General features: G+C 43.8%; 3 protein-coding genes and 1 long non-coding RNA gene across 4 annotated transcripts; 3 read left to right on the top strand and 1 right to left on the bottom strand.

Moving 5' to 3' along the window:
* The first annotated feature begins 25,884 nt into the window (after positions 1-25,884).
* LOC109888714 (uncharacterized) lies at positions 25,885-35,944 on the top strand. Its single transcript, XR_002255186.2, has 3 exons — positions 25,885-26,270; positions 26,381-26,430; positions 35,828-35,944. It is a non-coding gene; the product is annotated as an uncharacterized LOC109888714 (long non-coding RNA).
* A 5,133-nt stretch (positions 35,945-41,077) lies between these two features.
* LOC109888910 (receptor-type tyrosine-protein phosphatase beta) lies at positions 41,078-84,236 on the top strand. The gene is made up of 36 exons (XM_031821596.1): positions 41,078-41,224; positions 41,844-42,248; positions 44,791-47,678; positions 48,692-48,968; positions 50,773-51,087; positions 51,283-51,543; positions 53,085-53,348; positions 53,517-53,792; positions 55,858-56,118; positions 58,730-58,996; positions 69,655-69,918; positions 70,027-70,290; positions 70,573-70,697; positions 70,927-71,065; positions 71,308-71,580; positions 71,935-72,076; positions 72,188-72,324; positions 72,582-72,845; positions 73,367-73,633; positions 73,890-74,189; positions 74,862-75,140; positions 75,487-75,636; positions 76,074-76,356; positions 76,675-76,781; positions 76,922-77,027; positions 77,151-77,228; positions 77,382-77,399; positions 77,524-77,605; positions 79,372-79,462; positions 79,601-79,677; positions 81,166-81,300; positions 81,439-81,561; positions 82,311-82,474; positions 83,009-83,144; positions 83,308-83,428; positions 83,864-84,236. Exons 1-36 carry the CDS (start codon positions 41,173-41,175, stop codon positions 83,884-83,886), a joined length of 9,414 nt encoding a protein of 3,137 aa, XP_031677456.1. The 5' UTR covers positions 41,078-41,172; the 3' UTR covers positions 83,887-84,236.
* On the top strand, positions 83,913-91,957 carry LOC109889618 (fibroblast growth factor receptor substrate 2). The gene is made up of 7 exons (XM_020481185.2): positions 83,913-85,307; positions 85,861-85,944; positions 86,074-86,165; positions 86,403-86,589; positions 87,970-88,104; positions 88,378-88,541; positions 88,828-91,957. Exons 3-7 carry the CDS (start codon positions 86,100-86,102, stop codon positions 89,974-89,976), a joined length of 1,701 nt encoding a protein of 566 aa, XP_020336774.1. The 5' UTR covers positions 83,913-85,307; positions 85,861-85,944; positions 86,074-86,099; the 3' UTR covers positions 89,977-91,957.
* Position 91,958: 1 nt separating this feature from the next.
* Positions 91,959-116,791, bottom strand: nup160 (nucleoporin 160). Its single transcript, XM_031823122.1, has 30 exons — positions 116,639-116,791; positions 115,813-115,921; positions 114,868-115,078; positions 109,831-110,129; positions 109,580-109,694; positions 109,170-109,406; positions 108,914-109,011; positions 107,331-107,415; positions 105,642-105,794; positions 105,344-105,514; positions 105,032-105,131; positions 102,829-102,994; positions 102,455-102,588; positions 102,019-102,176; positions 101,727-101,863; positions 101,540-101,610; positions 101,246-101,396; positions 100,920-100,989; positions 99,558-99,656; positions 99,217-99,336; positions 97,922-98,209; positions 97,701-97,806; positions 97,354-97,575; positions 97,125-97,235; positions 96,796-96,919; positions 93,592-93,693; positions 93,292-93,433; positions 93,017-93,142; positions 92,554-92,649; positions 91,959-92,461 (listed from the first exon to the last, which is right to left on the bottom strand). Exons 1-30 carry the CDS (start codon positions 116,727-116,729, stop codon positions 92,378-92,380), a joined length of 4,176 nt encoding a protein of 1,391 aa, XP_031678982.1. The 5' UTR covers positions 116,730-116,791; the 3' UTR covers positions 91,959-92,377.
* Between the last annotated feature and the right edge of the window lie 4,643 nt (positions 116,792-121,434).

Here is a 121,434-nt window from a genome sequence, read left to right on the forward strand (position 1 = left end):
CAAGTAATTTTTCCAACAATTGTTTAGGTAGATTATTTCACTTATAATTCACTGAATCACAGTTCCAGTGGGTCAGAAGTTTACATACACTGAGTTGACGGTGCCTTTTAAACAGCTTGGAAATTTCCAGAATATGATGTCATGGCTTTAGAAGCTTTTGATATGCTAATTGACATAATTTGAGTGACTTGGAGGTGTATTTCAAGGCCTAGAGGCGAAAGAAAAGCACAGCTATTTAGGCGATGTGCTGGCTAGCGGAGCGGAACACTTAAAATATAAAGGAGAGCAGCATACTCTAGGAACTCAGATGCAAAAATATTTATGTCCAATGTTTCGACAGAAGCTGTCTTCCTCAGGGTACAATGACAAACACTGTGGGATGACTCATTTATATAGTGAAAAGACAGGTGTCTGTAATCATGGCCAGGTGTGGCCTGATATCGTTGGTTAAATCTCATTAAAATATCATACAAAAAACAAATGGAGAATGTCGAGCAGGGGATCATTCTGCACCACGGAGAGTACATCCATGCTCTACGACAACTGCCGTCAACAGGAAGACACTGGACTCCGAGAAGAAGACAGACAGGAAGTCAAAGACCCTGCAACCTGGTCCACCCTCACACCATAATCAGAAAGGTGGTCAAAAGTAATGGCGTCCAGTACAGCCTGGGCGGTGCTAGAGAGGCCAGTGAGGTCGACCCCATGCCAGGACAGCCAGTAAGTGCTGGGTAGAGGAGTAGTGGGTCGCTGAGGATGGGAGACTAGGACCAATGAGTTACAGGCAAAGGAGAGGATGACGATGATACACACACCTAGTCGTACCGGGCAGCTCCCAAAAAAGGCTTTGACATGGCGGGAAGGGACCTGGGGACAAACATAAATGTTGGTCAACAACCAGAGTATTAGATTTAAACCGTGTCAAATGAGTTCTGTATGGGCAAGGCATCTACCTTGATCCTATAGAGGTACAGAGTTTGCAGGCTTTTGTTCCTGGCTTATTCAACCAATCAGTCTTCCCATTTAATTGTATTTATTTGTTTTCTGTAGCTGGGGAACACGGGACAGAGTGCTAGGGTCTGGCATCTGCCTCTCTCTCCACAAGGAAGTTCTCCTGGTCTCTATCGTCCTCTATAAGCAAATGGTAAGTAATCATTATTTTCACTTAATACACAAACCCAAACAGAATCATATTTTAGGGATGTTTTTTTCAAGTAATGTTTCCACCTTGGTTGACTACGATGTGTATTTCCTTTCCAGTGACAAGGTCTTTACTGATGTTCTCGGTCTCCCAGATGTTGATGAGTCCCGTACCCCTTAAAACATTCAACCTCCAGTTGCGTGTACCCCCTCTGTCACCAGGGTCAGCGCACAATAGAAAATAGGCCATAGAGGCTAAATAATTACAATTTAGAATTAACACATAGATGTGCAGATGATGATGTGCAAGTAGAGATACTGGGGTGCAGAAGAGCAAGAGGATAAGTAACAATGTGGGGATGCGGTAGTTGGGTGTTCTATTTACAGATGGGCTGTGTACAGTGATCGGTAAGCTGCTCTGACAGCTGATGCTTAAAGTTAGAGAGGGAGATATAAGACTCAAGCTTCTGTGATTTTTGCAATTCGTTCCAGTCATTGTCAGCAGAGAGGCTTTGGGAATGACCAGTGAAATATACCTTCTAGAGCGCGTGCTACGGTTGGGTGTTGCTATGGTGACCAGTGATCTGAGATAAGGCAGGGCTTTATCTAGCAAAGACTTATAGATGACCTGGAGCCAGTGGGTTTGGCGACGAATATGTAGTGAGGGCCAGCCAACGAGAGCAAACAGGTCGCAGTGGTGCGTAGTATATGGGGCTTTGGTGACAAAACAGATGGCACTGTGATAGATTACATCCAGTTTGCTGAGTAGAGTGTTGGAGGCTATTTTGTAAATGACATCGCCCAAAGTCAAGGATCGGTAGGATAGTCAGTTTTACTAGGGTACGTTTGGCAGCATGAGTGATGGATGCTTTTCTGCGAAATAGGAAGCCGGTTCTAGATTTAATTTTGGATTGGAGATGCTTAATGTGAGTCTGGAAGGAGAGTTTACAGTCTAGCCAGACACCTAGGTATTTGTAGTTGTCCACATATTCTAAGTCAGAACCGTTCAGAGTAGTGATACTAGTCGGGCGGGAGGGTGCGGGCAGCAATCAGTTGAAGAGCATGCACTTAATTTTACTTACATTTAAGAGCAGTTGGAGGCCACGGAAGGAGTGTTGTATGGCATTGAAGCTTGTTTGGAGGTTTGTTAGCACAGTGTCCAAAGAAGGTCCAGATGTATACAGAATGGTGTCGTCTGCATAGAGGCGGATCACAGAATCACCAGCAGCAAGAGCGACATCATTGATACATACAGAGAAAAGAGTCGCCCTGAGTTTTGAACCCTGTGGCACCCCCATAGAGATTGCCAGAGGTCCAGACAACAGGCCCTCCGATTCGACACACTGAACTCTATCTGAGAAGTAGTTGGTGAACCAGGCGAGGCAATCATTTGAGAAGCCAAGGCTATTGAATCTGACGATAAGAATGCGGTGATTGACAGAGTCAAAAGCCTTGGCCAGTTTGATGAAGACGGCTGCACAGTACTGTCTTTTATCGATGGTGGTTATGATATCGTTTAGGACCTTGAGCGTGGCTGAGGTGCACCCATGCCCAGCTCGGAAACCAGATTGCATAGTGGAGAAGGTACGGTGGGATTCGAAATGGTCGGTGATCTGTTTGTTAACTTGGCTTTTGAAGATTTTAGAAAGGCAGGGCAGGATGGATATACTGTAGCTCTATAACAGTTTGGGTCTAGAGTGTCTCCCCCTTTGAAGAGGGGGATGACCACGGAAGCTTTCCAATCGTTGGGGGGATCTGGGACGATACGAAAGAGAGGTTGAATAGGCTAGTAATGGGTTTGCAACAATTTCAGCGGATCATTTTAGAAAGAGAGGGTCCAGATTGCTGATTTGTAGGGGTCCAGATTTTGCAGCTCTTTCAGAACATCAGCTTTGAGTGAAGGAGATTTGGGTGAAGGAGAAGCAGGGGGGGGGGGGGGGGGGGGCTTGGGCAAGTTGCTGCAGGGGGTGCTGAGATGTTGGCCAGGGTATGGGTAGCCAGGTGGAATGCATGGCCAGCCTTAGAAAAATGCTTATAGAAGTGATTGTAGATTTATCAGTGGTGACAGTGTTTCCTTTCCTCAGTGCAGTGGGCAGCTGGGAGGAGGTGCTCTTATTCTCCATGGACTTTACAGTGTCCCAAACCTTTTTGTAATTTGTGCTACAGGATGCAAATTTCTGTTTGAAAAAGCTAGCCTTAGCTTTCTTAACTGAATGAGTAAATTGGTTCCTGACTTCCCTGAAAAGTTGCATATCGCGGGGGCTATTCGACGCTAATGCAGAATGCCACAGGATGTTTTTGTGCTGGTCAAGGGCAGTCAAGTCTGGGGTGAACCAAGGGCTATATCTGTGCTTAGTTCAACATTTTTTGAATGACGCATGCTTATTTAAGATGGTGAGGAAATCACTTTTAAAGAGCAACCAGCATCCTCTACTGATGGGATGAGGTCAATACCCTTCCAGGATACCCGGGCCAGGTCGATTAGAAAGGCCTGCTCGCTGAAGTGTTTTAGTGAGCGTTTGACAGTGATGAGGTCGTTTTACCGCAGACCCATAAGTATCTTTCATACAAATCTTAACCTTGTGAACCATTCTATACATATGTTGTTTGTCATGCAGAATGAAGGGGTTGTATCTTGGCAATAAAATACCTTTGTACCTTTTGTCTCGGGGCTCTCAACAAATCATCTGAGGGTGAATTGTCGACCAGCCATCATTATCGTAGAGCACTCAAATCGATTCACTTTATGTGTGTGTGTTGTATTGAACTGCTCCCTTAAGTGATTAAAGATTACATTTAAGTATAACTCTGACTTGTGTGATAAGTTTGCCTCTCCTCATTTGATAGTAAAGAAATGAACCACCACACAGGTTAATGAGAATGGTGTGCTTGAAAGGATGCACATAACTCTGCAATGTTGGGTTGTATTGGAGAGAGTCTCAGTCTTAAATCATTTTCCACACACAGTCTGTGCTTGTATTTAGTTGTCATGTTAGTGAGGTGCGAGAATCCCCTCTCACATACAGTGGCAAGAAAAAGTATGTTAACCCTTTGGAATTATCTGGATTTCTGCATAAATTGCTCATAAAATTAGATTGGATCTTCATTTAAGTCACAACAACAGACAAACAGTCTGCTTAAACTAATAACACACAAACAGTGTGGTTTGATGAAGGCATTGTCTGCATCGTTTTTTTGTCCTTTTCCCCCAGCATTGTCCCAGCCATATCCGCGGCAGCAGGAATAATTAAGTCCTCCACAATAGTATGGGGCTTGCCTCTCCTAGCCACTCGGTAGCTCACCATATACGACACTTCTAGCCCCTTCTTATTAATGGTATCTGTTGCTTTTATACATGTCTCACTACTCGAAAGTTGTCTTAATTCTCGCTAAAACTCCTGTGGCTTATTTTTCAAATTGGGATGTTACGTTTTTTAAATCTCAGATCACTGGTCACCATAGCAACACCCAACCGTAGCACGCGCTCTAGAAGGTATATTTCACTGGTCATTCCCAAAGCCTCTCTGCTGACAATGACTGGAACGAATTGCAAAAATCACAGAAGCTGGAGTCTTATATCTCCCTCTCTAACTTTAAGCATCAGCTGTCAGAGCAGCTTACCGATCAATGTACACAGCCCATCTGTAAATAGAACACCCACGCAAGAGTGAAGGTTTCATTGAGTTGTGAGATAGTACTTTTGCACATATAACACACTGTGGCACTACCGTTCAAAAGTTTGGTGTCACCTAGAAATGTCCTCGTTTTTGAAAGAAAAGCACATTTTTGCCCATTTAAAATGACATCAAATTGATCAAAGTACAGTGTAGACATTGTTAATGTTGTAAATGACTATTGTAGCTGGAAACAGCTGATTTTTAAAAACCTCTTAGGGCTAGGCCCCTTTTTTCTCCACTTCCTGCCTGAATGACGTGCCCAAAGTAAACTGCCTGTTGCTCAGGCCCTGAAGCCAGGATATGCATATAATTGGTACCACAAGAAAACACTTTGAAGTTTGTAGAAATGTTAAAATAATGTAGGAGAATGTAACACAATAGATATGGTAGGAGAAAATCCAAGGATAAACCAACCAGATTTCTTTTTATAGAGACCATGCTCTTACAATGTCAAGTATAAGGGCATACTCAATGATAACTCCCAGAATGCAATTCTTCCACAAGTTATCAGAAGTCTGTTCAAGGGTTTCAGGCGTGTAACTTCGAATAATAAATATCAGTTTTAGTACAGGGACACCGTCTTGGAAATTTGTGTTTGTGCACACCAGGAAGACAAGACACACCTGCTAAAATCGGTTTCCTATTGAACATACTTCTTTCTGTAATAAATATTAGAGTTTGATTACATTTGAGGGTATCTGAGGAGTAAATAGAAATGTATTTTGACTTGTTGAAACAAAGTTTAGGGGAGATATTCGGTTTCCTTTTTCTGCACGTTGAACGAGTGGATTACTCAAATCGATGGCGCCAACTAAACAGACTTTCTAAACAGAAATTTTCAAAAAGTGAATATTTAATCGCCATTTATGAAACCTGTGCCGTGGAAAAATATTTTGATGTGGGGCACCGTCCTCAAACAATTTCATGGTATGCTTTCACTGTAATAGCTACTGTATATCGGACAGTGCAGTTGGATTAACAAGAATTTAACCTTTCAACCATTATAAGACACTTGTATGTACCTAGATGTTTAATATCCACAATTTTCATGATTATTTATTTGAATTGCGCACCCTCCAGTTTCACCGGAAGTAGTTCCGCTAGCAGGATGTCTAGCCACCTAATGGAATATCTACATGGGCGTACAGAGGCCCATTATCAACAACCCTCACTCCTGTGTTCCAATAGCATGTTGTGTTAGCTAATCCAAGTTTATCATTTTGAAAGGCTAGTTAGAAAGCCTTTTGCAATTATGTTAGCACAGCTGAAAACTGTTGTTCTGAATAAAGAAGCAATAAAACTGTCCTTCTTTAGACTAGTTGAGTATCTGAAGCATCGGCATTTTTGGGTTCAATTACAGGCTCAAAATGGCCAGGAACAAAGACCTTTCTTCTGAAACTCATCAGTCTATTGTTGTTCTGAGAAATGAAGGCTATTCCATGCGAGAAATTGCCAAGAAACTGAAGATCTCGTACAATGCTGTGTACTACTCCCTTCACAGAACAGCGCAAACTGGCCCTAACCAGAAGAGTACTGGTGTCTTTCATGCCGTCCCTAGGAGGGCTGCGTCACTTGAGTGGGTTGAGTCACTGATGTGATCTTCCTGTCTGGGTTGGCGTCCCCCCCTTGGGTTATGCCGTGGCGGAGATCTTTGTGGGCTATACTCGGCCTTGTCTCAGGATGGTAAGTTGGTGGTTGAAGATATCCCTCTAGTGGTGTGGGGGCTGTGCTTTGGCAAAGTGGGTGAGGTATCCTTCCTGTTTGGCCCTGTCCGGGGTATCCTCGGATGGGGCCACAGTGTCTCCTGACCCCTCCTCTCTCAAACTCCAGTATTTATGCTGCAGTAGTTTATGTGTCGGGGGGCTAGGGTAAGTTTGTTATATCTGGAGTACTTCTCCTGTCTTGTCCGGTGTCCTGTGTGAATTTAAGTATGCTCTCTCTAATTCTCTCTTTCTTTCTCTCTCTTGGAGGACCTGAGCCCTAGGACCATGCCTCAGGACTACCTGGCATGATGACTCCTTGCTGTCCCCAGTCCACCTGGCCGTGCTGCTGCTCCAGTTTCAACTGTTCTGCCTGCGGCTATGGAATCCTGACCTGTTCACCGGACGTGCTACCTGTCCCAGACCAATTATTTGACCATGCTGGTCTTTTATGAACATTTGATCATCTTGGCCATGTTCTGTTATAATCTCCACCCGGCACAGCCAGAAGAGGACTGGCCACCCCTCATAGCCTGGTTCCTCTCTAGGTTTCTTCCTAGGTTTTGGCCTTTCTAGGGAGTTTTTCCTAGCCAATGTGCTTCAACACATGCATTGCTTGCTGTTTTGGGGTTTTAGGCTGGGTTTCTGTACAGCACTTTGAGATATCAGCTGATGTACGAAGGGCTATATAAATACATTTGATTTGATTTGATTAAGAGTGGGAGGCCTCGGTGCATAACTGAGCAAGAGGACAAGTGACTTAGTGTCTAGTTTGAGAAAGAGACGCCTCACAAGTCCTCAACTGTCAGCTTCATTAAATATAAGAAACCTAACCACCAAAGAGTACCCGCAAAACACCAGTCTCAACCTCAACAGTGAAGAGGTGACTCCGGGATGCTGGCCTTCTAGGCAGAGTTCCTCTGTCCAGTGTTTGTGTTCTTTTGCCCGTCTTAATCTTTTATTTTTATTGGCCAGTCTGAGATATGGCTTTTTCTTTGCAACTCTGCCTCATAAACTGAAACCTGAGCCTGTTGTTACTGAATATCAATATCCTTACTCCCTTTTAACAGCTCACACAAAAGGCTACACTATCTGTTTGAGTGAGGGGAAAGTAAAGAGAAGGGTCTACTTTTAACATGCTTAGTGCTCCTGGCCCATTCTGTTACTTCATCTATTAAGCCACAATGATCTTTCTGTGTTGTGTTTGCCTCTCCTGGCTTGGGAGTTTTCCTTAATACGTATTTTAATGGCTGGCTAATAGTACATGTAGACTTGAGGGGTTTTTGAACAGTCAGCACTGATCAGACGCTATCCCTGGGTTTTTTACTTGGGGCTTCATTGCAGACTGTTTATGGACCTCAGTCAAACTGATTGGTAACCACCAGGGTTGGGGTCAATTCGGTATCAAAACGAATGTAAGAGCAACCGCAAGTATAATCAGTCCCATTGTTTGAAGAAGGGTGCCGTACTAAACCATTACTCACAGCTCTTGGAGGACGTATAGGTTGGAGAAGGCCCCGTTGGGCAGCAGGGTGAGGTTGTTAATGCTCAGATCTCTGTTGGGAGGAGAAAGCAGAACAGAGGCTGTGTGTTACAGTGGCAGTGTGTTCGTATGACATTTGGGATAGCCCCACACCACAACTGGGCAGGGCCGGATTACCAAACATTTGATTGGATTTGATATGAACATACGGTTGGGGCCCCCCCGGATGGCTTATGACAAGCTCATATGCAATGTCAAAATGTGTAGAATTGCATGAAATTAGCTATAAAACTGGAAATGCCATGGGAAAATATGTAGAATTGCAGGAAATTAGCTATGAAACTGAACAGTTATCTCCCTGCGCCATCACAAAATGTGTAGAATTGCAGGAAATTAGCTTTAAACTGAACAGTTATCTCCCTGCACCATCGCAAAATATGTAGAATTGCTGGAAATTAGCTTTAAACTGAACAGTTATCTCCCTGCACCATCGCAAAATGTGTAGAATTGCAGGAAGTTTTCCACACACAAAAAAAAGTTGCACACAAAATAATAATGATAATATTTCGATGTAGGGGGGCGCCCTGGAGGTAGATGCCAAAGGCCCTAGATGTGGTAGTACGGCCATGCAACTGGGCTCTTTAGCAGTCCATTCCACACATTGTAAAAGTCATCATACTTCCTGATTTGATACAGTAGGGCTGAAGGGAACATTAGGTGAACATTGGGGTACCACACCATGTGCTAACAACCTAAAAACCAGTCTTGATTGAGGATTTGTGATCTGAAATTCAACACCGTTCATGGTGTGGAATTGATTTTTCTTTTTTTATCCATAGGTTATTGGATAAGCCATGCAGCATTGTGACCTTCCAAGCCCAGATATGATCCCCGACCTGACCTCTGAAGACAATGTGCACAATGTCCTCTTTCATAACCTGGTCAATATGTGGTCAAATTCATCTTAATGTTCACTCAGTCATCAGCTAACAGAAGGTCAGGTCATTGTGGCCTACATTTGGCATATTTCAGGAACAAGCACTAGAAACTTCCCTTGGGCTCTATGGACTTCACTTAGGAACACTGTCGATACTGCAGAGGAGTGTTCAAGTCAGCAATCTAGCAAGAACCAAATGTTCTCCGTTCAATTCAATGTATTATAATGTGTTGTAGTAAAACACCAGTGGGCTTTGGAAGTTACTGTGCAGCAGGCCTATACTATCTACAGATTTCTACACGGGGACGAGGGCTGACAGTATCTGTGTAAAAATGTAAGGGGTGATTTGTCTCCCTGTTCTAGATAAAGGATGGATGATGGTGAAAGGGGGGATGAGTTGATCAAAGGCTTTTATTCTGAGTGTAGTCCTTAACGTTTCGCAGCTTTAAAAAAAATGTGGAAGAAGCCCCTCTGACATTAGCAAGGGTGTCATGATGCACGGCATGCTACAACAGTACAACCGTGTCAGCGTTAACTCCTTCCTCCCTGAACAGTTGTGACCTTTCACACTTCTCAAATCTTCAAAAGGGAACTTCAGAACTTCTAAAACTTCCGTTAATCTCCTTTCACGCTGTCTTTCAAATAGCCTCAGGTCTAAAACACATAAACTCAGAACATTCTTTAATTGTAATATCACGCACACAAAAAAAACAAAAGCCAACGCAATGAGCCAGTACAGTTCAGGGATACAATCTGACTTAGAGGGAAGGAGCCTGGAGTGCCTCTTGTTTGTACCTCGTTCATTTCCTTTAGATAAAGAATCACTGTATGTGACAGGCTGTCTGCTTAATGCAACACCATACATGTAAAGTTGGAATGTGCAACGTTAGGAGGCCAAACATTGTACGTCATAGGCTAATACCAAGAATACAGGTCTGAACTGAAAGAACGTCATTCTTCAATCTTAAACTTCATGGTGTAATGTTTGCGTCAGGTAAACTCCTGTACATCAGAAAAGGATTTAACGTGCGCTGGAGGAACATCGCATTGGTGCTGCTGAGGGTAACATGTGAGAAGCAGGCCTTAGGACTGACTGATAAAAATCATTCTGCTTGCAGGCTTGTAGCGTTGACAGAGAGGCATGGGGCAGATGATGTCTTTCTTCTCTCTTTCTCCTAGTCCCTCCGGTCCCTAGCAATGTCCTCCTGTGTGCTACTTTGCCTTCAACCTTAAGTTAACCATTCATTTTGCTACATTGTATGCATGTCAGGAATCCATAGCATTTCCTATGAAAATCCCTTAGTTCCTGCCTTTTCCCCCCCCTTTTTTCCCCCATCTGTCCTTTTTCATCTTCATCTTCACTTTATTATGGACAAGTACTTATGCAGCAGCACGTACAGATCAGTGTTTGTCTTTACAAGTAAATGCACACACACACCCGCAACCAAAAGTATGTGGTGAATGTTCTTATATTTGGAACAATGTCAAGTATAGGACCTGGCTCAGCAAGAGGTCAGTCTGTAGGTCTTTCAACTCAGAGAGCGAGAGAGATTGAAAACGCGTCTTCCACTTTCCCCAACTCACGAGTGGGTAGGGTTAGGGTCGGCTCACACTTACTGGTCTGAGGCCAAACCACACGACTAACAACATTGGACACTTTATGGAACACAGAACCTTCACCATCTCATCCTGGCATATCCAAGGCCTGAGGTAATCTGCATTTGGCCTAAAGAGCAGGACCCTGGACTTCACCAAAGAAATTAGAAATACAGACATTGTCATCCAACAGAAACATGGTATAGAGGAGATGGACTCAGTGGTTGCCCTCTAGGTTACAGAGAGTTGGTAGTCCCATCCAATAAACTACCGGGTGTGAAACATGGAAGGGACTCAGGGGGTATGCTAATACGGTATAGGGCAGACCTTAACTCTATTAAATGAATCCAAACAGTAACATTTTACATTTAAAGGAAATGATACCAGCAGAGAAAAATGTCCTCCTGTGTGCTACCAATATCCCCCCCACTAGATTCCACATACTTTAATGAAGACCGCTTCTCCATCCTCGAGGGGGAGATCAATCATTTCCAGGGACATGTACTATTATGTGGTGACCTAAATGCCAGAACTGGACAAGAACCTGACACCCTCAGCACACAGGGGGACAAACACCTACCTGGAGTTAGCATTCCCTACCTCATATGCCCCCCTAGACACAACTACAGCAACATAACCAACAAAAACTGTTCACAACTCCTGCAGCTCTTTCTCTCACCGGGTATGTAGATAGTCAATGGTAGGCATCGAGGGGACTCAATGTTAGGCTTCGGGAGGTACACCTATAGCTCATCTCTTTGCAGTAGGACTTGTAGACTACTTTATCACCAACCTCAACCCAGAGTCTCTCAGAGCATTCACAGTCAGCCCACTGACACCCCAATCAGATCACAGCTACAGTGCCTTGCGAAAGTATTCGGCCCCCTTGAACTTTGCGACCTTTTGCCACATTTCAGGCTTCAAACATAAAGATATAAAACTGTATTTTTTTGTGAAGAATCAACAACAAGTGGGACACAATCATGAAGTGGAACGACATTTATTGGATATTTCAAACTTTTTTAACAAATCAAAAACTGAAAAATTGGGCATGCTAAATTATTCAGCCCCTTTACTTTCAGTGCAGCAAACTCTCTCCAGAAGTTCAGTGAGGATCTCTGAAGGATCCAATGTTGACCTAAATGACTAATGATGATAAATACAATCCACCTGTGTGTAATCAAGTCTCCGTAGAGGCCCATGATCACTCTGGATGAACTGCAGAGATCTACAGCTGAGGTGGGAGACTCTGTCCATAGGACAACAATCAGTCGTATATTGCACAAATCTGGCCTTTATGGAAGAGTGGCAAGAAGAAAGCCATTTCTTAAAGATATCCATAAAAAGTGTCGTTTAAAGTTTGCCACAAGCCACCTGGGAGACACAGCAAACATGTGGAAGAAGGTGCTCTGGTCAGATGAAACCAAAATTGAACTTTTTGGCAACAATGCAAAACGTTATGTTTGGCGTAAAAGCAACACAGCTCATCACCCTGAACACACCATACCCACTGTCAAACATGGTGGTGGCAGCATCATGGTTTGGGCCTGCGTTTCTTCAGCAGGGACAGGGAAGATGGTTAAAATTGATGGGAAGATGGATGGAGCCAAATACAGGACCATTCTGGAAGAAAACCTGATGGAGTCTGCAAAAGACCTGAGACTGGGACGGAGATTTGTCTTCCAACAAGACAATGATCCAAAACATAAAGCAAAATCTACAATGGAATGGTTCAAAAATAAACATATCCAGGTGTTAGAATGGCCAAGTCAAAGTCCAGACCTGAATCCAATCGAGAATCTGTGGAAAGAACTGAAAACTGCTGTTCACAAATGCTCTCCGTCCAACCTCACTGAGCTCGAGCTGTTTTGCAAGGAGGAATGGGAAAAAATTTCAGTCTCTCGATGTGCAAAACTGATAGAGACATACCCCAAGCAATTTACAGCTGTAATCGCAGCAAAAGGTGGCGCTACAAAGTATTAACTTAAGGGGGCTGAATAATTTTGCACGCCCAATTTTTCAGTTTTTGATTTGTTAAAAAAGTTTGAAATATCCAATAAATGTCGTTCCACTTCATGATTGTGTCCCACTTGTTGTTGATTCTTCACAAAAAAATACAGTTTTATATCTTTATGTTTGAAGCCTGAAATGTGGCAAAAGGTCGCAAAGTTCAAGGGGGCCGAATACTTTCGCAAGGCACTGTAATTCACCATCTACTTGAGCGGATAAATAATCAACAGCATATAAGCTGAACAAACTGCACACTATTAAGAAATGCTATAGATGGAAGGAGGGTAGTGTAGAAACCTACCAAAAAAACAATTGGCCAACAACAAATCCAATTCCTCCTAGACAACTTCCTGGACAAAATGTTTTCCTGCAATAGTGACGGTGACCTATTTGACCTATTACCTAACATATCAACCTAGGATAACTAACAACAATGAGAAATGGTTTGATGAAGAATGCAAAAACCTAAGAAAGAAATTGAGAATCCTATCCAACCAAAAACACAGAGAACCAGAAAACCTGAGCCTACGCCTTCACTAACGTGAAACGCTAATACAATAAAGAAATACACTAAGAAAAAAGAAGGAACAGCGTGACAGAAAACAACTCATTGTGATTGAAGAATCACATCCCTTCTGGGATAATTGGAACACACTAAACAAACAACAACATGAAGAGCTATCTATTCAAAATGGAGATGTATGGATAAACCACTTCTCCAACATTTTCGGCCATATAACAAAGAACCAAGGGCAAAAACATATAGATGATAATTTACTAAACTTATAATCAGCTATTAAAGACTACCAGAACAGACTGGATTCTCAAATTACGTTGGATGAGCTACAGGACAAAGTACAAATCCTGCAACTCAAAAAGTCCTCTGGTGTTGATGGTGTACTAAACAAAATGTTAAAATATACAGACCACACATTCAAATAGGCTATTCTTAAACTCTTCAACATTATCATCAGCTCTGGCATCTTCCCTAATATTTGGAACTAAGGTCTAATCACCCCAATCCACAACAGTGGAGACAAATTTGACCCCAATAATTACAGTGGAATTTGCGTCAGCAGCAATCTCTGAAAAATACTCTGCATTGTCATCAACAGCAGACTCCATAATTTCCTCAGTGAAAACAATGTCCTGAGCAAATGTCAAACTAAAATTGGCAATAAACAGGGATGCAGCTTGAGCCACACCCTCTTCAACATACACTACCGGTCAAAAGTTTTAGAATACCTACTCATTCAAGGGTTTTTCTTTATTTTTATTTTCTACATTGTAAATAATAGTAATAGTGAAGACATCAACACTATGAAATAACACATATGGAATCATGTAGTAACCAAAGAAAGTGTTAAACAAATCAAAATATTATTTATATTTGAGATTGTTCAAATAGCCACCCGTTGCCTTGATCACAGCTTTGCACACTCTTGCATTCTCTCAACCTGCTTCATGAGGTAGTCACCTGGAATGCATTTCTATTAACACGTGTGCCTTCTTAAAAGTTAATTTGTGGAATTTCTTTCCCTTTTAATTTGTTTGAGCCAATCAGTTATGTTGTGACGAGGTAGGGTTGGTATACAGAAGATAGTCCTATTTGGGAAAATACCAAGTCCATATTATGACAAGAACAGCTCAAATAAGCAAAGAGAAATGACAGTCCATCATTACTTTAAAACATGAAGATCAGTCAATACGGAACATTTCAAGAACTCTGCATTTCCCACCGTAAAGCATGGGGGAGGAGGAGGTGTTATGGTGTGGGGGTGCTTTGCTGGTGACACTGTCTGTACACTTAACCAGCATGGCTACCACAGCATTATGCAGCGACACGCCATCCCATCTGGCTTGTGCTTAGTGGGACTATCATTTGTTTTTCAGCAGGACAATGACCCAAAACACACCTCCAGGCTTTGTAAGGGCTATTTTACCAAGAAGGAGAGTGATGGAGTGCTGCATCAGATGACCTGGCCTCCACCATCCCCCGACCTCAACCAAATTGAGATGGTTTGGGATTAGTTGGACCGCAGAGTGAAGGAAAGGCAACCAACAAGTGCTCAGCATATGTGGGAACTCCTTTAAGAGTGTTGGAAAAGCATTCCAGGTGAAGCTGGTTGAGAGAATGCCAAGCGTGTGCAAAGCTGTCATCAAGGCAAAGGCTGGCTATTTGAGGAATCTCAAATACAAAATATATTTAGATTTGTTTAACACTATGGTTACTACATGATTCCATATGTGTTATTTCATAGTTTTGATTCTACAATGTAGGAAATAGTAAAAATAAAGAAAAACCCTTGAATGAGTAGGTGTTCTAAAACTTTTGACTGGTAGTGTACACTATATATACAAAAGTATGTGGACATCCCTTCAAATTAGTGTATTCGGCTATTTCAGCCACACACGTTGCTGATAGTAGTATAAAATCGAGCACACAACCATGCAAACTCCATAGACAAACCAAGAGCTCAGTGACTTTCACCGTCATAGGATGCCACCTTTCCAACAAGTTCCAAACTCCCTCTGGAAGCAATGTCAGCACAAGAACTGTTTGTCAGGAGTTTCATGAAATGGGTTTCCATGGCTGAGCAGCCGCACACAAGCCTAAGATCACCATACGCAATACCAAGCGTTGGCTGGAGTGGTATAAAGCTCCCCGCCATTGGACTCTAGAGCAGTGGAAATGCATTCTCTGGAGTGATGAATCACGCTTCGCCATCTGGCAGTCCAACAGACAAATATGGGTTTGGCGGATGCTAGGAGAACGCTACCTGCCTGAATGTATGGTGCCAATTGTAAAGTTTGGTGGAAGAGGAATAATGGTCTGGGGCATCAGTGCCCAACCTCACTAATGCTCTTGTGGCTGAATAGAAGCAAGTCCCCGCAGCAATGTTCCAACATCTACTGGAAAGCCTTCCCAGAAGAATGGAGGCTGTTGTGGCAGCAAAGGGGGGACCAACTCCATTGTAATCCCCATGATGTTGGAATGAAATGTTCCACGAACATGTGTCCACATACTTTTGGTCATGTAGTGTATACGTCAATGAACTGGCGAGGGCACTAGAACAGTCTGCAGCACACTGCCTTACCCTGTTGGACTCAGAAATCAAATGTCTACTGTTGACAGATGATCTGGTGCTTCTGTCCCCAACCGGGGAGGGCCTACAGCAGCACCTAGATCTTCTGCACAGATTCTGTCAGACTTGGGCCCTAACAGTGAATCTCAGTAAGACAGAAATAATGCTGTTCCAAAAAAGGTCCAAGAAAACAAATACAAATTCTATCTAGACACTGTTTTCCTCGAGCAAACAAAGAATTATACCTACCTTGGCCTAAACATCAACACCACAGGTAACTTCGACAAGGCTGTGAACGATCAAAGAGACAAGGCAAGAAGGGCCTTCTAAAACTCAACATCCCAAATAGGATTTGGCAAAAAATACTTAAATCGGTTATCGAACCAATTGCCCTCTATGGTTGTGAGGTCTGGGATCTACTCACCAACCAAGAATTCACAACATGGGATTTAACACCCAATCGAGACTCTGCATTCAGAATTCTGCAAAAATATGCTTGGTGTACAATGCAAAACCCAAACAATGCATGCAGAGCAGAATTAGGACTATACCTGCTAGTTATCAATATCCCGAAAAGATCTGTTAAATTCTACAACCACCTAAAAGGATGCAATGCCCACACATTCCACCACAAAGCCCTCACCTACAGAAAGATGAACCTAGAGAAGTGACCCCTCAGCCAGCTGGTTCTGGGGATCTGTTCACAAGCACAAACAGACCCCACACAGCCACAGGACAGAAACGCATTTAGACCCAACCAAATGATGATAAAGCAAAAGGATAACCACTTGACACACTGGAAAGAATCAACCCAAAAGAACAGAGCACATTGGAATGCTATTTGGCCCTCAACAGAGAGTACACATTGGCAGAATAACTGACCACTGTGACAGGCCCCAAATCCTTGACTATGTAGAGACTCTGAGCATAGCCTTGCTATTGAGAGGTAGACCTGACTATTGAGAGGCAGGCCTGGCTCTCAAGAAAAGACAGGCTATGTGCCCACTGCCCAGAAAATTAGATGGAAACTGAGCTACACTTCCTAACTTGCTGCCAAATGTATGATCACATTAGAGAAACATATTTCCCACATATCACACAGACCCAAAAAGAAATTCAACAAAAAAACTCCCATATCTGCTAGGCAAAATACCGTAGTGAGCAATCACAGTCGCAAGATGTGTGGCCTTTTGCCACAGGAAACCGTTGGAGCACAAACAACATTGTAAATACAACTTATTGAGAGCATCCTGTCAGGCTGTACCACCGCCTGGTACGGCAATTGCACCAGGCAGTGCAGTTGCATCAAAGCTGGGAACAAGAGACTGAAAAACAGCTTCTATCTCAAGGCCATCAGACGGTTAAATAGCCATCACTAGCACATTAGAGGCTGCTGCCTATATACATAGATTTGAAATCACAGAACACTTTAATGAATGTAACACTGGTCACTTTAATAGTGTTTACATATCTTGCATTACACATCTCATATGTATATACTGTATTCTATTCTATTCTACTGTATCTTAGTTTATGCCGCTCTGACATTGCCTCGTCCATATATTTATATATTCTTAATTCCATTTATTTGATTTAGATATGTTGTGAAATTGTTAGATATTACTGCACTGTCGGAACTAGAAACACAAACATTTCGCTACACCCGCAATAACATCTGCTAAACATGTGTATGTGACCAATAAAATTTGATTCAATTTATATTTATCTGTTTATTTATTTTCCCTTTCATACTTCAACTATTTGCACATTATTACAACACGATACATAGCCAATAATAACATTTGAAATGTCTATATTCTTTTAAAACTTCTGTGAGTAATGTTTACTGATTATTTATTTTGTTTATTGTCTATTCCATTTGCTTTGGCCAGTGGTGATTTTGGCATGTAAATCTTGGTGGGGCAACACAAAAAAAAGTGTGATTGTCACGTGTGCTCCCTCTCCGGCCTCTAGGTCACCAGGTTGCTCGTTATGGCGCACACCTGTCACCAATGTTATGCGCGTCAGGGCATGATGACACTCACCTGGACTCCATCACCTCCTTGATTACCTGCCCTATATATGTCACTCCCTTCGGTTCCTTCCCCGGGCATCATTGTTTCTGTTCCAGTGTCATGTCTGTGTTTCTTGTTTTGTATTTAGTTGCGCTTATTTATTAAAACTCTCACTCCCTGAACTTGCTTCCCGACACTCAGCACACACGTTACAGAGATGCATGACAGCAAAGCCACTACACAACACAACACTAAACAATATATTAATTGTACTCAAACGGTGCCCACAAACTGTTAGGGCCTAGATAAAGATGTCCCAACATCTTACCACTGCTACACCTGACTATCAGCGGAGCCTTGTCTGGCAGTGAATTTACTGCCTTTAAAAAAAAACATAGTTGATAAGGCTGACTTCCTTAATCAAATGTGGTTTCTAATGACAATTGAGATGTACAAACTATGACATAAGGAGACAAGTGGATAAGAGGCAAACCGTAATTTCAATTAAGACATTAATGAGAGAGCTAGGACAGACGTAGTCAAATTTGTTTAGCACTTTTGAAATGTACAGCGACAGAATTCAGAACATGGGCCGTTCGTACAGTGTTCTCCCTGTACACCAAGTCAGAACTGTAGGATAAATAATGGGAGCATATAAGCAGACAACGAAAGCTCTTACAAAATTCGATGATTACATTTCTCTAAAACAGGCTATAGGCTACATGTGCACCACTAATAGACCAAAATATTAGTGTGAGGCACATGGGAGGCTAATAGCTTACTACACAACATACACTTAGTATCACTTTCTTAGCTAGAGTATACATATCTCCCTGGCATATTACATAATTTATGCAGCAGCATACAATTGTCACGCCTTGGTCTTAGTATTTTGTGTTTTCTTTAAGTATTTGGTCAGGCCAGGGTGTGACATGGGTTATTGTGGTGTGTTTTTGTCTTAGGGGTTTTGTGGGGTGTCTACGTAGTCTATGGCTGCCTGAGGCGGTTCTCAATCAGAGTCAGGTGATTATCGTTGTCTCTGATTGGGAACCATATTTAGGCAGCCATATTCTGTGAGTGTTTTCGTGGGTGATTGTTCCTGTCTCAGTGTGTTTGTATTCACCAGATAGGCTGTATAGGTTTTCACGTTCCATTTCTTGTTTTGTATTTGTCGTGTTTATTTCATTCATTAAACATGTATCGAACTAACCACGCTGCATTTTGGTCCGACTCTCCTTCAACGGAAGAAAGCCGTTACAGAATCACCCACCACACCCGGACCAAGGGGCGTGGTAACAGGCAACAGCGGCAGCAGGAGCAGCGCGACAAGAATTTCTGGACTTGGGAGGAAATTCTCGACGGGAGAGGACCCTGGGCTAAACCAGGGGACATGGGAGGACGAACTGGACGGTGAAGGACCTTGGGCTCAGCCTGGAGAATATCGCCGCCCCATGGAAGAACTGGAGGCGGCGAAAGCGGAGAGGCGCTGGTATGAGGAGGCGACGCGGATGGAACCCTGAGAGTCGGCCCCAAAAATTTCTTGGGGGGGGGCTCACAGGGAGTATGGCTATGCCAGGTAGGAGACCTGCTTACCGGGGGGCTAGAGAGACCGGGCAGGCACCGTGTTATGCTATGGAGCGCACAGTGTTTCCAGTGCGGGTGCATAGCCCGGTGCGGTTTATACCAGCTCTTCGTATTGGCCGGGCTAGAGTGGGCATCGAGCCAGGTAAGGTTGGGCAGGCTTGGTGCTCAAGAGCTCCAGTGCGCCTGCACAGTCCGGTCTATCCAGAGCCACCTCTACACACCAGTCCTCTGGTGGCAGCTCCCCGCACCAGGCTTCCTGTGCGTGTTCTCTATCCAGTTCCACCAGTGCCAGCACCACGCATCAGGCCTACAGTGCGCCTCGCCTCTCCAGCGCTGCCGGAGTCTCCCGCCTGTTTAGCGCAGCCAGAGCCTTCCTTCTCTCCAGCGCTGCCGGAGTCTCCTGCCTGTTCAGCGCAGCCTGAGCTGCCAGTCTGCATGGAGCAGCCAGAACTGCTAGTCTGCATGGAGCCGCCAGAGCTGTCAGTCTGCATGGAGCAGCCAGAGCTCTCAGTCTGCATGGAGCAGCCTGAGCTGTCAGTCTGCATGGAGCAGCCTGAGCTGCCAGTCTGCATGGAGCAGCCAGAGATGCCAGTCTGCATGGAGCAGCCAGAGCTGCCAGTCTGCATGGAGCAGCCAGAACTGCCAGTCTGCATGGAGCAGCCAGAGCTGTCAGGGTGCATGGAGCAGCCAGAGCTGTCAGGGTGCATGGAGCAGCCAGAGCTGCCAGTCTGCATAGAGCTGCCAGTCTGCATAGAGCAGCCAGAGATGCCAGTCTGCATGGAGCTGCCAGTCTGCATAGTGCAGCCAGAGCTGCCAGTCTGCATGGAGCTTCCAGTCTGCATAGAGCAGCCAGAACTGTCAGTCTGCATAGAGCAGCCAGAGATGCCAGTCTGCATGGAGCAGCCAGAGCTGCCAGTCTGCATGGAGCAGCCAGAGCTTCCAGTCTGCATGGAGCAGCCAGAGATGCCAGTCTGCATGGAGCAGCCAGAGCTGCCAGTCTGCATGGAGCAGCCAGAGCAGCTAGATCCGCCAGTCAGCCAGACTCTTCCAGATCTGCCAGTCAACCAGACTCTTCCAGATCTGCCAGTCAACCAGACTCTTCCAGATCTGCCAGTCAACCAGACTCTTCCAGATCTGCCAGTCAACCAGACTCTTCCAGATCCGCCAGCCAGCCAGGATCTGCCAAAGCCAACTACCTGCCTGAGCTTCCTCTCAGTGCTGGGCTTCCTCTCAGTGCTGGGCTTCCCCTCAGTGCTGGGCTTCCCCTCAGTGCTGGGCTTCCCCTCAGTGCTGAGCTGCCCCTCAGTCCCGAGCTTCCCCTCAGTCCCGAGCTTCCCTTCAGTCCCGAGCTTCCCTTCAGTCCCGAGCTTCCCTTCAGTCCCGAGTTACCCCTCAGTCCCGAGTTACCCCTCAGTCACGAGCTGCCCCTCAGTCCAGTGGGGTTCTGGGTGAGGACTATTAGGCCATGGTCGGCGGCGAGGGTGGATTATCCCAGGACGCGAGGGGGAGGAACTATGACATTTATGGAGTGGGGTCCACGTCCCGAGCCGGAGCCGCCACCATGGACAGACGCCCACCCGGACCCTCCCTATGGTTTTGAGGTGCGTTCGAGAGTCCGCACCTTAGGGGGGGGGTTTCTGTCACGCCTTGGTCTTAGTATTTTGTGTTTTCTTTAAGTATTTGGTCAGGCCAGGGTGTGACATGGGTTATTGTGGTGTGTTTTTGTCTTAGGGGTTTTGTGGGGTGTCTACGTAGTCTATGGCTGCCTGAGGCGGTTCTCAATCAGAGTCAGGTGATTATCGTTGTCTCTGATTGGGAACCATATTTAGGCAGCCATATTCTGTGAGTGTTTTTGTGGGTGATTGTTCCTGTCTTTGTGTTTGCACCAGATAGGGCTGTTTCGGTTTTCATTATTTCATTTCGTTAGTTTTGTAGTTTCTGTATGTATAGGTTTTCCTTCATTAAAATATATAATGAATCATCATCACGCTGCATTTTGGTCCGATCCTTGTTCTACCTCTTCGTCAGAGGAGGAGATAGAAGAGAGCCGTTACAACAATCAATTTTTGGACTCACCTTATTGTGCTGTGCTCACTTGAACAGAAAGGTGGCGCGGCAGTCTTTCGTGGACAAATGTTATCATCAAAGTCTTGCATTCTCTGAATTTATGGTGCTTTCAAGACAATTGGGAACTCTGAAAAAACAAAGTCGAATCATGATGACGTCATTGATCTTCATGTCATAGCTCTAGAAAGAGGTCCGAGTTCACGATTTACAATTCCGAGTTGGATGACCGTCCAAAACGTATTTCCCAGTCAGAGCAATTTTTTCAGGAATTCCCAGTTGTCTTGAACTATCTGAAGTCAGGTTTTCGCAGTTCCGAATTAACAGTTGTTTTGAGCGCAGCACAAATCATGCTTCATTGACAGCATGGCCAATGATGAATATTTACAATTTTAAACATGGAAAAGAGCCCCTTAATCCCAGATTTGGGACCACACAGCCACTGCCACTGATTCCTTCCAAACCACTCATTGTTGAATTTGCGATTTCCAACTTGTTGTGTAATGTTTATGTCCAATGGCCGATGAGCACCGATATGTTTTATCTATAATTTCTCTTCATATGACAAGGATTATAAAGGATTTGCCAGTAGATTGTCTACTTGATTCATGATGATGTCTGCTAGCCACAATTTTGAAAGTATGATGTTGATATGATTAATCCAATCAATGCTACTGTACATATAACATGATTTGACATCATTTTATTTGTGGCCAATGACCTAGAGCCTTCTTGGATGGGCACATCTAATGTAACTCTACGGCAGCACCCAAGGGGCTAGAATTTTCGATGTCTACCCTTATACTTGGCGGTGGGTGACATAGTGTCCCCATGATTGACAGAACACTGAGCCAATAACTGCGCAATGCTCCATATTTTCTGCTGCCTTGTCCCACCACCACAGAAAGCACTGAGCTAGGCTGAAACACCTGCATTTTGGAGCTGTCTTACTCAAGAGGACCATGTTGGTATGCGGCTTTATTAACTCAATGATATAATATATATATTTTACATGGTTTGCAAACTGATATGTGACACGTATTAATGCAAAAATAACATGCAAAACAGACAAGCTCTTCCCCACCTGCCCTGAATGACTGGTCGACACTGGCTTTGGCATTGTAAACATATGTTTCCCATGCCAATAAAGCCCATTGACTTGAGAGAGAGGCATATAGGCAAATGGGGTAAACTGAAGAAATAAGGTTGAGGATAAGGAATACAAAATGTAAATGTACTGTATAACGTTTGTTTTAGCTTTTTTTATTCAGTGTTTTAGCTCTTGCTGAAAAGACAAGTGCAAACTTGTATGGAGAGCTTCCATAACACAGTACATGTACACTCGCAACAGTTGCCAGCACCCAAACAAGTTCTATAATGAATATAAATAACATTTACAGGTAGGCAGTAAGTACACTCAGATTTGAGGGCAACTCCGCAAGACCGAGATCAACACAGTACACCCACAGAAGCCATGCCATCATCTTCACAAATACAAAGGGACGGGTATTCCAAGCAGAAATCTCAACATAACTACAAGAAAAAAAAACATAATATCCATAACCAGAAATCTTCTTCAAAGAGCACCTTGCAGTTGTAAAACTATTTTTTGACGTACCCTCGTTTGGTTACTTCGCGATGTCATGGCTGGCTAGAATAGAGCGACATTCGTACCACTACGCGTCATGACGAAGTCCATTCAATAGACAGATGTGGGCAAAAAGAAGAGTAGGAGGGATGAGCGCACGTTGTATTGTTATTACCAAAATATCACTATGTGTAATTGTGGGCTACTGTTTCATGTAGATTACTGCCATCTTGTGGTGTATTAAAACCCTCAACTCTTATTGCAGGCCTTGTTTCTCAAAGAAGTGGATGGCGAGAGACATCTCTAATACTGATAGAGGCAGCGCTACTTGGAGGTGAGATTGCATACTCTTCAGCACCTAGGGCAGTTCTTACCAAGGTCCAGTATATCAACGGGGCAAGTAGTACACTAGCAAAGCAACACCCTTAAAAGAGTGACTCCTCAATGCACCATACTCCCATGGCTATACATATCATTCATTCCAGTTGTTGATGCAGTTTCCTCCTTGACTTCACACTATAGAAGGCTGAGTGTCAGGTAAAATGTTTGACAAGAGGCTTTATGTGTGAAGCTCCCTCCAAGCAAGCTCGTGAAACAGTCCTAAGTCAAATCTAAACCTAAGAGCATGGGAAGTAGACATTAGACGGAAAGAGGAAAAAACGCTGTCTGTGGTCAGTTTTCTGGAACATTAATGAGGACAGAGCAACAGCCTGTTGGTGGCTTCAGAAGCTAGTCTTCGTCTGTTTCATGGTCAAGTGATGTTACAGCAGCTAATGCCACCCACCACACTTAAACCTCACAGTTTCTCTGGATGTCCTCTCAAATTGCAATGAACAAATAACGGACACATTTTACTGTACATTGTAAAAATGGGACACCTTGTGGTAATTTCTGTCACTGCAGTTGTATTCCACTAAAGCTGTCGATGGGGTGGTATTGTGTAATACCTGAACGTTGGGAGGAAAGGTTGTTGCCCAATTTACTGTAAAGGGAGTTTCATCCTTCATTACACTCATGAAATGCCAATTACATTCCTTCCCTACCTCAGAGGGTGATGAGTTTCCTGAATAGTTGGACGAGTGATGTCCATAAATGGTTGTATGTCCTTGTAACTCTGTGTCCAGTCAGGGATGACTTTTGAGCAACAAACACTAAAGCTGGGCAGGCCCATTTTCCTGTACGGCCCTTATCCTGGTGTAACGCCTTATAACAGGTTATAACATTAGAGATGTTATCAATCTGAGAGTAGAGTAGAGAGAATGTTTACCGAGTTACAGTATAACTATTGTCGTCCTGATTATTGTTGCATGCAATAACATTTCTTTCCAATAAATTGTCTGTGGTTCACCTCTCTGTCTTTGCATGCTAAGAGCCCCTTGAACTGAACCTCAAACTTTGATTTTTGACCCTTATCGCTGAAATGAGAGACCAGGTCCTACTGATATGATGGGCCCATCAATTATTTAAACTGAATTCCTTCCCCTCGTCCCCCTCTTTTCCTTCATCTGCACAAGGTGGCGATGTGGAAGCCACTTTGGCCTGTTGGGATGGACCCAGGGATGTCCTGCAGACTATAACAAAGATGTTATCAGGACCCCTAGACATGCTAGGGCAACTCTGCCTGATTATAAAAGGCTGGAGGAGAAAGGCTGTGAAAGGAGTTCGTGTCAGCTTGTTTCCTGACCAGGATACCAGGATATAAGGTGTGCTTAAGACTCAGTCAGCACTCTAGATGGTCAGAGGAGCTACGTCACCTCCTCTTTCCTAGTCCCCTCGCTCTTCCTTCTACCGCCAGAGAATGCCTGGAACGTTTTATCGACAAGTAATCAAGTTGTATTCCCAGATCTCTACTAATGCTGTACACCTCAACGGCTCCTCAGCAGTGACAACATGTTAAGTACTTCACAATGTACACAAAATATCATTAGAACTAAGGCACAATTTGTTTGGCTCATCCGTCTCTCTCCAACCCTTCTAAGGGGTCGCAGGTCAGGGTGTGGGCATGTGCTCAAGGTCACCAGGCTCTGATTGAACCAGGAAATGGCAAATTGCATAGGAACTGGAGACTTCCTGAGCTGCTAGCGTTAGCAGCCAAACCCTGCCTGGACCGGACTGAAAGACTGAAAGTAGGAAATGCTCTATGACTCTCCCATTAAAGCAAGTGTGTGTGTGTGTGTGTGTGTGTCTCGGTAGAAGTCAAGGTTAATGCAAGGTACATGATGAGTTGTCTTTTCCACAAGTTCAGGAGAACTCGTTGAAATAACATGGAGTGATAAGAGACGGTTTGTCCAACCACAGGGCCCTGTTTGGCCTGAAAAACGTATGTAATTAGGCGGCTGCAGACAGTTTTCTTATTGGACTGCCATAACATTGTATGTGGATGGTGGTTCCATTGTTTCCCATCCCAATCCTTAGGGACATCCACTTTGTGTATATCACCAGGTATCACTAGGTGAATAGAACAAAATGATACTAGCACACCTGGTGAAACCTTGTTTAACAAGTCCACTGAGTATTAAAGCTTCCCTCACTAGCCCAGTGCTGGTACCTAAAACGTGCAACACATGGGGCACGAGGACCTTGTTGGGAAACTGTAGACACAACTTGAACAGTGTAGTCTGTGTTCTCTGTCGGTCTGGGGTCTCTTTTTTTCTCTGTGCTTGGGGCTAGAGATCAGGGGGTTCATGTGTCCAGAGACCAGAGCTCTGGGGTCTATGTAGACAGACCAGGGTTACACAGCATATCTTCCTGTAGAGGGTGGAACTTCCTCTTCACCAATTAGCAGCAGGCTTGTTTTTAGTGGGGTTAAGTATACAAGCTCACTCTCTGCACGAAATGGTACTAAATCTTCCCATCCATCCATTTTGTGCAGAGAGTGTGTTGTGAAGGGCACGAGGTAAGACGAGTAGTAGTTTTACTCACGCTTCAACCCAGTATAAAAGCCTAAGAACACCATATTAATACAAATTATTTAAAAAATATTTTGCACCATTCTGGGCACTGGAACGGCATGCTATTGCCCAGCCTTATCTCTAGACCTTGGCACTAGAGGGGCAGGAACAGACTGGCAAGGCTGGGTACAAAAGATAGAGGGAAAGGGGGGTAGGAAAAAGAGAAAGCGAGAGAGAAGGAGAAGGGGGGCTGAGAGAGAGAGAGAGAGAGAGAGCGAGAGGAGGGGGGCATCCAGGGACCTCCCTGGCTAAGCATGGGAGTGCACCAACACCCTCCACCCTCTCCCTCCATTTATCTGGCCCTGTGGGACCGGGTCTGCCACAGTCTCTCTCTGACCTCTCAGCTCCCAGATGGAACACAATGGGTCAACAGGGAGAAGACCTGGAGAGACCAGCATATACCTCACCCTAGCCACTGTATCAAGACACACTTCAAAAAGTAGGTATGTTGCTTTATCTGACTTTTGGAAATCATTTGAAAATATATTTTACAAAGGAATTGAGTCTGTAAGTCTGATTTGTTTCTGGGGGGGGCTTCTCCCTTTGCAGTATGTTGCACTGATTAAGTGGATAGAGGATCTTACAGACGCATCACCATTGTGAGTCAAGGTTTGCTATCATACAGCATTCTCTCTGTTTCTGTACTGTCATCTGTCTATTGAAACTTGTACTACAGCCTAAATCACTGTCCATTAACAGTACGTCGTGGTCGACTAAACCTGTGCTTTCCAACCCTGGTCCTCGAGTACCCCCAATGGTACACATTTTTATTGGCACCCTGGACAAGCACACCTGATTCAACTTGTGTAGGTTGAATGAGGTGCGTTTGTCCAGGTCTACAATGAAAATGTGTTCTGTTGGGGGGTGCTGGAGGACCAGGGTTGGGAAACACTGGACTAAACTGAGCTGAATACCTGCCAGGGTAGTGTTGTGGTGTCGGTCTGGACAAAGAGATGAGACAGGGATGAGCAAGAAACCATAAGGGGACTTTAGGGACCCAACCAGGGCATACTGGAAAATATTCAGACCCCTTGACTTTTTCCACATTTTGTTACATTACAGCCTTATTCTAAAATTGATTCAATGGTTTTTTTCTACACACAATACCAGGTAATGACAAAGCAAAAACTTTTCTTTTTTTTAACTTGGCAAATTTCTAACAAATAAAAAAACTGAAATACCTTATTTACATAGATATTAAGTCTTGAAATTGAGCTCAGGTGCATCCTGTTTCCATTGATCATCCTTGAGATGTTTCTACACCTTGATTGGAGTCCACCTGTGGTAAATTCAATTGATTGGGCATGATTTGGAAAGGCACACACCTGTCTATATAAGGTCCCACAGTTGACAGTGCATGTCAGAGCAAAAACCAAAAACCAAGGTCGAAGTAATTGTCCGTAGAGACAGGATTGTGTCGAGGCACAGGTCTGGGGAAGGGTACTAAAAAATGTCTGCAGCATTGAAGGTCCCCAAGAATACAGTGGTCTCCATCATTCTTAAATGGAAGAAGTTTGGACAATCTAAGCAATCGGTTGAGAAGGGCCTTGGTCAGGGAAGTGACCCGATGGTCACACTGACAGAGCTCCAGAGTTCCTCCGTGGAGATGGGAGAACCTTCCAGAAGGACAACCATCTCTGCAGCACTACACCAATCAGGCCTTTTTGGTAGAGTGGTCAGACGGAAACCACTCCACAGTAAAAGGCACATGACAGCCTGCTTGGTGTTTGCCAAAACAAGACACCTAAAGACTCAGACCATGAGAAACAAGATTCTCTGGTCTGATGAAACCAAGATTGAACTCTTTGGTCTGAATGCCAGACGTCACATCTGGAGGAAACCTGGCACCATCCTTATGCTGTGGAGATGTTTTTCAGCGGCAGGAATTGGGAAACTATTCAGGATCGAGGGAAAGATGAACGAAGCGAAATACAAAGAGATCCTTGGTAAAAACCTGCTGCAGAGGGCTCAGGACCTCAAGACAACACATGAGTGGCTTCGGAACAAATCTCTGATTGTCCTTGAGTGGCCCAGCCAGAGCCCGGACTTGAACCCGATCGAACATCTCTGGAGAGACCTAAAAATAGCTGTGCAGTGACCACCCCATCCAAACTGATTCCAAGAACACAGGATGAGATGTTACTATCCTTTGTGCAAGCACTTCCAAGAGTTAATGAACAGTGAGCCTGGTGAAATTTGGGGAGCGCATCGTCAGTAGTGTACCTTTGGTTCCTAGTGTGTTTCAGCCTTTCACACTATACACCCTCCCCAAAGGCGGCCAGCGACAGGGTGATCAATCCTACGCTTGCGTCCCATTCCCAATTAGTCATAGGAGTTGCCTTGTTGATGATAGCCAACATCCCATGGGACTATGCATGGCAGGGGCGTCTTCCTCCCTGAGTCAAGCATTGTTGACCGCATACCTCCTGGCCCTCTCACTTCGGGGCCCAGCTGGGGTCTTTCCTCTTCATCCAGAGCCACTGACTGCTGCCTTCTGCCGCCTCCGATACAGATTTGATTGCCGAACGCTGGCTCTGGCCCTTAATTCCAAGGTCTCTAAGCAGTCTGGTTGTAGATGTTGCCACAAAACCTCTGCAGCCCACCTCCACTGGTCGGACTTCTGTGTTCCAGCCATGATGCCGTGCTTCGGCAGCTAGATCGGCATAGCGCAGATGCTTTCGCTCATAAGCCTCATCTACTGAGTCCTCCCAGGGTACTGTGAGCTCAATGATGAAGACCTTCTTGAGCGAACTGGACCAGAGCACCATGTCAGGTCTTAGGGTGGTGGTTGCGATCTCCGGAGGAAACACTGACAAAGCTTGAGAGGATCTGCAGAGAAGAATGGGAGAAACTCCCCAAATACATGGGTGCCAAGCTTGTAGCGTCATACCCAAGAAGACTCAAGGCTGTAATCACTGCCAAAGGTGCTTCAACAAAGTATGATTAAAGGGTCTGAATACTTATGTAAATGTGATATAAAAATAAATAAAAAAATAATCTAAAAACCAGTTTTTGCTTGTCATCATGAGTATTGTGTTATTATTTAATCCATTATAGAATGAGGCTGTAACGTAACAAAATGTGGAAACAAAATCACAGACAAACAAATAGACAGGCAATGCAATGCAGGTCCAGAGTGTGAGTGAGATGGTAACGGTAAAGATTTTCAGTTTGAAATTATGACCAACCATAGTTCTCTGAAACAATAGAAGCTGTCTTTGTGTACAACAGCCAGAGGGTCTCATTGTATGCTGTTTTTGTTGTGTGGCTGGTTTGTGGAGGTTGTTGTAGTGGAGTGACAGCCTTAGTTTCTTTAAAAGAAAAATGGTGTCAAAAGCAGATGATTTCCATTTGTAAGGCAGAGGACAGTTAGTCTGGCTAACACCTCATTCTTGAAGTCCCCCTGACTTCAGAGTCTGAAATGGCTCTTTTGATATTGTTGGCACAAAACGTTGATAACGAAGGGGGCTGTGCTTTTACTGGTTGGCTCTCCTCTGTGTCTTTCACACTCAACCCACACACAGTCCCTGAGCGCTGACCCCTTCCATTACAATGGTTGGATTTTCAAATCCAAACAATGAGAGGTCTCATTTGAGAGAACCAATCAAACCCGTCTCTCACATTTCTGAGTGAATATTGCATTAACAAACAGCCTCCTTCCCAGAATAGTGTGTCACAGCTCTCCCTGTGCTGTGAGTCATGTGGGTCGCGTCAGCCAGGCTAGAAGACAATATCAATGCAGAAGTCACCACCGCAGCACTGGGTGTCTGTGGGTTGTTGCTGCTGTTTAGTTCAGATATTTAAGAGCAGTATCAGTTTCCCCTATATTCATCTACTGTAGCAGTGGCAACAAACTCTCACAGACTAACTGTTCACTTATACGTTTTCTTGAAATGATATACAAAAAACACTCAACAACTGTGGGCTTTCTAACAACAGTTGTTACTGTGTCAACAATTGAAGGTCCAGGACAGGTCAGTCCTTCATCTGTCAATTACATGTGAAGGTTGAAGGTACGGTGGGTTGAGGCTGACGGGAGGATGTGGAAGAAGGAAGGAAGAGATGTCCTACTCAGAGAGAGAGAGAGAGCGAGAGAGAGCTCTCCCCCTCCTCCTCCTCCCCTCCGCTGTCTCCTAACTAGCAGTGGATCATGTACCAAAAAGTAAATTTTATGCCCTGATTCACACCCCTTGACTTGTTCCACATTTTGTTGAGTTACAGATTGAATATCAAATGGATTAAATTGAGTTTTTTGTTGTTGTCACTGGCCTACACACAATACCCCATAATGTCAAAGTGGAATTATGTTTTTCAACATGTTTGTCCAGGGCAAAAACTAAAATGTATAATGTTGGGGGTACTTGAGGACCAGGTTGGGAACACTGGACAAAACTGAGCTGCACACATGCCAGGGGGGTGATGTGGTGTCTGGCTGGACGCAGAGATGAGACACAGGGATGAGCATGAAACCATAAGGGAACTTTAAGGACCCAACCAGGACATACTAGAAACGGGAGGAGAGGACACACATTTAGATGACAAAATCAGAGACAGACAGACAGACAGAAAATGCAATGCAGGTCCAGAATGTGAGTGAGATGGTAATGGTAAAGATTTTCAGTTTGAAATGATGGCCGACCATAGTTCTAGAAGCTGTCTTTGTGTACAATACCCAGAGGGTCTCTTTGTATGCTGTTTTTGTTGTGTGGTTGGTTTGTGGAGATTTTTGTAGTGGAGTGACAGCCTTAGTTTTATTTGTATTTTTAAAGAGTGTAAAAGCAGATGAGACACAGCTCACCTTGCGCAGTGCTGGGTGTCTGTGGGTTGTTGTTGTTTAGTTCAGATAGAGCAGTGTCAGTGTTTCTCCTATATTCATTTAGCATTGGCAACAAACTAACTGTTCACTTATAAGTTCTCTTCAAATTAGATACAAAAAACTCAACAACTGTGGGCTTTCTAACAACATTTGTTGCTGTGTCAATGAGCGAAGGTCCAGGACAGGTTAGGGCTTCGTGTGTCAACGACATGTGAAGGTTGAAAGTACTATGGGTGGAGGCTGGCAGGAGGATGTGGAAGAAGGGTGGAGGAGATGTCCTGCTCAGAGAGCGAGAGCTCAACCCGCTCCTCATCCTCATCCTTCTCCTCCTCCCCTCCACTATCCCCAGACTAGCACAGGATGTTAGGGAGGGGGTAGAGTGTTCCACAGGGGGAAGGGATGAGACGGGAGGTCAGGAGAGACAGGGTTAGTTTAGGGCCCCTATCCCACGAAGGACCCACTCTTGCTGGAGATAGGGTCCTTCGTGGGATCTGTTGACCCTGGAGTGTTGTAGCCCTTATTCTGAGCTTCTCTTTCTCTCTCTTTCACTCTCTCTACCACTCGCCAATCCATTCCGTCCTCTATTACCTTTTCACCATCAATTATGTCATGACATGCATGTCAACAAAATATGGCAGCATTTGACTTACTAACTTGTGCCTTCCGATGGCCCTAAAATCATGGGTGCCATTATCTTTATGCAGATTGGTGTTCTCACTCATACAGATACCTTGCCAATGTTGCAACTGCCTTGTATTTTGAGGCTCAAGGCCAATGGTAATATGTGTTTGTGTGGAGGGCTGGCATGATTCAAGTCTGTGAAGCCATGACTCACTGGGCACAAACTGGTTGAATCAACATTGTTTCAATGTAATTTGTCAAATTGGATTGGAATATGTGATTGGAAAATACATTGGATTTGAAAAAGGTCATCAAGTGTTGTTTTGAGGGTGAACGTTCAACCACAGGATTATGTCATGGTAACCAATTTTCAACCTAGTCAAACCTTGTATAAAATATGTTGAATTTGCACCTTTGAAACAATGTGAGATTTTCAATGTTATATCCACTAGCAGAAAAAACTATAGGTTGGGCAGCACCTCCTACTGGAGAGTTGATCTAGCTACAGCTATCCCTTTCGTCTCCCTTCCAGGGTTTAAACCAAGCCCGGCCCTAGTTAGCTTTGACATTTGTCACTGACTACTACCAATGTGTTAACGTGAGAATGATTATTGAGAGATCTCCACTTAATAAGCAAATAGATTCACTGTTGCTATCGAAGTCATTCCAAAGGGTAGGTTTAACAGAGCAAATGAAATGTAAGTCATACAGTATATCATTAATGATACTATTTAGGCTTATATAGCATTTGTGAAGTCATTAACAGGTATTATTTCAATTCAACCCAGGGTTTAACTAAAAATATACAACGGGTGGGTCGAATCCTGAATGCTGATTGGTTAACACCGCATTCCAGCCGGTGTCTATTCCACAAGTTACCATCGGTTAAATCTATGACATAAAAAAACGTATTTAATCTGTTCCATCTGACTGAGCAATCCACTGTCTCATCAGCACAGCCAGGCAATTTATAAACTTGATCTCCACTATAAAAAGCATCTAGATTCTAGATATTATCTCACATTTCTTTTAGACTAACATTTCATTTTCAACAGCTGAGATTTGTATAAACCTTATCTGTCTCTCCGACGTTCGCAACATTGTTTCAATATTGAAATTCGATCTCCTGCTGTTCCATAGTAATGAACGTGTTCGAGAGTCGGGACTAGACAGGTAGACAGACAGGCAGGCAGGCAGCATTTCTCAGTGAGTCGAAATCATGAATCAGCTGGCATCATTTTTATGGATACATACAAAAAATATATATATTGAAAAAATGTACAATGAAACGCAGCTAATTTGCAGTCTTTCCATCTTCAGTTTGAAGTGATTGTGTTACTATAGCTGTGTTGTTAACTAGATCCTCTGAACAACAGGGTCCTGACGAGTGAGCACATTTTCTATGCCAGGCTAAATCGTGCCTAATTAGCTCATTGAAATGAATGTATCCAAATAATTGTCACTAGAAAACAGCTTAAACAAATGCAAACGCAGCTACTTTTCTGTAATTCTGGCTGCAATTTTTGACCTGACTGTAAATTAGCCGTAGTTGGCTGGCAAGGGATAAGAACGTAGTCAGCCATTATCGCGATTTAACATTTAGAACGAACAACTGGGTCGCGTCCATAGATACGTAACAAAAGGACTGAACGACTGGGTCAAATCCATAGATACAGAACAAAAGGACTGAACGACTGGGTCGCATCCATAGATACAGAACAAAAGGACTGAACGACTGGGTCGCATCCATAGATACAGAACAAAAAGACAATGACTGGGTCGCGTCTCTAGCAACCTTAGATTTGTGCAAGAATGAAATAGTATGAATATATTAATCTAAATAATGTTTTTAATGAAAATATGTCAATCATTATCTGAATATGTTGGTAACCCTTTGTATAAAAGTGATAATGCCCTCGAAGCCGGTGTTTGGAGAATAAACTCAGAAAAAAAAGAAACGTCCCTTTTTCAGGACCCTGTCTTTCAAAGATAATTCGTAAAAATCCAAATAACTTCACAGATCTTCATTGTAAAGGGTTTAAACACTGTTTCCCATGCTTGTTCAATGAACCTTTAACAATTAATGAACATGCACCTGTGGAGCAGTCGTTAAGACACTAACAGCTTACAGAAGGTAGGCAATTAAGGTCACAGTTATGAAAACTTAGAACACGAAAGAGGCCTTTCTACTGACTCTGAAAAACTCAAAAAGAAAGATGTCCAGGGTCCCTGCTCATCTGTGTGAACGTGCCTTAGGCATGCTGCAAAGAGGCATTAGGACTGCAGATGTGGCCAGGGCAATAAATTGCAATAAATGTCCGGACTGCGAGATGCCTAAGACAGTGCTACAGGGAGGCAGGACGGACAGCTGATTGTCCTCGCTGTGGCAGACCACATGTAACAACACCTGCACAGGATCGGTACATCTGAACATCACACCTGCGGGACAGGTACAGGATGGCAACAACAACTGCCCGAGTTACACCAGGAATGCACAATCCCTCCATCAGTGCTCAGACTGTCCGCAATAGGCTGAGAGAGGCTGGACTGAGGGCTTGTAGGCCTGTTGTAAGGCAGGTCCTCACCAGACATCATCGGCAACAACGTCGCCTATGGGCACAAACCCACCGTCGCTGGACCAGACAGGACTGGCAAAAAGTGCTCTTCTCTGACGAGTCGCGGTTTTGTCTCTCCAGGGGTGATGGTTGGATTCGTGTTTTTAATGTTGAAGGAATGAGCGTTACACCGAGGCCTGTACTCTGGAGCGGGATTGATTTGGAGGTGGAGGGTCCGTAATGGTTTGGGGCAGTGTGTCACAGCATCATTGGACTGAGCTTGTTGTCATTCAGGCAATCTCAACACTGTGCGTTACAGGGAAGACATCCTCCTCCCTCATGTGGTACTCTTCCTGCAGGCTCATCCTGACGTGACCCTCCAGCATGACAATGCCACCAGCTATATTGCTTGTTCTGTGCGTGATTTCCTGCAAGACAGGAATGTCAGTATTCTGCCATGGCCAGCGAAGAGCCCGGATCTCAATCCCATTGAGCACGTCTGGGACCTGTTGGATTGGAGGGTGAGGGCTTGGGCCATTCCCCCCAGAAATGTCTGGGAACTTGCAGGTGCCTTGGTGGAAGAGTGGGGTAACATCTCACAGCAAGAACTGGCAAATCTGGTGCATTCCATGAGGAGGAGATGCACTGCAGTACTTAATGCAGCTGATGGCCACACCAGATACTGACTGTTGCTTTTGATTTTGACCCTCCCTTTGTTCAGGGACACATTATTCAATTTATGTTAGTCACGTGTCTGTGGAACTTGTTCAGTTTATGTCTCAGTTGTTGAATCTTGTTATGTTCATACAAATATTTACACACGTTAAGTTTGCTGAAAATAAACGCAGTTGACAGTGAGAGGACGTTTCTTTTTTTGCTGAGTTTATACACTGAGTATACCAAACCTTAGGATCACATTCCTAATATTGAGTTGCACCTCCCTTTTTTGACCTCAGAACAGCCTCAGTTCGTCAGGGATGCTGGCCTACAATCCTTGGACCATACCCAGCAGCGTTACAGTTCTTGACACAAACCAGTGCGCCTGGCACTTTCTACCATACGCCGTTCAAAGGCATTTAAATGTGGAAAGAGCAGGTGAAATTCATCAGATGTCTGGGTGGCTGGTTTCAGACGATCCCACAAGTGAAGAAGCCAGCTGTGGAGTGTCAAGTCTGCTCCCACTCCCCCACTCCGGCGCTCGACGTCGTCGGTCTACTAACCCACATTACACTTGGCAGCCATCATATGGGCACACCTGCTCCCCATCGTTAAGCACACCTGGACTTCATCACCACCCTGATTACTCTCCCTTCATATATCCCTCAGTAAGCCTCAGTCATCAGGCAGTATTGGTTTTGGTTTCGTTAAGTACGCTTCTCCTGTCTTGTATTAGCTTCATGATGATGATGATGATGATGATTATTAAACTCACCTACTGCACCTGTTTCCTGACTCCCTGCGTATACGTTGCATGGAGGTCCTGGGCTGGTGTGGTTACACGTGGTCTGCGGTTGTGATGCCAGTTGGGTGTACTGCCAAATTCTCTAAAATATCAGTGGCGATTTATGATTCAATTCAATTCTCTGGCAGCAGCACTTGTGGACATTCCTACAGTTAGCATGTCAATTGCACACTCCCTCAAAACTTCAGACATCTGTGGCATTGTGTTGTGTGACAAAACTGCACATTTTAGAGTGTTATTTTATTGTCCCTAGCTCAAGGTGCCCCTATGTAATGATCATGCTGTTTAAAGAGCTTCTTAAAATGCCACACCTATCAGGTGGATGGGTTATCTTGGTAAAGGAGAACTGCTCACTAACAGTGATGCAAACAAATTTGGGCACAACATTTCAGAGAAATAAGCTTTTTGTGCATATGGAAGCTTTCTGGGATCTTTCATTTCAGCTCTTGAAACATGGGACCAACACTTTACATGTTGCGTTTATTTTTTTGTTCAGTATGTTTATATTCCGGACTCTAATGATTAAACCTTGTTTTTTTCAGAGTTCTCAGTTGTCTTGAAAGCTCCATAAATCCAGAGAATGACAGATTTGATGACAAAATTTTCCCACAAAGGACCGCCGCACCACCTTCCTGTTCAAGTCAGCACAGCACAACAAGGTGAGTCCAAACATGTCTTGTATGCTGCTGCATAAATGATGTAATATGCCAGGGAGATATATATTGTTATGTATACTCCCTCTCCGGCCTCTAGGTCATCAGGCTGCTGATTGTCCCACACACCTGTCACCATCGTCTTGCGCACCTGCGCCTCATGACACTCACCTGGACTCCATCATCTCCTTGAATATCTTCCCTATATCTGTCACTCTCTTGGTTCTTTCCTCAGGTGTTATTGACTCTGTTTTCACGTCTGTGCGTTGTTTGTGTTACGTGTTTATTGTTTAATTTATTTATTAAAACACTCACTCCCTGAACTTGCTTCCTGACTCTCAGTGCACTCGTTACATGTATACTGTACCTAAGAAAGTAATACTAAGTGGATGTTGTTTAGTAAGTTATTAGTAACCCATGTGCCGCACCCTAATTATTTGGTCCATTTACCCCTCCTAATTTTGCCTACTGTTCTGACTTGTTGGTGCACATGTAGCCTATAGTCTGTTTTAGAGAAATGTAATCGTTGAATATTATAAGAGCTTTCATTATCTGCTTATATGCCCACTTTATTTATCCTACAGTTCTGACTTGGTGTACAGGGAGAATACTGTAAGAACGGCCCACGTTTTGAATTCTGTCGCTGTACATTTCAAAAGTACTGAACAAATAGTTATTGACTACATCCATTCTAGCTCGCTCATTACGGTCTTAATCGAAATTATGGTTTGCCTCTTATCCACTCGTCGTCCCCTTATGCCATAGTTTTTACATCTCAAATTGTCATTAGAAAATACATTTTTTAAGCAAGTCAGCCATATCAGCTATGCTTTTTTTAAAGCCAGTACATGAGGCTGAATGAACTGCCAGACAAGGCTCCGCTGATAGCCAGGTGTAGCTTTAGTCAGGTGTTGGAACTGCTGTTGGGACTCTGCTGTTGGGACAGCTTCATGTAGGCCCTAGCAGTTTGTGGTCACCGTTTGTCACCATTATAGTGCAATTAATGGATTGTTTAGTGTAGTGTTGTGTAGTGGCTTTGCTGACATGCATCCCATTTTTTTATTATTTTTTTAGTTTGCCCCACCAAGATTTACATGCTAAAATTGCCACTGATATTTAGGTATTAATGCACCGTTGGAGCTAAAAACATAAGCAATTCGCTGCACCTGCACACTCCTTGACGTTTTCCACATTTTGTTGTGTTAGACTGAATTTAAAATTGTTTACAGCCACATTTTTTTGTAAATGGTCTATATACAATGTCAAAGTGGAATTATGTTTTTCAAAGTGTCTTAAGTCAATAAGTATTCAACCCCTTTTATGGCAAGCCTAAATAAGTTCAGGAGTAAAAATATGTTGTAGGAACTCACTCTGTGTGCATTAGTGTTTAACATGATTATTGAATTACCACCTCATCTCTGATCTCTTTTAAACACAGACTCAACCACAAAGACCAGGGAAGTTTTCCAATGCCTCACAAGGGCACCTATTGGTAGATGGGTAAAAATAAAGTAAAAAGCAGACACTGAATATCCCTTTGAGCATGATGAAGTTATTACACTTTGGATTTAGTCACTACAAAGTGTCACGAATATCACCGAAGGTGGCTCCCCTTCCTGTTTGGGTGGCGCTTGGCGGTCGTCATCGCCGGTCTACTAGCTACCACCGATCCCTTTTTCCTTTTCGTTTGTTTTGGTCTAATTGTTTTCACCTGTTCCTTGTTGGGGTTTTGGGGTTTAAGTTTGTTTAGCCCGCTTGTGTTTGTGCGGGTTTGTTGTCATTGTACGTTGGAGGTGTATTGTTCATTTTGGGTTTTCGCTGTCCGGTTTATGTAACAGTGGTCTTTTGGTTGTGTTGCGGATGTGTTTTGGCTTCACCCATTTTTGTACCCGTTTCTGTTTACTGTGGACATTAAAGCGTTTTTTCCCGTGAAACTTCTGCTCTCTGCACCTGACTCCACACCCATCACTCTCCTGACATTACATAAAGATACAGACGTATTTCTTAACTCAGTTGCCGGAGAGGAAGGAAATCGCTCAGGGACTTCACCATGAGGCCAATGGTGACTTTAAAACAGTTACATAGATTAATGGCGGTGATAGGAGAAAACTGAGGATGGATCAACAACATTGTAGTTACTCCACAAAACTAACTGACAGAGTGAAAAGAAGGAAGCCTGTACAAAATAAAAATATTTCAAATGCAAAGAAATGTACTTTTGGACCTGAATACAAAGTGTTATGTTGGCAAACCCAATAAAACACATTACTGTACCACTCTCCACATTTTCAAGCATAGTGGTGGCTGCATCATGTTATTATAAGGGCACAGGGCGAGACCCAGATGCAGATGGTTCGAGTATCCAAGGGGCAGGCAAGAGAACGGTCGTGGACAGACAAAAGACCATAACACGGTCAGAGTCCAGGAGGTACAGAGTGGCAGGCAGGCTTGAGGTAAGGGCAGGCTGTATGGTCAGGCATAAGGGTTCAGAGTCATGGGAGGCAAGGGTCAAAACCGGGTGGACTAGGAAAAGAGAGATAAGAAAAAGCAGGAGCACAGGAAAAAACACACTGGTTGACTTGACAAGACGAACTGGCACAGAGAGACAGGAAACACAGGGACAAATACACCAGGGAAAATAAACGACACCTGGAGGGGGTGGAGACAATCATAAAGACAGATGAAACAGATCAGGGCGTGACATTTATGGGTATGCTTGTAATAGTTAAAGACTGGGGAGTTTTTCAGGATAGAAATAAACAGGATGGAGCTAAGCTCAGGCAAAATCCTAGCTTTAAACCTGGTTCAGTGCTTTCCACCAAACACTGGGAGATGAATTAACCTTTCAGCAAGACAATAACCTAAAACACAAGGCCAAATCTACATTCAAGTTGCTTACCAAGATGACAGTGAATGTTCCTTAGCGGCCAAGTTACAGTTTTGACTTAAATCTGAAAATGGTTGTCTAGGAATGATCAACAACCAATTTGACAGAGGTTGAACAATTCTGAAAAGTGGGCAAATGTTTCACAATCCAGGTTCGGAAAGCTCTTAGAGATTTACTCAGGAAGACCTGCAGCTGTAATCGCTGCCAAAAGTGATTCTAACATACAGTGGGGAGAACAAGTATTTGATACACTGCCAATTTTTCAGGTTTTCCTACTTACAAAGCATGTAGAGGTCTGTAAATTTCATCATAGGTACACTTCAACTGTGAGAGATGGAATCTAAAACAAAAATTCAGAAAATCACATTGTATGATTTTTAAGTAATTAATTTGCATTTTATTGCATGACACAAGTATTTGATCACCTACCAACCAGTAAGAATTCCGGCTCTCACAGACCTGTTAGTTTTTCTTTAAGAAGCCGTCCTGTTCTCCACTCATTACCTATATTAACTGCACCTGTTTGAACTCGTTACCTGTATAAAAGACACCTGTCCACACAATCAATCAAACAGACTCCAACCTCTCCACAATGGCCAAGACCAGAGAGCTGTGTAAGGACATCAGGGATAAAATTGTAGACCTGCACAAGGCTGGGATGGGCTACAGGACAATAGGCAAGCAGCTTGGTGAGAAGGCAACAACTGTTGGCGCAATTATTAGAAAATGGAAGTTCAAGATGACGGTCAATCATCCTCGGTCTGGGGCTCCAAGAAAGATCTCACCTCGTGGGGCATCAATGATCATGAGGAAGGTGAGGGATCAGCCCAGTACTACACGGCAGGACCTGGTCAATGACCTGAAGAGAGCTGGGACCACAGTCTCAAAGAAAACCATTAGTAACACACTACACCGTCATGGATTAAAATTCTGCAGCGCACGCAAGGTCCCCCTGCTCAAGCCAGCGCATGTCCAGGCCCGTCTGAAGTTTGCCAATGACCATCTGGATGATCCAGTGGAGAAAAGGGAGAAGGTCAGATGAGATGAGATGGTCTGATGAGACAAAAAAATAGAGCTTTCTGGTCTAAACTCCACTTGCCGTGTTTGGAGGAAGAAGAAGGATGAGTACAACCCCAAGAACACCATCCCAACCATGAAGCATGGAGGTGGAACATCATTCTCTGGGGATGCTTTTCTACTATGGGGACAGGACGGCTGCACCGTATTGAGGGGAGGATGGATGGGGCCATGTATCGCGAAATCTTGGCCAACAACCTCATTCCCTCAGTAAGAGCATTGAATATGGGTCGTGGCTGGGTCTTCCAGCATGACAACGACCAGAAACACACAGCCAGGGCAACTAAGGAGTGGCTCCGTAAGAAGCATCTCAAGGTCCTGGAATGGCCTTGCCAGTCTCCAGACCTGAACCCAATAGAAAATCATTGGAGGGAGCTGAAAGTCCGTATTGCCAAGCGACAGCCCCGAAACCTGAAGGATCTGGAGAAGGTCTGTATGGAGGAGTGGGCCAAAATCCCTGCTGCAGTGTGTGCAAACCTGGTCAAGAACTACAGGAAACGTATGATCTCTGTAATTGCAAACAAAGGTTTCTGTACCAAATATTAAGTTCTGCTTTTCTGATGTATCAAATACTTATGTCATGCAATAAAATGCAAATGAATTACTTAAAAATCATACAATGGGATTTTCTGGATTTTTGTTTTAGATTCCGTCTCTCACCTATTATTAAAAAAATGACAGACCTCTACATGCTTTGTAAGTAGGAAAACCTGCAAAATCGGCAGTGTATCAAATACTTGTTCTCCCCACTGTATATTGACTCTGGTTTGAATACTTATCTCATCAAGATATATTAGTGTTAATTTTTTACTTAAATTTTTTTACAAACATTTGAATTTTTCTTCCCCTTTGACAATGTACAGTATTTTGTGTAGATTGTTGACAAAAAGTGCGAATTAAATCAATTTTAATCCTACTTTGTAACACAACAGAATATGGAAAACGTCAAAGCGTGTAAATACTTTCTGAAAGCCCTGTATCTCTATGCAACCAATAAAATGTGAATTGATTTGATAAACCGGTGTCCCCTCATTGCGTTTGTTTGCCTTCTATCTGAACACTTGAACATCTGTGATGTTCTTTGGAATTTCCGATAAAACAGCATTTCCCTGTCAATGTCCAGTGCTGACGGTTACTATACTATGAAACAATTGAATAGAAGGAAACGCAAGTCACTGACTTTTTCCTCCCCAGAAGGACACTTCCCTTTGACGCCTCAGCTCATCTGAATCTATCGGACGAGTCAAACCATTAAGAGTTGTAGACTAAAATGGATACTTTGTTTTTCCTTATATTTATACTTTTTCGATGTACTTCTTCAAGTAAGTAGACTAACTTTTAAAGTGTGAAGATGTCGGCTAATTTACTTGCTTATTATTAGAGTAATAACAACTTTATTGTGCGTAGGCCTGAAGATATTTAACAACGGAAACTTTAGTTATCCTTATCTATACAGGGAAGCCAGGCAGTGAAAGAATGTTTGAGGTTATTTAAAATATTATGATCAAAGTAGTCTATCTCACTAACAATAAATAGTTAATTTTTTGGCAAAGAAAATACGTATTTCATTTTATATTGACCATCGTATACTATTTTACAGGTAGCCTAATAAAATAAATACAATTTAAATTCACCCTGTAGGTTTGAGGTGTGGATAATTAATGAATAATAAATTATGTCAATCACAAATTACTTTCACCTGATTTATTTAGCAACACCTAAAGAAAATTCAGAGCGTAAATATGTAGCCTTTTTTAGGCAGTAGCTATTTGAGAAATGTTTGGATTTATGCATTTAAAAAAACGACATTACTAACCTGCTTTCAAAATAATAATAATAATGTGCCTCTTATTTCGTTTTTGGAACATTAGACCTTCAGTCTTTCAATGATTGTTTGTCTCCACACCATTAATTCACCTTCAATTTGCATCTTCCATTTAGACAGTTTCCTTATTGTGCACACCCCAAAGAAACTGTGCCTGTCTACCCACAAAACGACCGTTATCCTTGGAAAATGCAATGTCGCCAGTCCCTATCAACAATGGGAATGGACGAACGATATGAAGTTGCATCACACGCAGTCGTCGAAGTGTCTCTGGGCCAACACGAGCAGTGCGATACCTCTGCACGCTCGCCTGGCCTCAATCATCAACTGTGACAGCGCACATGCCTGGAAATGTTACGACAAACAGGGGACTTTCGGCTTAGCGGAGGAGCCCATGTACCTGAAGAAACAAGGTACACGCGTTGTGATTAGAGGAGATCCGAGGTATTCCAACTGGACCAAGCACGAAGAAGTCGACTCTGGAGGAGGACAGGTGATGACACATTTATGCTCGCGTAAAGGTTAGTGGTCTACTGATGAAATTAGGTTTACCAGTCATATAGGCCTACACTGTTTAAATATATTTGTGTATATGGCTTTGGGCTATCCCTTCGTTTGCATTCAGCGAATTATTATGTATTTATTTCGGCTATTTGAAATGTTTATAGCCTCATAGTCACATTGATTTATGTGTATTCAACTACCTTACATACATTATCAGTAATAGTAGCCTTGAACTTTATGGCTATTTAATGTTTGATAAGAAAACATAATCATGTAAAATGATAAGGCCCGACCACAGAATAGTATCCTATCTCTATGGGCCCAACAAACCCATTATGACTTAAATGACCTAGTTTTTCTTTACAGTAATGTAACCGATGGTCATTTTAAACCAGGGAAAAGAGAATAATCACACAGACCAAATCTGTAGCTAAATTACTCCACACCATGTCAATTTTGGACTCGTCTGACATTGGTCTGGTGTGAGTGCATGAGGAAAGGCAGAGGATGACACTCTTGATACTGACTTCCCCTGCACATGGTTGTCAAGTTCTATCAGCCCACTCAGTCAGGAAGAACGTCAATGTTCTTCCTGTGACAATATGGCCATTTGGGGGAAATATGAGTGTCTCTCAATGTCACATTTGATGAAAAATACATTCCACAATGTAACTGGTATTGTTTAATGTTTATTTACACAATGTTTATTCAGGCCACCTGTTATTACAACCATGCATGAAACCAATAGGGGAGAGTGGGGTGTAATATTCTCTCTCACAAAGATATCTACATATATTTCAGGATGTTGTGTATGCCTGGAAATGAATCAGAATTTATGTAAATATTACAGTTTTGAAAACATAGCTTGTCCAAAAAAAAAGTGGTCTCTTGGCACAACTTAGCCTGGGTAATTTTTTTGAACACTTATTTATTAGTTCCAAGTAGGGCTTGGCTGTTTGGCTGTTTTTCAACCATTCCAGGGTTTTTCTTTATTTAAAAATGTTGGGATCACTGGTATTGGGGTAGAGGTCATCTCAGAGCTATAGCGCAGTACTGAGCTCCAAAACCAGGCAATGATACAAGGTGCATGTTACATTTAACAAACAGGTCTGTGATATTTTAGGGTCGGTATCAGGTAAGTTGAGCCACGGGACAGGGTAAGTTAAGCCACCTACAAGTGTCTGTACTGAATGAAACATTTGTATTTTATTTAACCTTTATCTAAATAGGCAAGTCAGTTTAAGAACAAATTCTTATTTACAATGACGGCCTACTAAAAGGCAAAAGGCCTCCTGCGGTGACGGGGATTCAAAAATAAATAAATATAGGACATAACACACATCATGACAAGAGAGACAACACAACACTACATAAAGAGAGACTTAAAACAACAACATAGCATGGCAGCAAGACATGACAGCACAACAGGGTTGCAATACAACATGACAACAACATGGTAGCAACACAACATGGCAGCAGCACAACATGGTAGCAGCATAAGACAGGGTACTGCTTAGCCGGCCCACAAGAATGGAATGGTCTACCATATCAAATGCTTTGGCCAAGTCAATAAAAATAGCAGCACAACATTGCTTAGACTCAAGGGCAATTGTGACATCATTGAGGACCTTTAAGGTTGCAGTGACACATCTATAACCTGAGCAGAAACCAGATTGCATACCAGAGAGAATACTATAGACATCAAGAAAGACAGTCAATTGATTTACCACTACCTTTTTAAAATGATGTCTATCTTTATTTCCCAAACACAAGTCAACACAATCACAATCACTTTTTTGTATTTGAATAATTTAAGCATAATTTAACAGTCTTAAAACCTAACAAACACTTTGTACTTTTGTTTGACACTTTTAAAATAGACCAGGCCCTGTTGTTACCTCATATCCCAGCGATAAACGCCTGGGAAGAAAACACTTACATTTGCTCAACTTGCCGCAAGGTAAACATTTTGACTATATTAGCTAACACAGCTACAAGGATGCACTTTCATGCTCCACCTCATTTTGAAGCTTATAGAGACCCCAACTAATGTATAGAACAATCTTAAAATGATCTACTTTGGTTTAGATACAAGCATCATGAAACCTCTAACACAATATATTCATTTGACTTGGTGAAAATCATTTTTTGTTGTTGACTAAATTACCTTTTTCCATGTGGTTTCTACCTTCACAGACTCCATGAAATGATGACCTGATCCGAAATATTGGTCAAATGATTAATTTTGTGTATGGTTTCCTAGAAACAAGGGTGGCTCAACTTATCACACTCTCTCCTACCCATCTATTTATTTCAAGTACCTTTGTTACGTTAAAAGATGAATAACATGATAATAAACCATCTATTACCACGTTATTTAAAGAGCATTTAGCATTTCACTCAGGAAGCAACACCCACATCAAATCACAGAGGTGTCAGGAACTGAGGGGGAAATTCTTTAATTACCCTTTCAAGAACACCTGGGCTGGGTGAGAGTTATTACATATGCAATGCATACAGTATCTTGAATTTATTTATAATAACCCCTCTTTCTTCTAGGGTCCACCACCATCTCAACCACCAGAATGTATTCATCCACGCACAAACCGGTGGCATACACCAGCACTGTCCACGCCATCCGAACGGTCCCTGTAACAGCCATAAACACTCACTCTTCATCAAACGCTATGAACACCCATAGGAGGACCACCCGTCAGATCTCTACGTTAAGAGTTCCCATCACAACGCCCAACAATGCGGTGACCTATGAGTCTATGGTGGCAACGCACACTTATGACCTCGTCAAGACTCAGACGATGGGTTTCATTCCCAGGTCCGTCTCAACGGTCATCACGGCATCTGGGACAGCTCTCAACGACAGCCATGATTTTATCTGGTCCAGTCCTGCTTTGTCCACAACTGACTCTGCCATGGACGAAACGGTGAACGCTGCCACCGAAAATGCCCTCCTCGACTCGAGGAACGGAGCCAAGATTCCATCAGTAAACCAAGCAACTTCCAGTTCCACACCCCCTAATGTAGATGAGCTGGTGTCAACTGCCTCTACCACTACTGTGGTTTCCTCTACAATTTCCTCAGTGCCCAACTCAAGTGCTATGACTGATTCACCAACCACTTCTGCATCCGTAGTCATTACCTCTGATGCTAAAGTCCCAACTTCTGTTGCTTTAACTACCCCTACCCCTGATTCCATCTCTAATTCTTCTGCTACCACCACACCTACCGATACCACAACATTGTCCACAACTAGGAAAGTACCCCCCAGAAAGACTGTGGTTCCATCTACAACCAAAACCACAACAATGCAGACTACAACAACCGCTGCCCCTCCTACTCCTACTACTTCTGCTGTCGGCCAAACCACTATGACTACAGCAAATCCCATTATAAAAGTAGCCTCACCCACAACCGCCATAGCCTCACCCACAATAACTTCCACTCTGCCCACAACCTCCTCAGCTCCACCAACAACATTTTCAACTTCGCCCATAACATCTTCAACAATAAAGATTACAGCTAAAACCACAAAGAAAATAGCCCCACCCACAACCTCCACAGCCCCACCCACAATAATTTCAACTCTGCCCACAACCTCCTCAGCTCCACCAACAACATCTTCAACTTCGCCCATAACACCTTCAACAATAAAGATTACAGCTAAAACCACAAAGAAAATAGCCCCACCCACACGCTCCACAGCCCCACCCACAATAACTTCAACTCTGCCCACAACCTCCTCAGCTCCACCAACAACATCTTCAACTTCGCCCATAACATCTTCAACAATAAAGATTACAGCTAAAACCACAAAGAAAATAGCCCCACCCACAACCTCCACATCCCCACCCACAATAACTTCAACTCTGCCCACAACCTCCTCAGCTCCACCAACAACATCTTCAACTTCGCCCATAATCTCTTCAACTTCACCCACAACCCCTCCAATCACATTTACAAATGCCCCACCCATGACCACTACAATGCCTCCCACAACTACAACAAACCTGCCCACAACTACCAAGACTTTGGCCACAACTACTGCAACCACATCCACAACTACCGCAACCACACCCACAACTACCGCAACCACACGCACAACTCCAGCAACCACACCAACCACACCCACAACTACCACAACTACTACAACCACACCCACAACTACTACAACCACACCCACAACTACCGTAACCACAACTACTGCAACCACACCCACAACTACCACACCCACAACTACTACAACCACACTCCCAACTACCACACCCACAACTACTACAACCACACCCCTAACTACCACACCCACAACTACTACAACCACACCCACAACTACCAAAACAACTCCCACCACAACCATAGCTCCACTCACAACTACCAAAACCACACCCACAACTACCAAAACCACACCCACTTCTACTACAACCACACCTACTACTACCACCATAACCACACCCACCACAACCATAGCTCCACTCACAACTACTACAACCACACCCCCAACTACCAAAACCACACCCACAACTACCATTTCTACCACTACCACTCCCACTACAACCATAGCTCCATTCACAACTACCACAACCACACTCCCAACTACCAAAACCACACCCACAACTACCACACCCACTTCTACCACAACAACAACCACACCCACTACTACCACAACCACACCCCCAACTACCACAACCACACCCACAACTACTACAACCACACCCACACCCACAACTACCACAACCACACCCACAACAACCATAGCTCCACTCACAACTACTACAACCACACCCCCAACTACCAAAACCACACCCACAACTACCACTTCTACCACAACCACACCTACCACAACCACACACCCAACTACCACAGCCACACCCACAACTACCAAAACCAAAACCACACCCACACCTACTACTACCACCACAACCACATCCACCACAACCATAGCTCCACTCACAACTACTACAACCACACCCCCAACTACCAAAACCACACCCACAACTACCAAAACCACACCCACAACTACCACTTCTACCACAACCACACCTACTACCACAACCACTCCCACTACAACCATAGCTCCACTCACCACTACCACAACCACCACACCTACTTCTACCACAACAACAACCACACCCACTACTACCACAACCACAACCACACCCCCAACTACCACACCCACAACTACTACAACCACACCCACAACTACCAAAACCACACCCACTTCTACCACAACCACACCCAGTACAACCATAGCTCCACTCACAACTACCACAACCACACCCCCAACTACCACAGCCACACCCACAACTACTACAACCACAACTACCACACCCACTACTACCACAACTACCACAGCCCCACCCACAACAGCTCCAGCTCCAACAACAACTACTACAGTACTGACTACGACCACAGAGTTGACCACCACCCCACAGGTGAGTGATGATGACAGTCACTTGAAATGAACATTTAAATTGATTAAGCATTTGTGAAATTCCATAAAGAATGTTCAAGATCATATTTGCATACAGATTTGGACGGAGGACATTAAAATCCTGTGAAGCTTTGCACAAACCTGAAAGAAGGGCTATGGTAATGGATTACAGTAATATAGAATATAGACATATTCAAAAAGTATTTAAAGAGAGAACATTCAACAAACACAAAAGTAGGCTATGAAATACACCCATGCCATGCCAACTTTTAGCCTGCTGTATCCTATGGGTGTTAGTTTAGGTGGGCCATAAGGTCTTCAGAAAGAGAAAGTCCAAGGCCAGCAGGAAGGAAAGAAGGGTGTGGTGGGGCAAGAGGAGGGGAGACTGCTCAAGGTGCTGTTGTCCAGACTCAAGTGAAAGTTAGGGCTGTGAGAAATACAGTAGGCTATTTGATTAGAATTTAGGCTACGTATGAATTTATAGACAGTTTATAGACAGAGGGCTGAAGTGGATGCTTTGATATGGAATTCATTTCCTGAGCACTCTGTCTACCTGACGCCAGGAATGGTGTAGGAAAAGTATTTAGCCTAGAGATTTATTTAACCTTTATTTAACTAGGCAAGTCAACCTAGAGTCAGCCTAGAGATTGAAAGGGACGAGATGGTAGCATGGGAAGAGACTGCGTCGTCGAAAGAGATGCCACGCTTTGTTAGGCGCGTACCACTACTGTAACGCCTCCAACATGCCATTGTGAAATTCTGAATATAATTATACATTGTTATTTTATGGACCGATTATGACAACCAATGTTGAAATATATTTGATATTTCTTCTATTATTTATTGACCTAACATATCTAAATCAGCGTCCGCAATGTTTAGATGTTCGACTGTTATTTTGATACTTTGTTTACGGTGGAGTTGTGTCAAGGTGAGTCATGGTTAAAGTACATTTAAAATGGCTCATTCTTTTCCACCTGTAGCATACCCGTTGCCTCTTTTTGTTCCTTTCAGGTCGAGACCACTGAGGCAGTAAAGTGTTCATTTAACCTGACAAAAACCAGCGCCAATGCGGATTCTATTGCACTGGAATTGATAACAACAGGAGAAGCGTGTAACTTCACCGTGTTTTATGAGCCTAGTCGGTCCGACATAACGGATTGTTATCAACATGGGGAGTACACTAACGTGTATATCTGCGATATAAGGGATTTGGAACCAGGAACATTACACCAATTCGAAGTTATATCGAATAATGATGGAGAGAGGGGCAACGTATCAGTGCGTACAGGTAAGCGTTTCAAACCTAAATTCGTTTATATTCTAATCTATTTTAACCTAATCAATAATGTTATATTCCAAAAGTATTAGACTGTTATATTGACTTTAATTAATATCAAACGTGCTACCGATATCTGATGTAAAAATATTTTCCAGTATCAGACAATATATGTTTTTCTGTTTATTATATTTATATTTTGAACCATGACATTCGATTGATTATTTTTCGTAAAAAATATCATAACCCCTTCAGAAGATTAGGTGAATGACTCCTCTGATGGCAAAAACGTGTTATCATTGAATAGATCTAACACGTATGATGTCACATTGTGACAGAAAGAGTTCTATCATTTATTGAATATATCTTTGAATCTCTGAGGGCTCATGAAGGCTCTCTCTCTCTCTCTCTCTGTTGGCGTTTTATTCCACAAAGGATAAAAGCACAAAAGTTGATACTTAATCTTGTTAAAACATTTGGAATTTTGCATATGTATCATTTTACAATTTTGCAGTAATATTTGACTACTGCAACCAATGAGCTTGAAATAGTATATGTTTATTCAGGATATCATATCCTTTTTCATTATTCGATTTATGGTTACAGTATTGATTCTTTTTTTGTGCACAGCATGGCACTGATTGTGAATAGATTCTGGGCACCACTTTGAAGAACATAGAGAATAGATAACTTTTGTGCCGACACCTCCTGAAGTCTAGTAGGTACACTTTATCCCACTGTACCTTAGTACAATCCTTTGCACATTGTCAAGGCCACAACCTTAGACTGTCCTGTCAAGAACCACTCTGGTCAGTGGTCTCAAAGCTCTAGATTAGAACCCTGTCAATTCTGGAACACAGCTCCAATCATCTAAAGTTGTTGAGGCAGAGGTCAGTAGCAACGCAGAGCATCGTGTTTGTTTCCAGACATATCTCCCTCTCCCCAGAGCCACATCCCGTCAAGCATTGTTTCTTTGTACTAACGGATACAGGAGGCCTCCATGTTTTCTTTTCATGGCACAGATAGATTACACTGGGAGTACACTTCACATCTTTGCGTTGAAAGTGTGCCCAAGTTTTTTTCTTTGGTCCTTGTGAGTGGACCACGTTTCCATTTTTGACAGTAGCTTACGAAGGATGAAATCCTCAAGAATAACAGTTCAGGAATTGTCAAATCACTTGGACTTGACATTATCCAATATGTTTTGAATACAGTAGAAATCACAGATACAATGTAGTTATTGTGTAATACAGTAGTGGTCTTGCCAGTTTGGTTTTAGGATTGGACGGACAATGTCCTTAGGGTTCTGCTTATTGGCCAATGTGATTCCTGGGGTTGCTATGAAGAGAGGAAGCCATTATGAAGAAAGGGTCAAAGTTCAGTGTTGAGCTACGGGAGGCACTGGCCTCTCGCCTCGTCCTGCTCCTCTCTCTCTCTTTTTTTTTGTTGTTTCCTGTAACGTCTCGCTCTCACTCTAAGACGCATGCAGGTTTCCCAGTGAATCCAACACGACATTCTTTAAAGAACCAAAACAATGTTATCTCTCCCCTCCATCGCAGGCAGTCACCACTGGCCTTCAGCTGAAGTACAAAGGCAGGATGCAGAGACTCTTCATGCACTTTTCTCCTAGTTATGTAATATCATAATGTTTAATTGAAGTGTAGATAATATTGCCAAGGTGCTTCCCCTTGGTTACTGGTTTATGGGATATCTTTGTTTTCTATAGCAAAATTGCCAACACATTATCTCCATCTTTCTCACTCTCCTTCCTCTTTTCTCTCTTTTATTTCACTCTCTCTCTCTCTCTCTCTCTCAGACCCAGTGAGTCCATCCAGGTTGGACGTACTACCAGACCAGATCCAAGCAACCCAGTATAAGAGTCCTATTCAGGGTCAGGGTGGCTCCCATAGCCTGCACATATCCTGGCCTCGATCTCGTGGGCAGGTCGACTGGTATGAGGTCACACTACAGGACACCAAAACAGGGACGAGCCGCAGTACCCGCATCATGGGAACTGCCGCCACTCAGTCTCGCTTCACCGCCCTCACCCCTGGAACCCTCTATGCCCTCAGCCTGGTGGCAACGGCTGGAAATAAAACAGCCCTGCCAGTGCTGGCCACTGCAGCCACAGGTGAGGGGTCATCTTGAAGCTCTAGTATGGTTTGACTGGTCCTCTGATCACACATGATTTGCCTGGTCTTCCACAACTACTGTGCTGCACACCATCTATTTATGATACTGTAGATAGCATAGAAATCCCTGATCTACCTTGTCTTGTTAGACATCATTACTCACTGACACTGACTACTCTGTCTTGGTTACCCAGCTCCCTCAGCTGTCAGCGGCCTCCAGCTCTCACCCTCCTCCAGCAGCCTGGGTGTTTCCTGGCAGCCCGGTCCAGGCAGGAGAGAGGGTTTCAGGGTGCTACTGAGGGAGCAGCAGGGCGCCCTAGTCAGGAACGTCACCCTTAAGAGTAGTGTCACCTCCCACACCCTTGACGACCTGTTGCCTGGGACCCTGTACACTGTCACCGTGGTGACTGAGGCTGTAGGCCTCCAGAACGCCATCTCCAAACAAGCAGTCACAGGTATGGCAAGTAAAACACCTACGTACCATGGCATGGTAACTCTGTTTGGGTGGTGACAGTCCTCATTGGTGTAGCAGTGATGAATCTAAGTTTACATGTTAAAATAGTAAGACTGACATGCAAAACTCAAGTTCAAGTCTTTAACCTTAGCCCTATTCAATGTGTCTGATAAAAAAGTAGTTTGTTGAAGGTTATTTTTGCATCCTCTCTTATTTTTCAAGTCGTCTGCCATCAAATCACTTAGTCCCATTGTTTGCCAACAGAGCAATCTAGGGCTTCAATGTCTCGGTGGCTTCAATATAGGTGCAAGATATGGTGAAATGTCTCTCACATATTTATCTAACTTAGTTTGTAGAGCTTTGTTTTTACTATCCAACACTGCACCCTACCACCATCACGACCATGCTTTCTCTCTGTCGTTGTTTCCAGGATATTTTAGGCTTCTCGATCCCACCCTTCCCTTCCTCTTTCTGCAGCTGGCTGGCCCATCAAGGCCTCCCAGAGCACTCCCTTCCCCTCCCAACCCCCCTAGACATCAATAGAAAAATAGGAAATTACTATGAAATAATAAAATATTTCAGTTCTGTGTATTGCTTAGTTTTTATTTGATTAAATTAATCATCTCATCTCTGCTCAGACAGTAGCAGAAAGCCAGCCAGACAATGTTCTCTGTGCTCCCCATACTGTGCTCTCTTTAGTCACCCTATTTAGCTAGGCGGCTAGCTAGGCGGCTAGCCTTGCCTAAGTATGCTGCAGTGCTGTCTGACAAATTAATTTGATTAGTTCTTAAAAAGGTTATAGATAAGGCATACTTTCACTAACGGTCTCTATCCCGCTCTCTCATCATTGTGTGTACATTCCTCTCTCATGCATTCTATGCGGTCGGTGTGTGTCTAATCTATAGTAGCAAGCGTAAAAGTGTATCCATCTCTGTCCGGGCCGGAAAGAATAGGCACAATGGATGATGGTCATTGGAGGTAATTACCTAATTTCTGTGCTGAACTAGGTTGGATATTTTTTTTTTTAACTACAACTCCCTTCAGCCTGATGTTTTATTTTTTATGGTCCATTTCTGGTTTGTTCAGGAATGGAGTCTCCTCTTTTACCTCATTTGCTTCCTCTCTGTCTCAAGGACACTGATGTGTCACGATCGTTGGAATAAATGGACCAAGGCGCGGCGTACGTAGAGTTCCACGTGTTTAGTTGAAATGAAGCTCACAAAAACAATAAAGAGCTAAACGAAACGTGAAGTCATGGAGTGCTCACAGGCCACTACGCACAAACAAGATCCCACAAAAATCCAGTGGGAAAAGGCTGCCTAAATCAGAGACAACGATAGATGATTGGGAACCATACCAGGCCAACATAGAAATACAAAAACTAGAGTACCCACCCTAGTCACACCCCGACCAAACCAACATAGAGAATAAAAGGCTCTCTATGGTCAGGGCGTGACATGATGATCCTTTCTTATCTTTAGTTATTGTGTTGTTTTCTCCCCACATGTTTAAATCAATACTGATATTTTCTCCTTCTCACAGTTCCTGTGGCGGTAACAGAGCTCTTCTTGGAGAACCACGGCAGTCTGGACACCCTGAGGGCCTCCTGGGTCAATGCTAGGGGAGGTGTGGATGCATACCTGGTCTCCCTGGCAACCCAAGGCTCAGCCAACCAGGATAGGAAGCTACCCCCCAACGCCACTGAAGTGGTCTTCAGCGGCCTGACCCCTGGACGGCCCTATCAGGTGACTGTGAGGTCAAAGGTCGGAGAGCAGACAACTGAGGCAGTGGCCACAGGCAGAACAGGTAAGTCATTCTGGAGTGTCAATCAACTAGCCTTTTCACATGATTGAGCAGAGTTAAGCCAAGTTGAGCCGAGCTGTACAGCCTGGTCACGGATCCACCATAGTTGCTGGAACCGTGCTGGAAAGGACAATGTGAATCGCTCACTTTCTCTCTCTCACCATCCCGCAGTGCCAGCCAAAGTGTCTCAGCTGTCCATGGTGGGCGTCATTGATGGCAGCACTCTGAAGAGTACATGGTTGCCCCCAAGAGGGGACTGGGAGAACTATCGTGTCCTGCTACTGAACGGCACGGTGGCTCTAGTCAATGAGACAGTGAGCAGGCTGGTTAGACAGTACTCCTTCTCTGTAGCTTCCTTGGGGCTGGTGCCTGGCAGGCTCTACACAGCTCAGGTCATGGTGGAGAGCGGTCTGTTTGGCAACACCGCTCAATGTCAGGGGAGGCTAGGTACGTTACATTAAACATTTTTACTACACTGTATTTAAAATCAAATCAAATTTTATTGCTCACATGTGCCAAAAAACAACACATGTAGACTTCACAGTGAAATGCTTACTGACCAGCCCATTAAAAAAATAAATTTAAATATTAGCTACATAAAATGTTTATAGTAACACAATAAAAGTAATAACGAGGTGCCAGTAACAAGTCAATGTGCAGAGGGCCTGGGTGGTACTCACTACCCTTTGTAGCGCCTTGTGGTTGGATGTTGAGCAGTTGCCATACCAAGCAGTGATGCAGCCAGTCAAGATTATCTCAGTGTTGGAGCTGTAGAACTTTGTGAGGATCTGAGGGCCCATCTCAAATCTTTTCAGCCTCCTGGGGGGGAAGACGCATTATTGTGCCCTCTTCCCGACTGTGTTGGTGTGTTTGGATCATAATTGGTCCTTAGTGATGTGAACACTGAGGAACTTGAATCTGTCGACCCTCGTGGCGGATGTGTTGTTGCCTACCCTCACCACCTGGGGGCGGCCTATCAGGAAGTCCAGGATCCAGTTGCAGAGGGAGGTGTTCAGTCCCAGGGTCCTTGGCTTAGTGATGAGCTTGGAGGGCACTATGGTGTTGAACTCTGAGCTGTAGTCAATGAACAGTATTCTCACGTACGTGTTCCTTTTGTCCAGGTGGGAAAGGGCAGTGGTGCTCTCACGCATGGTTCAGTGTTGCTTCCCTCGAAGCGAGCATGTATGGCATTTAGCTTGTCTGGTTGGCTCGCGTCACTGGGAAGCTCTTGGACGGGTTTCCCTTTGAGAGGGAGAGTTTTGTATGCATTCCTGTGTGTGGAGTAAAGGATCTACAGTTTTTTCCCCCTCTAGTTGCACATTGACATGCTGGTAGTAATGAGGTAAAACAGATGTCAGTTTTCCTGCATTAAAATCACCAGCCACCATAAGCGCCGCCTCTGGATGAACATTTTCTTGTTTGTTTATGGCCTTATACAGCTCGTTGAATGCGGTCTTACTGCCAGCATCGGTTTGTGGTGATAAATAGACAGCTATGAAAAATACAGATGAAAACTCTCTTCGTAACTAGTATAGTCTACAGCTTATCATGAGGTATTCTAACTCAGGCGAGCAGAACCTCAAGACTTCTTTAACATTAGAGATTGACAAAGAGACCCCCCCCCCCCCGGATCTTACCGGACTCTGCCGTTCTGTCCTGCCGATGCATATAAAAACAGCTAGATGTATGTTATCCATGTCCTTGTTCAGCCATCACCACGAGAAGCATAGATAACAGTTCTTAATGTCACATTGATAGGATAGTCTTGAACGGAGCTCATCCAGTTTATTCTCCAGTGATTGCACATTCACCAATAGAACAGAGGGTAAAGGCAATTTATTCACTCGCTGCCGTAGTCTCATCAAGGCACCCGCGCGCCGGCCTCTATAGCGTCGTTTTCTCATGTTTCGGGGAGTGTCGGGGATTTGGGCCTGGTCCGGGATAATCAATGTCTTTCGCCTTCGACTCATTGAAGTAAAGTTGAAAGCCTTCCCAGGACATCTAGTGGATGGCCTTTCCAGAAGAGTGGAGGCTGTTATAGCAGCAAAGGGTGGACCAACTCCACATTAATGCTCATGATGTTGGAATGAGTTGTTCGACGAGCAGGTGTCCACATACTTTTGATCATGTAGTGACGCTGTTCTAATGTCCAGAAGCTCTTTTTGGACATAGGAAACGATGGCAGAAAGTTAAGATTAGCACCAAAAAATACACAAAAAAAGCACAATTGGTCAGGAGCCCTTAAACCATCTGCTTTCCAAAGCAGCGCCAATCTTGCTGTGTCCCCTGCTGGGTGTTTACCCAATGTTGTTATGGGTTGTATGTTGTCAAGAGCATTTAAGATGTCTATTTAAATTGCCATGGCTTCTGAAGTTTTCATTTTTGTTTTGATTACCCCTCCTCCTTTGCCCTCTCTCTCTTTACTCATTCACATAATATTCCTCTGCCCCCCCCCGTCCCCGTCCCCCTCCTCTCTCTTTACTCAATTACTCCTTCTCCCCCTTTCTCTCAGCCCCTCAGCCTGTCCAGCAGCTGATGGTCCGTCACGGTGATGAGACGTCTCTGAGCGTGCTGTGGTCTCGTCCCGCGGGGGTGTGGGACGGGTACACCGTGGTCTTGAGACAGGGAGACACGGTTGTGTCACAGAGGACACTGTCCCGTGACGCCAGGGAGTGCACATTCAACGTCCTCATGCCCGGACGCCAGTACGCCATTGCCGTCACGACCAACAGTGGGGGCCTAAACAGCTCGGCTTCAGTGATTGGACGAACCAGTGAGTCACGGTTCCAAAGGGAGATGGATTTCACCTTTCTTTTCCCAATGTGTTTGTTCTAGACATGACACCAGAACATTGTTCCTCACAGGTTTTGTAGTCATATAACAGAATTGTTGTTGTTGTCATATAATAATGAGCTTCTCTCCAAATCAAATCAAATGTATTTTTATAGCCCTTCGTACATCAGCTGATATCTCAAAGTGCTGTACAGAAACCCAGCCTAAAACCCCAAACAGCAAGCAATGCAGGTGTAGAAGCACGGTGGCTGGAAAAACTCCCGAGAAAGGCCAAAACCTAGGAAGAAACCTAGGGAGGAACCAGGCTATGTGGGGTGGCCAGTCCTCTTCTGGCTGTGCCGGGTGGAGATTATAACAGAACGTGGCCAAGATGTTCAAATGTTCATAAATGACCAGCATGGTCCAATAATAATAATCACAGGCAGAACAGTTGAAACTGGAGCAGCAGCACGGCCAGCTGGACTGGGGACAGCAAGGAGTCATCATGTCAGGTAGTCCTGAGGCATGGTCCTAGGGCTCAGGTCCTCCGAGAGAGAGAAAGAAAGAGAGAAAGAGAGAATTAGAGAGAGCATACTTAAATTCACACAGGACACCGGATAGGACAGGAGAAGTACTCCAGATATAACAAACTGACCCTAGCCCCCCGACACGTAAACTACTGCAGCATAAATACTGGAGGCTGAGACAGGAGGGGTCAGGAGACATTGGCAGAACTGCTTCTTTATGATCTCACTATGATTTCAAAGTCTCTATGACAGGGTTCAACACCTGGCGGCCTGGTGATATTATTTGGCCCCCCCCAAGTTTTCGGAGAAGAAAAAAAGTTTTTATTTTTTGGACATAAAATACTAAAAACACCAGCAAATCAGCTACAAGTGATTTTAATTTTGAAAATCTTTTCCAAAGTATTCCCACGCATAAGAGAGAGATACTGGTAATGTGATTGTATACAAATGTCAGCAAGGTTTGAAATTATTCTGTTTTGGTCAAATATTATATCTGTTTGGGCTTCTTGCGGTCAATTTGCAGTCTACAAATTCTTTGTAATTATGTTAAGTTATTATGTTATGTTATGTTTGGGGCGGCAGGGTAGCCTAGTGGGTAGAGCGTTGGACTAGTAACCGAAAGGTTGCAAGTTCAAATTGCCGAGCTGACAAGGTACAAATCTGTCGTTCTGCCCCTGAACAGGCAGTTAACCCACTGTTCCTAGGCCGTCATTGAAAATAAGAATTTGTTCTTAACTGACTTGCCTAGTTAAATAAAGGTAAATGTTCTGGCCCCCTGAGCACCGCTCAAGAAAAAAATTTGTCCCGCTGCTGAATCATCACTGATCAAAAATATAAAGCAATGTTCAATCTCCTTTAGTGAGCATTTCTCCTTTGCCAAGATAATCCATCCACCTGACAGGTGTGGCATTTCAAGAAGCTGATTAAACGGCATGATCATTACACAGTGCTGGGGACAATAAAACGCCACTCTAAAATCTGCAGTTTTGTCACACGATGCCACAGATGTCTCATGTTTTGAGGGAGCGTGCAAAGAGCTGTTGCCAGATAATTGCATGTTCGTTTTTTGACCATAAGCCTCCTCCAACATTGTTTTAGAGAATTAGGCAGTACGTCCAACAAGCCTTACAACAGCAGACCACATGTAGCCATGTCAGGCCAAGACATCCGGCTCCTTCACCTGTGGGATCGTCTGAGACCAGCCACCCGGACAGCTGATGAAACTCTGGGTTTGCACAACCGATGAATTTCTCCGCAAATTGCCAGATACCGTCTCAGGGAAGCTCACCTACATGCTTGTCGTCCTCACCAGTTTCTTGAACTGACTGCTGTTCGGTGTCGTAAACGACTTCAGTGGGCAAAGGCTCACCTTTGATGACCATTGGCACACTGGAGAAGTGTGCTCTTATGAATCCCAGTTTCAACTGTACCGGGCAGATGGCAGACAGCGTGTATGTCATTGTGTAGGCGAGCGGTTTGCTGATGTCAACGTTGAGAACAAAGTGCCCCATGGTGGGGTTATGGTATGGGCAGGCATAAACTACGGAAAACTAACACAATTGCATTTTATCGATGGCAATTTGAATGCACAGAGATAGCCGGACGAGATCCTCAGGGCCATTGTTGTGCCATTCATCCGCCGCCATCACCTCATGTTTGGGATGCTCTGGATCGACGTGTACAACAGCATGTTCCAGCTCCTTCAAATATCCACAAACTTTGCATAGCCATTGAAGAGGAATGGGACAACATTCCAAAGGCCACAATCAACAGCCTGATCAACTCTATGCAGAGGAGATGTTTCATGCTTCATGAGGTAAATGATCACACCAGATACTGACTGGTTTTCTGATCCACGCCCCTACCGATGTTTTGTTTTAAGGTATCCGTGACCAACTGATTAGGGCCTAGTGAATGTACTTCAATTGACTGATTTCCTTATATGACCTGTAACTGTTTATATTTTTGTTCAGTGTAGTTGATGATCTCTGCCCTATGGTCTCAACTATGGTCTACATTTCTCTCTATGGTCTCTGTTAATGTCTCACACCTTTGAAGTTCCTCTCTCTCTGTGTCTCCTCTCAGCCCCGGCGCAGGTGACCAGTCTGCGTGTGACCAACGGTGGCAGCACAGACAGCCTCCAAACCCAGTGGGAGCGGGCGGCCGGCGAGCTGGACTCGTACCGTGTGCTGCTTATCCACGACAGCAGTGTGATCAAGAACGAGAGCACCCCGGCCCACACCACGGCCTACAGCTTCCTGGCGCTGAAGCCTGGAGCCCTCTACAGGGTGGTGGTCACCACTGTCAGGGCCGGACAAGCCTCCAGACAGAGCGTGGCAGAGGGAAGCACAGGTAGACAACACTATGATCACTGAATGATGTAGCCTACTTTTAATATATAATGTTAAAATAGATAAATTAGAAGATAATGTTCAGCTAGCACACATGGATATGAATTACGATAAAAGCGCTCACAGTTTTAACTGTCTTTGTGTGACAAACACCCGTACTAGTTTATGCAAAATAATGTAAGATAATGTCTTCTATTCGGGGATTGCCAGGATATTATTCAGAACTTTCTGAGGTCTTATCTGATGCAACAGGAATTTTCCTGGAACTTCCAGGATATCCGACTATGCAACAAACATGTCAAGGTTTTCCTATCAAAGACTTCCCTTCATGGAGGGAAAAGGATTGGGGTCTACAGTATTTTGTATGGTTGAATCCCAGCTATCTTAAATCTGAGAACGTTTTCATTAAAAGATGGCGAGGGAAACAGCCCCACTGGCCGCCCCACCACCGTTGTTATTGCTGCTGAGTTGAAGAGTGTCACGCAGCATGGTAAAATATGCAGTACATATTGTGCTCTTCTATTGCGCGTCCGAGGGGAAAAAACAGAGTTTTTGCAGTGTCTTCTCAATCAATCAAATGTATTTATAAAGCCCTTTTTACATCGGCCGATGTCACAAAGTGCAATACAGAAACTCAGCCTAAAACCCCAAACAGCAAGCAGTGAGGGTGTAGAAGCACGGTGGCTAGGAAAAACTCCCTAGAAAGGCAGAAAACTAGGAAGAAACCTAGAGAGGAACCAGGCTCTGAGAGATGGCCAGTCCTCTTCTGGCCGTGCCGGGTGGAGATTATAACAGTACATGGCCAAGATGACCAGCAGGGTCAAATAATAATAATCACAGGGGTTGTAGAGGGTGCAACAGGTCAGCACCTCAGGAGTAAATGTTACTTGCTTTTCATAGCCGATCATTCATAGTTTGAGACAACGGGTGCGATAGAGAGAGAGTGCCGAAAACAGCAGGTCCGGGACAAGGCAGCACGTCCGGTGAACAGGTCAGGGTTCCTTAGCCGCAGGCAGAACAGTCTCTGTAGTTCCCTGGGATGTTGCTGTGGATACAGCTCTTTCTGAACTGCCAGCTACTTGAGATGAACATACGAGCCAGATACAAAGTTATAAAGCTTCTGCAGGAGAGCAAAAAAATTAACTGCCTCAGGCACTGATTTTACAGCATCGACAAGAACCAAATTCAAACAATGTGCATTACAGTGCACATAAAATGCAAATCTTACACTGTTTTTAATCTGTGCAGACACACCAGAATGCTTTCCGCTCATGACGGATGCACTGTCATAGCCTTGCCCCACACGATTATTTCTGTAGTCCAGACTATGTTTTTCAAGGCAATCAATTATAATTTTTGTGAGACCTGCTGCATCTAAGCTTTCAGCTGACTGAAAGTGTAAAAAGCTTTCGTGGATGGCCCCATTGTAATAGTACCTCACAACTAAAGACATTTGTTCTTTTTTCTTTAAATCTTTGGTTTCATCTGCAATTACACTAAAAACTTAACTTTCTTTTACTTCTCTCATTATTTCACTTTGTACCATCTCAGCTAAGCTCTCAAGAACTTCATTTTGGATTTGGTGGCTTGTGTACTTACCATTGCCACATGCATTCATCCTTTTCTCTATGAGAGGGTCAAGCTTTGCTATTTTTTCTAAGATTGTCAAAATATTACCCTTGTGAGAGTCATCCGATTCCCGATGACCTCTCTGCGCTATATTTTGAGTGGCAATTAATAGGAGCACATGTGCAATTGTTTTAATGTAAGTACAGTTTTCATCCACTCTCATTCATGACATCTAACATTGATGTGTTGCTGTCAATAGCCCTTTGATGCTGATTCCAAGCATACATAGCATTGATATGATGCTCTGCCTTTGAATGGAGGTTCAAACCAGAATCTTTAAACGGCGCCATTTTCCAGTTACAAAACCCTGACTGTGATGTGAAGGCAGATTAAGGAAAATGCCTACAGGCGAAACAATAAGTTGAATCTTGACTTACAGAATTTTCAAACCATGAATTGTCCTTATACCAGGAACTGTTGAAAGCCCTTTTCCTATAGAACCATGCTGAGTTCTGGGAAATGTTTTCAAACACAGCTGTACAGGACCATCTTCTCTGGATCTTGAAATGTCTGAAATACAGGTAAAATAATGTGTCATATCTCTATGGAAATGTATAATTAAGCTAACTAAAATGTGTAGTAATTAAGCTAACTAAAATGTGTAGTTTAAAGTATTGGCCTGGCCTCCCATTGTGTCCTTTTGGAACAGAAGTCTGATATCTCTCCCTCTCTTTTCATGTTTAACTGACCCTATGCAAAAATAAGACCGTCTATGGTTACATACAAGCATCCAATTACCCACATTTTAGTCCAATCTCAATCTTAATTACAAATCCCCATTATCATAACTGTACCTTAAATCAACTACCAGTCTAAGTTACTAGTTAGATCATGGCTAGCCCTACAATGCAGTAAGTAACTTAGCTAGCTATAATTCCTTACACCTTTACGATTGCAAACAGGCTATCTGCAAATTGTGGTAATGTTTTGAGTAACGTTAACAGATAATAACAATTGTTCGTTTTGAGTTCAAGTACGAAAATCTAAATGAATTAATGGATTTCAAATTGATGAATGTTAACTTGCTGAACACTGACAGCTGTAGCCTACTAGTTACCCCACATTAGCTAAACATGTGTATACTGTAACTTACGACACTGCACTGTATATGTGTGTATTACTAGCACATATGTAAACATAATGTTAGGCTGAATTGGGAACCTATCTCTCTTATCTGATTAGCTGTCTGTTAATGGAGCCAAATGTCTGACGTTAACTTACACAGTGACTCAACTTTCAGAAAAGTTGTTCACGAAACCTAAACCCGATGCTAAACCTTACAACTTCCTTCAAAGATGTTTTCACCAATCGCGAAAAGAGCTCGTGGAGCTGCTCTTTATTGTACTATCGCAAACAGACGTGTGTTTCACCATTAAGGATTCCAGCTCTAAATGAAAATAATATACAATGGAATATGAGGCCTATATAAATTCAGCCACAACTTTGTTCCATCACAAAACCTGAGCGCCACCTGTCCGGTGAAGTTCATTAAGAATATTACATGTAACAAACAGTTACATGACCTACAGCATGGATAAGCAAGATAATGTTTCCTGACATTTTCGGGCTACTAAACAACTATGGATTTATTTACCACACGTCGCAAAGACAACAGAAACTCCCTCCACTATTCCAACATCATTAAATCACATATGCTTAGTCTAATACAGTGACAACAATACCAACAACTATTTAGTCCAATCAAAGTAAGCTAAACACGATGTGGCTGTTCACGGTTCTGATTTGTGTGTGTGTGCAAGTAGAATTGTTTTTTTGACTCACCATACTTGTAGAGAAACACCAATGCGATCCACCTCTTTCATGTTGACAAAACGGTCTATGACAGTCATACAGTACACACTTTTATTTTTGTTGTTGTCCTAGGCTAAAATACCTGCTCGCTAACCTAACTTCTTTTCATGGGCAACGTTTGCTAGTTAACATTAGCCTTCTACATCTAGCTACATATTTCACTTCCATCCTCTCAGTCCAGTGGCACAATGTATGAATTTATATTTGGATCAGAATTGCCATGATAATCATTGGCCAGTACGGTAAAACCACAAGTACAAATCCCTGTCTCCATCCAATGCTAATTTAAGAAAGGGGAAATTGTATCTAGCTAGCTAGCTAGCCACCGGATGACACAAACAACACGAGATGCAACAATTCAGGTTGTTTCTGCCATCTCTTGATGCGATGTGCCAAATCCACACTGCTTTCCCTTGACACTTTTGTTTTGGTGCTCCAGGACCATTGACAGTTGAGCTCACTCAGTTGAGCTATAATTGGCTATTATTTTATACTTTCTTTTTTATCAAGGGAGGCTAAATGCTCGCTGGTTTCCCTTGCATTCAATCCTAAGAGCGGCAACAATGTCATACTCTTTATGACCAGACAGCATCAGATAAATGGCCTACACATACAGAGGTGAGATACATTCAGCCTCTTGCGATTTGAAGTACAATTATGAAAACACAGAGAGATGAGAGACTTTTTTATTTTTTTCATTGTTGCATTTTTTTAAATGGCTTCCCTTGGTAGGCTGCTAGGATATCTGTCTTCTAAGATCTTGTATCCCTCATAGATCTCTTTTAGTGGATCTTACTTGTAGATCTTGAAACTTATTTCAGCTTTACCATATTCCTTTAATTTCTTCTCTCCTTTCCTGATACTCTTGCGTGTCATCTCTAATGTGTTATGTTTTCTCCTTCTTCTGGGTAATTCAGTTCAAATCCTGTCGTGGAGAATTGTAACAAAATTGAACACTTACAAGAACTTGTGAATTCAATAAAGGCTTTTAATACAAAATATCAGAAGCCGAGCTGGTCCGCGGAACAACTCCCCTCCCTAAGCTCTGGCTCTGTATTTATGCACATACAACATATGAGTCCATCCCACATGCAAATGAAGTTACTTCCCTCAGTCCATCTGCCACCATTATATCCCAATCTGTGCATCCTGCTTGTTCACGCCCAATAACGCCCATATCTGCTTTCAGTTAAGTTATAATAGTGGCAGGACGTCTTCATGTCCCAAAAATAATACATGCCCATCTTATGCTATGGGCCCCTTATGTTTAGCTTGGTGTGTTCTTTGGTATATGTCTGTCCTTATTAGGACTCATAGACTATGTGTATCTTCTGACATTCCTTCAGCATCTTCATGTCCTAAAAATAATACATGCCCATCTTATGCTATGGGCCCCTTATGTTTAGCCTGGTGTGTTCTTTGGTATGGCTGTCCTTTTTAGGGCTAGTAAACTATGTGTCTAGTAGACTATGTGTCTCTCTCTCTTCTCCTGTGATCTGATGTACATCTTTGCTTGACAGTATTATGTTTGTCCCTATATGTACCGTTTGCTGCCACAATCCCTGTAACACTAACACAGCAGTTCACTTGAGTTACATTTGAGTAATTTAGCAGATGCTCTAATACAGAGCTACGTACAGTAGTGAGTGCATAAATGTTCATACTGGGCCCCCGTGGGAATCAAACCCACAACCCTGGCGTTGCAAGCGCCATGCGCTACCTACTGAGTCGCACGGGATCAGTTCTAGGACACAATCTAAGCCAATCTAATGCTATGAGCCTGGTTAGTGAGGCTATATCATATCTATCAAACCTAAGAGATATTCAACAGATCAGGTTCGTGGTGAAATGACTCCATGAAGCCTGATTCAACACTCACCAATCAGTGACAGACTCATCAGTACTCTCTGTATCTGCCCACTCCTCGGAGTCTGAATCCTCTGTCTGTTGTCTCACCCTCCTCATTGCCTCACTCTCTCCTATTCTCTTCTCTGTCCGTTTCATTTGCTCTCGCTTTCTTTCTTTCTTCTCTTGCTCCTTTCTCATTTTTTCTTGCTTCTCTTTTTCTTTCCTCTCCTGCTTATTTTTTATATTCTCTTCTTTTTCCTTCAGTTTTAGTTTAAGCTCTCTATTTTTCTCCTCCTGCTTTTGTACCTTTTTCTCAACTTTTTCTCTCTTTTTCTCAGCTTCAGCTAACTTTTTCTCCGCTTTTTCGTTATCCTTCTCCTCTTTTTTCAGGCGCTTCTTCTCATCTTGTTCTCTTTTTTTCTCAGCTTCAGCTAACCTTTTCTCCGCTTTTTCGTTATCCTTCTCCTCTTTTTTCAGGCGATTCTTCTCATCTTGTTCTCTTTTTTTCTCAGCTTCAGCTAACCTTTTCTCCGCTTTTTCACTATCCTTCTCCTCTTTTTTCAGGCGATTCTTCTCATCTTGTTCTCTTTTTTTCTCAGCTTCAGCTAACTTTTTCTCAGCTTTTTCGTTATCCTTCTCCTCTTTTTTCAGGCGCTTCTTCTCATCTTGTTCTCTTTTTTTCTCAGCTTCAGCTAACCTTTTCTCCACTTTTTCGTTATCCTTCTCCTCTTTTTTCAGGCGCTTCTTCTCATCTTGTTCTCTTTTTTTCTCAGATTCAGCTAACTTTTTCTCCACTTTTTCGTTATCCTTCTCCTCTTTTTTCAGGCGCTTCTTCTCATCTTGTTCTCTTTTTTTCTCAGCTTCAGCTAACTTTTTCTCCACTTTTTCGTTATCCTTCTCCTCTTTTTTCAGGCGCTTCTTCTCATCTTGTTCTCTTTTTTTCTCAGCTTCAGCCAACCTCTTTTCCCCCTTTTCTTCTTCCTTCTTCTCCATCTCCAGGTTATTTATCCTCTCCTGTTCTTTCTTTTTCTCTTCGTCAAGTCTAGGTTTCTCCACCTTTTCTTTTTCCTTCCTCTCCTTCTCCCAAATTCTTGCCATCTCTTTTTCTTTCTTTTTCTCTGCTTCCAATCTCAGTTTCTCCTCTGTTTCGTTTTCCTTTTTCTCCTTCTTCTGGTTCTTTATTCTCTTCTTTTCTTCCTCAAACCTAAGATTCTCTTCCAGTTCTTGTGCCTTCATCTCATTCGCAAGGATCTTCAGCCTCTCTTTTTCTTTCTGTTTCTCTTCTTCCCATTTAAATTTCTCCTCCTTTTCTTTTTCTTTCATCTCCTTCTCCAGGTTCTTAATCCTCTCTTTCTCTTTCTTTTTTTCTTCCTCCAGCCTGACTTTTTCCTCCTTTTCTTTTTCTTTCATCTCCTTCTCCAGGTTCTTTATCCTCTCTTTCTCTTTCTTTTTTTCTTCCTCCAACCTGACTTTCTCCTCCTTTTCTTTTTCTTTCATCTCCTTCTCCAGGTTCTTAATCCTCTCTTTCTCTTTCTTTTTTTCTTCCTCCAACCTGACTTTTTCCTCCTTTTCTTTTTCTTTCATCTCCTTCTCCAGGTTCTTCATCCTCTCTTTTCCTTTCTTTAGCTCTTCATCAAATGTCTCTGCCAATCTTAAGTCCCTCTCAGCCTTTTCTTTTTTAATTTCATCTAGACATTCCTGGCTCTCTTTCATCTGTCCTATCAGCTTGTTCTCCTCCTGTTCTACCCTCTTTTCCTGATCCCCAATACACTGTTCCTTCTTCGTCAATTGCTCCTCACCGTTACCTGCTTTCTCTTTCTGACCTACATTCTGCATCTTCATCCATTTTCTCTCCATCTCTTTTTCCACAGCTTCAAGTATCTCAATCCGATCCAACTCCCTCTCATTTTCTATTGCCTTCATCATCTCTATCATGTCCTGCTCTGTCTTCTGTATTATATTTGCTGGAGACTTCCTCTGCAACTTCTTCCATTTTCTCTCCATCTCTTTTTCCACCACCACAAGTATCTCCGCCCGATCCTTCTCCCTCTCCTCTTCCATTGTCTTCATCATCTCCTCAATCTCCTTCTCCTGTCTCAAAGCTGGGTCTGAGGATGCGTCTGTGTATAGCCCCTCGAGAATAGCAGGTGGCAACGGCAGAGGGCGTTTGGGAGGAGAGAGATCAGGAAACCAATGTGTTATAGGCATGGGAGGATCAACCAGTGGGGGTAGGACAGGAGAGCGTCCATGGAGTCTCTGTCCAGCTGGGAGGACACCTGAGCTGCCTGTCAGAGACACACTCTGGTAGTACTGATGCCGTCCTGACGTAGGCTGGCCAGCGGGGGGCACTGGAATGGGGAATTCCCAAGAAGGTTTCATGAAGGTTGAGGAGTCACCCACACCATTCATGTTCTGTCGCATAAGAAACAGAGCAATATTAGGTAGTTATGGCATGTGCATCTTTGTTAAATGGCATAGAATTAACCGTATACTTGTTCAAGCTACATTACATACATTCAACCGATTAAACAAGACAGGATATATACTGCAGCTATAATATCGTGGAATTAAGACAAATATCTGCAGGGCTTTTCTTCCGGCTCCATTGAACTTTCTCAATGTCAAACTTAATTTAGACCCTCATACCAGGCCACTAGGTGCTCAAACGGAGCGCTCTTATGTCTGAAGTCATGTCCTCTCACCTCCTCAAGCAGCTCTCCCAGTCTCCTCATCTCTGCCCAGAGTGCCTTGGTCTCCACGTCTACCTTCTCCTCCAGCCTTCTGACGACCACACAGAGTTCCTGGTTGTCCTTAGCCTGCTTCCATTTGCTGTACTGCAGCATCTCCTCATGCTTCTGCTGTTTCTTCTGGCTCTTTTTCAGCTGAGCCATCATGGCTTCCCGGTCACTCTTCATGACTTTGATGGCCTCCCCAATCAGAGTCACCTTCTCTCTGAGGAGACCCACTTTCTGAGACTTGGTGGGCTGCCTCTGAACAAGATGAATGTATGAAAGGAGATGACCGTGTTCAAAAATAAAAGACAAAAACCATGTTTTAGTACCAAATATTTTAACATAAAATTACATAGCAATGACAAAGTTTGAACTTATAAAATTGAGAAATAGCAATTCATTGAACATCAAATAAGTTACATGAAAAAGGAAGCTCCTACTTACAGTAAGGAGTTGTACTCTCTTTGGACCAGGCAAACAGAAACAGTCCATGATGACTGTCTTGTATGTGGACAACTTGATGGAACGAAACAAAGCAATCAATGCAATATAGCCTAAATCATTCAGGATATTTTCTTAGCTTAGACTTGACAATTATTAGACATATTAAATTGGTATATATCTTATACGAGAGACGGTACATACTTATTCGAGAGATGAAATGGCCAATAATTCACACATTTCACAGTTAATTTTGGATCATCCGTATGCTTCAAGTCCTTTCTTTATGAGTAGCCTTATCGGTTTGCACTCCAACACAAAGGTTAGAACATACGACGAGAATTGGAATGCAATTATGACATCATTTTATTATGATGCTGAATACTGGGTTTTGAAAGCGATAGTTTAATGAAAACGCATCCCCCTTAGAATTAGAATGTTCATTATAATTCTATGTACATACCTCATTATGGCATCACAGCAATTAATAGGCAGCATCATGCCATAATCAATAAAATGGCACCCAATTTAGACCAGTAGTATGTGAGTTTCACATACAATAATATTATAATGGCCAGATTATGCCCTCCTGTACTGTCGGTCCACATAGATGTAGGCTAGGCCTGAACAATGATATAGGCCTACACCTCACAATAATGTAATAATACTTTTTCTTTCCACTTGTATTTTGTATTTATATTGATGTGTGTATTTTCTGTAATGTACAGTGCATTCGGAAAGTATTCAGAACCCTGTACTTTTTCCACATTTTGTTACAATACAGCCTAGTTTTAAATGGATTAAATCGTTTCCCCCCCTAGTCAATCTACACACAATATCCCATAATGACAAAGCAAAAACTGTTTTTTAGAAATGTTTGCAAATGTATATAAAAAAAAACTATAATATCACATTTACATAAGTATTCAGACACTTTACTCAGTACTTTGTTGAAGCACCTTTGGCAGCGATTACAGCCTTGAATCTTCTTGGGTATGACGCTACAAGTTTGGAACACCTGTATTTGGGGAGTTTCTCCCATTCTTCTCTGCAGATCATCTCAAGCTTCTTTTTTTTTCAAGAGTTGAATCTTGGTTTCATCAGACCAGAGAATCTTGTTTCTCATGGTCTGAGAGTCTTTAGGTGCCTTTTGGCAAACTCCAAGCAAGCTGTCATGTGCCTTTTACTGAGGAGTGGCTTCAGTCTGGCCATTCTACCATAAAGGCCAGATTGGTGGAGTGCTGTGGAGATGTTGTCCTTCTGGAAGGTTCTGCCATCTCCACAGAGGAACTCTGGATCTCTGTCAGAGTGACCATCGGGTTCTTGGTAATCTCACCTTCTCCCCCAGACCTCATGGCCTGGTTTTTGCTCTGACATGCACTGCCTACTGTGGGACCTTTTAAAGACAGGTGTCCAATCAAGTGGATTTAGTACAGGTTTACAGGTTCAATATTAAAATCATTTTTAAAAAGGCAGAGGTCCATTATCCAGAGGTGGGGCAAAGGTACAGGTCGGCAGGCAGGCAGAGTGGTCAGGCAGGCGGGTTCAGAGACAGGACAGGTAAGGTTCAAAACCAGGAGGGTGAGAAAAAGAGAGACTGGGAAAAGCAAGAGCTGAGACACAAACACGCTGGTTGACTTGACAATCTGGCAACAGACAAACAGAGATCACAGGTATAAATACACGGGGGATAATGGGGAAGATGGGCGACACCTGGCGGGGGGTGGAGACAATCACAAAGACAGGTGAAACAGATCAGGGTGTGACACCATGTTGTGTTGCTACCATGTTGTTGTCATGTTGTGTTGCTACCATGCTGTGTTGTCATGTGTTGCTGCCTTGCTATGTTATTGTTTGGTGTCCCCGCAGGAGGCCTTTTGCCTTTTGGTAGGCCTTCATTGTAAATAAGAAATTGTTCTCAACTGACTTGCCTAGTTAAATAAAGGTTAAATAAAAAATTGAACACACAACCAAGTTACTGTTTTGATGTTGCTTGTAAGAGATGTTCTTACATATCCCACATTATTATTGAGAAAAAAACGTCCTTACAATACAAAACGTTACAAAACAAGTTTTTATTTTTATTTGTTTAACTATATATTTTGATTCATACAGCCTTCACAGCTGCAAATATGAACAGGCAGTGATTCACAGAATGACTGAATCAGTCTCTCTCTCTCCCCATCCCCCCTTCCAGTCCCTGCTGCCGTAGGCGAGGTGACAGTCAGTAACAACGGTCGTATGGACTTCCTCAGTGTGTCGTGGCGACCAGCCCAAGGCGACGTGGATAGTTACCTGGTCACCCTGAAGGACCGCGAGAGGACCGTCCACACCCTGGTCGTGTCCAAGTCCAGCCCTGAGTGTGTGTTCAAGTCCCTGGTGTCTGGACGGCTCTATAACATCTCCATCGTCTCCCGCAGTGGAGTCTACGAAAACCACACCATCGTGCAGGAACGCACACGTAGGTCTACCTATTTGTCTGTCTGAAATACGTCTCGTCTGCTTGCTTTGCTGTTCTATTCAATTCAAGTGTTCTTCAATTCTATTCTATTATTTTCCTCTTTCCCAGAGCCCTCTAGTGTCCAGAACCCCACAGCGATCCACTCGGCCAGGGATGACTACCTGAAGGTGTACTGGCGCCATGCGGCAGGGGACTTTGACTACTACCAGGTGGTCATCAAGCACAACAACCTCTTCCACCAGAACAAGACGGTTATGAAGAGCCAGAACGAGTGTGTGTTCAACGGCCTGGTGCCCGGGAGACTCTACACTGTCATCGTCAGCACCTGGAGCGGGAAGTATGAGACCAGCGTGTCCACGGACGGAAGGACCTGTGAGTGATACAAATAGTATAATATGTTATATCTCTCTTTTTATTTTGAATATATAATATGTGCATAGCATAGTGGTGTTTGTAATAATAATTAAGCTAGTTACACTCATAACTGTCTAATTTTGGTGAAACAGTTTCCTTGAGCATGCTTATTTGAAACCTGCCTCTCGCCACCCTCTGTCCCTTTGTATGTGTTGTACGTTGAGTTTGTATGCTGCAAAATGCATGGCCTCTGAGAACATCACAGTTGATCTATTTCGATCTCGAATCTGTCTGTGACAGTCCCTGCGGCGGTGAGATCACTAGCTCTGGCTGGGCGGGGCACGGAGGACCTTCGTGTCGCCTGGCTGGCTGCTCTGGGGGATGTGGATCACTACGAGGTGCAGCTCCTCTTCAACGACATGAAGGTTAGTCCTCCTGGTCCGGTCTACAGAAGTACCTGGTCAGTCTGTCTTCATGTTTAGAGGACTTTTAGGACCTTCATTCTGTTCTTATATTTTCTCCCTGCTTTATTTCTATTTATCTTACCAATTTTAATTATGTAAAGTGACTTTGGGTGTTTCTAAAAAAAAGTACAGTCATTTAATATAGCAAAATGTATTAACAATGAATGTATTATGCATTATTATTATGAAGGTGTTCCCGCCCATCACCCTGGGCAGCAGCGCAGGGGCGTGTGTCCTGTCCTCCCTCACCCCGGGACGCCTCTATAAGATCCACGTTTCCACCTTCAGCGGACCCAACCAGAGGGCCCAGTTCATAGAGGGCAGGACAGGTGAAACCTTTGTTTTCTTTCAAAATGCTTGTGTTTGATTTGTTAGCACGTTTGGGACTACTGCATTGGTTGAGTTGAGTTAGCAAAACGGGACACAGCAAAATGTCACAGAATCGAAAAACAAATTGACCACAAGCAAGAGATAAACTGACAACAGTATTCATTTTCGTTCCATTTCTACCCCCTTTCTCCCTCTCCTGGTTCTTCTGTCTCCTTCTTTACTTTTCTCCCTCTGCTTGCAGTTCCCAGCAAGGTCAAGAACATCCACGTGAGCAACAATGGGCAGAGCAACAGCCTGAAGATCAGCTGGACCCCGGGGCAGGGTGACGTGGACAGCTACTCTGTGTCGTTGTCACTGGACGGGCCAGAGGGACGCATGCTGGAGACGCGACCCGTACCCAAACACCCAAATCAGCTGGGATTCAACTCCCTGCAGCCTGGGCAGCTGTACAGTGTGACTGTAAGGTCTATCAGTGGTATACTGTTGAACAACAACACGGCCAGCGGACGCACCGGTGAGGAGGCTACATAAGGACTCATAACACATTCTTTACTCGTACACTGCATTCATAAGCAGTGCATTAGCATTTCACACTGTATATTTGGGTGTTTTGGTGTTGGACTGGGAAGGAATAGTGATCTCTCTCACTGGTTCTTGGCTATCTACAATTTGAAATCAGTCCATTTGACTGAACTGATTGGTTCTGCTTCTTTTTTTTTTTACCCCCTAATCGGCTGTTGATTGGTCAACAGTGATGCCTATGTGCAATTTGTATCCCTTAGGAAATAAGTCATCTGACCTCAATGGGACTACCTGGTTAAATAATGGTCAGAAACAATCAAATCGAAACTGTCCCCTCTCTCCTCAGTCCCCTCTGCAGTGACGGGCCTGCAGGCTGACAACAGACACACCACCTGCAGTATTCAGGTGAGCTGGCAGGAGGCCCGGGGAGTGGCGGACGGCTACAGCCTGCAGCTGCTGGACGACAGGGGACATCTGGTCACCAACAGGTATTATTATTTGTGTATTCTATTGGCATTCTTGTATTTATTCTATGAACCACTCCAATTGTATTGAATTGAGTGGAATGGAATAGAATTGAATTGAATTAAATTGTACAGCTCCCAGGCCTCCTCTGGGTCCACTCCGCTCCAGCACCACTTCGACGGCCTCACCCCGGGGAAGAGGTACCACGTCCTGGTCCACACCACCAGCGGAGGGGTCCACAGTGAGGGGGTCACCGCTGAAGCACGCACGCGTAAGACAGCATGGATTTATTCACCAAGTCCCTTGAAAACAATGTCCAGTGGTATTATGTGCAGTACAGAAGTGCTCAACCCTAATCCTGGAGAGCCATATGTTATTTTCTAGGAAGTTGTTCCTTCTCACTGTGCTTCCTTCTCACTTGCTCTTCGGGGTCTAGGTCAGGTTCTGGTAAAGCACATTGTAACAACTGATGATGAGAGAGGGTTTTGATAAATGTGATTTAAATTTGATTGAATAATTCATCCCCAGGTCCGGCGGCGGTTAGCAACCTCTCCATCCAGGCCAACAGCAGCAGCAGCCTGTCCTTCCACTGGTCTCCCCCAGAGGGAGAGTTGGAAGGTTACGACCTCTACCTGTACAATGGAGACGACACCCTGTACGACCGGCGCAGCGGCCAGCCTAAGACCCTGCAGGTCTCCTTCCAGGGCCTGAGGCCTGGTGCCCCCTACAGGATGGTGGTGTTAACACGCAGCGGAGAGCAGACCAATGACTCAGCTATCTGGGCCAGGACTGGTGAGAGAGCTACAGATGTAGGATCTTAATTTGACCAGTATTGTCGCAGCAAAATAATCCTGCAGCAACAGTATTTGAACGTTTAGTCCATTCACACTTTTCCAACAATTTTATGTTGCTTGATCGGTGGTTAGTCTATTAGCTGGCCAAAATTAGGCTGCATGAAAAGTGAAATCCTGTTAATATAACTGTGTGTTAGTGTGGGTTTTCAGTGAATTTTTGTAAATCCTGCAGCGCAGGAAAAATCTCAGCAATGACAGGGTGATCAAATTAAAATCTAACATCTGTGCTCTCTAGTGCTGAGGAGGGGTACTGTCGGTCTAGGGTATGATAAAGACAAATTCTTACTTGAGATAAGATGTGAGTTTCACATCACGTGATGGCACATACGTAAGGTGTTTCTTTCACATAAACTATGTGGTAAACAAACAACTAAGTGCTAACTGTATCCGTCACGCTCACTGACATTACATCATGACTTGACATCTGATTTTTTTCCCACTCCTCCTCGTCCTCCTCAGTCCCAGCTGCAGTGACGTCTCTGCAGGCCCGAAGTCATCCCCAGGCGGAGGAGCTCTGGGTGTCGTGGGAGCGTGCAGAGGGGGAGCTGAGCGGCTACCTGCTGTCTCTCTACAACCCAGATGGCTCCCAGCAGGCAGAGGAGGCTCTAGGGCCCGACGCCACGGAGTATGCCGTCCCCACGCTGATCCCCGGGCGCCTCTACCTTGCTGTCATCCTCACCCGCAGTGGAGAGCTCACAAACAGGGCCACCACTCAGGGCAGGACCGGTGAGTCCTCTCTTACTAGATGATTGTCAATGAGTGTTGACATGGTGTTGAGGGGGAATTAGTTGAGTCAGTAAAGAGAACATATGGATGTACAGTAGAAAGAGCAGCTTTCTTGAGGGCTGTCCTGATATGTCTTGATGTTTAACAACACAATTAACCATATATTCTACACTAAAATCTGTTTTTATTGTACAGTATTTGCTTGGATGGTCATCAAATTGCTTATCTTTGCATTGTTATCTTCTCTTCTCTTCAGCCCCCAGACCCCCAACCTCTGTGTCATTCGGCGGGGTCACCAACACATCCCTGGAACTGACCTGGAGTGGTCCTGCAGGCAGCGACTATGACGACTTTGACCTGCAGTGGGAACCGCGGGACCACCTGTCTGTGTTCAACCCCTACCACACCCGGACCTCCGGCAGCCGCATCCTTAAGGGCCTGTACCCCGGACGCTTGTACAACTTCAGCCTGCGTACTGTCAGTGGGGCTGTTGGTGGTGTTGGTGAGGATGGGAGCCCTGCTTACAGCCTGCCCATCCACAAGAGCATCCGAACCAGTAGGTGGCGCTATACTGTACACTGTTTGGTTGCAAGTATTGCAAGACTAAGAAGATGTCGAGTCGTTGCTTGGCTAGAACAAACTCCCGTGCACACTACAGACACGGATAAAAGCAGGTGCCAAATGTTTCACCGGATGTATAAGCATCATCAAATATGGGGAGGAGAGGAAGCCCAGTGGCCGATAGTGGGAGAATATTGAACGAGATGGAATTGAGCGGACATTCTGCTCATTTTCTCACAGAAGAAAAGCCCAATCTCAAAACAGTTTTCTGTTCCCAAAACTAGAATCCGTTACGGACAGAGTGCACAATGTTTTGTAGACGCGACCCTTTGTTAAAGTTTTGAACAATTGTGTTGTTTACAAGGAGTGCAAGGGCGAATTGAGTTATTGCACACGCACACTTTACAGAGAAAGTGTTCCCTAGCGGAAATATAGGATCTCGCTAGCTCATGCTAGCTCATGCTAGCTCATGCTTGGCTCTGCCCACCTCCTTGCTTTTTTTCTCCCCACTACGTTTAATTTACTCCCATTGAAAACGGCACAGATTAACTATCTTGAGTTAGTTCTAAATTTCTTTGACCCATTTGACCTCTGTACTAGAGAGACTATAGTTTTTTGGACCCCTGTTCTTACCTCTGACGCCCTCTACAATTTATCCCCTCCATAGAGCCAGAGCGTGTTCAGTACCTACACTGCCGCCCCCAGAACTCCACCTCCATCTCCTGCTCCTGGGGCCCCCCGGAGGCCGACTGTGACTCCTACACCATTGAGTGCCTCCACCAGGACTCCCGCACCCTGGTGTACTCCCGGCGTACGGGCCGCGACAGCACCCTCTACCACATCACCCAGCTGGAGCCGCATAAACGCTACACCGTCTCCATCAAGGCTATCTCCGACAGCATGACCAGCGAGGCCGCTGAGGATAGCGTGGTCACCATGATCGACCGTGAGTGCCAAAGGGGTTGTGTGTGGCTTGTGGTCACAGTGACTGTGTGATGATGACCACAGGGAGAGATGCGATACAGTCAACTCTGTATGGCTAAATGACAGCCAAAGCCATTGACTTTGAGTATGGTCTCACTGCTGTCTCCTCTAGTTATTTTGTGGTCCTGATAGGTCACTTTAACCAGTTATAAACATGGTTCGAAGGCCACTATGATCCACTGTGGTGTGAAGCTGTTGTGGGCTGATATTCTGTGAACTAGGATTCTGCTAGTCCATGTATGTTCCCGGCTAACAAGGTACATTCCAGTACAATCCTAGCTGTTCTATTGCTGCGTTTCTCCCTCCAGGCCCTCCCCTCCCTTCCCTCAGCACCCGGGTTAACAACAGCGCTGCTCTCATCACCAAAAACACCATCTTCTTCAAGTTTAACTGCAGCTGGTTCAGTGACATCAACGGAGCAGTCAAGTTCTTCACAGTGGTGGTGACCGAGTCTGAAAGTAAGCGGAATGAAGGTTGAACAATATAGACAATAGATCTATCTATCTATCTATCTATCTATCTATCTATCTATCTATCTATCTATCTATCTATCTATCTATCTATCTATCTATCTATCTATGGCTGCCTGCCTGCCTGTCAGTATGTCTCTCTATCTCTGTGTCAGTATATCTCTCTATCTCTGTATCAGTATGTCTCTATCTCTCTATCTCTGTGTCAGTATGTCTCTCTATCTCCCTATCTCTGTGTCAGTATGTCTCCCTATCTCTCTATCTCTGCGTCAGTATGTCTCTCTATCTCTGCATCAGTATGTCTCTCTATCTCTCTATCTCTGTGTCAGTATGTCTCTATAATTGCTAAATGTACAGCAGGTTGATTTCTTTGAATTACTGTAATCATGGATGGATGTGATTGTGAATCCCCCCCCTCCCTCCAGACAATGAAAACATTCAACCAGAGCAGCACCACCCTCTACCCTCCTATCTGGACTACAAATTGAACAGTTCCGTCAAGGCCTACCAAACCAGCTACTTCCCCAGCCGCTGCACAGAGGGATCAGACAGCGAGACCCAGAGCTTTGCGATCAGCCTGGGTACGGGTATGGACACCCTTGGGGGGGCATGTGACCACCTACAGGCCCAGGACAGGGAGCAGGACCCAGACAAACACAGAGACCACCCTTTCTGTGATGGCCCACTCAAACCCAAAACTGCATACAGGTATAGTACAGGGTTCTGCCTAAATCAATCCAGTTTCCTCCCGCAGTCTTGGCAGATCTGTCGTTTCTTTGTTGCTGATTTCTGCAAGCAGGAATTTGCCCCGCTGTGTACGATGATGTCATATTGCCCGCAGTTTGTTTTTCTTTTATCTGTAGTTGATCAAATTGGGGCCTTAGAGTGTAATTCTGTAACACTTTTTTTGGATAGTCCCAAGTAGATAGTTTGTAGATGTTCAATGACTCAACAACATTTCAGCTAGTGTCATACAGTGGGACCATACTGGGTGAGATGTCATGGTGGGCTTTCTCTTCTCTCTAGGCTCAGTGTGCGGGCGTTCACCCAGCTTTTTGACGAGGAGCAGAGCAGATACACCCCGCCCCTCTACACAGACACTTACCTGTCCCTCCCCCTGGTCACAGAAGCAGGTGGGATACTATTCACACACAACTCTGATTGGTTGATGGTGTATGATGCCGAGGTGTGATTGGTAGTTAGCAAGAAATGCTTATGAGTGATTGGTCCTCTATGAGAAAGACCGTTGATTGGTTGTATATTCCTCTCATAGAGCCCCTGAGCGGTGTGATCGAGGGCATCAGTGCCGGCATGTTCCTCATTGTCATGATGGTGGGAGTCACTGCACTGCTCATCTGCAGACAGAAAGTTCGCAAAGTGTGAGTTCCTGGCCCTCCCTGCCCCATGTAACCTACCCACACTTTGACCTACCTATACACTGCATACCAGCTTGATATTGCACTCTACGTACACTCTACATACGACACTTGTGATTACAGTAGTGTGCAGGAGCGGCGGGTGGTCCGACTGAGCATGAGGAGGGAGAGGCCCACATCAGGAGTGCACATGGGCGTCAGGGGGTAAGAGAAGGAGCAGTCTGTGATCAGTTCTAATGCATTTCATTTGTTACATATATAAAAACTAATGTGTTTCCTGGCAGGATAAAAACTCACAAAGAAATGACCATTAATGCATTTGAGCCAATAATACCTTTATCTCCTCTTTTTTTCCAGTAACCGTCGTATTTCAAGGTATGTTTTAAATGCTTTGGTTATTGTTTTCAGCCAATTACTGTTAAGTCCATTTTGGTTCGTCTTTTGCTCCACTCTGTTTGGCTCAAACCTTCTTTTTTTTAATCTGTTGATCCTGCTGCAGCCCCGTCAAGATCATGCACTTTGAGTCCCACTACACCAAACTCCAGGCTGACTCCAATTATCTACTGTCTGAGGAGTACGAAGTAAGACTGGATAACATTCACTGTCTGTTGGGCATTCTCAATCACATATAATAGCATTGGAGTACATTTACAGGAAGTGGGAATAGTCCTATTTACTTTACTTTAATAAAGAAAACAATACAGACGTGTGTAGATGTATTTTCCTGCTCTGACACCTATCTTTTAATTTAAAGTGTTTTAAATAGTAGATTGATTATGACATTTTATTAAAGGCATACAGTATTTACAGTGGCAAGAAAAAAGTATGTGAACCCTTTGGAAGTACCTGGATGTCTGCATAAATGTGTCATAAAATCTTCCTCTAAGTCACAACAATAGACAAACACAGTCTGCTTAAACTAATAACACACAAACAATGATACGTTTCCATATCTTCATTGAACACACAGTGTAAACATTCACAGTGCAGGGTGGGAAAAGTATGTGAATCCTTGGATTTAATAACTGGTTGACCCCCCCATTGACAGCAATAACCTCAACGTTTTCTGTAGTTGCGGATCAGACCTGCACAATGGTCAGGATCAATTTTGGACCATTCCTCTTTACAAAACTGTTTCAGTTCAGCATTATTCTTGGGATGTCTGGTGTGAACTTCTCTCTTGAGGTCATGCCACAGCATCTCAATCGGGTTGAGGTCAGGATCAGACTGGGCCACTCCAGAAGGTGTATTTTCTTCTGTTGAAGCCATTGTTGTTGATTTACTTCTGTGTTTTGGGTTGTCGTCCTGTTGCGTCACTCAACCTTTGCTGAGCTTCAATTGGCACACAGATAGCCAAACGTTCTCCTGCAAAATGTCTTGATAAACTTGGGAATTCATTATTCTGTCGATGATAGCAAGCTGTCCAGGCCCTGAGGCAGAAAAGCAGCCCCGAACCATGATGCTCCCTTCACCATACATTACAGTTGGGATGAGGTTTTGATGTTGGTGCTGTGCCTGTGCTGTGCCTTTTTTTAGTTTAATCTGTCCACAGAATATTTTGGAACATCTAGGTGCACTTTTGCAAACTTCAGACATGCAGGAATGTTTTTGTTGGACAGCAGTGGCTTCTTCCGTGGTGTCCTCCCATGAACACCATTCTTGTTTAGTGTTTTACGAATCGTAGACTCGTCAACAGAGATGTTAGCATGTGATCTCGCAGTCAACTTTGCAGGACGGACCATCCTAGGGAGAGTAGCAACAGTGCTGAACTTTCTCCATTCATAGGCAATTTGTCTTACCGTGGACTGATCAACATCAAGGCTTTTAGAGATACTTTTGTAACCCTTTCCAGCTTTATGCAAGTCAACAATTCAAGTCAACAAGTCTTCTGAGATCTCTTTTGTTTGAGGCATGGTTCACATCAGGCAATACTTCTTGTGAATAGCAAACTCACATTTTGTGAGTGTTTTTTTTTGTAGGGCAAGGCAGCTCTAACCAACATCTCCAATATTGTCTCATTGATTGGACTCCAGATTAGCTGACTCCTGACTCTAATTAGCTTTTGGAGAAGTCATTAGCCCAGGGGTTCACATACTTTTTCCAACCTACACTTTGAATGTTTAAATGATGTATTCGATATAGACAAGAAAAATACAATAATTTATGTGTTATTAGTTTAAGCACACTATGTTTGTCTATTGTTGTGACTTAGATGAAGATCAGATCAAATTTGATGACCAATTTATGCAGAGCTCCAGGTAATTCCAAAGGGTTCACATACTTTTTCTTGCCACTGTATGTTCAGTAGGTATCTTTGGTAACCCTAACGTGTCACTTCCTGTGTAAGGACCTGAAAGACGTAGGAAGGAACCAGCCCCTGGACACAGCCCTACTGCCAGAGAACAGGGGGAAGAACCGATACAACAACATCCTTCCTTGTGAGTCAGATGCACAATGCGATTTCACAGGGTTCGAATACATAGACAAAAAACAAGAGGATTTAGAGATTTCTTTCTTTTCAATATGACAACTAAATTGCCAACTCAATGTCTTTGTGCACGGCCTGTGTTGTGTAGACGACTTGACCCGTGTGAAGCTGTCCTATGTGGATGATGATCCGTGCTCTGACTACATCAACGCCAGCTACATTCCTGTAAGTTATCCAAACAAACGGACAAATCCGAACCAACCTTCACTCTGGTAAAATCCCCTCTGCTGTGTGGGGTGGGGGGCTGGAGGTGGTTGGGAGGGCTGGGGTAGGACTGGAGGTGGTTGGGAGGGCTGGGGTAGGACTGGGGTAGGATTGAGGTGGTTGGGAGGGGTGGGGTAGGACTGGAAGTGGTTGGGAGGGGTGGGGTAGGGCTGGAGGTAGTTGGGAGGGGTTGGGTAGGGCTGGAGGTAGTTGGGAGGGGTGGGTTAGGGCTGGAGGTAGTTGGGAGGGGTGGGATAGGGCTGGAAGTAGTTATGAGGGGTGGTGTAGGACTGGAGGTAATTGTGAGGGGTGGGGTAGGGCTGGAGGTAGTTGTGAGGGGTGGGGTAGGACTGGAGGTAGTTGTGAGGGGTGGGGTTGGACTGGAAGTTGTTGGGAGGGGTGGGGTAGGGCTGGAGGTAGTTTTGAGGGGTGGGGTAGGGCTGGAGGTAGTTTTGAGGGGTGGGGTAGGGCTGGAGGTAGTTGTGAGGGGTGGGTTAGGGCTGGAGGTAGTTGGGAGGTGTGGGGTAGGGCTGCTTGGTAGTTGGGAGGGGTGAGGTAGAGCTGGAGGTAGTTGGGAGGGGTGGGGGAGGGCTGGAGGTAGTTGTGAGGGGTGGGGAGGGCTGGAGGTAGTTGTGAGGGGTGGGGTAGGGCTAGAGGTCGTTTTGAGGGGTGGGGTAGGGTTGGAGGTGGTTGGGTGGCCTGCGACACCATTTTTATATAAAATTATTTAGTTACCCCTCCATGTAAAATAGTTATGTAATCAATGTTACTTTTTGAATTTGGGCTATGACAGTCTATTACAGTTGGACAGTACTTTTAATTATTTTTTTTACAGTATTTCAATCTGAAGATGCATCAGAAAGGTATTGGAAAGTTCAATAGATCATCAGGCAATAATGTTGTGTAGAAAAGAACATAATCATTGAAGATGTTATTTTTCCCCCAGTCTGATTTAGTGCCTAGGATTGTCCACTCGGTTCTAACAGCTTGTGGGTATAGTAGAGGGAAACAGTACGGACGTATGTGTTCCTTAGAGTCATATATGTCAGGGATGGGGTCATAATATTTTGTATCTTCCTTAAACTATTCAAAAGATAGAGAAACATTTGTAAGAAGAAAACAGAAACCACTCTGTTCATTAAAACCGCCTCTACCAGAGGTTACTTATGTTACCCAGGTTCTATGAACCAAGGGCAAATGTTCTTTTAGGACCCCATTTTCCAATCAGATGGGGTCGCGACCCCTAGTTTGGGAAACCCTGCCCTAAACTCAGTTCCTCGGGGCATGGTTGATTGATTGATTCTCAGCCATGTTCCGCAATCAGTATACCTGGGATTTACTACTTACTACACTCCCTGTGGAGCATAAGGCTGCCACAAGCCCGTGCCATGCCGGATAATAAGGGTCAGGTGAAAAACCAAATGTCAATTAAATCTCTTCTTGTTTCAGGGGAACAACTTCCGTAGGGAGTACATCGCCACTCAAGGCCCACTTCCTGGAACCAAGGATGACTTCTGGAAGATGGTGTGGGAGCAGAATGTCAATAACATTGTCATGGTGACGCAGTGTGTGGAGAAAGGCAGGGTGGGTAGAAGGAGTTGCCTTTTTGCTTTGTCCGGACCAGTGCTGCTATCATGTTCTATTGAACAACATGTTATTACAATGTTGTTACTAGTGCAATTACAATGTTACTATCTACGCGTCTTTGTGTGGTCCTTCCAGGTGAAGTGTGATCACTACTGGCCCTTTGACCAGGAACCTTTGTATTATGGAGACCTCATAGTCCAGATGCTGTCTGAGTCTGTGCTGCCAGAGTGGACTATCCGGGAATTCAAGATTTGCAGCGTGAGTGTGCAGGACACTGATTCTGGAAACTGTTTTTATTTTAAATACCAGGTTATTTTCTTCAAAGTGATATATTGTGTGTTGGCCTTAAATTCAGTTTCACATATACTAGTGATTGTTTTTTTATCATATTGAAATACAGTGGGAGTAGTGAACTATATATGTAGTTAAATTAGTAATTTATCTACATTTTGCAGTAGTGTTTTCGGTAGTTAATAACTTTTTTGCCATGTAGTGGCATGGCTAACTACTTTTGCAAAAATATAAGCAAATATGGGTGAATCGGGCAATAATTTCAATATTTTGCAGTATCAGACCTGCCTAATTCTCACTTGAAATATGTTGTTTTGTGTTTAATAGGCAAAATTTCACATTCTGTTAACATATGACCCAAAAATGATCTGTTCTTGCAATTTGTAGTCTATGACATTTCAGATTTACTGTATATATGATAATGTTTCACAAAGTAGTTTGGGTGTAGTGAGTAACTTGAGTTAGCTAAGTAAACTTTTTCTGAAGGGTAGCTTTAATGTAGCCTAACATCTTCCAGTGTGAAGTATTTGGCAGCTTGTTAAACCATATTTTCAGAGTAGCTTCTCCAACACTTGAAATATGACCATAATTGGGTGCAGCTAATGCTGTCTTGACGTATCATTATGTGACAGCACATACAGTAGGTAAGTAGCGAGCTGTGTGTAGTCAGCCTCTAGTAAGTCTCTCTTTCTGACTGTGTCTTAACTCCCATGCAGGAGGACCAGTTGAACTACTCCAGGGTGGTGCGTCAGTTCCACTACACGGTGTGGCCCGACCACGGCGTCCCAGAGACCACCCAGTCACTCATCCAGTTTGTCAGGACCGTCAGGGACTATGTCAACAGGACCCCTGGGTCTGGGGCCACCGTAGCTCACTGCAGGTGGGTCACTGTCCCAATTCCCTAGTCTCCCATTCAAAACAAAAACTCCATAGTTTTATATCTCACACTGAGATATAGTGTCTCGTATTTCCTGAAGAGACAGTATAGTTACAGCCTGCAGTAATGACCAGAGTTGAGGTTAATTCCATTTCAATTGAAAAGAAATTGACTGAAATGATGTTGACAAATTATATTTCCCCTCTCCATTTAGGTAAGGTAACTAAACTGTATTTGCCCTCCAACCCTTTCTCTCTCTCTCTCTCTCTCTCTCTCTGTCTGTCTGTCTGTCTGTCTGTCTGTCTGTCTGTCTGTCTGTCTGTCTGTCTGTCTGTCTGTCTGTCTGTCTGTCTGTCTGTCTGTCTGTCTGTCTGTCTGTCTGTCTGTCTGTCTGTCTGTCTGTCTGTCTGTCTGTCTGTCTGTCTGTCTGTCTGTCTGTCTGTCTGTCTGTCTGTCTGTCTGTCTGTCTATCTCTCTTTCTCTCTCTCTCTCTTTCTCTCTCGCTTTGTCTTTCTCTCTCTCTCCTCTCTGTCACAGTGCTGGTGTGGGCCGTACAGGGACTTTCATATCCCTGGACAGAGTCCTGCAGCAGCTGGACACAAAGGACACAGTAGACATCTACGGAGCTGTCTTCGACCTGCGTCTCCACCGCTCACACATGGTGCAGACTGAGGTGAGACGGGTGTGTGTTTGTGTGAGATACAGTTTTACCGCTTTACTCTGTGTTACTCTGTGTGTATGTGCAGTTGTGTGTTAACTCCAGAACCTGTGTTATGTAATAACACATCCTGACATTGATATATCTGGGTATGTTTCTTTTCTTCTATTCTTTAAAGTGCCAGTATGCGTATCTCCACCAGTGTATGAGAGACGTCCTCCGAGCCAGGAAGCTTCGCAGTGAGCAGGAGAACCCCCTCTACCCCATCTATGAGAATGTCAACCCTGACCCCCAAAGAGGTAAGCCCTCACATTCCTTAGAACTCTCTGTACTGCAGTTCATATCTAGGAGACATCACAAATTATCTATCCTGTCAAATATTAGCCTGGTGCCTGGTCCAGTCTGTTTGTGCTTAGCCAACTCCTGTCTGGGTTAAAGTAAGATAATACAGTATTCATATGCCATTTAGCAGACACTTTTATCCAAAGTGTCTTACAGTCATGCGTGCATGCGTTTTACATATGGGTGGTCCCGGGAATCGAACCCACTACCCTGGAATAGCAAACATGTATGACATGGCAACGGTAGTAGAGATTACTATAACACTTACAGTTATACAACCAGGCTACTCAAGAAACCCATTTCAAACACAAAACGCAGCTACACACATTTAGGAGGTTGGAGAGCTGGATGACATCACAAATTATATTTTTTGTTTTGTTTTTGGCCTACAGATATGGTGTATGCCAGACGTTAAAGAGTGTCAGGACTACTGAAGGAGAGAACTGTTTGTACTTTCACTAGTATAGCACTGCAGGGACACATGTTCTACTATTTCTGTTGATTGTTCTTTTCTAGATATTATGGAATATAGAACACTTTATAGCTATTAAATGATACGAGAATATATATGAACAGAATTGTATATACTTGCCTTATATCTGTGTGTTTGTATATATGCTTTACATTTGCATCCTTGGCTTTCGTACACAGTGTGTTCATTTTGTTTGTTAAACTGCCATTTATACATTATTACGTGGCACAGACCAAAAACCTGTAAAAAAAATAATAATCTGATACTGCATAAGTAAAAATGATCTAACAGTATTCACATATCTACAGTAAATGTACAGGCTATTGCATCTTTCACAAGTCACATTTTTGTCAAATGTTAGACAAAAATGCTTTCTGTTTGAAATTAGACTTATTTTCATAAGCACTGAAATATCTGAAATATGTATGTAGATAAACCCATTGCACATTTATTTGTAGATATTGTACAGCCCGTGCGATATATCGCTTGAATAGAAAACTAGTCATGCAAAAGGATGACCATATGAGTTATGAAAGCACACCGTTTATGTTGTGTAATCCATATGTGTAGCCTGTAAAATGATAATGATTTTTGTGTATATTTTATGTATTTTAACACATCGTTTGATGTATTTTAAAATCATGTCATGGAACTACAAATCACACACACACAACTCACACATTAGCAAACATGATTGTAATCATCTGAGTGACTGATGGATTCTGTGAATCGTTACACAAATTATAGTAGTTACTGTATGCAGTTTCCCATTTTGCAATCTAAGTAGGCCTAGAAACGTAACAAGACGAGGGCATTAATATATTATTTGAGTGTTTCAATAAAATACTTAGATAACTAAAAAAATAATTGACAATTATTTATTCATATAATACATTTATTATGGAGTCATGATTTGGGAGATGATAACCCAAGAGCCCCCCCAATCCTCGCGCATGCGCAGTGGGCTGCACATTCACCACATTGAAAATGTTTGCCTGAAACTCTCGGAAGTTTAGCCAAGAAGTTGCTGTGATTTACCTAGCTGCAATAAAGACGGTGCCACTAAAATAAACGATCTTATTTTTTTGGGGGGGGTATATATATATATAAAGAGAGAGACATAAAGGATTATACATGGATTTATATCAATTTTCATTATCTTGCGGTCGAAAACATGAATGGTAGCCACCTTTGGAAGAAGTTGTGATTTATTTATTTTTTTGGCGCTCTACTAGCTAACAACGCAGAGGAAAGATGGTGGAGTTGAGCTAGCTTCGTATGAGATAGCAGAGCTAGCTAGCTAGGTTGCTATCGTTTGTGTCTGAAAAGTTTGGAAGAACTGCCCCCTTCCGTTTGCCATACTCGTAAGTATTCCAAAAATGTCTTAGTTAAGACAACTTGCAATCTATGTTTTTTTTATTACTAATTTCGCTAGCTTACTAGCGTGGCTGCTAGCATTTCACGAGAGCTAGCTACTGTAGTTAGCTAATGTTAACCTACTGGCTACAGTAATGAATGTGCTAACGGTGAAGTTTCGTAGTTAGTCAACCACGTCTGACCAAGGAGATTAAGTTACTAACGTTAACATTATCTAACCATTTGAGGAACTAGCTAGCTATAACGTTAACTATATATTTTCATATCAATAAAGCCAGTTAAACCAAAATCTTGTATTCGGAATATAATGCTTTGGCCCAAGCTACTTCTAGAGTTAGCCAGCGTAATTCGGTAACTTTAGCTAGCTTGTAACGACGTTAACTTTCCTTACTAGCTAACATTGTCTTATTTACATCCTTTGAGGCCAACGCTAACCTTTTAACTTGCCAGACACAATAGCTAGCTAACGAACTCCAGTTGTATAACAAACTAGGTCGTCCAGCTACCTAACTTGGCTGACTGTAAATGATCTGTGTGCAGGCCCACATCTTATGTTGGCATAGCAGATAAAGAAAACATGAGTGCTCGGAAGATGGAACCAGGGATACTGGAGGTTGGATCTAGGTAAAAATATATATATTTTACTTTCTTTAGGTACAACTCTTCCTATGATGAACATTCACTCTTCCTATGATGTCTTTTCACTCTTATATGATGTCCATTCAATCTTATTTAAATCACCTTATGATCCAGACATCAGATGGTGCTCTGAAGAAGCCATGGGTAGCTGTTTAAGCTGTCCAGAGAAGGAGTCAATCCCAGATAATCATCAAACCAAATTTAAGGTGAGTCTCTTGATCCACTACAACAAACATACTTCAACGGTGGATCATTGCTGAGCCCATATTCTACTCCCTAGTTATGACAGATTTTGCGACATGTCAAAATATGGAGACCTCTCACCTGAATGAATGGGAGAAATTGGTTGCATAATGAAGACCAGCTTCAATGCATTGCAGAGTACACATGTTTGTGTCGACTGACACAGTGACCATTGTGTAACATTATTGTTCTGTTGCCAGGTGATAAACGTGGATGACGATGGGAATGAGCTGGGCTCGGGCATGATGGAGCTGACAGAGGTAGAGCTCGTCCTCCACACCTATCGCCGTGACGACGTCAAGTGGCCCTACATGTGCCTGCGTCGCTATGGCTACGACTCCAACCTCTTCTCCTTCGAGAGTGGCCGCCGCTGCCAGACGGGACAGGGTAAATTAATAGAGCTTTCCATTCCGCACAATTATTGATTTCACGTATTTCATTCATTGATTTTTGTCATTTTCAAGGGCCGCTCTCAGCGTATGTCGCACCATTGACATTGAGGTCATTTAACAGACGCTCTTATCCAGAGCGATTTAAAGGAGCAATTATGGTTAAGTGCCTTGCTCAGTGGCACATCAACATATTCTTCACATAGTCAGCTCTGGGATTCGAACGAGCGTTCTGTCAGTTACTAGCCCAACTTTCTTAACCGCTAGGCTACCTAACTAACTTATGTGGTGCCCCAGCTGCCTGGGCATTATTATACATTTTAGTTATTTGGCAGACGCACTTATCCGTAGCGTTAATCATAAGGGAGCTAGGTGAGACAACCACATATCAGTCATAGTAAGCAAAACATTTCCTCTATAAAGCAGATATCAGCAAAGTCGGTGCTAGTAAGAAAAGACAAGTGTTAGTGCCAGAGGCAAGGGTGTTAGTATTTGTTTTTTGGGTGGGGGAGGGTTAACCGTGATAAAAAACACATCAGAATACATTGAATCACATCTGCAACTAGGTCATTAGGACCCAACATCAGCTTTACTGTTATATCGACTTGAACCAGTGAAATATTGATTATGCTGCAATGCTAATGACACAATTGTCTGTGTGGTTATTTTTTGACTCCATCCATGCTTTCAAAGGGATGAGGTCTGGGGGGGGGGGTACTATGGGTTCTGGGGTTCTGGTAAGTCAGGCTTGCTGTGTTCCCGTGCTGTGATAATGATGTAATAATGTGATTACCAGAAATGTTAGTCATAGAAATAGAATCATAATGGCTTCATTGACTTAAATACGGCAATAGAAGCCCACTCTCGTGATTCTATTTCTGTGGTGACAGTATTGATGCCTGTGTCTGACTCTGTGTGGTGTTGTGCTTGAGGGAGTTGGAGTTTTGGGGTTTGGTCCCGCATAAGTTGTGTGTTCTGTTCTCTGTGCAGTGTGACTAGTCTCGGTGATAGGATCCTGTGTAGTTTGTCCCTGATGTGATGCCATACCTATGGTTGTTCCTATGTGTTCCTTCTTGACGTATTACTACGCTTCCTTTTTATCTCTATGGCTCTGTTGCTTTCACCTATCCAGTCCCTTTACATCATTGATTACAGGCAGGCAAGGGCATAGGTGGCAAGGACAAGTTGAAAGAGCCCATAGATGTACAAAACTTTGTTAAACGTGAATGCGTGAGCAGTGCTGGTAATGGTTGTTTCTCAAAGGTCTATATTGCAGTCGTGCTGCCCAATGTGTGGTTCCTGAGTTGAACATCATGATGAGCTCTGCGGCGCAACCGCACTTTTGACTTTTCTTGACTGCGTTTGACTGTGTCTTCAGGGATCTTTGCCTTTAAGTGTGCTCGGGCGGAGGAGATCTTCAACATGCTGCAGGAGGTGATGCACAACCACAGCATCAGTGTGGTGGAGGAGGCCGTACTGGAGACCAACCAGCAGGCCACACATACTCCTGCCGGTAATCCTATATTCATCCTACAACTAGGGCTTGCACAGGCCCCATAATGAATACTTCTACCAACACTTGCAATGACCTGAGAAATGCCTGTTCCTGTCCCTAGAATGCCCATTGCCTCATATGGCTGTCACACTCTCAAATACCTAACTCTTTCATTACTGAGCCTTCCTTCATTAGATAGCTGCTATAAAAAGAAAAGGCTGAAGTCTTGTCTGTCAGTCAACCCTTTCATTGTCCCCACTGACCCCCAGTTCTTTGCTTATGTCTATTCAGCTCTGGGCTACTCTGTTCCCACCGTGCACAATGGTGTCACCCGGATCCCTTCGGTGGGCGACGCCCCCTCGCACCCCTCCACACGCCACCCGTCTGTGGCCAGCACCCGACTGCCCTCAGTGGGAGAGGAGTCTACACACCCCCTCCTAGTGGCTGACGAGGCGGTGAGAGAACAACTCTAACACCAAATGCCTGGCGAATTTGAGGGAATAGAACAAGGCCTGCCCTGCACACTGAAATACTCCCAAAACGTATAGCTTTATTGATAAAACTACACATCTCCATACAAATGCTTGGGTCATGTTCAGTAGAGCACATTTTGAGATATCCTAAAGAAGACACCCACTGTGCTACTTGTGACATCGATGGGAAATAATGAGTTGATGTAGAAGCTGCTGAGTTGGAGTGATAACGATGTTCTATTAACCCCATCTCCTGATCCGTCCACAGGTCCACACTTATGTGAACACCACAGGCCTGCTGGATGACCAGCCCAGCCCTCTGACTGCTCCAGCCCCTCTGGACAGCCCTGGCTCAGCCCAGTCCCAGTGCCCCCCTACACCACCACCTCCGCGGGTAGCCAGACCAGAGCCCCAGGCCCAGCTCCAGGAAGAACCCCAGGTACTGCTGGAGTCCCAGGGGGTACGCTTCGTGCTGGGGCCCACCCCTGCGCAGAAAAAGATGGCCAAGGGGAAGCATCAGACTGAGGATGGAGATGAAGAGGAGGCAGGGGAGGACTCCGAGTCCCCGGAGCCTGGAGAGGGAGAGACCAACGGCCACACAGACACGGAGGCCCCAGCATCACCAGAGGGCCAGCCTCAGCCGTCCTCTACACACTCCAATGGCTCCTCTGCCTCTGTCGGGGCTCCAGCCACAGCCCCTCGCCGCCATCTCTTGCCCCCCGTGACCCCTGACACCCTGCAGAATGTCAACAACTCAGCCCAGCGGCGCACGGCCCTCCTAGACTACGAGAATCTCCCGGCCCTGCCACCCGTCTGGGAGACCCGCAAGCCCAGCAACGAGGAGGAGGAGAACAACGGTGGACCCCGTGGTGGAGGAGGCCAGGGGGGGCTAAAGATGTCCTCCCTCAACGGCTACAACCACCACCAACACAGCCTCCTCCACCACTCCTACTCCCATCCCCTGTCAGCCCATCCCCCTCTGTCAGCCATGGAGTCCTCCCACAACTATGTGAACACAGAGAATGTGACTGCCCCCCTCAGCGCCCGCTGTGCCCCCGACACGGCACGCCGCCGCAGCGACGGGCCCATCGTGTTCAACTTCGACTTCCGCCGGCCGTTGGGTCAGGAGCATCCCAAGACGCTCAACTACATCGAGGTGGAGATGGAAACTACCGCCTCTTCCTCCGCAGCCTCCAAGGGTGCGTCCTCAGACACCAGCAACCCCCACACGCCCCGCACCCCAACCTCGCCGCCTCTGCCTACCACCCCCACGCGCCGCACCGAGCTCTACGCCTTCATCGACATCGAGCGCACCGCCGCCATGTCCAACCTGCAGAAGGCCCGGCCGCATGACGACGGGTCACTGAGGAAAACGCGGCACAATAGCACAGAGCTTCCCACCAAAAGCACTGTCTGACGATTACCTGATCCGCCTGGCACCTTTTTCTACTATTTACCCCTTTTTAAAATATGAAACAAATGGGAAGGCAGCCTATACAGGGGCCTTTGTTAGAGACACAGACAGAGAAACACGTGACGGAGATATTGGAAATGCAAAGAGACTCCAGAAAGCGGTCCTAAAATGAGATATAAACAGACTTGATTGGGGTTACCTGTAAGGGAATTCAGGTAGACCAAAGTAGGTACTTACTTGCCATATACCAATTTATTCCTATGGTAATATAATACCTCTTCTCCTTCACCCATTCTACAGTGCATTTGGGTTGTTTATTATGTTAATAAGACTGGACTGCATTCCTCCTCACCCACCGTACAAATCAGTATTACTGAACAAAGCATTCCATTTAGCCTTTTTATGATTCACTACATGCTGCTGTAATTTCAGTATCTGAGGATTACATGGTACACTTCATGTTTGACTATGTACAGTAGATTCTGGCACAATAAATGTCTCTTCTGTTTGTATTTAGCTGATCAATGCTTCCCCCCTTAACTTTAATCCTAGATGATCGAGCACTAACTAGATATGAAGGTATGACATGTATTATATCCAAATTATACAAGGTTTGATATTGTGGGTATGGGCCTCCTTATATAAATGACCCGATGTGGTTTGATATCCCTCAATATTTTAACAAATCAGATGACATCTAATATACGCTACTGGTCAAAAGTTTTAGAACACCTACTCATTCAGGGGGTTTTCTTAATTTTTACTATTTTCTACTTTGTTGAATTAATAGTGAAGACATCAACACTATGAAGTTATGTAAAACCATAGTGATAAATCAAAATATATTTGAGAATCTTCAATGTAGCCACCCTTTGCCTTAATTACAGCTTTGCACACTATTGGCATTCTCTCAACCAGCTTCACCTGGAATGCTTTTCTGAAAGTCTTGAAGGAGTTCCCACATATGCTGAGCACTTGTTAGCTGCTTTTCCTTCACTCTGCGGTCCGACTCGTCCCAAACCATCTTAATTGGGTGGAGGCCAGGTCATCTGATGCACCACTACATCACTCTCCTTCTTGGTCAAATAGCCCTTGCGCAGCCTGGAGGTGTGTTGGGTCATTGTCCTGTTGAGAAACAAATGATAGTCCCGCTAAGTGTGCCTTGAATTCTAAATAAATTGGACTGTCACCAAAAAAGCACCACCTCCATGCTTTATGGTAGGGAGATCATCTGTTCAGACACCAAAATTCTCCAATTTGGACTCCAGACCAAAAGACACATTTCCATTGCTTGTGTTTCTTGGCCCAAGCAAGTTTCTTCTTGGTGTCCTTGAGGCAATTTGACCATGAAGGTTTGATGAGTTACTTGAACATCCTCTGCAGCAGAGGTAACTCAGGGTCTTTTCTGTGGCAGTCATAACGCTTGGTTTTTGCGACTGCACTTAAAATGTTCCATATTGATGGTTGTTTCCTCTTTGCTTATTTGAATTGTTCTTGCCATATAGCTCTCTTCTTTGGCTCAAACGTGTTAAGGCAGACCTGTTAATTGAAATGCATTCCAGGTGACTACCTCATGAATCTGATTGAGTGCAAAGGGTGGCTATTTGAAGAATCTCATTTTGGTTACATGATTCCATCTTATTTCATTCTACAATGTAGAAAATAAAAACCCTTGGATGATGTCCTAAAACTTGAACGGGAGTGTACGTGCAGTTCTAATTTGTCTCAGCCTTAATATGTTCTACTTGCTAAGAACATTGGAATGCCTTTAAGCTAGACTCTGCAATATGACAAGTTAACCTTCAATGCATGCTTACATTAGGTAAGAGCCAATGGTGCTCTTGTAAGATTTGAATACTTCCCTGCATACATTAAGAGACGCAGGGTTCTTGTTGATTTATGAAGGAAGTTGCCCTGCTGTGTTTCATGTCGCTGAGTCTAACTTCAGTGTGTTCAAATACTAATAAAATGGCATTTAGGACAACTTCTCAATACCAAGGAAAACTTTAATTGCATTACAATTTACAACAAACATGATTGTAAAAGTTCACAGGCAAAGTACAAAAGGACATGTTTCAATATGATTACAATGTAAAAAATACATTGTCTCCAGAGGTGAAAACACCTTGAACTGTTAGTTGGAACTCAGACAATATATACAGTACATTTGAGCAACAAGCAGGTAAGATGCACTCTTTTCCTGAACTCAATCTGGTGAGATTCATACAAAGTGTTTATTTGAACCTTAATACAAAAATAGGTGTATTTATCTTCTTCCAGAGTCATGACAGTAAGTGCACCATATGGAGGGGCAGTGCTATGGCTCTTTCAATTAGTCTTTCCAATACGGTTAAGGTGAGGAGGAAAGGTTCATTGAGATTGAGCCTGTGTTCTGACTGAGGTGCTACTGGGCCTGGAGCCTTCGCCTTGTTGTCTGGTCCACCAGTTTGTGGTAGTCATTCAGCTTGTCCTGCAGTTTGTTGTATATCTGAGAGGACAGTCATAAGAAGCATGGTGATTCGTGTTAACATTTAAACTGATGACAAAGTCATTTAAAAACAGTATTTTAAATAGACTTACACTGGCGTTAGTCTGGGTCTCGTTGAGCGCCTGAAGAAGCTGGTCGATGGAAGTGTATGGGAGCCACACCAATGATGCTGTAGCAGAGAGGGGCCTCTGTAACACACACACACCATTAACATCTCAGAGAAACACAAGGACAAACATTTGGCTTTAATCTTATCAATCCCTATTACATTTTAGAGATGAGAATTAAGTTAACTCAAAATGGTAAAACAATTGCAAGTGATTTATGCTGTAATGTGGGGTCCCCCCCAAAAAGTGAAGGAACTCAGTTCGGCTTTCAATTTGCCCTTAAATTGTATTAGCACAATTACAAAAGTGGGTAGTGCATCTGTTTTCCTCATGTCAGTCATTTCATAAATAGCTCCTAGGTATGCAATGTCCAGGGGGTTGTGGGATGTTCCCCAATGCTGGAAGTGGGCCAGAGTGAAACCGTTTGGGAACCCCTGCTGTAATGTACCTCAATGCCGAAGTACTGGTGTCCCTTCCCCAGGAGAGCATCTACATACTCCAACACCAGCTCAGCTGCTTCCTCCAGCAGGTCATAGTTCAGGTAGAGCCGTAACAACGCTGCAGCGTCCACGCCCTGAGAAAACAGGTTTATGTTACAATACAAGGGAGCAAATATATATATTTACAGGATCTAATTAATTTCTGAAAATGTGTCTTGCATCATCTCAAATGGCACAGCGTCACATTTAGTGCAATAGTAGCACAAATACTGCGCTCTCTCACCTTGTAGGTGTTGACCATCCAGTCCGGCAGCGGTACACCGTGTGACAGCAGCTTGTTGATGACACAGCGATGGTGCTGAGCATTCTGTGTAGGGTGCGTCTCCAGGTAGGAGGCCAGCAGGCGCCAAGCCTCATCTGTCGCACTGGAGGGGAAAGTACAACTATTTATCATTTTTTCACTCGCACGATTTCGCTTTGGCTTAATTGGTCAATTTGATGAACTTATAATATTCTCAACAGCACCACAGTGGAATGGCCAACCAATTTGTACTATGAAGTGGTCAAATTTAAAACAACCAACCTTGACTCTTTGGTTGTGATGATGGTAGACAGCTGATTGGCAGCCAGCCAGTTCCAGGCTTCATTCTGACTCTCCTCTCCACCGTACTGTAACTTTATACACCTAAAAAAAGAAGTTTTTTTTGTATAATAAAAAAAAAAAGCTAGCATCACACCACTATGAACCAACAGGAATAAAACCCTTGTATGTGCATGGGAGTTCAGACAAGGCACAACTGCTTACTTTGTCGTGATCACTACAGACTAAATACAGTGCATTGGGATAGCATTCAGACCCCTTGACTTTCTCCACATTTTGTTACGTTACAGCCTTATTCTAAAATGGATTAAATTACATGTTTCCCCCATCAATCTCCACACAATACCCCATAATGACAAAGCAAATAACTGTTACATTTTTGCAAATGGATTAATTAAAAAAATGTATTTACATACAGTACACATCAAAAGTTGACACCTAGTCATTCCAGGGTTTTTCATTATACTACATTGCAGAAAAATAGTGAAGACAAACTATGAAATATACATATATTTTATTTGATGAAAGCTTTGCACACTCTTGGCATTCTCTCAACCAGCTTCTTGAGGTAGTCACCTGGATTTAATTAATTAGGTGTGCCTTAATGGGTTCAGTTGTGTTGTGACAAGGTAGGGGTGGTATACATAAGATAGCCCTATTTGGTAAAATACCAAGTCCATATTATGACAAGAACAGCTCAAATAAGCAAAGAGAAACAGTCCATCATTACTTTAAGAGATGCAGGTCAGTCAATCAGGGAAATTTCAATAACTTTGAAAGTTTAAGTGCAGTTGCAAAAACCATCCACCACCATGACTGGCGCACGTGAGGACCGCCACAGGAAAGGAAGACCCAGAGTTAACACCGCTGCAGAGGATGAATTCATTAGAGTTTACTGCACCTCCAATTGAAGCCCAAATAAATACTTCAGAGTTCAAGTAACAGACACATCGCAACATCAACTGTTCAGAGACTGTGTTGCTATAAAGAAACCACTACTAAATGACACCATTTGGGCCAAGAAACGAGAGGACATTAGACTCTGGGAAATCTGTCCTTTGGTCTGATGAGCCCAAATGAGATTATTGGTTCTAACCGCCGTGTCTTTGTGAGACGCAGAGTAGGTGAATGGATGATCTCCGCATGTGTGGTTCCCGCTGTGAAGCATGGAGGAGGAAGTGTGATGGTGCTGTGCTGGTGACACCGATTTATTTATAATTCAAGACACACTTAACCAGCATGGCTACCACAGCATTCTGCAGCAATACGCCATTCCATCTGGTTTGCGCTTAGTGGGACTATCATTTGTTTTTCAACAGGACAATGACCCAACAGACCTCTAGGCTGTGTAAGGGCTATTTGACCAAGAAGGAGAGTGATGAAGTGCTACATCAGATGACCTGGTCTCCACAATTGGGTTGAGGTTGGGTGATTAAGATGGTTTGGGATAAGTTTGATCGCAGAGTGAAGGAAAAGCAGCCGGCCAGTGCTCAGCATATGTGGGAATGCCAAGAGTGTGCAAAGCTGTCAAGGCAAAGGGTGGCTCCTTTGAAGAATTTCAAATAAAATATATTTAGATGTTTTAAACATTATTGGTTACTACATGATTGCATGTGTTATTTCATAGTTGTGATGTCTTCACTATTATTCTTAAATGTAGAAAATAGTAAAAAATAAAGAAAAACCATTGAATGAGTAGGTGTCCAAACTTTTGACTGGAACTGTAATTATTCAGACCCTTTGCTATGAGACTCGAAATTGAGCTCAGGTGCATCCTGTTTCCATTGATCCTCCTTGAGCTGTTTCTACAACTTGGAGTTCACCTGTGGTAAATTCAATTGATTGGACATGATTTAGAAAGGCACACACCTGTCTACATAAAGTTCCCACAGTTGACAGTGCATGTCAGACCAAAAACCAAGCCATAAGGTTGAAGGAATTATCCGTAGAGCTCCGAGACAGGATTGTGTCGAGGCACATACCTGGGGAAGGGTATCAAAACATGTCTGCGGCTTTGAAGGTCCCCAAGAACACAGTGGCCTCCATCATTCTTAAATGGAAGAAGTTTGGAACCACCAAGACTCTACCTAGAGCTGGCCACCCGGCCAAACTGAGCGATTGGGGGAGAAGGGCCTTGGTCAGGAAGGTGACCAATAACCTGATGTTCACTGACAAAGCTCCAGAGTGGAGATGGGAGAACCTTCCAGAAGGACAACCATCTCTGCAGCACTCCACCAATCAGACCTTTATGGTAGAGTGGCCAGGTGGAAGCCACTCCTCAGTAAAAAAAGGCACATGACAGTCAGCTTGGAGTTTGCCAAAAGGCACCTAAAGGACTCGCAGACCATGAGAAACAAGGTTCTCTGGTCTGATGAAACCAAGATTGAACTCTTTGGACTGAAAGCAAAGCGTCACGTCTGGAGGAAAACTGGCACCATCCCTACGGTGAAGCATGGTGGTAGCAGCATCATGCTGTGGGGATGTTTTTCAGTGGCAGGGACTGGGAGACTAGTCAGGATCGAGGCAAAGATGAACAGAGCAAAGTACAGAGAGAACCTTGATGAAAACCTGCTCCAGAGTGCTCAGGACCTCAGACTGGGGTGAAGGTTCACCTTCCCACAGGACAACAACCCTAAGCACACAGGCAAGACAACACAGAAGTGGTTTCAGGACAATTCTCTGAATGTCCTTGAGAGCCCTAACGTAAACACGATCGAACATCTCTGGAGAGGCCTGAAAATAGCTGTGCAGCGACGCTCCCCATCCAACCTAAGAGCTTGAGAGGATCTGCAAAGAAGAATGGGAGAAACTCCCCAAATACAGGTGTGCCATGCTTGTAGTGTCACACCCAAGAACACTCAAGGCTGTAATCGCGGCCAAAGGTGCTTCAACAAAGTACTGAGTAAAGGGTCTGAATACTTATGTAAATGGAATGTATTTTTAATCAATTTACAAAACTTTTTTGCTTTGGCATAATAGGGTATTATGTGTAAATAGTTTTTTCCCCCCATCAATGTAATCAAAGGCTGTGACGTAACAAAATGTGGAAAAAGTCAAGGGGTCTGAATACTTTCAGAATGCACTGTACATGCATAACTATGGCATTTACGTAAATCATGCAATGTCAACGAGAGATATGCGTATAAATTCAGAGTTCAGACTGCCCTAACGAAGCTAGCAACTTACTTGAAGGCGAGCCCCTCGAAGATGGGTGTGAGAGACAGTTTGAAGGTCTGGCATAGTGAGAGGGCACAGTCAAACAGTCCTGTTTGAACCAGCAGGGTCACCATCTCTACTGCAGAGGCACTGCCTGCAACACAACACACAGTCCTCTATTAGATATCTGGCATTAGATTGGGGGAAATTGTGAAGAGATTAGTTGCCCTACAGGAATAAATTATCATTTAAAAGAAGTGCCAAAGGCTACAGTTAATTGACTATAGCTTACTGACTGACATTTCACCTTGGCATGGTTCCCTTCATACATTTGAAAGAATATTGTGTCAGTGTTGTACCTGCGATGGCTGCGGACGGCGGGTGGTGCTGAGCCAGGTTGAGGCGGCTACGGGCCAGGGTGTACTCCTTCTGAAGGTCCTTCAGCTCCAGGATGTCGATCTGACCACTCACTGCAGACACACAGATCAATAGACTTCAGAACCAACTTCACTGTCATACACATTTCACAAACCAACAAAGAGTAGCACAAAGACGCAAAACAGCTACGGCTGTAGTGTCTAGTCTCACCTGGACCAGTAGCAAACTCTCCGTCGTAGTTCCTCTTCGGTGACGCGCCAGGCCTCTCATACACCGCGCCAGAGGACGGCTGTACGATCCAGGCGTAGTCAGGTCTGATGAGTCGTAGACAGTTGAGTGAGGCCAGGTAACAGTTAACCTGTTTCTGGAGACCTAGCTGGGTCCTCACCTCCCTGCCCAGACGCATGCCGTACTCAAACATCACTGTACCCGCTAGAAGTGAGAACACAGTTATATAGACGCACCATACAGAGAGAGGGGCAAACACACACTGGACGGCGATTCAAAATACCGTCACCCTCCTTTTCGAACAGCTACTAGCATTAATTCCCAACTACCTTTCCTGTAGTTGTGTCTGTTGATGTGGAAGGCGTAGAGCAGCTCGTAGTAGTTGTGAGACATCAGGTCCACTGCTCTGGCCCTGGACTCAATGATGCTGACCACCTGCAGCCAGAGGAGGACACACGGGGAGGGTCAAACACAGATCTAATACAATTATCTAGTGTGTCCATAATGGGCTCTGACCAAATGTAAAGAGAAAGTGTGTGTTTGTGTGTACCTCGTCGTGCAGGTTGACGTAGGAGAACTGGACCAGATCCTGAAGTTGAGAGCGTTCACAAAGAACCACCACCAGCTGACGCAGACAGTCCAACTGCCTGCTGGAGTCAGGGTTCTGTGTGAGGGCTTCGTAGGCTTGGCTGTTGTGTCCCAGGTCCAGGTGGTGCTTGAAGATGCGGGTCCACAGGGCAGCCTGACTCCTGGGGTCGTTGACGGCCTCCGTTATGGCCAGAGTGGCTAGATGGATGACCAGCTCTGGTAGACCAACATCCTCCAGTAACCGCAACACCTAATACACACACACACACACACACAATTAAACCTGCACACATATCCACATTGTGTTTCAAAGAAGGCTTTCCAATCCATAGTTTTGCTGTCACGATACCAGAATTTTGACTTCCATAACGAGGCAAAAAAAAAAAGAAGCCGCCGTATCAGCTTTGAAATCAGCATATTATGCATTATGGTTTCCATATTACCACAAACAAAGTACTATGGGTAGTGAATAGATTTTCACTTTAGCTGTAAACTAGCAAGGAAAGTTAGGCCTACAAAAGCTGGAAGCTTCCGGTATCTTCTTGAATTGTAAAGTGTTCTAGCTTGTATGGACATTGTTAATTACTGTTCACAAAACAATTTCTACAGCCCAGACTCCCAGTGTAGGCTAAGTGGAGAGCTCACACGATGCAGCCCAGACTCCCAGTGCAGGCTAAGTGGAGAGCTCACATGATGCAGCCCAGACTCCCAGTGCAGGCTAAGTGGAGAGCTCACATGATGCAGCCCAGACTCCCAGTGCAGGCTAAGTGGAGAGCTCACATGATGCAGCCCAGACTCCGGGTGCAGGCTAAGTGGAGAGCTCACATGATGCAGCCCAGACTCCCAGTGCATCCTAAGTGGAGAGCTCACATGATGCAGCCCAGACTCCCAGTGCAGGCTAAGTGGAGAGCTCACATGATGCAGCCCAGACTCCCAGTGCAGGCTAAGTGGAGAGCTCACATGATGCAGCCCAGACTCCCAGTGCAGGCTAAGTGGAGAGCTCACATGATGCAGCCCAGACTCCCAGTGCAGGCTAAGTGGAGAGCTCACATGATGCAGCCCAGACTCCCAGTGCAGGCTAAGTGGGGCAGGTACAATGCGCTCGTGCCATAAGGGGGAAAATCGCCGATACAGACTTGATCCATGACACATTTGACAGAAGTACAAAAAGTACTAGTACCAAGACACTTTTTTTTATGTTCCAGTATCGAAAAAGTACCAGTGTCAGTATACCGTGCAACACTAATCCATAGTAACCTTGTTGTAGTACTGTAGTCTTGAGGCGGCTGTGACCTCCTCCTCCTCAGCTCCTGTCAATCTCAGCAGAAACTCCTCTTTCTCCACCTCTGTCGCTGCCTCCTGAAAACACTGCAGTGCCTGGTGAAACAAGATGACAGGACAGGGGGTAAAAAAATAAAAATAAAACACACAGCTACAAACATGATTGAGATTAGAACACAACAGATACAGTAAGCACTGATGCTACAGGTCGAAACGCAGAGGATAGTTACAGCCACTGCCCTTAGAACTACAGAAACATTTATTTCAGAAAGGTATTCTCAAATGCACTAAAAATAAAAGAAAACACAGAAACACACCTTCTGTCCCTCTCCGTTGGCCAGGTAACACTGGCCCAGCATGAAGCGGCAGGAGCCCACGTTCACCTGACACCAGGGCCCAATGAGACGCACATACTCCTGGAGAGAGAGAGCGTGAGAATGGATTCTATTTCAAATGTATTTGTAGGATTTTCATTCAAATCTGCTTTGACAAACAAACAATCAATACACATATTTATTGTTCCAATTGGGAAATTGTTTATGCAGTCAGGGGAGAAAAAAAAACAACCTAACATTACACTGAACAAAAATATAACCGCAATAAATAAAAGATCCCAGACATTTTTCATACGCACAAAAAGTTTATTCCTCTCAAATTTTGTGCAAAAATGTTTACATCCCTGTTAGTGAGCATTTGTCCTTTGTCAAGATAATCCATCAGCCTGGTCAGCAACACCTTCTGTTGGGAACACTAAAAAGGCCAACTAAAATGTGCAGTTGTCACGCAACAATGCCACAGATGTCTCAAGTTGAGGGAACGTGCAATTGGCATTCTGACTGCAGGAATGTGCACCAGAGCTGTTGCCAGATAATTGAATGGTCATTTCTCTACCACAAGCTGCCTCCAACATCGTTTTGAGAATTTGACAGTAAGTCCAACCGGTCTCACAACCGCAGACCACATGTAACCACGCCAGCCTAGGACCGCCACATCTGGCTTCTTCATCTGTGGGATCGTCGGAGACCAGTCACCCGGACAGCTGATGAAATTTTGGATTTGCACAACCAAATAATTTCTGCACAAACTTCCAGAAACTGTCTAATGGAAGCTCATCTGCGTGCTCGTCGTCCTCAACAGGGTCATGACCGGATTGCAGTTTGGCGTCGTAAATGACTTCAGTGGGCAAATACTCACCTTCGATGGCCACTGGCACGCTTGCTCTTCCCGGATGAATCCCGGTTTAAAATGTACCGGGCAGACGGCAGACAGCGTGCATGGCGTTGTGTGGGGATATTGAAAAAGTCACTGTTCTTCCATGGTCTGCATACTCACTAGACATGTCACCCACTGAGCATGTTTGGGATGGTGGATCAACGTGTACGACAGCGTGTTCCAGTACCTGCCAATATCCAGCAACTTCGCACAGCCATTGAAGTGGATTGGGACAACATTAAACAGACCACAATTAACAGCCTGATCAACTATGCGACGAGATGTGTCGTACTGCATGAGGCAAATGGTGGTCACAACAGGCGCTCATCTGTATTCCCAGTGAAATCCATAGATTTAATTGACTAATGTCCTTAGATGAACTGTAAAATCTTAGAAATTGTTGTTGCGTTTATATTTTTGTTCAGTATATTATGTGAGGGTCGTTGAGTCTGTGGGAAGTTTTTCACCTGCAGTTGTGTGTACTGGCAGTTGCCCATCAGACATTCAGGGAACTGGAAGCCTGGATTGTTAGGCCAACTAGTGTGTGTGTTAAGGGACAACTTCTTCATAAATATACAGTATACCTCATCGCAACTCTCAGAGGTTAATAATCAAAAAACTTTCCTAAAGCATATCAATCTTAGCCTAGCGTACGCTAATGCCTGTGAAATTGAACAAACACCTAGCATAAAGCACTCTAACTCTGGTCTAGCTGCGTTTGAGGATAAGAATAGCTTTGCCTGAAGCATATATCGACGCTAGGGCTAGCCTAGCGGTGTGTGTGTGAGGATACAGTTGCTGAGCCAGCAAGGTGACCACGCTGGAGACCATTTGGGGCCAGTGGAGTAGAGCCGTGCTCTGCTGCTGGGAGTAGATCTGGGTGACGATGGCCTTCCGCGCTACGCTCTGGTAGAACAGCTCCACCACCGTCTGAGGGCTCAACACTAAAGGGGGGTGGGGGGGACAGGAGGTGGAAAGGATTTAGTGCGTGTTTGAGATTGACTATGTTGTGGTCAGACTTATTAACTACTCATTATGTGATCAAGATGAGTGATTTTGTGCCTCGCTGTGATCCCCTCAAACACACCTGATCTGTTGCTGGCCAGGGCTGGAGAATCAGACAGCTCTAAGACTGAAAGGTGCTGCAGGTTGGCATCTCTGGAGAAGAAAAATCAAGTAACATTTTAGTTTCTCTGAGGAACCCGAAAACTACAATTTGGCCCTCATATACGCTGACGGTAGTATCTGTATAGCGTGGGTGTGTGTGTGCGTACATAATGTCGAGGGGCACGGCAGTGGCCAGGCTCTGGCTGATGTGTTTGAGGAGATAGTAGGAGGAGAGCAGGTGAGAGGAGCGGGGAATTAGGTCCTGTTGTAGCTGGAGCAGCTGATCCCCTCCAGCCAGGAACACCTGGAAAACACACACACACACACACACGTTTTAAGTCAAAGGAGTAGCTTGAGATGTGAATGACTAAAAGTGGGTATGGTAGGAGTCCAAACGTCAAGAAATGTGTGTACATGCTGGAATATGTACGATTGGGCACAGTGTATGTGTGTACGTACATTGTCTCCGAGGCGTAGGTAGAGCTGCTGCAGTATGAGTAGGTCCCTACAGAACAGGACTCTGGTCATGGCCATCTGGCAGACAGCCTGACAGATAACAGCCACTGCCACACTGCTGCCATACAGTTGGGACAGACTAATACGCACTGACAGGCCTGCTGGGACACACACAAGCGAGACACACGCACGTAAAGAAACAAAACGCGCACACACACACCAATTTACACTTGAACCAGTACGATTATTTTCATTTAGAAGTCTGACCGCAGTTTGAACACAGACTAAGCTCAAACAGGATTCAGCTTAAGTTTCTACTCAAATAACAATAGGATCAAAAACCTAAGGGCTGATAAAACAGATATCGCATAGCATTATCTAGGGCTAATCTGTGCTGAGATATTAGCGTTGGTAGGTCTAATATTATCTAGGCATTTACCTGTGGTGAGAGGTCCCTCTCCTCCTGGCTCGGAGTCCGTCTCCAGGTCCATCTCTCTGATCAGTGCAGCCATGGCCGACACCGGGTTACGGATGTCCTGCAGCTTGTTCTGAATGTCCTCGATCACATTCTCACTACGATGGGAATGAAAGATGTGTAACGGTCAGTCACACAACACAGCAATGCCTAAATGTGTAGGACCCATAGGAGGTCAAGAAGGTTTGTTGGTTGAAATTCAATTCATGAGAATCGAAGATAGAAAAATGGCTAATGAGAATTTGTCAATTCATTGACTTTCAAATGTACCTCCATAAACGGTACATAGGCATTTTGGAAAAAAAGGTAAACTGTTGACGTGTGTGCTTTGTACTGACTTGTCATTGGCCAGTAGGTTCTCCAGCACCATCTCTGCAGCCCTCTCAGGTGACTGTAAATGTTCCAGGGCCTTCTCCATCTCATAGGCCATGTCCCCCGGCACCGCGTCACTCACCAGCCTCAGACACTGCACCAGCTGCATCACGTCACGAGCAACTTCTGGGTCTGGCCATAGGGAAACATGGTAAAAGGGGAAACCGGGGTCAGTGGGGAGCACAGACGAGCCAAAACGTAACTAAACAAAGGGAAAGAACAGAACTAAAATGTCTATCTTACAAACAAAACCAACTTGGTACTTTGAGCCAAAACGGCTACTTTAAATACAGTTGACAAAAATAAACCCAGTGAGTAAAGAGCCCTCTAGATCTAAAATGGCTACTAGGTCTATACATAAAAGAACCAGTAGACAGAGGAATGAGAGAACCAGTCAGTCCCAATGCAATAATGCATAATATGTAAAGGCTTGCAAATTTGACCAGTCACTGCACTATTTCTGCACATTAGAGGTCGACCGATTCTGATTTTTCAACGCCGATACCGATTATTGGAAGCCCAAAAAAAGCCGATACCGATTAAATCAGCCTTATATATATATATAAAATGACAATTACAACAATACTGAATGAACACTTATTCTAACTTAATATAATACATAAATAAAAATCTATTTAGTCTCAAATAAATAACGAAACATGTTCAATTTGGTTTAAATAATGCAAAAAGTGTTGAAGAAAGTAAAAGTGCAATATGTGCTGTAAGAAAGCTAACATTTCAGTTCCTTGCTCAGAACATATGAAAGCTGGTGGTTCATTTTAACATGAATCTTCAATATTCCCAGTTACGTTTTAGGTTGTAGTTATAGGAATTATAGGACTCTCTCTCTATACCAGTTGTATTTAATTTACCTTTGACTATTGGATGTTCTTATAGGCACTATAGAATTGCCAGGCTAATCTCGGGAGTTGATAGGCTTGAAGTCAAACAGAGCTGTGCTTCAAGCATTGCGAAGAGCCGCTGGCAAACGCACAAAAGTGCTGTTAGAATGAAATCTTACGAGCCTGCTGCTGTCTACCACCGCTCAGTCAGACTGCTCTATCAAATCATAGACTTAATTATAATAGAATAAACACACAGAAATACAGGCCTTTGGTCATTAATACGGTAAAATCCGGAAACTATCATTTCGAAAACAAAATGTTTATTCTTTCAGTGAAATACAGAACCGTTCTGTATTTTATAGAACAGGTGGCATCCCTAAGTCGAAATATTGCTGTTACATTGCACAACCTTCAATGTTACGTCATAATTATGTACAATTCTGGCAAATTAATTACGGACTTTGTTAGGAAGAAATGGTACACAGTTCGCAACAAGCCAGGCGGCCCAAAATGCCGCATATACCCAGACTCTGCTTGCACTGAACGCAAAAGAAGCAACACAATTTCCCTAGTTAATATTGCCTGCTAACAATTTCTTTTAACTAAATATGCAGGTTAAAAAAAACATACTTCTGTGTATTGATTTTAAGAAAGGCATTTATGGTTAGGTACATTGGTGCAACGGCAGTGCTTTTTTTGCAAATGCGCTTGTTAAATCACCTGTTAGGCTGTGATTTGAAGATAAAGTAACAGGCATCGCATTGTTTATTTGCAATGTAGGACAAGCTAGTTAAACTAGTAATATCAACCATGTGTAGTTAACTAGTGATTGTTAAGATTCATTGTTTTTTTATAAGTTTAATGCTAGCTAGCAACTTACCTTGGCTCCTTGCTGCATTCGCATAACAGCAGGTCAGCCTGCCATGCACTCTCTTCATGGAGTGCGATGTAATCGGCATCCAAAAATGCAGATTACTCATTGTTATGAAAACTTGAAATCACCCCTAATTAAATCGGTCGACCTCTACTGCACATAAAACTAACCCATCACCGCAGTACAAAAAGAGGGTTTGCAATTTCAACCAATCACCGCACATTTGCCACATAATATTGTTCAATCAAGGCACAGTCAAACCTTTTCACTCAGTCAGCATCATTTTTGCCACAAATTGGACAAAACCAACACAGATTGCCACGCAAAATGTCAGAATTGCCACAGTCAAATCAAGCATTTCACCCGCAAATACCACAAACAAATCCCGTGAAATCCTGGAGGGACTGTCCAGTAGCGGACAGTAAAAAGAGTTTGGAGAAAGGTCTTTACCTTCACTGACAGGCGTATCCTCCTCTGAGAACAGGTACTCGTCAAAGGACAGGTACATGTGGTCCACAGCAAAGCAGGGCAGCAGGAATGACACAAAGCCCTTGAATAAACACAGTCATTCACTGATTGACAAAAATCCAGGAAAGTAATCCAGAAATACTTTTAATAGAAACTGGGTCCCCTTAGTCCCTTTTGGGATAGATGGTCCTGAAGAAACTACGTAGAAAACATAAAAGAAACAGACACGTATAAGAGAGTTGTGCGTGTTTGAAGACATGGAGCTGTATGTGTGCGCGCCTCTCCTTCCCGTACCTTCTTGAGCAAACAGACCATGTGTGTGTGTGGGTTGAGCAGTAGGCCGAGCGGAGTGGCCAGAGCCTCCTGGTACTGCAGACAGCAGGCGTAGAATTTAGACCAGAACTCCACTTGCAGCTGTCTGTACTCCTCCTGGCTAAACTCAAACTCTGTCACACTGCTCTGCAGCTACATCGGGGGAAAGAGGAATACATATTGAAAACGCAGCAGAAACCAGTCGATAAAATAAAAAGTCTGCAGAAGGGAGGAAAAGGGGAGAGCGAGAGAGATTAAGCAAAGAGCTGGTCTAGCTTACCTCGTTCTCCACAGCCACCGTCACTTCTTTCTTGAGGGTCTCCCAGGGGAGGTCGGCGATTCGCTCTGTGCCTCTCCTGTAAATCTGTAAGGCTTTGACTATAGCAGAGGCAGTGAATCTCAGGGGGGAGAACAGCATGTCCAGGTAGGTCTCCTGTCATAACACAAAGACAAATTAGCTTGATTACAAAGTGTAGCGTTATTCTTGTGGAGAGGCCCAATGTTGACAATATGGAAAAAGATGATACTTGTTCGGGAGAGTTGATAAATTGTAGGGACGTGGATCTCCCCTTTCAAGATGATTCAAATCTAGTAACATCTCCGATGAGATACGCTTGAGTTTGAAACGATTTGGTTTGTTTAGAGGATCGAATCAATGCAATTCAGTTCGCTGCGAAACAATGCATAAACACATTAATTTTCCCTTCTAAATTAAAATATGTTGCTGATGGAGCTCCTGAGCTGGGACTCTCTGAATTAACTTCTCTCCTTCTGTGTAAATTATGTCCATGGGGTACGGAAAGGGAAAAGGGGATAACCTAGTCAGTTGTACAACAACGCGTTCAACTGAAATGTGTCTTCCGCATTTAACCCTCTGAATCAGAAAGGTGCGGGGGGGGGCTGCTATAATCGACATTCACGTCGTTAGCACCCGGGGAACAGTGGGTTAACTGCCTCGCTCAGAGGGCTCCCGCGTCGGCCATGCAGTGCGGCTCACGAAAGTGATTAGAGCCGTTATGACATCATCAACTTTCCCCTGTACATCTAAAAAAAAAATGGACATAGACTGTTTAAACCTGGAATACACGTCCGCTTGCGATATTACAACTAAGAAGTCATTGCAAACAAACTGTTTTTCCCCCTCGCACATCATTGCACACGCGATAGAAGAGCACAATACGTACTGTAATATATTTTTTTTACCATGTTGAGCAACGCTCCTCAACTCGAAGACAAAAACTATAACGGTGGTGTGGCGGCCAGTGGCGCCGCTTTCTCCTAAAGCGAAACTATTACTGACGGTGAACCTGAACAATCATAAATAAAGTCCCAAGTAAGCACGGATCAACAGTTATAACTTCATGAGTTGTCTCCAGTAGGTTACTTTTATTCCGGTAAAACAATGCATTTCAGAACAAGAACCCAGCAAATCTGATTGGTTATCACTAAACTCATAAAAGCTCAAATCGCGCAAGCCATTTTTACAAGCAGTTGAATGCTGAAGGTGCCGCAAAGCTGCGCAAGGCGTGCAGTTTGACGCGGCTACTGATATTGCCCGGGGTTGTTCGGCACGCAAAATGACTAGTAGATCAATGACTGTCGACGCAGTTACATGCTTAGTTCCACACTGAAGGAGAGGATGCATCAGCTGTGAAAGGAATCTTTGGAAGGTGGAAAGTAAGATTTTTTTTTATTCAACCGGCAGTTCGTAATGTCTTAAAATCGATTTTCTGACCAATGCATGGTACATTTGGATCCATTTGGGGTCCCGCAGACAGATGCACTCATCTTAAACATTTGAACCGGGGACCGATGCGCATTGGTGAATCGTTACACCTGTAATCAATTGCAATGATGTATGGATAGAGGGCAAAGTCAAACTTTTTTTGTTTGTTGTTTAAGTAAATTCTGATTAAATCAGTACAAATCACAATTGAAATCAGCGGTGAATGATGTGATGTTGTCTTACCCTGGGGTCCTGGTCTGCTCCGATGTGGACCTCCTCCTCGGGGGCAGGCTGCACAAAAACCTGGTTCCACTGACCTGCCGTGGAACTGAGACATATCATAAAGGAGGTTAGATAAGAAAAAAATACAATAAAATAGGAGTGTGAAATGACCACACTACAAATAATATTATTTTGGATATATTAATATACACTTTTAGGTACACCCATCTAGGACCTGGTCAGGCCCCCCTTTGCCTCCAGAACAGCCGGAATTCTTCAAGGTGTCGGAAACGTTCCATAGGGATGTTTGTCCACTCTGACACAATCGCATCACACAGTTGCTGCAGATTGGACGGCGGTACATTCATGCTGCGAACAGTCCGTTCCATCTTATCTTAAAGATGTTCTATTGGGTTGAGGTCTGTGGGGCTGACCAGGCCACTCAAGTAAACTGAACTCGCTGTCATGTTCCACGTCATGTTTTTCCACTCCTCAATTGTCCAGTGTTGGTGATCTCGTGCCCACTGGAGCGCCTTCTTGTTTTTAGCTGATAGGAGTGTAAATCCAGCGTGGTCGTCTGCTGCAATAACCCATCTGTGACAAGGATCGACGAGTTGTGCATTCTGAGATGCCCTTCTACACACTGTTGTACTGCTCCGTCATTTGTGACCCGCCTGTTAGCTTGCACGATTCTTGCCATTCTCCTTCGACCTCTCATCAACAAGCTGTTTTCGCCCTCAGGACTGCCGCTGACTGGATGTTTTTTTGGTTTGTCACACCATTCTCAGTCAACCCTAAACAAGGTTGTGTGTGAAAAGCCCACGAGTGGTTGGAAGTTTCTGAGATGCTGGATCTGGCTCGCCAGGCACTGACGATCATACCGCATCCAGTCTCTTAGGTCACTCGCTTTGCTTCGTCGAAATGCTGCGATGCCGGTCTGCCTGCATTATATAAACAAGCCACGTGACTCCCAGTCTATAGGTGCGACCCGGGGCGGCAGGTAGCCTAGTGGAAAGAGCATTGGACTAGTAGCCGAAAGGTTGCTAGATCAAATCTCCGAGCTAACAAGGTAAAAATCTGTCGTTCCGCCCCTGAACAAGGCAGTTAACCCACTGTTCCTAGGCCGTCATTGTAAATAAGAATTTGTTCTTAACCGACTTGCCTAGTTAAATAAAAATAAATTTCTGTGAACCTAGAAAACTGGCCGTTGAGTGTATAAGCATAAGAGTCCATCACACTATCCAAAGGATTTGATTTATTTCACCTTTATTTAACCAGGTAGGCTAGTTGAGAACAAGTTCTCATTTGCAACTGCGACCTGGCCAAGATAGAGAATAGCAATTCAACAAGAGTTACACATGGCATAAACAAAACATAGTCAATAATACAGTAGAACAAAAGAAAACAAAAAGTCTATATACAGTGAGTGCAAATGAGGTAAGTTAAGGAAATAAATAGGACATGGTGGCGAAGTAATTCCAATATAGCAATTAAACACTAATGGTAGATCGGCAGAAGATGAATGTGCAGGTAGAGATACTGGGGTGCAATGGAGCAAAATAAATAAATAAATATCCAACGGATAATCTAAGTGTAATACTCACTGTTCAAAGTTTATGTATTTCACCACGGTCTGGTTGGTATCGTCAAGCCACAGGCCCCAGATGTCCGTTGAGGTCAGAGCAAAGTCCACCAGTGTCTCCTGAACACAATACAGGAGATCAGTCAGCAGTCAAAACAGTCCATTACTGATGAGATTTTCCTTTAAAATATTATCCTACCTACACACACATTACAGCCGCATCAGCTAAATAAAATCTGTCTCACACCAACAGAGTCAACCCGCCTCCCTCCATGTACCTGTGTGGCAAAAAGCGAGGAGATGTGGTCCAGGCTGTAGCGATTGTTGTCCGTGGCCACCAGCTGCAGAACAGTGAACTGTCCCCTGGAAGGTACAGCCAGGTATACGGCCAGACACAGCCCCGTAGAGGGGGAGAAGGCTAGCCGCAGCCGATGGCCCTGCCCTGGGGAACCCTTCACGCCACGGCACGCTGGCATGTACTCCAACATGTCAGTCTCCATCAGACACACCTGGTCCTGTAGGAGGGACATCATGTTTGCAAAATACCTTTTTTTTAGGTATCAAAACATTAAAATGAAACATTAAGCTTAACATCCTTCCTCTAAAGGACATTTCTTGGCAAAAAACACAGGTATGCTTCTGAACTGCTGCTAATGCAGACTGACCACAGTATCTCTACAGGACTGACCCTATAGGACCACATGCGTAGTTTATGGTCCTGACACAGAGCGAATATGAAGGTATCGTCCTCCAGTTCCCTTACTGCCAGACTCAGGGCCAAGTCTCCAGGACTCTGCTCACCTCTGGATGGGACACAGGAGCACAGGGAGGGTTACACACACACACACACAAACAATAGAACCAGTGTTGCTTTACACATTGGGGCTATTGCACGGACCCACACTCAACCTATTCATGGACAACAACATGATTTCTAACCTGATTGCAGTTGGCATCCAGCCAGCGAGTCTCTGCATTACAGAGCTCCTCTTCAGCTCCAGAATGGTTATGCTACCCTGTGTGTCATGTGGGGGCAGTGTGATGACCAGGATGCCCCCAGCAGGTGATGCCAGGGCATAGTGGGCCTCTCCCTGGTGGCTGAGCCAGGCTGCCGAGGCGGAGGGGCCTGCTGTCTGGCCTACGGGGCTGGGGATCGCCGCGCTATGGGCTGGGTCCTGAAGACTCAGCTTCCCCACGTCTGTGAAGATAGACTGCATCTGGAGCTCTGTCACCAGCTCCTGTAGAAGAGAGGCGAGGAAGGAGAAAGCATATTTGTATTCAAATCTAAATTTTATGTTTCACATGCTTCGTGAACAGGTGTAGACTAACTTGGGAAATGCTTACAGGCCCTTTACACCAATGCAGAGAGAAAAATAGAAAGATCATAACACGAGGAATATAAATACACAATGAGTAGTGACAACTTAGCTATATACACACGAGGCACCAGTACCGAATCGATGTGCAGGGGTACGAGGTCATCGAGATAGATATGTAGTCTATTTTTAGGGCCTTCCCCTGAGACCGCCTGGTATAGAGGTGGCAGAGAGCTCAGCCCCAGTGATGTACTCTGTAGCACCTTGCGGTCTGATGCCAAGCAGTTGCCATACCAGGCGGTGATGCAACCTGTCAGGATGCTCTCGATGGTTTAGCTATAGAACATAGAGTATCCAAGGGCCCATGCCAAACCTTTTCAGCGTCCTGAGGGTGAAGAGGCATTGTTGTGCCTTCTTTACGACTGTGTTGGTGTTTGTGGACCATGTCAATTCCTTAATGATGTGGACACAGAGGAACTTGAAGCTCTTGACCCACTCCACTACAGCCCTGTCGATGTGGATGGGGGGGGGGTGCTTGGCCCTCCATTTCCTGTAGTCCACGATCAGCTCCTTTGTCTTGCTGATGTTGAGGGAAAGGTTGTTGTCCTGGGCTGGCACCACACTACCAGGTCACTAACCTCCTCCCTATAAGCCATCTCATTGTCCCCGAGGGGCCCCCGTGTAGAGGCACAGAGTGGCGGATGTGTTGTTGCCTACACTCACCACCTGGGGGCGCATGTCAGGAAGTTCAAGATCCAGTTGCAGAGGGAGGTTCTCTGTCCCAGGGTCCTGAGCTTAGAGAGCACTATGGTGTTGAACACTGAGCTGTAGTCAATGAACAACATTCTCACATAGGTGTTCCTCTTATCCAGGTGGGAAAGGGCAGTGTGGAGTGCAAGAGAGATTGCATCATCTGTGGACCTGTTGGGGCGGTATGTGAATTTGAGTGGGTACAGGGCGTCTGGGATGATGTGTTGATGTGAGCCATGACCAGCCTTCCAAACCATTTTATGGCTACAGATGTGGGTGCTCTGGGGCGGTAGTCATTTACAGGTTACCTTGGCGTTCTTGAGTACAGGGACTACTGAGGTTGGTTTGAAACCAGTTGCACAGGATACCGAAACTTCGGTACTTTGATACTAGAACATGAAAAACAGTTTGGTAGTCGAATTTGTTAAGTTTCGGTACTTCTGTTAAAATGTGTCTCACGGATCAAGTCTATCAGCGCAGTCAATGTCCCACTTACAGCACACCGTGCCTGCTGCACTTAGCCTGCACTCGGAGTCTGGGCGGCATCATGTTACCTCCCTTCATGCTGCACAGAAGTTAACACACTTGAATAATGGGACACAGCACGTAGACATTTTGAAACTGTTCTCAAAACAATGTCCATACAGGCTAAAACACTTTACAATACAACAAGATACTGGTAGCTTCCAGCTTTGCAGTCGAACTTCGCTTTCTAGCTTACACCTGAAGCCAACATCAATTCAATACCCCTAGTACCTTGTTTGGGATAATATGCACACCATAATGCAAAACATGCTGACTGCCACCAAAACTTTTTTCATTCACTTAAATATCAGTCTCTCTCACCTCTCCCAAAGATGATCTATTACCTCAGCGAACTGACTGAATAGGGCTCCGACGGGCTGCCCCCGTCTTGCTTCGTGATTGACGTTATTACTGGTTAGAGACAGCGTGCACTTTTATAAAATAAAGCTACTTCTATGCTAATGTTGTTGCTCAGTACAATGAAATAAATCCCAAATGGAAGGGTTACAGATTGTCATGAGGCTACAGATGTCAGCCAAAACAAGCTCAGTAACTCAATGCATGCACATGGACTCACCTGTATTGTGATTAGGCCAAGGCTACATCTTGATTTAGCCGTTTTATCAAGAGATTTACCACTCAAATTACCATTATGTTATGCAGTTTGGTAAAACTAAGTCAAATGTATTGTATGATTGTACAATGAATGCATACATGGCGGTCTGAAAATGTTTTACTTAAAAATATAACGTAATGATATTTAACTCAAAAGATTACCAATGATTGAACAGCGCAGTAGCTGAGTTTATCCGCCTGGACCAAGTGCAATTCTGTGACTTTGGCTAATATTACTTTTTTACCATGGTATCGTTTTTGTATTGAGTAAAGTGATTGTACAAAGTATTGTGACAATAAACCCAGTATTGAAGTAAAAATGCTGGTATTGTGACAACCCTACACATTGTATTTTAGGAATACCAGACAGGCTCAGGTTGAAAATGTCAGGGAAGACAATGATCAGCGTGTGATCTGAGTACATGTCAGGGTACTCAGTCTAGCCCCGAAGCCGTGTGAATGTTAATTTGTTTAAAGGTCTTACTCACATCAGTTACGGAGAGCGAGATCACAGTTGTCTGGAACAACTGGTGCTCTCATGCATGGTTCAGTGTTGCTTGCCTCAAAGCGAGCATAGAAGGCATTTAGCATGTCTGGTAGGCTCACATCACTGGGCAGCACGTGGCTGGGTTTTCCTTTGTAATCTATGATAGATTGAAAGCCCTGCCACAGCCAATGACCGTCAGAGCCAGCATAGTAGGATTTGATCTTAGTCTTGTATTAACACTTTCCTGTTTAATGGCTCGCCGGAGGTCGTAGCGGGATTTTTTAGAAGCATCTGTATTAATGCCCCTATCCTTGATAGAGGCAGCTCAAGCCATTAGCTCAGTGCGGATGTTGCCTGGAATCCATGGCTTCTGGTTGGGATATGTACGTACTGTCATTGTGGGAACGACGTTGTTGATGAACTTATTCATGAAGCCGGTGACCGATGTGGTAAACTCCTCAATGTTATCAGATGAATCCCTGAACATATTCCAGTCTGTGCTAACGAAACAGTCCTGTAGCTTAGCATCCGCTTCATCGGACAACTTCCGTATTGAGCACATCACTGGTACTTGGCGTTTTAGTTTTTGCTTGTAAGCAGGAGGATAGAGTTTAGAGGTCGACTGATTAATCGGAATGGCCGATTAATTAGGGCCGATTTCAAGTTTGCATAAAAATCGGAAATTGGTATTTTTGGGCGCCAATTTGCTGATTTAAAAAAATGATATATATATATATATTTTATATACCTTTATTTAACTAGGCAAGTCAGTTAAGAACACATTATCATTTTCAATGACGGCCTGGGAACGGTGGGTTAACTGCCTTGTTCAGGGGCAGAACGACAGATTTTCACCTTGTCAGCTCGGGGGATCCAATCTTGCAACTAGTCGAACGCAATAATGACCTGCCTCTCTCTCGTTGCACTCCACAAGGAGACTGCCTGTTACGCGAATGCAGTAAGCCAAGGTAAGTTGCTAGCATTAAACTTCTTATAAAAAACAATCAATCATAATCACTAGTTAACTACACATGGTTGATGATATTACTAGATATTATCTAGCGTGTCCTGCTTTGAATATAATCTGACTGAGCATACAAGTATCTAAGTATCTGACTGAGCAGTGGTAGGCAGAAGCAGGCTCGTAAGCATTCATTCAAACACCACTTTTGTGCGTTTTGCCAGCAGCTCTTCGCAATGCTTAAAGCATTGCGCTGTTTATGACTTCAAGCCTATCAACTCCCGAGATGAGGCTGGTGTAACGGAAGTGAAATGTCTAGCTAGTTAGCGCTCGCTAATAGCGTTTCAAATGTCACTCGCTCTGAGCCTTCTGGTAGTTGTTCCTCTTGCTCTGCATGGGTAACGCTGCTTCGATGGTGGCTGTTGTTGTTGTGTTGCTGGTTCGAGCCCAGGGAGGAGCGAGGAGAGGGACGGAAGCTATACTGTTACACTGGCAATACTAAAGTGCCTATAAGAACATCCAACAGTCAAAGGTTAATGAAATACAAATGGTAGAGGGAAATAGTTCTACAATTCCTATAATAACTACAACCTAAAACTTCTTACCTGGGAATATTGAAGATACATGTTAAAAGGAACCACCAGCTTTCATATGTTCTCATGTTCTGAGCAAGGAACTGAAACGTTAGCTTTCTTACATGGCACATATTGCACTTTTACTTTCTTCTCCAACACTTTGTTTTTTCATTATTTACTTGAGGCTAAATGTATTTTATGTATTATATTAAAATAAGTATTCATTCAGTATTGTTATAGTTAAATATATATATGGTTTTTAATTTTTTATTATTATAAAAAAATAAGATGTTTTATTTATTTATTTTAAAACCGGCCGATTAATCGGCATCGGCTATTTTGGTCCTCCAATAATCGGTATTGAAGAATCATAATCGGTCGACCTCTAATAGAGTTATGATCAGATTTGCCATAAGACGAGGGAGACCCTTATATGCATTTCTGTGTGTGGAGTGAATGTGATCAAGAGTTGTCACCTCTAGTTGCACAGGTGACATGCTGGTAAAAATTTGGTAAAACGTATTTCAGTTTCCCCACATTAAAATCACAGGCCACGAGAAGCGGCGCCTCTGGATGTGCATTTTCTTGTTTGCTTACAATGCAGTGGTTTAAGGGAGTGCCTAAGATCGTGCTACGCTGTCAACCAAATAAAAACATTTTCCCAACTCCACCCCTGCTTCGGACATACTTTTCATGCATTCTGGTTTAGAAACGTTATGAAAAAAGGTTTTTAAAAGAGGGACTTACGCTGCGGTACATGCGTGTGGGGTGTGGCAGCACCAGCCGGTGCACGGTCTGATTGGTGACAATGAGGATGATGACATTGTTGAGGGTCTCCTGGATGTGGACACCTCCAGGCAGCAGGTGGCAGTGTGTGATCTTGAGTTTAACAGCATTGTTCAGTAGGTTGGTGTCCAGAGACTGCTCCACCAGCTGAACTGTGTCCCCAGAGGTGGACCTGGAGAGAGGACATAGATGAGACAGCATACCAATTCCAATTAAGGCCTCAAGAAGCTGTGTGTCTTTTACATGTCAAATTAAAATCGGCATTGACACATGGCTAGCCCGGGTAAGTGCCAGCTGCATCGTGTGGCTTCTCAGTCTGGAAACTGTGTGATAGAACCCATGTCACATACAGTGGTCCTCCAAGATTAGTCTAGGACAGAGTCTGGCAAGAGAACACAGTCTGGCTATAGATTTAAATCAACGCTGGTATGTTGTCAAAGAACAAAAAACCCAACAGAAGAAGTATATGATAAGAACATTCAGACAGACAAAAAAAAACAGACAAAGTGCCTTAAGGTGTTGAGCTACCGTGAGCCGCAAGAACAGCTTCAATGCACCGTGGCAAAGATTTTACAAGTGTATGGAATTCTATTGGAGGAATGGCTCAGGCACCGCACCAGAATCTCCAATAGGTGTTCAATTAGGTTGAGATCTGGAGACAGACACATGCTTCCTTTAAGCACACTTGACTGCTTTGAGACCCCTTTTTCAGAGTCACAGAGATCTCTTCTTCTAGCCATGGCAGCCAAAAGAAAACAGGCATTTTTATACAGGACGGGATGTTTACTGCTTAATTAACTCCGGAACCACAGATGTGTGGAAACTTTCAATATACTTTGGATCCCTAATTTCCTCAAATGTTAACTTTATTTTGGCAGTTACCTACAGACACATAGCACAACTCACCAGTGTATGCATCTGTTGCTAGTGATGGACAGGAGTTTTCCACTCTCCTCATAATGAAAGCCTCCTGCGCTGTCCGGGTATTTTACACCGCCAGGAAGAGCAGTCAGACCTGTTGAGAAACCATACATGACATCTGGTCAGTTCCAATAGAATGTTGCATCGTGGCTTTGCTTGTTGACTGTCTCAAACTGTTTTGGTCTGACACAGACAGGTGTTTAAACAACTTGCTAGGTTTTTTGGGACTGTGCCGGAGTCCAGACTGACCAACAACGTTCTGTGTCCAATAACTGCGGTTACAACGTTAGTGGTCAATGAAAGAGATATCAAAAAAGCAGAAATCTATACATATCCTATACGAATGTGTCAATATAAAACCAATAGTTAAAACATTGCCTTTCAGAATCTGGAAGCCATCGCTACAGTATGCTGTAAAACGAGCAGACCGTGGTCAAAAGCGGTTAGTTAGCTAGCTAGCTAACAACCTGCTTATGTTACGCGCGAGGATACTGATAATTGAAAATCATTTCGGCGTACGGTGTAGATAAGCGAGGTATCTAGCTATACATTGGGGTTGTGGTGCTCGGGTCCAACAAACTACACCTGCAGAGGACACAGTTACCTTGCTTGTTAGTTTATTAGCACAGACAACACGCCAGCTCCGTGGATGTCAGTAGCTAACGTTAGCTAGCTAACCAATCCATTGAGCTAGCGCGTAAGCGGCCCTAATGGTGAGTCACTCACGACCTCACTACAGCGTGTGTCACAAAAATCTTTCATATCAGTGAATAGAAAGCGGAAAAATATTTTAATATTCGTAAAGTTTTACCGAGGTTTACAGTTATCTCCCGGAATCTTGGTAGGGTTTCCCTCTCAAATCCACATATCTCTATAAAACTCCTTTCCAAGACCGCCGCCATCTTCACCGCATTGAGTTCTGGGATTGAATGACCGCCTTCTGGCCTTTCAAAAATTTAAAGCTGTAGCCACAGATAGAAAAGTGAGTGGGTTAGTTATTAAAAACATTTTTGCTGTAGCTCTCGAAAGACAAGTGAACCTCTCTGGCTTCTCTCTCATCATCAAACATCGCTCTCTTGTTGCCTCTGTCATGATAAAACATCATAGCCACGTTTCAGCACCCCCTGAAAAAAGTTTGGGGTCACTTAGAAATGTCCTAGTTGCAAAATGAATAGGAAATATAGTCAAGACGTTGACAAGGTTATAAATAATGATTTTTAATTGAAATAATAAATGTGTCCTTCAAACTTTGCCTTCTTCAAAGAATCCTCCATTTGCAGCAATTACAGCCTTGCAGACCTTTGACATTGTAGTTGTCAATTTGTTGAGGTAATCTGAAGAGATTTCACCCCATGCTTCCTGAAGCACCTCCCACAAATTGGATTGGCTTGATGGGCACTTATTACGTACCATGTGGTCAAACTGCTCACACAACAGCTCAATAGGGTTGAGATCTGGTGACTATGCTGGCCACTCCATTATATACAGAATACCATCTGACTGCTTCTTCCCTAAATAGTTATTGTATAGTTTGGAGCTGTGCTTTGGGTCGTTGTCCTGTTGTAGGAGGAAATTGCCTCCAATTAAGCACCGTCCACAGCGTATGGCATGGCGTTGCAAAATGGAGTGATAGCCTTCCTTCTTCAAGATCCCTTTTACCCTGTAGAAATATCCCACTTTACCAACCCCAAAGCACCCCCAGACCATCACATTGCCTCCACCATGCTTGACAGATGGTGTCAAGCACTCCTCCAGTATCTTTACATTTTTTCAGCGTCTCACGAATGTTTTTCTTTGTGATCCGAACACCTCAAACTTACAATTGAAGTCGGAAGTTTAGATACACTTTAGCCAAATACATTTAAATGCAGTTTTTCACAATCCCTGACATTTAATCCTAGTAAAATTCAGTCTTAGGTCAGTTAGGATCAACACTTCATTTTAAGAATTTGAAATGTCAGAATAATAGTAGAGAGTGTTTATTTCAGCTTTAATTTCTTTCATCACATTCTCAGTGGGTTAGAAGTTTACATACACTCAATTGGTATTTGGTAGCATTGCCTTTAAATTGTTTAACCTGGGTCAAATGTTTCAGGTAGCCTTCCACAAGCTTCCCACAATTAGTTGGGTGTATTTTGGCCCACTCCTCCTGACAGAGCTGGTGTAACTGAGTCAGGTTTGTTGGCCTCCTTGCTCGCACACGCTTTTTCAGTTCTGCCCACAAAATTTCTATGGAATTGAGGTCAGGGCTTTGTTGTCCTTGAGCCATTTTGCCACAACTTGAGAAGTATGCTTGGGGTCATTGTCCATTTGGAAGACCCATTTGTGACCAAGCTTTAACTTCCTGACTGATGTCTGAGATGTTGCTTCAATATATCCACATAATTTTACTTCCACATGATGCCATCTATTTTGTGAAGTGCACCAGTCCCTCCTGCAGCAAAGCACCCCCACAACATGATGCTGCCACCCCCATGCTTCACGGTTGGGATGGAGTTCTTCGGCTCGTAAGCCTCCCCTTTTTTCCTACAAACATAATGATGGTCATTATGGCCAAACAGTTGTATTTTCGTTTCATCAGACCAGAGGACATTTCTCCAAAAAGTACGATCTTTGTCCCCATGTGCAGTTGCAAACCGTAGTCTGGCTTTTTTATGGCGGTTTTGGAGCAGTGGCGATAGATATAGATACTTTTGTACCCGTTTCCTCCAGCATCTTCACAAGGTCCTTTGCTGTTGTTCTGGGATTGATTTGCACTTTTCGCACCAAAGTATGTTCATCTCTAGGAGACAGAACGCGTCTTCTTCCCGAGCGGTATGACGGCTGTGTGGTCCCATGGTATTTATACTTGCGTACTATTGTTTGTACAGATGAACGTGGTACCTTCAGGTGTTTGGAAATTGCTCCCGAGGATGAACCAGACTTGTGAAGGTCTACAATTTATTTTCTGAGGTCTTGGCTAATTTCTTTTGATTTTCCCATGATGTCAAGCAAAGAGGCACTGTTCGAAGGTAGGCCTTGAAATACATCCACAGGTACACCTCCAATTGACTCAAATGATGTCAATTTACCTATCAGAAACTTCTAAAGCCATGACATAATTTTCTGGAATTTTCCATGCTGTTTAAAGGCACAGTCAACTTAGTGAATGTAAACTTCTGATCCACTGGAATTGTGATACAGTGAATTATAAGTTAAATAATTTGTCTGTAAACAATTGTTGGGAAAATTACTTGTGTTATGCACAAAGTAGATGCCCTAACCGACTTGCCAATATAAATTTGTGGAGTGGTTGAAAAATTAGTTTTAATGACTCCAACCTACAGTGGGGCAAAAAAGTATTTAGTCAGCCACCAATTGTGCACGTTCTCCCACTTAAAAAGATGAGAGAGGCCTGTAATTGTCATCATAGGTACACTTCAACTATGACAGACAAAATGAGAAAAAAATCCAGAAAATCACATTGTAGGATTTTTTTATGAATTTATTTGCAAATTATGTATTGAGACTCATTGATCCACACAATACTAGCCTTCATTTCTCAGAAAAAGAATAGACTGACAAGTTTCAGAAGAAAGTGCTTTGTTTAAGCCTGTAATCGAACCCACAAATGCTGATGCTCCAGATACTCAACTAGTTTAAAGAAGGCCAGTTTATTGCTTCTTTAATCATAACAACAGTTTTTAATGATCAACTAGCCTTTTTATAAACCTAGATTAGCTAACACAACGTGCCATTGGAACACAGGAGTCATGTCATGGTTGCTGATAATGGGCCTTTTTACGCCTATGTACATACTCCATAACAAATCTGCCGTTTCCAGCTAATAGTCTTTTACAACATTAACAATGTCTACACTGTATTTCTGATCAAGTTGATGTTATTTTAATGGACAAAAAAACGTGTTTTTCTTTCAAAAACAAGGACATTTCTACGTGACCCCAAACCTTTGAACGGTAGTGTATATATATACAAAAGTTTTAAAAAATTAAATATGGTAATATCTCATTTATGTAAGTATTCACAGCCCTGAGTCAATACTTTGGAGAAGCACCTTTGGCAGTGATTACATCTGTGAGTCTTTCTGGGTAAGTCTCTAAGAGCTTTCCACACCTGGATTGTGCAATATTTGCCCATTATTCGTTTCGAAATTCTTCAAGCCCTGTCAAATTGGTCGTCGATCATTGCTATAACAACCATTTTCAGGTCTTTCCATAGATTTTCAATTTGATTTAAGTCAAAACACTACCTCGGACATTTTTGTTTGTCCCATATGTGTGCTGCCAGCCTCCGGGACCTGCCGGTCATTGAGCATGGTCTGCAATCCTTTGGCCAGCTTCTCCTGGATCAACTTTGTCAAGTGCACCAGCCACAGACACTACCCGTATGTCCCTCAACAGGTACGTACACCATAGAATTAAATATAGAATCGTAGGGCCTATAATTATAGGAGGACCTTTATGACGTACACAACCAGGCTGAGTTTAGGACAATTCAGTGAGACATGAAACTGTGTAACATGGCATGACATATTTACATATAACAGTGTGTGTGAGTGCATGTATGTGTGTGAGTGCATGTATGTGTGTGAGTGTGGTGTGTTTTTTATTGTGTGTGTGTGTGTGTGCATGGGTGTGACAGATACATGTAAAACCAATTGCACTGTTATCACTAACTGTCCAACCAACCCACTCATGGCAGGTGCTACTCCTAGGTTGGTCGTTCTGGCAATGCCCAGACCGTGTCTCTGGCCCTGTTCGGATGTGTGTACTACGGCACCACACAGCACGAGCTCCTCCGCGCCCTGTGCTTCAACCACGAGCAGACCCACAGCGACCGTGACAACCACGTCAACATTGTGTCCTGGTAGTTAAAAGTTTTTAAAGTAAGGAAATATACTTCTCTGCTAAAATATGGGTCAAATATTGAAAAGAATGTGAGTCTTATTCAGTACATTTACTTATTGCTTGCTTTTCTAATGTCTACCAACCTTGCCAGCTAAGATAGCTAGACAAGCTAGCTACTCTAACTTGATTGATAGCCTGAAATCGTTTCTTAGTAGCTAGTTATGAGGCTGGGAGATTGGGAACCTATCTGGGTTAGCTAAAGCCAACTTCATAAAATTGCTATGTGGCTAGTGGTACTACAGAGAAACAGAAAAATACAAAAAAGTATATATTATTTTTTAATAATAATAATAATAAATAAGAATTATAAACAGGACAATTCATAGGGGGCAAGTGCCCCTGTGCCCGCTATGGGCATGACTCCTCTGCCCATCTCAACGGGCTGCCCCAGTGTTAAACACACATCTTGTGTTTCTGCACTCTCTCATGCGTTGGTTCAATAAGCCGACATCTAAACATTTATTGTATTTTTGTTTAATTATTTTAAAAGTCTTAATGTTTTTTGCAGTGTGGATACCACTGGTGGATTCAAATAGGTTTTGAAATAAATTCAATGGAACCAATAATAATAATAGTTTCAAAACTGTAAAACCTGCCCACTTGGTACTGTTGGGAGATTAGAGCAACAGCTCAAAGTATTTGAAACATTTCAAATAGTATGAACCCAGGTCTGACAAATGTCTGTGCCAACCAACATTTT

The sequence above is a fragment of the Oncorhynchus kisutch genome, linkage group LG4 (genome assembly GCF_002021735.2).
Source record: "Oncorhynchus kisutch isolate 150728-3 linkage group LG4, Okis_V2, whole genome shotgun sequence".
Taxonomy (NCBI): domain Eukaryota; kingdom Metazoa; phylum Chordata; class Actinopteri; order Salmoniformes; family Salmonidae; genus Oncorhynchus; species Oncorhynchus kisutch.

What these genes read in the sequence shown, in the direction of transcription:
- nup160 (XM_031823122.1), bottom strand. Translation starts at nt 116,729, where the DNA reads ATGGCGGCGGTCTTGGAAAGGAGTTTTATAGAGATATGTGGATTTGAG. An exon ending in CGGTGGCTGTGGAGAACGAG is followed by an intron (nt 105,515 to 105,641) that starts GTAAGCTAGACC and finishes CCCCCGATGTAG; the next exon opens with CTGCAGAGCAGTGTGACAGA. An exon ending in GGATACGCCTGTCAGTGAAG is followed by an intron (nt 102,995 to 105,031) that starts GTAAAGACCTTT and finishes CCCTATGGCCAG; the next exon opens with ACCCAGAAGTTGCTCGTGAC.
- LOC109889618 (XM_020481185.2), top strand. Translation starts at nt 86,100, where the DNA reads ATGGGTAGCTGTTTAAGCTGTCCAGAGAAGGAGTCAATCCCAGATAAT. An exon ending in CCGCTGCCAGACGGGACAGG is followed by an intron (nt 86,590 to 87,969) that starts GTAAATTAATAG and finishes CTGTGTCTTCAG; the next exon opens with GGATCTTTGCCTTTAAGTGT. An exon ending in TCCTAGTGGCTGACGAGGCG is followed by an intron (nt 88,542 to 88,827) that starts GTGAGAGAACAA and finishes ATCCGTCCACAG; the next exon opens with GTCCACACTTATGTGAACAC.
- LOC109888910 (XM_031821596.1), top strand. Translation starts at nt 41,173, where the DNA reads ATGGATACTTTGTTTTTCCTTATATTTATACTTTTTCGATGTACTTCT. An exon ending in GGTGGTGACCGAGTCTGAAA is followed by an intron (nt 75,637 to 76,073) that starts GTAAGCGGAATG and finishes CCCTCCCTCCAG; the next exon opens with ACAATGAAAACATTCAACCA. An exon ending in GGGAATTCAAGATTTGCAGC is followed by an intron (nt 81,562 to 82,310) that starts GTGAGTGTGCAG and finishes ACTCCCATGCAG; the next exon opens with GAGGACCAGTTGAACTACTC.